This window comes from Rana temporaria, chromosome 12 (genome assembly GCF_905171775.1).
Source record: "Rana temporaria chromosome 12, aRanTem1.1, whole genome shotgun sequence".
Lineage (NCBI taxonomy): Eukaryota > Metazoa > Chordata > Amphibia > Anura > Ranidae > Rana > Rana temporaria.
The window spans coordinates 137380562-137502457 of NC_053500.1; the positions used below are offsets into that span (position 1 = coordinate 137380562).

Here is a 121896-nt window from a genome sequence, read left to right on the forward strand (position 1 = left end):
GCTGGAGACCCTGGATCGAATCCCCCATCAGTCACTTTATCACTAGGCTCCTGGCTGTAGAAAAGCCCCTACAGCTGGGAGTTTCTCGGATCACAAAAAAGTAAGACCCTCTTTTATAGTGGCTGCCAGGTCACAGACAGCCACTTTATATTGTATAGTCCTAGTCATCCCCATTAACAGGGATTGGTGACTATTCCAAGGAGACAGCACCAGGACTAGAACCAGGAACTCCAACACCACTGCTGGATCAACTCCTGGCAGCTAACCCTCTGAGCCAACTCTCAGCTTGAGCATCAAAGCAAAGTATCTCAATGTACTCATCAGGCCTACCCAACATACATGGAATAAACTGCAACCAAAACCAGGATTTGAACCCTGGTCGCCATTAATCCTCCAGCAGGTTGCATTAGCACATGGCAGCCAACCCTCTGAGCCAAGTCTCAGACTGAGCATCAAAGCAAAGTATCTCAATGTACTCATCAGGCCTACCCAACATACAGGGAATAAACTGCAACCAAAAGCAGGATTTGAACCCTGGTCGCCAACTCACCATTAATCCACCAGAAGGTTGGATTAGCACATGGTGGCCAACCCTCTGAGCCAAGTCTCAGACTGAGCATCAAAGCAAAGTATCTCAATGTGCTCATCAGGCCTACACAACATACAGGGAATAAACTGCAACCAAAACCAGGATTTGAACCCTGGTCGCCATTAATCCTCCAGCAGGTTGCATTAGCACATGGCAGCCAACCCTCTGAGCCAAGTCTCAGACTGAGCATCAAAGCAAAGTATCTCAATGTACTCATCAGGCCTACCCAACATACAGGGAATAAACTGCAACCAAAACCAGGATTTGAACCCTGGTCGCCAACTCACCATTAATCCACCAGAAGGTTGGATTAGCACATGGTGGCCAACCCTCTGAGCCAAGTCTCAGACTGAGCATCAAAGCAAAGTATCTCAATGTACTCATCAGGCCTACCCAACACACAGGGAATAAACTGCAACCAAAACCAGGATTTGAACCCTGGTCGCCAACTCGCCATTAATCCACCAGAAGGCTGGATTAGCACATGGCAGCCAACCCTCTGAGCCAACTCTCAGCCCAATCACCAAGGCAAAGTATCTCAATCTGCTCATCAGGCCTACCCAACATACAGGGAATAAACTGAAACCAAAACCAGGATTTGATCCCTGGTCTCCATTAATCCACCAAAATCAAGCCAAACGCTACACTAGCACATGGCAGCTAACCCTCTGAGCCATCCCACAGCCTGGACATTAAAGCAAAGTATCTCAATGTGCTCATCAGGCCTGCACAACATACATGGAATAAACTGCAACCAAAACCAGGATTCGAACCCAGGTCACCATTAATCCACCAGAAGGCTGGATTAGCACATGGCAGCTAACCCTCTGAGCCAACTCTCAGTGTGACTAGCACCGAAATGTATCTCAGTGTTGTCCTCCTCAGGTCTACTCAACATAAGACATGGGAATAAATTAGAGGCAACAGTCAACTCACCATACCACATCAGCATTGGGATTTGAACCCAGTTCTCCAATAAATAGTAGCAGACTTTTTGACAACTAGCTGACTGAGCCACACAGGAGTCTGACTCCCCAGGTTGTTATTCCTCAATGTCATTAATCTCCAAGCAGGAGCGCATTAGAGGTTGAGTCTCATATGGTTGAGGTTGTAGCTGCACCAATCATTCAGATATCCTCACTGAAATTCAAAGAGGTCATATGACGTCCTTGGGCTTGAAGTGGTTAAAGCAGTGGTTATCAACCCTGTCCTCAGGGCCCACTAACAGGTTTGCAAGATAACTGAAATACATGACAGGTGATATAATTTGCTGCTCAGTGATTGCAGTATTCTAGTCTGCATCTCCCCAAGGTAATACATAAAACCTGGCCTGTTAGTGGGCCCTGAGGGCATGGATAATGACCACTGGGTTAAAGAACACAACATACATACAACATAATTATAGACACTGACACATACACCTACACAGGTTGAACTGGATGTCCTTATTCAACCTTATCTACTATGTAAGACTAATTTCCAGTTAGCACCATTAACGTTTGATTATAGTTGTTGCAGCCAAGGGTGGCACAACCAGTTATTAGATTTAGGGGGCAATAACTTATTTAGAGTGGGGCAAGGCAGGTTTGGATAGCTTTTTTCCCCTAAATAAATGAAATGATCATTTACAAACTGCATTCTGTATTTACTCGGGTTACCTTTGTGTAATATAAAAATTTGTTTGATTATCTAAATCATTTAAATGTGACAAACATGCAAAAAGAAATCAGGAAGGGGGCAAATACTTGTTCACAGCACTGTACGCCTTAATACACATTGGCGATTAGTTCACCACAATGGAAAGCCTAGAAGCCCGTACACACGATCGGATTTTCCGACAGCAATTGTGTGATGGCAGGGTTTTTTTGTCGGATAATCCGACCATTTGTACGCTCCATCGGACAATTGTTTTCGGAATTTCTGACAACAAAATGTTGGATAGCATGCTCTCAAATTTTCCGACAACAAATGTGTGCCATCGGATTATGCAATCGTGTGTACAAAAGTCTGTCGAACTAAGGCCCCTTTCACATTGGAGCGGGAGCCGCAGTGGCGGTATAGCGCCGCTAAAAATAGCGGCGCATTGCCGCGGGAATCGTCCGCTAGCGGTGCGGTATTAATCCCCGCTAGCGGCCGATAAAGGGTTAATACCGCCCGCAATGCGCCTCTGCAGAGGCGCATTGCGGGCGGTATTGTCGCGGTTTCCCATTGTTTTAAATGGGAAGGAGCGGTATACATACCACTCCTCTCACCGCTCCAAAGATGCTGCTGACAGGAGATTTTTTTCTCTCCCGCCAGCGCATTGCCTCAGTTTGAAAGCCCTCAGGCTTTCACATTGAGTAGGCAGTGAAGGTGTTTTTCAGGCGGTATAGCAGCGCTATTTTTAGCGCTGTACCACCTGAAAAACTCCTCAGTGTGAAAGGGGTCTAAAATCCACAGTACAAACACGCATGCTCCGAACCAATGCTAACCATCAGACAACATTAGCAGAAGTTGCCCAAAGGGTGGCGGTAAAGAGCAGAAAAAACACGTAGTTTTGTGTATGGTGGCTGAAAAAGTTCTGCGGCCTGTATGCAGAACAAGTTCACAGCCAACGCCCTTCGCACGAAATTCCACAGATTTGTCCGATTGAAATCCGATCCGTGTGTACGAGGCTTAAATGTGAATGGACCTTGCAGAATTCATGGATAAAAGTCTAAAATCACATTAACCCACCCTGCTTGAAGTGTCATTAACACAACCACAAGTGAGACACATAAAAAGACATTTAGTGAGGAAGATTAAAGAAAACACGAACTGGACTAGAGCACAGTACAGGATATACATTATGTCATCACCACAGTGATATATAAGCTTTACAAATCTTTAGTACATGGGGTACGGTGAGAAAATGTTACAAGGACAACAAAAATGTTACTTCTGGTCAACCATCACAGTGCTATGATCTAATCGGCAGGTATATAATAATTGCACACAACTTACAATATCAAGACACAATAAAATGTAGACCCTGTTAGTGGCCATCAGAGGCAAGGACGGAAAACTCCCAACATTCCTTAGTAGTCAAAAGACAAAACAGAACAAAGCTTAAGGAGAAATATTATAATTCATAACGTTTACTTACTATCTATCATCGGCCATTAAATTATGGTAAATGCAAAGGCCCATTTACACCTTTGCATGCTTTGGGGTACGTTGTTTTAATGCACTCTATTCGATTTCTAATCATCGAAGTAGCATTCAGTGGTGTGAGCTTTGGAAGAGGCAAGTACTTTCTTCCTTATATACAGTGCCTTGCAAAAGTATTCACCCCCCTTGGCTTTTTACAGTCTTTAGTTCAATGTTTTTTTTATCTGAATTATATGTGATGGATCAGAACACAATAGTCTAAGTTGGTGAAGTAAAATTAGAAAAAATCTGGAAAGGCTGTCCACAAGGTTTAGGAGTGTGTCTATGAGAATGTTTGACCATTCTTTTAGAAGTGCATTTGTGAGATCAGGCACTGATGTTGGATGAGGCCTGGCTCACAGTCACCACTCTAATTCATCCTAAATGTGTTCAATCAGGTTGTGGTCCGGACAGTCAAGTTCCTCCACCTCAAAGTTGCTCATCCATGTCTTTTTTGGACCTTACTTTGTGCACTGGTCCAAATAATTTGGTGTGGGGTTGTTTTTCAGGGGTTGGGCTTGGCCCCTTAGTTCCAGTGAAGGGAACTCTTAAGGCGTCGGCATACCAAGACAATTTGGACAATTTCATGCTCCCAACTTTGAGGGAACAGTTTGGGGATGGCCCCTTCCTGTTCCATCATGACTGTGCTTCAGTGGACAAAGCAAGGTCCATAAAGACATGGATGAGGCAGTTTGGGGTGGAGGAACTTGACTGACCTGCACAGTCCTGACCGCAACCCAATAGAACACCTTTGGGATTAGAGCGGCGACTGCGCGCCAAGCCTTCTCTTCCAACATCAGTGCCTGACCTCACAAATGCGCTTCTGGAAGAATGGTCAAACATTCCCATAGACACACTCCTAAACCTTGTGGACGGCCTTCCAAGAAGAGTTGAACCTGTTATAGCTGCAGAGGGTGGAACAACTAAATATTGAACCCCATGGACTAAGACTGGGATGTCGTTAATATTCATTAGGTAGATTCAGGTAGAGTTGCCTAAACTTGCGGCGGCGTAGCTTAGCGTGTTTAGGCTACGCCGCCGTAAGTTAGCTAGGCAAGTACATGATTCACAATGTACTTGCCTGCTAAGTTACGGAGGCGTAGCCTAAAGCGGGCGGGCGTAAGGGCGCCTAATTCAAATGTGTGTAAGGGGGCGTGTTTTATGTTATTGGGGCTTGACCTTACGTTTTTGACGTTTTTTTAACTGCGCATGCGCCTACATTTCCCAGTGTGCATTGCGGCTAAGTACGCTGCACGGGCCTATTGATTTCGACGTAGACGTAAACTACGTAAATCGCTATTTGCGGACGACTTACGCAAACGACGTAAAAATTTCGAATCTCGAAGCGGGAACGGCGGCCATACTTTAACATTACTATTCCATCTAATAGATGGAATAACTTTAGGCCTGATAATGCCTTACGGAAACGGCCTAAATGTACTGCGGCGGCCGGGCGTACGTTCGTGAATCGGCGTATCGACTAATTTACATATTCTACGCCGACCGCAATGGAAGCGCCACCTAGCGGCCAGCCTCAATATTGCAACCTAAGATAGGACGGCGCAAGCCGTCGTATCTTAGATATGTTTAAGCGTATCTCTGTTTGAGAATACACTTAAACATAGGTCGGCGTAGATTCTGAGTTAGGTCGGCTTATCTACTGATAAGCCGGCCTAACTCTTTGTGAATCTACCTACATGTGTTTAAAGGCAGGAGTCCCAATACTTTTGACAATATAGTGTAAATTTAGCTAAGCAAATATGTTTCCTTGTGCATGCAAAAAAAAACTCCCAAACTTTCCTTGCACACAGCCCACTGCATGGAGAATCCCAAATCACATGTTAATGTTTAAGTCAAAGTGAAATTACAATATTAGTAAAGTTAAGAGAAAACAAACTGATCTCCCGAAACTGTCCTGCACCAGGAAACATTCAAAAACTTGCAATATTTTGGGATTTAAAAAATGTCAGATCCCGAAGCCTGGACAGTTTTGGAAGCCCCAGAAATGTTTGAAGATATTGCATATGCTTATACTAATATTGATTACGGTTGGCTTAAAATCTCCTTCAGAAGGTCACATGTTTTACTGTGAATGACTTCACGCAGTTTGCGCACACGGCGAGCGCTCGACATGCCAACAAAGCTGTGCGGTTTTAGGACAGCCATGCCGTTATGCACATCACCCATTATAATGAGCTGACCACTGACAGATGTCATGTTGGGACACGGACAGCTCCAGTCCATGTTCAGCAAGGTGACTTCCAGCGGCTGCTTTCCAAGAAACTTAAGTCCCATTTTTTCATCTTTCAAGATATCTTCAACAGAGACCAGGGCATTGCCCGAATCCTGATCTTCGGTCAGCTCAATGATACGCCCCAGAATGGCAAAGTCACTTTTGCAGAAGCTAGTGACCAGTTTCTGCCGAGGTTTGCACACTTTGCACTTCTGGTTCTTGGGGAAAGGGCACATGTCTTCACACATCTCTTTGCTCTCAAAGTTGTTTTCATTACCTCCGCAGCCACCATAGATGAAGGATTGGCACTGGCTCAGTAGTTTGTTATAAGCCCATCTTGGCTCATAGGCCTTACAAGGGCCTTGTAGAGCAGGGTAACTGCAGAAGTTGACGGGTCCATTCATGCAAGTCATCATACACAACTCATACGTTTCAAAGTGGTTCAAGTTGATGTTGCAGTTACCATACACAAAAATAAAACAGTTGTTTTTCTTGGCATCAAAGTACCACCGAGTCTGTTCCTCCCCGCAGTCCTCGCTATCCGGTGGCTTTAGGCACTCGTCAGTTGGAAAAAAAGTCTTGTTGGACTTTTCCTTAGCAGGCTGTTCTTTGACTGACAAGGGGAAGTTGACCTTGATGAGGCCTCCAGTGTTCTTGGCTGTACACATGTAGACACCGGCATCTTGTAACTGAGTGTTGTAGATAACTAGCTGAGCAATGTTGGTGACCACTATATTTGCGACAACATGGTTGGGTCGCATGACCAGATTTTCCTTCCCCTCCATTTCTTTCTCCCATGTTATTTCTGGTTTGGGTTTGCCAGTGACGTCACAGTGAAAACTGACAGTATCCCCCACATGGACTGCCTTGTGAGTTGGGTTGCTGACCAAAGTGGGTGGAATCACATTTAGGATAGCCGTCTCAACCGTAGGAATGGTTGGGTTAGCCGTTGTCTCTGAAGGCAATGGGCTTGTATGGGGCCAAGACAGGTGATATTTACAGGTGACCACAGTTAATGTGATCCCCTTTGTACAAGCTTCAGCATCCATAAAGCATTTGTTGTAGTAGGTAAGTCCGTCGGAGGCACAAGTAAAGCTGGGTTCCTTCTCACATCTGTCTCTGCATTTGCAAACCGGTTGCCCGTCCCAAATCTCGCATTCGGAGCCTTGCTGGGTGCACATGAAGAGGTCGCACGTTGCTTCCTTCGGCATGCCGACTGGACCTTTCTTTCCTTTTACATCCATGTATCGCGCTGCCACGCAGCTCTTGGTCCCACATACATTAGGACAGCACTTTTCATAAGTCTCACATTCCTACAGAAAAACAGACCATGTTACAGCATTGTATCTAATTTCTTTAAACATTCCTCCTCTGCTCTGGCTCGTCACTTTCTACTTGTGACAACTAAATCTACCAACATTGGCCCAGATTCAAAGAGATTTGCTCTTTTTTTGCGGAGGCACAGGGCAACGATTTTGCCCTGCGCCCCCGCAAATTTGCGCCGCTGCCCTCGATTCACGGAGCAGTAGCTCCGTAAATTGCGAGGGCGCGCCGGCAAAATTGCCCGGCGTAAGCAAACGCAATGTAAATGATCCCGTCGGGGGGCGGGAATCATTTAAATTAGGCGCGTTCCCGTGCCGATCGTAAAGCGCATGCTCCGTCGGGAAACTTTCCCGACGTGCATTGCGGCAAATGACGACGCAAACAACGTAAAATTCGAACGTCGCGACGCGGGAACGACGGGTATCCTTAGCATTGGCTGCGCCTGCTATTAGCAGGAGCAGCCTTACGCTAAGCACGCCGTACGGAAACAACGTAACTTGCGTACGCAGGGCCCGCGCAACAATTGTGAATCGGTGTTAGTATGCAATTTGCATACTAAACGCTGATCACAATGGGAGCGCCCCCTATCAGTCAACGCAAGAATGCAGCCTAAAATCTGCGTGGCATAAGAGCCTTATGCCACACAGATTTTAGGCTGCAGTCGGCGTTACGATGTTCCTGAATCAGGAGCATTCGTAACGCCAGAGCAAGTCAGCAATTGCGCTGCGTAACTATGGTTACGCAGGCGCAATTGCTCTCTGAATCTGGGCCATTGTCATTAGATTAGATATTGGAGTAATACTGGTTTCGATACTCTGAAATTTCAAGGAGAAACATTCCATGAGGACAAAGTGAATGACATCAAAAACTGAAGACCCCGTAAAGGACTAATAAGTGACCACTGTGCTATCCAAAAAAAAAATGGACTTTAAAGACTTTTTTTTTCCTCTTGGAGTGTATGCGTAAACCATATAAATAAAAGCTGATCGATAAAAGCACTTCTGGCAGTTTACATGGTTTATCTCAACTCCTGAAACTCTCTTTTTTTCTGGGCAGCTTGATCTATTACAGGAAGTGGAAGAACGACAGATCTATTGGCAGGATAAACAGGTACAGTAAAATCTTGGTTTGAGAGCAACTTGGTTTGAGAGCGTTTTGCGAGACAAGCAAAATGTTTAAATAAATTTTGACTTGATATACAAGCGATTGTCTTGATATACAAGTAGTTTCATGTCACAACTGAGGCCCGGATTCACGTATCTTTGTGCGGGCGTAACGTATCCTATTTACGTTACGCCTCCGCAACTTTTACAGGCAAGTGCCGTATTCTCAAACAAAAGTTGCGGCGGCGTAGCGTAAAAAGTATCCCAGTGCGCATACTCCAAATTAACCCGCAAGAAGCCATTGCTTTCGTAAATGACGCCCAGCCCTATTCGCGAACGACTTACGCAAACAGCGTAAAATTTTCAAAATTCGACGCGAGAATAACGTCCATATTTAACATTGGTACGCCGCATCTACGCCTCATATAGCAGGGGTATTTTTACGCCGGGAAAAGCCTAACGTAAACGGCGTATCTGTACTGCGTCGGCCGGGCGTACGTTCGTGAATTCGCGTATCTAACTGATTTACATATTTCTAGGCGTAAATCAGCGTACACGCCCCTAGCGGCCAGCGTAAATATGCAGTTAAGCTCCGACGCCGGTCGGATCTAATACAAATCTATGCGTAACTGATTCTAAGAATCAGGCGCATAGATACGACGACTCAGAGATACAACGGCGTATCTGGAGATACGCCGTCGTATCTCCTTTGAGAATCTGGGCCTGAGTATAAAAGAGAAGAGAGGAGCATCTAAGTGTAGCAATATGGTTACATTTAATGAAGGTGCAACATTTAGCAACTTATTGCTACATTTAGAGGTGCCTCTCTTCTCTTTCATACTCTGTAGCTCCTGCTGGATTTTTCTTCTAATCCCCTTGTGGAGGCATCACATTGCTACAATCTTTTTATATAGACTCTAAACTGAAGGACTTATGAATAAATGGTTGTGGGACGAATCATTTGAGTTTCCATTATTTCTTATGGGGAAATTTGCTTTGATATACAAGTGCTTTGGATTACAAGCATGTTTCTGGAACAAATTATGCTCGCAATCCAAGGTTTTACTGTAATAAAATTACAGGGAGGACTCAGAAACTAAAACAGCTGCGTTAATGCAACTGACAGACTGCATCCTATCGGTCTTTTTTTATTTTGCTTCTGTTACATCTTTCTGATTGGTCTCAAAATAAGTTAGGTAGCCTCTTCTCCTAGCATGCAAATAAAAATACCGGAGAAAAATGTAGGGGCCACCTGAAACCCCTGCATGCCTAGCTGCTATGCTGACCCCCCTGACTTCAATACTTGGATGTGGAGCAGGCATACGGGTCGTTATTGTATGGAACGATAAAAGGGACTCACCTGGTCGGCGTCACATTCTCGCTGGCAGGTGCTTTGCGCGTCCACCCACAGGTTTGGATTCATTTCATTGGGACATAAACCGGCGTGAGAGTACCTCACATGCGGCAATGAATCTCCTTCTCCGAGCAGACTAAACAGAAGCAATATTAAAGTCTCCGCCGTCAACATCCCAATCCAGGTACAACAAATGAAACGCCACATTCTGGCTTGCAGTAATTCACAAAAATTCTTAAAAAATGAACAAGTCTGACGGCTGTGTCTACAGTGAACACTGCGATCCCCCCGTCTGGTCCGAACTGCAACGGATTAATGGTCTTATTAAAAAGTAACCCTTTAATTTCACACTTTGCATACGATTTATTCCATGAATTAATTCGGGAAATCTTGATTTTTCTGACAATACTTTTTTGTGCTCGGTTTAGTCTGTGAATTTCCGAAAAAAAAAAAAAAGGTTGGAAATAGTTTAAAGGATTCAGCATGCCCCAGTAATGTACCCACCCCACCTAAGACCTACTATTGTTCTGTTCACGGGTGAGCGGTCTTAATTTATGTAATATAATGGAAGGCGAAAAAAAAAAAAAAAGGAACGGCGAGCCCTATAAGATATCTGAACATAATCAGGAGAGACATATTTACATATTACTGTTCCTTATTTAGTTTAGCACAGAAACTTTATATATCAAATTAAGAGATTAATAAATTCCTCTGCGGGTATTATGAAACAACACCGTTGTTCTTTGTTCGATCTCGGTGGAACGTTAAAAGGCGGAAAATCCTAATGAATGAGCTGCCTTCGCACAACCTATTTTTATGCTATTAATTTCTCTGTCTGAGCCGATTTGGAAAATCCAAAACACAGACTGCCTACTGACGACATTTGGCATCGAGTACAGGAGTGAAAAAAAAAAAAGAAAAAGGGGGGCTACAATGGGAGCTGGGAACCGTGGGGCCATTCCATTCATCCTGTGAAGGCATCGACTAACCATTCCAACAAATTAACAATGGCCAAAGTCGCCCACCTCTCCCCAACTTTGTTTTTTTTTATTAGCCTGGGAATTTTCAAGACTGAGGGGTTAGAAAACAACTTACCGTATACACTCTAGTATAAGCCGAGGCACCTAATTTTACCACCAAAAAATGGGAAAACGTATTGACTCAAGTATAAGCCTAGGGTGTCCATCTGCATGCCTCACTGTGTCCATGCCTCACTGTGTCCATGACTAGACTAAAGCCTCGTACACACGATAGGTTAACCTGAGGACAACAGTCTGAAGGACCGTTGTCATAGGTTAACCGATGAAGCTGACTGAGCCCAGGTTCACACTGGGTACGATTTGCTTCGATTTGAGATGCAATTTCACTTGTGAAATCGCATCTCCAATCGGCGGCATTTGCCGGCAATGACACTGTCCTGTACTACTTTTTGCGATTTAGGGCCGCGATTTACATAGACATCTGTGCAGAAACCTGCACAGATGTCTCTTAAATCGCGGCCGAAATCGGGACTGCCAGCAGGAGTGAAATCGTGCGAGTTCAGGACGGCTTCACTCCCGCAGCCCAGTGTGAACCAGGGCTGATGGTCCATCACGCCTACACACCATAGGTTAAATAACCGATCGTGTCAGAACGCGGTCGAACGCGTGTCAAAAAAACGAAGTTCAATGCTTCTCCAAGCATGCGTCGATTCTGAGCATGCGTGCATTTTTAACCGATGGTCGTGCCTACTAACGATCGGTTTTGACCTATCGGTTAGGTATCCATAGGTTAATTTTAAAGCAAGTTGGCTTTTTTTTCCCTATGGTTAAATAACCTATGGGGCCCACACACGATCGGTTTTGACCGATGAAAACGGTCCTTCAGACTATCGTGTGTACGAGGCCTTACGTTTAACATGGGAGTATATAGAAGGTGTGCCCGGCTTTGAAAAATCGGTGCTCCCCGGTCGTAGGTCCACCAGACAGCAATCATTGCACACTTGTAGAGGAGAACTGGGGCTACATGTGTGCCAAGTTTCGTGTCCAGGTGACCTACAGCCGGCCGGTACCGGGTCCCCAAATTTACCAGAGAAATTACCATTTAACATGGGAGTCTATGGAAGGGGTGCCCGACTTTGAAAAATTGGTGCTCCCCGGCCAACAAACTTTGCACACTTATAGAGGAAGAGTGGGGCTATATGTGTGCAAAGTACCTATGGCCGGCCGGTACCGGGTCCCCAAAGTCCGGGAGATCAGGCGCAAAAATGTGACTCTAGTATAAGCCGAGGGGGGCATTTTCAGCACCAAAAAATGTGCTGAAAAACTCGGCTTATACTCGAGTATATACGGTATGTATAATTTCACTTGCAACTGTTATAACAGGATAACAAAAGGTGTTCGCTGGAAAGTATCGGTTGTTCCCATGAGGCATACAGTATATGTATCTGAAGGTTAATCGTCAAAGATTTGTGTTGTGAAAGGATTGTTTTTTACAACAGAGTGGAAGTTTATTTAGCAGGATAACTGCAAGAGAATTGTCATAAAAAAACTTTTAGCCAGGTGCAGGTTTTTTTTTAATCCAACAAACTTTTATTTCTGGTAAAAAAAGGATAACAGAAATAGGACAATGTGTATATACAGAATTAGGAGTATAACATAGGTTTCGTAGTATGCAGAGTTCAGCTTTACAACAAAGAAAATAAACGTTCATTCATTACGGCGTACCTCAGTGGTTCACAAGTGGGTACGGGGATCATAATGCCATGGCCAAATCAAGTGCAGGACAGTCACAAGCAAGCGTTGACATATACTAGGGGAAACGTGCATGTTTGGTGTAGGGGCCCTCTGCCTATTAATAATAGCAGTAGTCAATCAGATCCAAGGTCTAGTTCTGTAGATGTGGAATGCCGATTCCAGTCAACGGTCTTAGATTTTGTGGTATTTCGCTGGGCAGTTTCTATGCTTATATATAACATTTTTGTAGGGTGGGGATTGGTTAACAGTGACCATCCATTCCTGAAGTGTCGGTGTATCAGCCCGCAGCCATTTTCTAGCTATCAGAAGCCTGGCTACAAATAATGTTTCTTGCATAAAAATGTGTAGAGGTCTGTTCTGCTCCTGTTCAGGAATTCCCAAAAGACTCTGTTTGGGACATAGTGTTAAGGGAGAGCCCATGGCGTTGTGTAAGAACTTGATCAGTTGTTCCCAGTAGGATCGTATGGCCGGACAAGACCAGATCAAGTGGTAGAAGGAACTATTGCGGTCTTTGCACCTGGGGCATGAGAGGTCCCACTGAGGGTTGCATCTTGCTATACGAGCTGGCGTCAAGTAGGCTCTATGACTTATGTATAGGTGGGAAAATCTATCAGCCAGCCATGGAGAAACCAGGTTTATCGGTGGCCAAAGCATCCGTCCACTCATCCTCCTCCAGTTCCCCCACCCAGCTGCTCCTCAACCCGGTGGACCAATCTGCCACTGCAGGCAGAGTAAGGCTAGAATAGCAAACGGAGGTTCGTTTTTTTTTGGGTCCTCGCCAAGTAGAACGTCTACCAAGTATATGGAGGGGAGATCAGGTGTAGAGTTTCAGAACTTGGGCTGCAGTTCGTGACGGAGCTGGAGAAAGGAAAATAACATAGAGTTAGGCTGGCCGAAAGTGAGTTTAAGATCTTGAAATGATTTGACTAGCCAGGTGCAGTTTTAAAGCTTTTTTCCAAAATTTGTAACATCAAAGGCTCCTCTTTTATACAGTATTTTGTAAAAATGCTTTAAATGAAGAATGCTTTCGTAAACAGGGGTGTAAGAGCCGGTTCACACAGGGGCGACCTGTCAGGCGACTAAGTCATTTCGCAAGTTGCCTTTCAAGTCGCCTTGCCGAGTCGCCCCCAAAGTCGTGCCACCTGTGTGTGAACCAGTTCTTAATAGTTTATTTTTTATCAATTAACAAAATGGAAAGTAAATGAAGAGAAATACAAATCCAAATCAATATTTGGTGCGAGTGCCCTTTGCCTTCAAACCCACATCAGTTCTTCTAGGAAGACTTGCACACAGGATCCCGGCAGGTAGGTTGTTCCAAACATCTTAGAGAACGAAGCAGAGATCTTCTGTGGATGTCGGCTGCCTCAAATCCTTCCATCTCTTCATGATGTTGAAATCAGGACTATGTAGGACCCAAACCAGGACTCTTTGTCCTTCTTTAGGCTAGATTCACACATAACTGGTGTGAATTTCCCCTCAGTTTTCCCTGCAAATTTTCAAAACAACTGTTCAGCATTTCAGCTCCGATTTAGATGTGAATTTTTGAAGCTGGCAGCCAACGGTGTCTTTAACATTAGCTGGTTGTTAAGAAGCGGGCCCGGAAGCCAGTCGCAGCATCCTTAACAACAGATGAATCATCAGCTGTCAGCTGAATGTAAGAAAAAAAAAAAAAAAAAACATTGTCGGCAATAAAAAAAAAAAAATAATGGTGTGGGGCCCTCACCTCCAAATCAATACCAGTCCATTATCCGAGCAAGCAGCCCGACGCGCCGCCCCCCTAAACCATACCAGGCCACATGCCCTTAACATGGGGTGGTGCTTTGTGGCAGGGTGACTGCTCACTGCACTCGACCCCAAAGCACCTTGTTCTCATGTTGATGGAGACAAGGAAGGGCCTCTTCACCACAACCCTGGCCAGTGTTGTGGGGGTCTGCGGGTAGGGGGCCTATTGGAATCTGGAAGCCCCCTAGAATAGATCAGTGTTTCCCAACCTTTTTTCAGTCAAGGCACCCTTTAAAAAAATAGACAGACAATCTCAAGGCAACCCTTAAAAATTATGGACAGTCTCAAGGAACACCATTCTAAAATGTTAAAAAGTATTCTAATCTTTTTACATAATGCAGCAACATCCACATCTAGGGCACCTAATGTTAGAGGCGATATATTCTTTCGAAGCAAATACCGTATTTAATCGGTGTATAACAAGCACTTTTCCCCCCTAAAAATAGGGGAAAATTGTGTGTGCGTGTTATACGCCAATAAAAGGGGGCTGCTTTGAAGGGGAAGGAGGGAACGAGCGCCGCCGAAATACTCTGTATTTCGGCTGCGCTCGTTCCCTCCAAGGCAGCCCTATTTGGCTCTGTCATCCCCTGCGAGGAACTGGGGGTGACTGCGAGCCGAGCACACAGGAAATCCAGCAATTACAAGTCTGCAGATGGGCATGGATTAGCCTGCAAGTACGGACAAGGCTGCAGATGGGCACAAATTGGGCTGTAATGATGGGCAAGGCTGCAGATGGGCACTGATCAGACTGCAGTGATGGGCAATGGCGAGGCTGCAGATGGGCACTGACCCTTATTTTGCTTCAAAATTTTATAATTTAAGTTTTTTTTCTGAAACTTCCCTCTTTAAATAAAGGTGCAGGTTATATGCCAATAAATACGGTACACTTTTGCATACTGGTACTGACTAGTATGCCACGGTTTCTCTTCGCCCTCAATCAGCTAATGTGACCCCAGTGCTGAGGTAGAGGAGGGTCAAACAAGTATGCTGTGGAGGAAACAGACATCCTCCTTATTAACTGATGATGCCATTGGTTGTTAGGATGACAGTGTCTAGCCGCAATAGTGCATAATGAAAACCCATGGCTTTACATAACTAAGGGGCAGGCTTGATCCACCTGCTGGCATATGTACAATTTTTAATACATTTTTAGGCATTTTGCCATGGCAGCCTGGTTGAAAAAGGCTGCTCTAAATGTTCAAGCTGGTAAGAGACATACCAAAAAAGACTTGTAGCTGTAATTGCAGAGAAAGGTGGTTATACAAAGTATTGCCTTAGGGGAGGCTGAATACAAAATGTCCCCCACACTTTAGATAATTATTTGTAAAAAATATATATATATATATATATATATATATTTATAATGAAAACCATTTATCATTTTCCTTTCACTTCACAATTAGACCAACACAAAGTGGCACATATCACATAAAATCGCAATAAAAAATACATTTAAGTTTATTAGTCGTAACATGGCAAAAAGTGGAAAATTTTAGGGGGGGGAATACTTTTTCAAGGCACTGTATATCCCATCCATTACCCAACTTGTCATATTAATAAACTTCTCTATCTTTGTTCACAGAGAAAAAATTATGATCGGACATTAACACAGCAAAAAGTCCAATTGGACTGGCTAATGCTGAAGTTTAGCATTAACGTCTTAAGCCAGTTCTCTAAGCCGTTTCCGGACATATAATCACAGTCACAAGGGTGAACAGCTCTAAAAATATTATCCCCAGAAATTATTTCATTGCCAGAGAGATTGGGAGATAGATTAAAATAAATACAAAAAAAAAAAAAAATAATAATTTAATTTATTGCCAACTGGATACTCCAATATAGAAAAGCCGCGCCCAAAATTAAAACAAATTATTTTGTAACATTAAAAAAGTCTATAAACAATGAGAGGAGTAGTGAATTCCAAGCAGCATCAGACAAATAGTTCAGGTGAAAAGATCAAAGGCTGATTTGCATGTAGGGACAATAGCTGGTCAAATTTTCAATGCATCTGGTGACATACATGCAATCTGTGTTATCCCACCACCAGAGACATATAGCAGCTTACCAGATGGCAAGCCTTTGATGCAATTGGCTATAGCCCAGCCACGGCCTTTTACTCCCCTGGACTAGGACACTCCGAGGTTATCAACCAGATTGCAGCCTCAAATGGAAAATGATGAGCGATTGCGGTTTGAGACGCAAACACAACCCGTCAGCAGAGAAGCGGTCAAATTTGCATGTAGCGGGAAACAGAGAGGGACGCAATTAGAGGTCGACCGATATATCGGCCGATATTTGGCCGTTTTTATGAAATCGGCATCGGCCGATTATTGTGAAAAAATTGCCCGATTCGCGGCAATTACAATAAACGGCTGGAATGGCCGCCTGCCCTGCAGCAGCGTGTGTCCCTGAATCCTCCACCCGCACAGCCACCTCGCTCCAATAGCAAGGAAAGATTTTACTGCCATTGCATAGTACCGCCCCGTCCCCTCCCTCGGCGTGCTGTATTGGATAAACAATCATTGGCCCTTTACAAGCATCTGCCACGTGACTTTCAGTACTGACCAGTGCTCTTGTAGCAATGTATTCTTGATTCCTACTACACCCGCCACTATAGAGAAGCTAAGGAGAGATTTCACTGGCATTCATCGTACCGCCCCGCCCCGCCCCCTCCCTCGGCATGCTGTATTAGATACTTGTAAAGGGCCAATGATTTTTCCTCTAATACAGCACGCCGCGGGAGGGGGCGGGGCGGTACGATGAATGATAGTGAAATCTCTCCTTGGCTTCTCTATAGTGGCCGTGCGGGTGGAGGATTCAAGAATATATTGCTTCAAGAGCACTGGTCAGTACTGCAAGTCAGGTGGCAGAGAAACAATCATTGGCTCTTTACAAGCATCTGCCACCTGACATGGTAACTCCCCCCAGCAGGAGATCGTGGACACTGGACAGCACTAGCTCTGTCTTCCTTTCCTGCTGAGGTGGAGCCTGCTGGCTGCTTGTACTATACTTGTTCAATGATTGGCTGGTCATCTCATCAGCATGCACCTAGCCTATCAGGTGCATGCAGATAGATACCAGCATGTATGGAGGGTAAGTGCTACTGTACTGTACTGTACCCCCCCCCCTGCAGACTTAATTGTATGTCTTTTTAAAGTGAAACCGGGCTGAGGCACCATCCCCCCCCCCACAACGCAGCACCACCCACGCCCCCCACAACGCAGCACCACCCATCCAACCCCCCACAACGCAGCACCACCCAAGCCCCCCCACAACGCAGCACCACCCATCCCCCCCCCCACAACGACGCAGCACTACCCATCCCTCTCCACGACGCAGCACCACCCACGCCCCCCCACGACGCAGCACCACCCACGCCCCCCCACAACGCAGCACCACCCACGCCCCCCCACAACGCAGCACCACCCATCCCTCTCCACAACGCAGCACCACCCATCCCCCCCCACAACGCAGCACCACCCACGCCCCCCCACAACGCAGCACCACCCATCCCTCTCCACAACGCAGCACCACCCATCCCCCCCGCAACACCACCCATCCCTCTCCACAACGCAGCACCACCCACGCCCCCCCACAACGCAGCACCACCCACGCCCCCCCACAACGCAGCACCACCCAATCCCCCCCCACAACGCAGCACCACCCACGCCCCCCCCACAACGCAGCACCACCCACGCCCCCCCCACAACGCAGCACCACCCACGCCCCCCCCACAACGCAGCACCACCCAAAACCCCCCACAAAGCAGCACCACCCATCCCTCCCCACAACGCAGCACCACCCATCCCTCCCCACAACGCAGCACTACCCGCGCCTAGCATCACCCATCCCCCTCCACAACGCAGCACCACCCGCTCCTATCAAAAAATAAAAAAAATCGGCCCAAAATATCGGCCGCAAAAATCGGCATTATATATCGGCCATCGGCCGCACAGATTTCTAAATATCGGCATCGGCCATAGAAAAACCCATATCGGTCTACCTCTAGACGCAATAGCGTGATACCGTAAGGTATAACAAATTTATTAAAACAATAGTGTACTTACACTTAAGAAGTTAAAAAAACAGCGTGTAACAAACAGGTAAAAGCCGGCCGGCTATATGTCTCTGGTGGTGGGATAACAAAGATTGCATGTATGTCACCAGGTGCATTGAAAATTTGACCAGCTATTGTCCCTACATGCAAATCAGCCTTTGATCTTTTCACCTGAACTATTTGTCTGATGCTGCTTGGAATTCACTACTCCCCTCATTGTTTATAGACTTTAATGTTACAAAATAAATTTGTTTTAATTTTGGGCGCGGCTTTTCTATATTGTAATTTTTTCTGTTATCACACGCTAGCCGCTGCCTGAGGACTGTGTTTTGGCAGCGCGTTTTTTTTTGTTTTATTTATGGATACTCCAATATAAAACATTTCCAATACAAAAAATAAAATAAAAATAGATCTTCATACATTTTGGCCAAAATGTATTCTGCTACATCTTTGATTAAAAAAACAAATCAATAAGTGTATATTAATTGGTTTGGGTGAAAGTTAAAACCTCTACAAACTATGGGATATACAGTATCTCACAATAGCGAGTACACCTCTCACATTTTTGTAAATATAAAATCTTTTCATGCGACAACACTGAAGAAACTACACTTCACTACAATGCAAAGGTAGAGTCTGTAGCAGCAGACTGGCATAAATGAGTGAAAACTGATTCCACAAGGGCAACCACTGTAGGGGGTCCCTGGTCATGGATGCAAATCCGTCCAACTTTAGAGTGCCTCACTTACAGCAGACTTCCACAAACACCTCTTGGTGAAGAGCCCACACCCAGAGGAAAATTAAATTTCCAAATTTTCCATGCAGGGAATGTGGACGGGGACAGGGTGGGGACATGAATTTCTGCCATAGGCAGGATGAGATCAGTTTCCGCCTTAGTTGCGACTGGACAGGTACAGGAAGGCCACTTAGTTGCATTGACCAATGCTGCAGGGCAAGACCAACACCATCCGTTGATGGGCCACAACCTCTCCTGCAGTGACTAAGATTGTCCTCCAGGGCAAATGAAGGAATGATTCTCACATCTTCAGCATTCGCCAAGAAATCCGCCAGTGCACAGACCATTTTGTCCTGAAGTTTAAATGCATGGGGGGGTCCATCCAGCAAGTGCGTCCACTTGTCCCATGACAAGACATTGATATGGAGGGGGAATGGGCAAAAGGGCATAGCCTCATAAGAGGCCCCATCTTTCCCAGAACCCTCATGCAAAGAAGGATTGAGAGGTTTGTCCAAGGCAACTCCACCTGAGTTTACAGGGCAAGACTTATGTTCAGAGATAGGATCACTCCAAATTGGACCATGTCCAAACTCGGACGTAAAATATATTTCAGCCTCTGGGTAGGGACGAAGGCCAAATTAAAAAATCCCAGGACCTAAAAATCTCTCCAGAGTATGCATCATTTGTTTCACTATTAACTCCAGTCTCACAGATAACTTATGACAGGAAAAGCCGCTCTCCCAGCCAGCCACCATGGTGTTGAAATCAATTTGGCTTCAGCCTGTAAGGCTGTCAACCGGCCAACCTTCCTGAGTTTAGCCCCTCCAACCAGGGCTTAATCCCCCACCTGCTCTCCTGCACCCGAGGACCTTGGGAATGTTACACTGGCCTTGAGCGGCATTCTAAGCCTATAACAGTTAACAGGGTCACAAGCTGAATGTGGTTGGCTTTCACCGCAAAACGCAGGGACCGTTGATGACTTTGGAATATGCAGATAAGCATCCTTGAAATCCAGATGCCAGAAAAATCTCTCTGCTGAAGGGAAACCACTTACCAAACCCATACAGAACGTTTGCCCTTAGTGAAACTTGTTAAGCTCCTTGAGATCCAGAATGGGCCATACACCATCGTTCAGTTTCATAACCATGAGAAAGGTTCAAGTAGAAACTGTGAAACATTTCTCTCTGGAAGCAGGGCAATAACTCCTTGCGCTCAAAAAATAAAAGCCCAAGTCCTTTTTTTTACAGATTCAAAAGAAGCAATTAAAATTATACAGCGCAGGAGACGGGAAAGCTCTCTAATTCCAGCCTGTAACACTTCGAGCCACAATATTGCAAACCCACTCATCCCAAACATCTGTGAAGGTCTGCAAAAGGTCACCCAAGGAAGGAAGTGGGGGCATCCATATATGCAAGGATGACCTATTTTCCCTGCCTTAGAAGGCTGTGGGGGGGGGGGGGGGGGGTCCTCATCTAAAACTGGGATTGCGGCTTGGGCTTAGAGCCCGAGGCCGGGCAAAATAAATGTTTAGGAAGTAGGAGAGGCAGGTTGATGTACCGTGAAGCTTTGACATCTTTTTAAGCAACAGATCTTGCGGAAGGCGCCAGGATCTCAATCCTGTAACCTGTGACAGACGATTCAGGAAGTGACCATCTTAAAATTGGTCTGGACAGCTTTTTTTTTTTTTTTTTTTAATTGCTTTTTATTCAAAAGTTTCCAAGAAACATAGTACAGAAAGCAAGTACTGCATAAATTTGAATAGAAATATCAAAATATACAAACATTTGTGTGTCTGGACAGCTTTTGCAAGAAAACCCACAAAGGCCTTTTGGGTCTGCAACAAAAACTCGAACCCTGGGATTCCGTAGGAGTAGATTCCGCATCCACCAGCTTCTTCTTGTACCTCTTAGCTGGATCATTCAACAGGGATGACCCGACGAAGAAATTTGGGAACCAACTGTATGACACAGTGTGCCCGCAAGGTAAACCCCTCGGGATAGAGAGCTGCCCAGAGGGGGTTAGCTATTGCGTGGAAGAGCCGCGAGAGCCACCGAGGGACCCCAGAAGAGGACGATCGGGTCCCATTGTGCATAAACGAACGACACAGTGGAAGCAAGAATAACGTGTTTAAAAAAAAAAAAAAAATTACAACATAACAAAAAACCTTTATAAACCCTTTAAAAATGTGTAATATATTATATATATATATATATATATATATATATATATATATATATATATATATATATATATATATATATATATATATATATATATATATATATATAATGTTAATGCATTTAAAAGAAGGAGGGACAAAGCTGTGAACAGGTAGGGTTTGTATTAGGGTGAATCTTTATCAACGTCAAGGCAAGAAAGTATATAGTAAGCATTGTACAAACATTAGAGATAAGTTTCAAAGAAATATTTTATTTAGAAAAAAATAAACTGCACAACTTTAAACAGTGACACATTTATTTTAAAAAGCATTTCATACCAAGCCAAAATGACATCAGAGCACATTTACAAGAGAAATTAGAAGTTGCGTTTATTTATAATCTATTTTCTACTAGTAAAAAAACAAAAAATTAACGTGGTTCACAATTATCTTGTGTTTCCAAGTCCGAACAAAAAAAAATAAAAAAAAAATAATAAACTTCTGATTTAATATGCAAGTCATGGCTGTTACACTTGCTTGCGTTTGTTTAAATTAATTTTCTTGCGCCCTGACATTTGGGCAACAACATTTAACCAGAGACTGTACTGAATCGACTCTACAGAAATACTCGAGTTCTCAACGTAATGGTTTTAGAACCAACTCTAACCGAGTTTTAAATTTTCATTATACAGGTTCTGTCACCTCATTTTAAAGCCCATCTTCGATTAAGACATCTTGAGAGGTCAACCTTGATCTTCGCAATGCAGTCCTATAGGGTAAAATACGAAGAGAAATAAAACAAATGCAAAATTAGTTGCCATTCCAAGAAATAAGCTCTTTAAAACTAATCACAGAAAACCAAAAATTCATCTGGCACTAGACTCGTCCCCCATTCTCTAGAACTTTCATGCAACAGGAACCAAAAACGATCTAATGCTAGATCAGAAAAAGGGATCCGTGGAAAGAAAGAAAAAAAAATTAAATTTTTTTTTAATTTGTTTTAAAAATGTATCGATCCCGGATCTCTGCTTTTTCTATCAAAGTCCGAACAGCGGACTACAGCGTAAACTGCCTCATACAATTCCTCCTACCTGGTAGGAAAAATTTAAAGACATACCTCTGTAAAAGCTTGCACTGAATGTAACAAGTCGATTACTAGCGAGCATAGATTTGCATTTAAAATCTTTAAATAATTGTTTTACTGACTGGGCATCATTGCATCCCTAGACACAGTCAAAAGAAAATTGCCAGAGCTGTTAAAGATGTTAAGAACAGCAAAAGTCTAACATAAAATTAAAGAAAACAACTAAAATAAAAACAAAAAAACAACCAAAAATAAATAAATAAAATGAATAAAAAAAAAAATATATAAAACACTTTGTTTGTGGCTTTGCTTGGTAGACAAAGACAAAAGTAAAAACAAAAATACACAAAAAATAAAAAATAAGCTTATGCTATTACAGGTAACATCATTCAAACATGGATTTTGGAAGAAAGGAGTACCTTGCAAGAATACCTGATTAGTATGACTGAATCCTTGATTTTTAATTTGGCATTTTCAGGGGCCCGCTTACAACACCAACGCTGCATGAGGTATGGCAGACAGCTTGAAATTATTCATAAACCCTACACTTCGAACAATCCAATTCTACAGGCTCTCGAGTTACAGAACAAACTGCATTAGAATGCAAGGCAGTAAGGCAAAAATGACTCCAAAACATCTTTCACAATTTTTTTTATAATTTTTTTTTTTTTTTTTAAATAACAACTTTTATTTCTTTCAACAGTAAATTACGGCTGGTTTTAAAAGTGCCTTAAAAAATAAATAAAACGCGCCTCCTCTTAAAATTAAACATTACTGCCGATGAATCAAAACGGTCTTAAAAAACAAAGGTTATAAAATGTATGATCTGTTGTGTTATTTACGCCAGTAATTTATTAAGCAATTGAAAACTAAAAAGAAAAGCTAAAACATTTCTGATTGAAATATGTTTAAAGATTAGAGATTCTGGGATGGCTTATGTGACAAAAGAGGACGCGTTATGGTGGCATAGAGGGGGGGGGGGGGGGGGGGGGGGGAGAGAGATTTGGATGGGCGCGGGTCACTACGAATACAGAAAAAGGAGAGATACCTCTACATGTGTGCTGGGGCTACACAGCGCTCTCCCTTCATGGCAAGGCTTCCTGTCTTCATCTGTGCATACTTACGCTGCACCGTAACATTCTAGCAAAACATAAGAGCTATAAGAGAGAGAGGCACAAAAACACTTACCTCCGGCTGATCAGAGGTCAAATCAGATCAGTTTTAATTGGACTGAGTGTCACCTTCAGATTTTATGTCTTCGCTGGACCCATTCACAGAGGTCAGGGTGGGCAATTCCTTAGAGTCGGATTTGCGAGATTCGCTTTGCCCATCTCGGCTGCCGGACTTGCTGCTTTTTCTGTCGTCGGAACTCCTCTTTTCTACAGATTGAAAGACAAACAAACAAGGACGACAATTTAACAGTGGCTTACCGAGAACAAGAAATACATGTAGGTCTGGAGATTGCCTTTTGCACATATGAATGGGGATCTGGTATTAGCCACTTTACCTCCGGAAGGTCACAGAAGGAAGCTTGGGCCTTCACAAGGCCGCGGCCTCAATTACCGGCCGTCGCGCGGGAGGCGCAGGGAGACACAAGATCCTGTGCCTCCCAAGCCGCACGATCGCGGCGGGCCACGGCCTCAATTACCGGCAGGCGCCAGGTCACAATTTCTTGTCGCAATTGTGAATGGGCGCCCGGATTTTGTTGAGCCCTGGCATAGCAGTACTCTGACCGTCACAAGTATGACACCCAGAGGCAAAAGAATGATGGGACTTGTAGTTTTGCAACAGCTGGAGGTCCGCTAATTGCATATCCCCGGTATAGGCAATAAAGGATGACTAGCCCTTTGATGGCCATTTTTTGGGGAACGGATTCCACAGGTGGAGTGAAAGTAACCCCTCCTATCATTTGCAGCCAAGGAAGCTTCCATCTTGGGCTCTGTTTTAATCTTAACTGATGGTGTGTGTGTGTTCAGCACCATTGCTGTTTATGACACCACCCATTGAATGCTTTGACAGTTTGGTTGAGAGAACAACCAATCTGATAGTTACGGAAACCTAACCGTTTTCTGAAACCGTTAAATCGATGGGGTTTACTTCAGCTTTAAGATCCTCTTTAAGCGAACAATAATGGTGAATCGATTCAGAATACTGTAACGAGAAGCTCAGTATGGGAAACATTGGCAGCATTCAAAGCCAGAAATTGCAGCATTTGTATTCCTCCCCCCCCCCCACTCAGGACAAGAATCCTTTAATAATCTCCAATGACGCCATGCTCCAGACTGTACACAGACTCTAGGCTTCCACCCATGTTGCACAGCACCCTCCTGGCACCATGCCAGTTAACTATCATTAGAGCCTCTGTGGCCCCAAAAGGCACCTTTGACAATAGAATGACAGGCAGGAAATGTAACTGCAGATTCTTGCGTCTCTAGGCCAGCCTCTCAACTCCAGTCCTCAAAGCGCCCCAACAGGTCATGTTTTTCCGGATTTCCATTATTTTGCACAGGTGATTTGATCAGTTTCACTGCCTTAGCAAATTACCACAGCCGTTTCATCTGAGGGAAATCCTGAAAACAACCTCAAGGACTGGGAGTTGAGAAACACTGCTCTTGGCGACTGCCTCTCGGTCGTCCCGGGGCCCATTTTCTGCCCAGCTTGGAGCATTCCATGTTTTCCCACCAGCCAGAAAGGCATGCAAAGATCTCCAAGGTAAGAAACTTGTGATTTTCTAGCATCCACCAAAAACATGGAACACGACTTGTGGATGGAGTGCTCAATAGAGAATTCTCACTGTATGCGGAAAAGAAAAAAAAATGTAACTGCAAAATAAGTTATAATAAAAACAGCCCCCTGCAGGTTTATGCACAGCATACCAGCACATTAGAACATACTTGCCTGTCAAAGGATGCCCTCCAGTGCTCAGGTGCTTCCATCCCCCCCCCCCCCCCCATTCGTCTTTCTAGGTTCACTCCGTTTGGCTGCTTGAGTGGCTGGGCCATGATGATGTCACTCCTACACATGCGCACGGGAGTAACTTCATCATGCCATAAATGTACTCTGCCGCTGCGTATGCACAGCTCATAGCACATTACCGCTGACAGGCTAGGGAAACATTTATGGGCACAAAAACCCTGCCTGGCAGCAGGTTTTTTTATTTTAATACTTAGAGTTGCTGCTGCTTTGAGCAGACATGAATTTAAAGCGGGGGTTCACCAAAAAAAAAAAAAAAAACAATTTTTAACATTACATTCAGCCGAGTTGTCAGAATGACAAATCGACTTTTTATTTCATTGCCGTACATACCGTATTTTCACCGCCGCTTCCGGGTATGTAATCTGCGGAAGTGGGCGTTCCCAATTGATTGATATCCTTCCAACCGGCGCATACAGCACGTCACGAGTTGCCGAAAGAAGCCGGCTTGCGAGTCCGCTCTATACGGCGCCTGCGCACCAACGTTCGGCTTCTTCCGGCAACTCATGACGCGCTGTATGCGCCGGTCGGAAGGATGGCAATCAATTAGGAACGCCCAGTCCCGCAGATTACATACCCGGAAGCGGCGGTGAAAATACGGTATGTACGGCAATGAAATAAAAAAAAAAAAACACACAGCTGATTGTCATTCTGACAACTCAGCTGAATGTAATGTTAAAAAAAAAAAATTTGGGGTGAACCCCCGCTTTAACTTCATGGCAGGTTACCATTTAAAGTAGAACTGAAGGCAAAACTTTTTTTTTTTTTTTTTAATATAGAATGGAGGGTGATTAGAAAACCTTTTATGGTTTATTACTGTGTCACCCACTTTTTGCCCCGTTTACCGTGGTCACCAAAAGGAAAAGAAAACCGCCAAAAATTTGGGGTTGTCACCAGAACAGGAATAGAGGGAAAATCTTCCAATGGGAACACTAGTTCTGGCGACCCCAGTGACAACCGTGAACTTTGGAGGGTTTTCCCCTCTATCCCTATGTTAGCTTTGGATCAGGGGGTGAAGGGAAATGTTCCCAATGGTACAGAAAGAGAAAAAAAAAAAAAAAGCAGGTGTTAAAAGGGGTTGTAATGGTACATGTTTTTCACCTTAATGCATTCTATGCATTAAGGTGAAAAACATCTGAGGATTAGTGGCTCATTCATTGGTTGATTGAAAGCAGCGCAGCCATTGGCCGAGTGAAACAGCGAGCGGCTATATCACAGGAGCGCGCCCGCAAGAACCAACCACCATGCGAACTTGCTCGCATGAAGGTGGTTAATTCTTGCGGGAAGGAGCCGAGACAGCCGCAGAGGGACCACAGAAGACCAGGTTTCCGGGCCACTGTGTGCAAAACAAGCTGCACAGTGGAGGCAAGTATGACATGTTTGTTATTTAAAATTACCTTTAAAATCCCTTTAATACCCTTGTTACTCTATCCAAAAATGAGAAAAAATTCACACATAAAACATCCAATACATGAAATTAATGTTAATGCATGAATTCTGTAATAGAGAGTAAATACAAAATATAACGGACCCCCAAACCATTACAATTTGCCTTCTAGAAGAATTCCAGGCATGGTATATATTTACAGTCACACTGGTCAAATCGTGCTTCTACCAAGTGGCAGGGGTCCTGTGTTCACAATGCCCGAGGGCAACCACTCAGCAGGGTACCAAGGGGATGACGATCACTGAAGTAGTTGTGTCTTGCTAGGTATGATATATACACAGTTACCATGTATAAAATATAACATGCATGGAATTCATTTTTAAAAGGCCACATTCACACGGCTGGTTATCTGCGGCCACCAGATCAAAGGGGCAAGAACTAGAGGACTCTTGCAGCAGGAATGACGGACATGTGATTTGCATGACACGAGGCGCTGCGCAAACTGTTGGGGCTATAAAAATACTGAATAAGAATATTATTATTATTATTATTATTAAGGTCATGCCAGCTGAGAGAATTCAGACCCCCCCCCCCCCCCCTGGAATCTAGCTGCTGTTCGCATGTTGCTGCACACGGAACAGATGGCTGCAGTTATAGATGAAGTCTGAGCCTGGAAAATCAGCTGTATCCAGCTATCCTCTATGTGTGGCTACGTGTGACTAGCAGCAGCCGCTGGCACCCGACATGCCTCAGGCATTTCGGCCTCAAGAACCGCAGATTCTTATTGCTGGATTGCGATGGGCACATGCGAGAGGCCTTTTTCTTTTTTATAAAAAGGGAAGGACATACCTCTCTCCTTGGATCTGCGCTCGCGGTCTCGGCTCCGACTCCTGTGTTTGTAAGACTTGCGTTCCTTGCTCTTTGACCTTCGCTTGTCTCTGCTGCGTGATCGATGTTTCCTTTCTGTCCGATTGTGACTGCGGCTTCTCTGAGGCTCTCTACTCCTGTACAAGAGGGAATAGGAGAAAATACAATTATAGAATATAAAAGCACCCTGTGTAAGCTACCGTGAACAGTGGCAATAAAAAAAAGAAAAGAAGAAAAAACAAAACGTATTTTACTTTATTTTTTACACTTTATTCCTATTACAAGGAACGTAATCATCCCTTGTAATAGGAATCTATTGTCACAGGTCCTTATTATGGAGAGATGTGGGGTCAATAAGACCCCACATCTCTCCTCCAGGCTGGAAAGCAGGAGATCAAAAAAAAAAAAAAAAAATTTCACCGATCTCATGCTTACCAGCCGCGATCACAGGTTTGTTTATATTCGCGGCCCGGCGTGAAGTCATGACTTTACGCCCAGGCCGCGGATACAAACAAACCTGCGATCGGTGAAAATGTCGCGCACGGGCCTACGACAGTCAGAGATGACTGGTGACCATCTGGTTACCTGAAATCTCTATGGTTGTCATCCGGCAGCAGCCGATTCTTTCTCTGGGTCCCCGATGGCACGGAAGCAAAGAAGTACCGGATGGCGGCAGGAGGGGACGGCGACAACCGACATCCCCTCCAAGAACAATCAAGCGGCGGAAATGCCGCTATGATCATTCTTATGGTGCACAGAATCGCCGGCAGAAGATACAGGCATCATTCAGATATCTCCCCTTGAAAGTAAGGGGGGGGGGGGTGACATACTGCGGGCGGGAAGTGGATAATTACTTTATGGGTGCACACAAGTCACTGATCTTATCTTAAATCCTAAAACTTTCTAACAGGTAGCTGCAGGGTTAGAAGCAAGGGTACACATGGGGGAAAAAAAATTCTAATAAAGTTACATGATCACAATATGAAAAAATAAAATAAAGGGGGGGGGGGTGGATTCAAAAATACACAAGTGCTGATTATCCACTGCTGGAAGGTTTCTATTTTCAAACTAAAAAAAAAAAAAAAAAAAAAAAGTGTGGCGACTGTCCCCCCCCCTCAAGGAGAGAAGGTGGTCCTCAGCATACCTGCTTCTCTTCCTCTCCCGACTCCGGGACCTCTTATGCTCACGAGAGTGGCTGACTCGTCTGTCCGATGGTTTGCTGGAATTTCGGCTACGTGAACGGCTTCTTTTGCGCTTCTCTCTCTCACGGGTCCTCTCCTTTTCTTTTTCCCTCTCTTTCTCTCTCTCCTTTTCCTTCTCTTTTTCCTTCTCCTCCTCATCTCGTTTCCTCTTCTTTTCCCTCTCTTCCCTTTCTCGGTCTCTGTCTCTTTCTTTGTCTTTATCTTTATCTTTGTCGTCTCGTTCTTTCCTTAACCGATCCGGTTCCCGCTCAGGTTCTACTGATTTTTTTCTTAATTTTTCCTTTGGAAAGAAAAATAAAATTACACATTATTATTACACCCTGAAATAAGAAAGATTTTGAATGCAACAATTATGCTAGTCTAATAGTAGGAGTTTGTCCCCTTACTCTGCGCCACCCTTTGGTTTCCTTTACCCTCCGTCCTTTCCAATGTCATTAGAATTGATGTATATCCCCATTTTTTAATTAATCAAACCCTTTCATTAACCTCTTACTGACCGCTATAAGGCGGCAAGTCTGCTCTCCTGCGCAAATCGCCATAGCTGTACAGTGGCGCTTGCCCATGGGTCGGGCAGACTCTAATGTCCGCTGGCGACCCGCGATCACGGTATACAGAAGCAGAATGGTGGATCTTGTAAACAAGGCGGGTGGGTTCCTGTTCTGGATGTGTAGTTCCGCAACAGCTGGAAGGCCGTAGTGTGAGGATCTCTGATCTTCCTTATCAGATGGTTCTGCCTGGCTCCCCTCGGTCCTCCCTCCCCCATCGCCTTTCGCGACGCCCTCCCCACCTAGTGTGGGGTCTTTAGAGGACGCCCACTCATCTGCAGCCTGGTCTTTTCCCATCGACCCTCCCATTCCATAATATTTATTATACACATTTAACACACTATGTGGAGCTGTCACTGTTTCTTACATGGTGGACAATGTTACTGCTGAAATTTTCTTGAGGAACAAGATCCAACAGGACCGTGTATCCGAAACTGTGAGATTGGGACCTATTATATGCGGTTTCTGATCCCCTGTAATAAGGGATCATGGAAATTCGGTAAGAGGCCATTTTATAAGTTTGGTGGAGGAGATATCACGTTTTCCTTTGGACACATTTACAACCAACACAGATGCACGGGTGTTGGACACACTATCTGCTGTTTAAACTGACTTTTGCTGTTAATATTTTGGACTATTAACTCATTTATAGCCAAAGTTCATATTCAGGCAATGTCGTTTTGATCTAGTGTCTGTTATATTATTAACATTGTTAATCTTTTTTGTTTTCACTTGTATATTATCACCATCACTGGTGTGGGACTTTGCGGTGGCTGCATGCTGCACCCTAGTGGCCATTAGAGGTCGCTCCTAACATAGCAGCCGCCTTCTTCACTTTTCATCACTGTAGATCAGGGATATGCAATTAGCGGACCTCCAGCTGTTGCAAAACTACAAGTTCCATCATGCCTCTGGGTGTCATGCTTGTGGCTGTCAGAGTCTTGCTATGCCTTATGGGACTTGTAGTTCAGCAACAGCTGGAGGTCCGCTAATTGCATATCCCTGCTGTAGATCATCCACTTGCACACGCCGGTGTCTAGCAAGCAGGGCGTTTGAGGTAGCGCAATTTATATTTTTTCTTATGTTTATCTCTTGTATTTATTGTTTGCATGATAATCGCAGCACCTGGAGGGATTAGACTGACTATGTTACAGGTTTTTTCCCCCTTTTTTTTCCATCTTTCTAAAAAAAAATTAGCGCAGTTTCTTTCCATTTTCCTTATAATATTTATGCATTTGTTTTAACAAATATCTATATGCATCTTTTTCCAGAGTTAGCGTTTTCAATCTTTTTCCCCCTGAAAAGACCTCCATTATCAAAGGTCGAAACGCGTCAGAAAATTCTAGCACAAGTTTACCTACTTTGTTACATGAACTCATATGGTTATATCTATTCATATGTAAAAAAAAATTAAATTGTATCATGGAACTCATGTCTTGATCCCACTAGAACGCCTTTTTTCCCCCCATTATGTACCTTTTTAAATAAATTATTTCTTCAACTTATTTTTTTTGCTGCAACTCAAAGCCCCTTTGGGGTACCTTTTTTTTCTACAAGGGTCCCTGATCTAGGGGCAATCAAGGGGTTAACCATGTGCCCAACAATGTGTGCCGCTTTTATTTTACCATCTGGCCGTTTTTGAAATCAGCTGTCACGTTTGTGCTGTTTTCAATCACAGCACAGGGGCGCGCGGATGAAAGCCAGTGAAGTACAGGTATGTTGTCCGGCCTAGCTGTGCTGCCTGCATGCAGTCAATCTAATGTTGGCAGGTGGAAAGTAGTAAGTCAACAGCCGCAAATAATGTAGCTGCTAACTTTTAAGTCTTTTCAAAGAAGCCCCAAAGAGCACCTTGCATAGCAGGGATGGTCATGTTGCGTGCATCATCGACATACCTTTAATTCCTCCACAGTGCTCTTAATTTTGGCATAACCCATGTGCTGTTTTCCCATGAGGTGATCGTCCACTCGGGATTGAGCATCTCCGACGATTAAAAAGGCACCACACACTTCGCACACCTCCATCTGCTTCTCCTGGGCTGCAAAACTCTCAATTGTCTGCAAAGGTTAAGAAAACATTTTATGTTAGGAAAGACCAACACAAATAAATAAAATAAATAGGATCTGTCAGATGAGTGCAGAATAAAAAACTAAAAAAAAAAAAAAAAAAAAACAACTCTTCTCATATGTGGAACAAATCATGCGAGGCGGATGACCAGCTTAATCACTTGTCCAATTTCTAGGTCTCCTGAACTCCAGTGGTGAGATATCCCCGCTTCACCCAGCGGTTGCCTTTTCCCGATGGGTACTTATTGTAGAGAGAAAAAAAAAAAAAACCACGAACCACTTAAAGCGGAGTTCCGCTTTTTGGATTCCTCCCCCCATCTGGTGTCACATTTGGCACCTTTCAGGGGGGAGCAGATACCTGTATAACCCAGGTATTTTCTCCCACTTTGTGCATAGATAGCTGCAGTATCCACGAATATCTACTCAATGTCTGTCTCTTTTAGCCAACATACACCAAAGCACGTGGTTTTTCAGCTCTTTAACGCCACCCTTTGGGCAACTTCTGCCATTGTCGTCTGATGTTGATCATTGTTTCAAAGCATGCGTGTTTGTACTTTGGATTTTAGTCTGACGGATTTGTGTACACACGATCGGATAATCCGACGGAACACATTTGTTGTCGGACAATTTGAGAGCATGACCATCCAACAATTGTTGTCGGACGATTTGAGAGCATAAACACCCAACATTTGTTGTTGGAAATTCCGACAATTGTCTGATGGAGCGTACAGACTGTCTGATTATCAGACATAACAAGTCCATCGGACAATTGTTGTCGGAATATTCAATCGTGTGTATGGGCCTTTACATTGGACTGGAAGCGTCAAATGGTAAATCAAAGTCAATAGGAAGATTATTGACAATCATACAGGACCCAGAAAATCAGAACATCTCGGCCTTCTCAGAGAAGCAGACAACGGAGCGGCTGCATCTTCTAGAACTCACCGATGTGGAAGACTTGAGAAGTTCTCGCTCTTCTTTCAACTGTTCTACAAGTTTCATCATTCCCTGCGCCTCCTCAACCTTCCCCTCGGATCCCAGCTCCTCAATCTGTTAAAAGAAAAAAGTAAAAGTACATGAGCTTATTTTTTGGCAGATTACAGAAGTTTTACTGCTTTTACATTGCTGGCCTTTTGAACTCCAAGATGCCTGTACATAAACGCCTGTAAAAAAGCAACATCTAGATGTGAATGGAGTCCGTCAGCAGTGTCGGTGTACGATTGTCCACTGAACAATCTGTCCCGCTACAAGTCGCTGATCGCTGCTACTACTAGTTAAAAAAAAAAAAAAAAAAAATTCCATAAATATATCCCATCCCAAAGTTTGTAGATCTTATAACTTTGTGAAAACCAATTAATATACACTTATTGGGATGTTTTTTTTTTAACAAAAAATATGGAACAGGATACATATTGGCCTAAAATGATGAAGAAATGTATTTAATTTTGCACATGTTTTTATCAGATGGGTTTTATAAACAAAGCAATTTTTTATTTTTATTTTTTAATTGTCGCTCTTGTTTATAGCAAAAAAAAAAAAAAATGATGTGATCAAATACCACAAAAAAAAAAAAAAAAATTTTGTGGGGGTCAAAAAAAAAAAAAAAGTTCTGGGAGGTCAAGTGGTAAGGCTTCTGTAGTCTTACAGTCTTCATATATAAATATCGGCACCATGAATAAGGAAAGAGCAAATAATGTTGTCATAGCAAAATGCTTCAAAAATACCTTCATCACCATGCTTTAATGGCCGGTCACGTGACTCACGTTCACACTCAATAAAATAATGGGCAGAGATTCAAAACTATGCATGGTGGCTTCTGTTGGTTGCATCTCCCAGAAGCTCCTTGGGTGCATTTAAGGATGTAGGTGGAGCTATACGACTGTCATCCCGACACTCCCGGCCTACCGTGTTTAAAATACAGTGGCCAAGTGGTTAGCACTTCCACCTAGCAGCACTAAAGTCGCTGGTTCGAATCCCAACCACGGCACTACCTGCATGGAGTTTCCTCAGGGTACTGTATGTTTATCAAAGTACTAGCAGTCATTAGAGAGACACACAGTCATCTTGCCCATGATGCAGGGTAAAGCGACAGTGACCATGAAATAGGCATTCCACAACTCTGATATACCGTATTTATCGGCGTATACCGCGCACTTTTTTGCCCTGAAAAATCAGGGCAAAATCGTGGGTGCGCGATATACGCCGATACCCGTGCCGAGTTTGAACCACTGCACCGGCATATGACGTAAAGGACTCACAGGACGTGACCGCGAGAGGAGCCGAGCCTGCCCGACTATACCCGAGTGTACCGAGCTCGGTATATGCCGGCGCAGTGGTTCAAACTCGGCGCGGGAATCGAGCAGGGAGGACACCACGATGGCTGCAGAAGGACGCCGGACCCGACGAGGAGAACACCACCGAAGCCGCAGACGGACGCCGGACGCCACGCAAAAGACACCAAAACTAAGTACTAAAATGATTTTTTTTTACAGGAATGCGGGTCCACATTAGAGGTGCGCGCTATACGCCGGAGCGCGCAATACCCCGAAAAATACGGTACTTGCATCACACTCAGTTCCTGGCCCCACCTGCAGCCAGAAATATTATCTGGCATTTTCAGGTAGGAAGGGGCGGGTGACCAGGCCTAGCAACCAATCACCATTTGCACTACATTCAAATTATATTCTCGCCTCACCTGCAGCAACAGACCCTCGACTTTATCCGTCAGGACCTGAACCTTCTCCTCGTTCTTTCCGGCTGGACCAACAGCCTGATGAAAAACAAAAAAGATGTTTCAGACAGAAATGAAGATTCAGAACACAATTTCACAAACCTGAGAGACCTTTTAGTGGAATGTACACTTGTCTGACTGTGACCAGACATTATAGATCACCTCAATCATCCCATAGAGGGCACTCCACCCCCCCCCCCCCCCCAAAGCATCTAAAACAGAAAAACTAGCATAGCTAGCCTCAGCGACAGACTCATACGTCGTCTGGTTCAAGGGGTTATAATCGGGATGATGCCTACAGCTTTAACCCCGGTATCTCTTTTCCCAGCTGGATAAGAGAATTAAATGTAAAAAAGTAATCCTAGCAGCTTATAAGCCGCTGGATCACATTCGCAGGCAGTGGAAAACGGCAAAGAATTGTTGGCCAAACAAACCCGAAACTACGTGGTTTTTCAGCTCTTTAGCGTCACCCTTTGGGAAACTTCTGCTAAAATATATATATATATATCTCCAACTTTTGCACAATTTTTAGGCATAATGGCAAGGCACCCCTAAAGAACCTTGCAGGTGCCCTGGTTGAAAAAGGCTGCCCTAGATGCGATATAAAATATTCATCTTACTGTGATGTGTAGTGTTATTTTTTTCCCCTAAAAGGAAAAGATGTATATGGGAAAAAAAAAAAAGGAGATACGAACACTTACACCGGCAGCTTGTTGGCTTTGGGATAGAGCCAACCGTGCGTGACCCCTCCGTATCCTCCGCTCCACCTCGGCAAGCAGGCTCTGCAGATAGCGCAGGAACTCGCGCTCGTATCCCACCTTCATAAAGCGTGAACTCTTCTCGTACCTGGGGGGGGGCACACAGAGCTCAGCGACAACAACATGGCAAAAGCAACAATGAAAAGAAAAACAAAAATACAGAACACCACTCACTGTTTGCGGAGGTTTTCATCGTGGATCTTTTCACACGGACCTGAAAAGAGGCGAGAAACACAAATGTCATACCGTGTTTAAGGCTAAACTCCAGGATCATCTCATCTCAGAGCGCCACTGTGAAGAACGGGGAAGCTGTGTTTACACACAGCTCTCCTCGTTCTTCAGCTCCGGGGACCGATCGCGAGACTCCAGCGGCGATCGGGTCCACGGGTCCCACGGACGCGGAGCTTCGGACCAGGTCGCGGGCACGCGCCCACGGCTGGGCACTTAAAGAGGACGTACATGTACGTGCCCAGCCGTGCCATTCTGCCGACGTAGATGTGCAGGAGGCGGTACTTAAGTGGTTAACCACTTAAGACCCGGACCAAAATGCAGCTAAAGGTCCTTGCCTCTTTTTGCGATTCGGCACTGCGTCGCTTTAACTGACAATTGCGCGGTCGTGCGACGTGGCTCCCAAACAAAATTGGTGTCCTTTTTCCCCCACACAAATAGAGATTTCTTTTGGTGGTATTTGATCACCTCTGCGGTTTTTATTTTTTGCGCTATAAAAAAAATTAGAGCGACAATTTTGAAAAGAAAACGCGATTTTTTTTTTACTTTTTGCGGAGGTTCATCCTAAAAAAAAAAAAAAATTATCTACCATCCCATCCAGCATACTTTTTTTTCCGCTGTACTTACTTTTTAATTGTTTATTTTCTTTTCTTCTTCATAGGCGTTCCTATGAAGGGGCGTAGATGATTGACGTGCGGCTACAGCTCGTCGCGCTTTCCCAAAATAGCCGGACTAGGACTCGGCTATATACGGCGCCTGCGCAGTCTGTGCGCAGGCACCGTATAGCGCCGTGAAGAGCCGAGTCCTAGTCCGGCTATTAATGGAAAGCGCGACGCGCTGTAGCCGCACGTCAATCATCTACGCCCCTTCATAGGAACGCCTATTCCCCGCGGGAAGAAGAAAAGAAAATCAACGATTAAAAAGTAAGTACAGCAAAAAAAAAGTATGCTGGATGGGATGGTAGATAATTTTTTAAAATTGTCGAAAAGAAAAAGAAAATAAACGATGATGGCTGCATTCACATCTAGGCGGACAAAATCACGGCGCTTTGTCCCACGAATTGCGGCGACAAATGGCGGCGTTTTGTACCGCGATTTGCCGCCTAGATGTGCCCCTAGATTGTCCCCCTATGGAGATGGTTCCCATTTCCTATGCCGAAAGCCGCCTGAAAAAAAGGTCCGGGACTTTTTTTTCAGGCGACAGGCGTTCGGCATGGAGATGTGAACCATCTCCATAGAGGGCAATGTTAAATCATCCCTCTGGCGTGTCGGGGCGGCATCACACTACAGGCGACAAAACGCCTAGGTGTGAATGGGCTCTAAACGGTAAGTACATAAAAAAAAAAAAAAGCATACTGTAGCTGACGCAAGTATGCTGGATGGGATGGTAGATAATTTTTTTAGGGTGAACCTCCGCTTTAATTTCGGCACCAGAAATCTGATAACTTTACATCTTCAATTTGCATTCCAGACACGGTTACCTACCTAGGTCTGATCTTGTGTTTGTGAACAATTCTGCCGGACAGAATTCACACAGGTAATACTTGCACACCTGCCGAGGAGAAGAGAGAAAAAAGAAAAAAAAAAAAGTTACAATGATATCTCTGGTCAAACTGCAAAATGAAATCTTCACATCCACACTGAATTGCCATTAGTTCTAGAATAGTCCCATCAGTCTGAAGGATACCTTTCCCAATGAAACATCCCACACACAGAATCTCACAAAAGTTGCCAGCAGTTTAGACATTAATGACTGTGTGTCGAGTTATTCTGAGGGGGACGGGAAATTTACACTGTTATACAAGCTGTACACTTCACTACACCAGGGCTCGACAAATCCCGGTCGCCATTGCGACTAGAAATAGCCGCCTCCTGGCAACTTGGCTTGGAAGGTGGGCAAAAAAAAAAAAAATGTTCCTTGTGTGAGCTGGCGCCATCTGGTGGTGGCCGTTGGTATTACAAGTTAAGCATTACAAGTTAAACAGCAATTCTAATGTAATTTTCCACTATTTTCACTGCCATCTTCTTCCCTCTAATTAGAACCCCCAAACATTATATATTTTTTATCCTAACACCCTAGAGAATAAAATGGCGATCGTTGCAATACTTTCTGTCATGCCGTATTGTCGCAGCGGTCTTACAAGCGCACTTTTTTGGGAAAAAATTACTTTTTTTAATTAAAAAAAATATAAGACAACAGTAAAGTTAGCCCCATTTTTTTTTTATATTGTGAAAGATAATGTTACGCCGAGTAAATTCATACCCAACATGTCACGCTTCAAAATTGCGTCCGCTCGTGGAATGGCGACAAACTTTTACCCATGTTTTGAGTTACAGAGGAGGTCTAGGGCTAGAATTATTGCTCTCGCTCTACCAATTGCGGCGACACCTCACGTGTGGTTTGAACACCGTTTACATATGCGGGCGCTGCTCACGTATGTGTTCGCTTCTGCGCGCGAGCTCGTCGGGACGGGGTGCGTTTTCTAGCTCCTAACTTTTTTAGCTGGCTCCTAGATTCCAAGCAAATTTGCCAAACCCTGACCTACACAACATTGTAGCAAAGTGTCATTTCTTCAGTAAAAGAAAAGGTGACTAAAGCGCTAGCCAATACTAACAAAGTGAGGGTGAGAAAAATATGCAAACAAAATAAATGCAAATTAATGCAGCTCGAATCTAAATTGTACTAACAACAAATAAACAAAATGAATAAAGGAAATGATGAGCGCAAAAATGGAAATAGAATGGTGCAGATACCACATCAAAATGTGAATGATAAGTGCCAATTAAAACAGTAAATGTGATCCTCCTATCTAGAGGAACTAACATAAACACACAAAACGCCACTGAGCTAGTGGCAGCTGGAGTGTGCAATCAAGGGTGATAATGAAAAGTGTCCAATAAGTAATAAATGATAAATTGATATATATATATATATATATATATATAGTGTCCCAAAATAGCAAAAATTGCAGTGATTCCTATGTAAAATATGGAAGCGATGTACTGTATCCCTTATAGAATATAAGGGATACAAGAAAATATTTACACAAATATGAGGGGTGTACTAACTTTTGTGAGATTCTGTATAATTTAAAGTGATTCTAAAAGAAGAAGAAAAATGTGAACAAAGCAGCCCCCTTACCCTCTTTTTGGGTCCCCTGTCAGCAATCCTGGCTCTTCTCCCCAATAACAAGCCTCTTGCTATGGGGCACTCGAGCAGGCTCACTCCTGAGCCCCGCTGTGTTCATAAACAGTGTGGCTCGGCCCCGCCCTCTCTCTCTCATTGGCTGTGATTGACAGCAGGAGTCAATGGCTCTCGCTGCTGTGGGAGCCAATGTAGAGGGAGACACTCAGAGTGGCCACTGCTCTCATACACATTGCTGGATTGAGATGGGGCTCAGGCAAGTAGTAGGGGTGGCTGCAGGGGCCCCTTAAAAACCCTTGAGCCTTTAGAACTACTTCAATGCAGTGAAAAGCATTCACTATGCTCTGGGAATATGCGTTTCAGCTTCACACATTTCACACAGCATGCCTTCTGAACTACAGAGGAGCTGAAAAGAGGAGGAGTCAGCACAGGACTCACTGCTTGGGACCATGGGATATGTAGTTACGCAGAGAATCCAGGAAGTTGTGGAAACTAGCAGACAGGCAGCGCTCACACCATGAAAGGAGATCAAGTCTCTCGCAGGGGTCTCAAACTGGTGGCCCTCCAGCTGTTGCGAAACTACAGGTCCCACTAGTTGCGGGGGGGGGGGGGGGGGGCACCAATTCCCGGGGGGGGGGGGGGGCACCAATTCCCAGGGGGGGAGACACACTCACTTTGGAGGTATTTCCTCACTTCCTGTTGTGGCTTTGGGACAGGAAGTGAAAGGAAAACTCCCCAATGGGGCATAGACAAAAAAAATTAACTGACAGGGGTTTAACCTCACCCCTTTACTTTATCCAAAAATGAAAACAAGTGTTGCCTTTAGTTCTACTGTAATACGGGTAGATGTTGGCACCATGCAGAGCCGGTGGGTGAGGAGACATGACAGGTGCTCACACACAGCCTGCATCCATCTTCTGGCATTAGGGGAGATGAACTTGTCACCTCTGACATTTATGGCTTTAATCCGCCCCCAAGGGGGCGACACCGATGGAATTTTATGGTGGGGGGGGGGGGGGGGAAGCAGCCGGCACAGCCAGGAAATTCCCAGCTGCCAATCGCAGAGCCGGCGTACGGTCATTGTTCATTAGAATGATACATTGTAACTGTGAGATGTTTACAGCGGAGCCCTCCCTTTCCGACAACCAAAACTTCCAGCATTACCCAGTGTGTGTGTGTGTGTGTGTGTGTGGCATATCTCAGGAGCATATGGCTGGCGGGCCAATGGCGTTGTGTGGAAGGCTGATCTGGTCATGTGACCGGTCCTTTATTATTAGGATATTAACAACTCCAGTTCAGAAAAAGTGATCTGTGATTGGCTGGTGGCTGAAGAGTTGGGGCAGTCAATGACAGCAGGTGGTGGGGGGGGGGGGGGAGTGATGTTTCAGGGGCTACAGACAGCGCCACTCCCCTAACATCCAGGAACTGGCAGCTGAGCGCCCCCTGGAGGAGGTCAGTACACATCACTCTGCATTACAAGAAGTGCACCAGGTGAGGATTTAATATGGATATAAATAGAGATCCCAGTCCCTTGCCTCCCTCTGTATAGAGCGCGCCCGCCGCCTCCCCCCCTCTGCATATAGAGAGAGCGCCCGCCGCCTCCCCCCCTCTGCATAGAGAGAGCGCCCGCCCCCCCCCTCTGCATATAGAGAGAGCGCGCACGCCGCCGCCTCCCCCCCATCTGCATATAGAGAGCGCACACGCCACCTCCCCTCCTCTACATATATAGAGAGCGCGCACACCGCCCCCCCCCCCTCTGCATATAGAGAGAGAGAGAGCGCCCGCCGCCTCCCCCCCTCTGCATATAGAGAGAGCGCCCGCCGCCTCCCCCCCTCTGCATAGAGAGAGCGCCCGCCCCCCCCCCTCTGCATATAGAGAGAGCGCGCACGCCGCCGCCTCCCCCCCATCTGCATATAGAGAGCGCACACGCCACCTCCCCTCCTCTGCATATATAGAGAGCGCGCACACCGCCCCCCCCTCTGCATATAGAGAGAGAGAGAGCGCCCGCCGCCTCCCCCCCTCTGCATATAGAGAGCGCGCACGCCGCCCCCCTCTGCATATAGAGAGCGGGCACGCCGCCCCCCCTCTGCATATAGAGAGAGAGCGCGCACGCTGCCTCCCCCCCTCTGCATATAGAGAGAGCACGCGAGCGCACGCCGCCTCCCCCCCTCTGCATATAGAGAGCGCGCACGCCGCCTCCCCCCCATCTGCATATAGAGAGAGCGCACACGCCACCTCCCCTCCTCTGCATATATAGAGAGAGCGCGCACACCACCCCCCCTCTGCATATAGAGAACGCGCACACTGCCCCCCCCCCTGTATATAGAGAACGCGCACACCGCCCCCCCCCTATAGAGAGGTGTTCATACATTCTTTATTTATTAGTGAGGAACACTGAGCAGAAAGAGGAGGAGTTCTGACAACTCCAATGACAGGTCACGCCTACAAAATGGGAGGAGCCTCATCAATATTGTAATTCCAGTAGTCATTTATAAATGGGAGGGGCCGCGACAGGTCACTCCCACTAATATAAGGAGAGGCGGGGCTCTGGTAGGGCACGCCTCTCTATACAGTACACACAGCCACGGTGACCGGTGTATGGTCTCACACACCACGTGACTTCCACTACCCCTCGCCTCACCACACAGGAGACCATCCTCCCCCATCCCCCACACACACAGGCCGCTCACATCCCCCGCTCAGCCCCGGACTCACGTTCTCGTCATCCCAGCGCACGTTACACCTCTTCTCATCCGGTGCCAGGTTCCGGTCCCGGCCCATCAACTCGTCCAGCAGCTGCGCGGCGGATAACATGGCGAACAACCCGGAGCTCCCAGCTCACCACCCGACCAAGAAAATGGCGGCTCAGGCCTATCTCCCACACTGCCTAGCGCGTCCCGCCCACCGCGCCGGCTCCGCCTAATTCTGGGAGGGAACAGAGACACCGCCCACATGAGATCTCCCTCCTCTCCCGCCCTTTTTGCTGCTTCGCGGCTCTCGCAGTACAGAGAGGAAAAGGGGACGGGGCGGAGTGTTCCGTGAGGTGCTATGATTGGATGCAGTGTTCTGTGTGGGGCTATGATTGGATGCAGTGTTCTGTGAGGGGCTATGATTGGGTGCAGTGTAATGTGAGGGGCTACAATTGGATGCAGTGTTCTGTGAGGTTCTATGATTGGATGCAGTGTTCCGTTAGGTGCTATGATTGGGCGCAGTGTAATATGAGGGGCAAAGATTGGGTGCAGTGTTCTGTGAGGGGGCAACGATTGGGTGCAGTGTTCTGTGACGGGCTATGATTGGATGCAGTGTTCTGTGAGGGGCTATGATTGGATGCAGTGTTCTGTGAGGGGCTATAATTGGATGCAGTGTTCTGTGAGGGGCTATGATTGGGTGCAGTGTTCTGTGAGGGGCTATGAGTGGATAGCCCACTGCGCCTAATCGTAGCCCCCCACAGAACACCGCTTCCAATCGTAGCCCCTCACAGAACACTGCACCCAATCGTTGCCCCCTCACAGAACATTGCAACCAATCGTTGCCCCCTCAGAACACCGATCCCAATCGTAGCCCCTCACAGAAAACTGTGCCCAATCGTAGCCCCTCAAAGAACACTGCGCCCAATCGTAGCCCCTCACAGAACACTGCGCCCAATCATAGCCCCCTCAGAACACCAAGCCCAATCGTAGCCCCCTCACAGAACACTGCACCCAATCGTTGCCCCCTCAGAACACTGATCCCAATCGTAGCCCCTCACAGAACACTGTGCCCAATCGTAGCCCCTCAGAACACTGCGCCCAATCGTAGCCCCTCACAGAACACTGCGCCCAATCGTAGCCCCCTCAGAACACCGAGCCCAATCGTAGCCCCTCACAGAACACTGCGCAGAAATCGTTGCCCCCTCAGAACACCGCGCCCAATCCAATCGTTGCCCCCTCAGAACACTGCACCCAATCGTAGCCTCTCACAGAACACTGCGCAGAAATCGTTGCCCCCTCAGAACACCGCACCCAATCCAATCGTAGCCCCTCAGAACACTGCGCCCAATCGTAGCCCCTCACAGAACACTGCGCCCAATCGTAGCCCCCTCAGAACACCGAGCCCAATCGTAGCCCCTCACAGAACACTGCGCAGAAATCGTTGCCCCCTCAGAACACCGCGCCCAATCCAATCGTTGCCCCCTCAGAACACTGCACCCAATCGTAGCCTCTCACAGAACACTGCGCAGAAATCGTTGCCCCCTCAGAACACCGCACCCAATCCAATCGTTGCCCCCTCAGAACACTGCGCCCAATCGTTGCCCCCTCGCAGAACACTGCGCCCAATCGTTGCCCCCTCAGAACACTGAGCCCAATCGTTGCCCCCTCACAGAACACTTCACCCAATCGTTGCCCCCTCACAGAACACTGCGCCCAATCGTTGCCCCCTCACAGAACACTGCACCCAATCGTTGCCCCCTTACAGAACACCGCGCCCAATCGTTGCCCCCTCAGAACACCGAGCCCAATCGTAGCCCCTCACAGAACACTGCGCCCAATCGTAGCCCCTCACAGAACACTGCGCCCAATCGTAGACCCTCACAGAACACTGCGCCCAATTGTAGCCCCTCACAGAACACTGCGCCCAATCGTTGCCCCCTCAGAACACCGCGCCCAATCGTAGCCCCTCACAGAACACTGCGTAAAATCATTGCCCCCTCAGAACACTGCGCCCAATCCAATCGTGGGCCATGGATGAATCCATGAGAAAAAAACAAGCTTACTTACCGAACAGCTCGCAGACTAGGGTTGCCACCTGTCCAGCATTCACAGACATCCCAACCTGCAAAAACGAATTTCAGGGAGGTGACGCAACGTGCCCCCGCCACGTTATAATGCCACTCACATGTGGAGCTGGGGGTGCAGAGGTGAAATATTGAAGGATGAGAGCTTGATTCAAAAACACTGGTGCCGGGCCAAAATCTGCGATCTTTGCATGGTTGGCGCTGTCCAGGAGGATGTTTTCTTTAGATCTCTGTGAGAAGACGGAACATACAGTAAGTTGTGTGTTAGAGAGGAGAAAAGGAGCGCGCAGCATGGCACCGGTGGGGCGTTCTGTCCCTGCTTTCAGAAACTATAATGTGTGGGTGTTTTATGCAATCCTCAGGCCTAAAATGTGCATTTTAAAAGGGTTCTACCTCAGTGTATTCCCTGCATTAGAGCTGCAGTAAACCGCATTTTTTTTTTTTTTAGGGGGTTGTATAGGTTACATATTAAAAAAAAAAAAAACAACAAACATGTCATACTTACCTTCTCTGTACAAGGTTTTTTCACAGAGCAGCCCCGACCCTCCTCTTCTGGGGTGCCCCGCTGGCGCTCCTGGCTCTTCACTTTCATTGGGTGCCCCCACAGAGAGCTGCTTTCCACGGGGGCATCCCTGCAGGCGCACTCCTGAAGTCCCGCTGCTGCGTCCATTGACACAGACAGTGGGACTCGGCCCCACTCCCGTGTCACTGGATTTTATTGATAGCCATTGGCTCCCGCTGCTATCAATCTATAGTGGAATGTTTCATTACAGGATTTAATTGTATATCCTGTTCTTGGGGTGAAGCTAGAAGATCCCCGATGTCTCCATTGAGAGGACCTTGTTGTCACTACTGTCACATAAGGGGCATCCAAGTGATCATGAAAGGATTAAATAAAAGAGGAAGCAATTCAAATGTACATATACCAATTTTTTTATTGTGTGTTTTATGAAAGTATAATTATGGATCTATACACATTTTTTCCTTTTCCAACTACTGTATTTATCGCGGTATAACACGCTCCCGCATATACCGCGCACCCCTAAAGTTGCCCTCAATCCTGTGGAAAAAATGTTTTTTTTGTACTTACAGTTTTGGTGTCTTGCGCGGCGTCCATCGGCGGCCTCGTCGGGTCCGGCGTTCGTCTGCGGCTTCGGGTGTCCTCTTCGTCGGGTCCGGCGTCCTTCTGCGGCTTCGGGTGTCCTCTTCGTCGGGTCCGGCGTCCTTCTGCGGCTTCGGGTGTCCTCTTCGTCGGGTCCGGCGTCCTCGCGTCCTCCCCGCTCATTTCCAACGCCGAGTTTGAATACTGCGCCGACATATACAGAGCAGAGTACACTCGTGTATTGTCGGCAATGCTCGGCAACTCTCGCGCAACGTTCTGTACGTCCAGGACGTGAGCGCGGAAGGAGCCGAGACTGCCCGACTATACCCGAGTGTACTGCGCTCGGTATATGTCGGCGCAGTATTCAAAACTCGGCACGGGAAAGCGGGTATTGGCGTATAACGCGCACCCACGATTTTGCCCTGATTTTCAGGGCAAAAAAGTGCGCGGTATATGCCGATAAATACGGTATATATACTCTGAATAAACCAAGAGTCCTTTGGTAAAATCAATTGGCCAGAAGTGAAGATCTAGTGATCCTCTCGCCCATTCGCTGACACACTTTTGACCAAGAGATTCCAAGCCTGCCCACCACGGCAAGGTAGACTCTTCTAGGGCAGGACCTACACTAACTACACTAAGCTACCCTACTGGATGCTAGTCATCCTTTTTCTAATGTTGGGTGTATGTTTGTAGTACGGCCTCATCCTATAATCTGTGGGTGCGATCTACTCTCTCCTAATTTGGTTGTCTGTCTGTGTGCATCTCTCTAAAGTATGGAGCGGTCAGTTTATGTACATCTGGACGTCCTCTGTTAGTGTAGGTCAGTGCATGCCAGTCCAGTGTGTGTCAGTAAATAAACGTTCATCAGTAATCAACAGAAAAAAATAAAATTAAGATTCCTCAATATGTACAACTGACAATTCTGGAAACCAGATACGCTTAAATTAGGCTAAGATACGAGCGGCGTAAGTCTCCTACGCTGTCGTATCTTAGGGTGCAATATTTACGCTGGCCGCTAGGTAGCGCTTCTGTTGAGTTCCGTGTAGAATATGCAAATGACTAGATACGCCGATTCAGAAATGTACGTGCGCCCGGCGCATTTTTTTACGTCGTTTACATACGGCTTTTTCCGGCGTAAAGTCAGTCGAACAAATAGCTGGCCTAGTCAATGTTAAGTATGGCCGTCGTTCCCGCGTCGAAATTTGAAATTTTTACGTCGTTTGCGTAAGTCGTCTGTGAATGGGGCTGGACGTTATTTACGTTCACGTCGAAACCAATACGTCCTTGCAGCGTACTTTGGAGCAATGCACACTGGGATATGTACACGGACGGCGCATGCGCCGTTCGTAGAAAACGTCAATCACATCAGGTCACCTATCATTTACATAAAACACGCCCCCTCATCCTCATTTGAATTAGGCGCGCATACGCCGGCCCCATTTATGCTACGCCACCGTAACTTAGGAGGCAAGTGCTTTGTGAATACAGCACTTGCCTCTCTGACTTACGGCGGCGTAGCGTAAATACAATACGCTACGCCATACCTGAATCTAGCTATAAAAGTGTAGCGCAAGCCGACTGGGACTCTTTTCATACTGCCCCCCTGCAAAGTGCTATCCCTTGGCCTAGGCCAAGATACAGCGTTGGATACCACATGTGTGAGACTTTTTGGCAGTCTAACCGCGTACAGGACCCCGAAAACCAATCACTGCCTTCAGGCTTTCATAAAGATGATCTTATGCCGAGTACATGGATACCAAACACGACATACTTTAAAATTTCACACAAATGTGCAGCGGCGACAAACTACATACATTTTTAAAAGCCTTTTAAAGCCTTTACAGGTTACTACTTTAGATTTACAGAGGAGGTCTACTGCTAAAAGGACTGCCCTCGATCTGACCTTCGCGGAGAGACCTCACATGTATGGTTCAATTGCTGTTTACATATGACACCAGATCGACGATTGCGTTTCGCCTTTGCGCGTAAGAACGGGAGGGAGAAAAGGTGCTTTTTTTAATTATTATTTATTTAGCTTTTTTCTATTATTTTTAAACTGTTCCTTTCCTTTTTATTTATTTTTATAATTTTTATTGTTAACAATAAGACATACCATACTTGCAAAGAAAATACAATAAAACATAGTAAAACATTTTTTTTTTTTTTAATGCAATCTGTGCCTAAAAAATATATGCCGAAGCATGGGGGCAATCCGCCCCTAATGTTAGGGGAAAATCGCCCCTCCACCCCTACCCCCATGCTTCGGCATATATGCTCTTTTTTTTTTTTTAACTGTGAGGCCTCGTACACACGAGAATTCGGCGAGAAACTCGGTCAGAGCCTGATTCTGCCGAGAAACTCTGTCGTGTGTACACTTTCGGCCCGATGGAGCCGCCGAGGAACTCGTCGAGAAAATAGAGAACATGTTCTCTATTTTCTCGTTGTTCTATGGGAGCTCTCGGCCCGCCGAGCTCCTCGGCGGCTTCAGGGCTGAACTGGCCGAGGAACTCGATGTGTTTGGCACGTCGAGTTCCTCGGCCGTGTGTACGAGGCCTGATGGTGAAATCACCTTGTACAGCACTGGAGTCGCTGATTTATGTATCGTGGGAGCAAACACTGGGGTAGATTCAGGTAGCAATTACGCCTGCGTATCCATAGACTTTCTGTATTCAGAAAGCTCGATACGCCGACTGTAGCCTAAGATATGACTGGCATAAGGCTCTTATGCCGTCGTATCTTAGGCTGCATTCTGACGCTGGCCGCTAGGTGGCATTCCCGTAGTGGTCAGCGTAGAGTATGCAAATTGCATACTCACGCCGATTCACAAACGTACGTGCGCCCTGCGTTCGAGTTTTACGTCGTTTGCGTACGGCGCTTCCGTCGTAAGGCTGCTCCTGCTATTAGGAGGCGCAGCCAATGCTAAGTATGGACGTCGTTCCCGCGTCGCGTTTTTCGAAATTTGCGTCGTTTGCGTAAGTGGATCGTGAATGGCGCTGGACGCCATTTACGTTCCCGTCTAAGCAAATGACGTCCTTGCGAAGTCATTTAACGCAATGCACGTCGGGAAAGTTTACAGACGGAGCATGCGCACTACGTTCGGCGCGGGAACGCGCCTAATTTAAATGATCCACGCCCCCTACGGGATCATTTAAATTACGCACGCTTACGCCGGCCCCTTTTACGAAACGCCGCCGCAAAATTACGGAGCAAATGCTTCGTGAATGAAGCGTAGCTCCAGTAATTTACGGAGGCGTAGCGTAAAAACGGTACGCTGCGCCGCCGTAGCAGTGCGCGCCCGTACCTGAATCTACCCCACTGTTGCTATCAAGATATATAAATCCGTGCTGCAGCTGAATGGCATACCTGAAAACAGAACAACAGAGAGAGAGAATAGAGAGAGAACAATAAAACGACAACTATTTTTTTTTTTTACTTTTATTTTTTTTTTTACACTTTTATTTGTAACTTTAACGTTTCGGTTCCAGGTTTGGGTCTCTCAAAATGCGATGGCATCTTGGGAGACCCTGTGAAAGTGTGTCCTAGTCTGTGCAGTGCTGTACCCTACGCTAATACTCCACTAGTGTGTGGTAGCGTTCAAAACATTCACCGATGCAAAGACCAGGATGGTTAGGACAGGAGGGACAATAATAGTGCGTGTCACGCCTATATCCTCGCTTTCTACAGAAACGACATCTTCTTTGGGGGACTCGTTGGGTAGGGATACCAGGGAGGACATACGGAAAATTCCTCTCATGCAGCCGGCTTACTGCATTTGCGTTGGGACTGTGGGGCACAGGACCATCTGGAAACAGAAGGGCTGTGATGATCTCTTCCTGGAATTTAAGGAAGGATCCAGTTGGTCCTGAAGCTCTGTATAGCACATGAGCGTTCAGCAGAGCTAATTGGAATAAGTATACAGACACTTTTTTTTGTACCAGCGTCTGGCCTTACCGGCAACTGGTTGTTGAGGTCCACCCCTCCCATATTAAGGTTATGTTCATGGACACAAAGGGGTTTCTCCACAACACCAGTCGCCATAGGAATTTGTACCGTCTTGTCTGCGTGAAGGGAGGACAGAAGGAAAACAGTGTGAATCCCTCCACTTCACTGCTAACAAATTATTACACTTCAAGCAGGCTCTCTCTACCCCGTCTAAGTCGGGATTCTACAAGCCGTTGGGAGAAGCCCTGGCGATTAGATCACACGGTGCCACGCGCGCCAATTCTACAATCAAAAAGGTGACTAAAAAGTGTCACGCTCGTGTAATAATTGTCCACGTATAAGTGGTAACCCTTTCCCAATAAGGGTGACACAAAGTCCCACACAATCTTGCAGAAAACGTAATCAGGGACTCATCAATGTAGACAACTTGATCGGGAGTAAACGTTCGTTGAAGTGGTTTACAAGGGGCCGAATTTTGTAGAGCCGGTCGTATTCAGGGTCACTCCGAGGACGACAGTATCGTATCGTGCCCTGGCCATGGAGGCAGAGAACACAGGCTTATTGTGAATTGGGTCAGTGGTAGGGTGCCCACGTGTCCCGGATTGGCCGGGACTGTCCCGCAATTGACATGTCTGTCCCGGGTCCCGGGCACCTTCATTCTGGGACAATACAATGTCCCGGAATGAAATAGAGGACACAGCCACCCCCTACTAACTAGTAACTACATTTCTGGAACTGGTTGCTAGGGCCGGCGCTGCCTGGCATCTTGCAACCAGTGACAATTTACTCTCAGACAGTGAGGCCGGGAGCGAGGCCTACGCCTAGTGCAGCACTGCTGTCCCCACCCACCTCGGCACCTCCTTCTTCTCCGGAAAGCAGCAGGGACTGGTGTGATGATCTCTCTCCAGATAGTGGCGCCACCTCTTTCCTGTAATGCACGCGGCTCATGCAGAGGGAGGGACAGCAGCACTGCACCTGGGTGGCAGGCTATGGTTGGCAAGCGGCACATTCAGCTGATAAATAAACGACCGCCAAATTCCCCATCAACCCCGAGACTACATTTCCCCCCGTCCCCCCTCATCTTTTTTTGGGGTAGGTGAGGGGGGGTGGGGTGTCCCTGAATGGCAGTTTGGAAATGTGGTCACCCTAGTCAGTGGACCAATATGACCGCAACTCAACCTTTTTAGTTATGCCCATGAGGAGGGATAGGCCCAGAAAGGTCCTAAATTCGGAAACCGTAATTGGTTTCCATTCTTTGGCAAGGGGCAACGGGGGCAATGAATTGACCAGCATGACGTAAAATCAACTGTTTCCACCTGAATTCCGGGTTGGCCAGTGAATGGGGGAAGTACGGGTGCTGCAGAAATGGTGGGCTCCCAATTAGGATTGGCATATTCTTCAAGAAGGGCACAACGGGCCTGTCTTTGTCTTCTCGTGGCTGCGGGACACTTTTCCTGCCTGTGCCATTCTGCCGACGTATATCGTCGTGAAGCGGTCGGCAAGTGGTTAAATAGTACGGTTAAGCAGCAATTTTGCTGTAGAGAACGAGTCCCAAAAATAATCAAGTTGGTATCACCCTTGAGGAAATGTCCAAGAAAATCCACCATCAATCTGTGATCCACCACCAAAGTGTAAGTCCAACGGATCAAAGTTGTTGAGCGAGGGGGGGTGATTGCCGCGGATCGAAGTTGTTTTGTTGAGAGGGGGGGTGATTGCCGCGGATCGAAGTTGTTGAGCGGGGGGGGGGGGGTTGCCGCGGATGTTGCCACGGATCGAAGTCAGCATGTCTCCCCTTTTTCTTCTCCTTTCTGTGCGGGAAAATTAACCCCTTTGCGGGACTGCGGAAAGATGCAGTCTGTGCGGGAAGTTGTAGAGCGGGGGGGGGTTGCCGCGGATATTGCCGCGGATCGAAGTTGTTGAGCGGGGGGTGTTTGCCGCGGATCTAAGTTGTTGAGCGGGGGGTGTTTGCCGCGGATCGAAGTTGTTGAGCGGGGGGTGTTTGCCGCGGATCGAAGTTGCCGCGGATTGATGAAGTTGTTGCCTCTCACCTATGCACAGCCTATCGGTTCTCCTCTTCCCTTCAGCTGCCGCAGTCCACACACCGCTACGGTCAGCATGTCTCCCCTTAGACCTTTTTCTTCTCCTTCCTGTGCGGGAAAATTAACCCCTTTGCGGGACTGCGGGAAGATGCAGTCTGTGCGGGAAGTTCCCGCAGAATCAGTGCGGGTTGGGAGGTATGCCATAGTATTCAGTCAAACAAGCTTTTTGAAGGACTCAAATCACTCCAATGGGGTCCAGACGCTCCTGATGGCTAGTATAGATGTCAAATCAATCCGAAAGATAACATCTCTCAAAAGACAGGCTCCCCACGTATGAATATCCACATCGGGAAAGCTCCTGTACATCAAATCCATGGACTATCAATAAAAACAAACGAATCGCAGTGACAGCATGCACACGACCGCCAACCGACGTGTTTCGTCCTATTGGACATCACCTGGAGTCAATCTGTCTACAGATATGTTTGACAGTGCTCGGCTCTGCCACTGTGTAAAAAGAGGCAATTGGCACACAGGGCTCTCAAGGATGCAGACTGATAAGCTCCAGAATGGCTGTTATGCATGGAGAAAATTGTGTTTTTAGCTTTCTCCAGGATTGGTAATTCCCGAATTGAGTTCTGGAGTTTGGAGGCTTGAAAGAGGTTTGGGAGGGATGAAGCCTCTTACCCTGTGTTTAGGTCTTGCTGGAGACCAGCAGGCTGAGAGTGCATCCCCAAGCATACATTCCCTTTGCAAGCCAAAATTCCCCCCAAAAGAAACTCCCCACCTTCAAGTACAATCCCCCCCTGTTGAAAACCCCCCTACTAGCACAAATCTTTGCCCCCACCATCCCCCTACAAGCATAAATCCTCTACCCCTCAAATTCCCCCTCTAAGCATAAATCCTTCCCCCCTCCAAATGTCCCCTAGCACTAATTCCCCCAATCATCACTACTAGCACAAATTCCCCTTTCTAACACAACCCCCCCCCCCCCCAACAAAAAAGAAGCAAAAAAAAATTCTGCAAGCCAAAATTCTTCCCAAACAAACACCCCCCTCCTTCAAGTACACCCTACTGCTGAAATCCCCCCCCCCCCTACTAGCACAAATCTTTGCCCCCACCATCCTCCTACTAGCACAAATTCTATACCCCTAGAATTAGAATTAGAATAGCATAATCCCCCCCCCCCTCCAAATCTCCCATTCTGGCACTTATTCCCCAATCATTCCTACTAGCACAAATTCACATTTCTTACACAATTCCCCCTCCTAGCAACCCCCCACCACACCAATCCCCTTCCTGTCCTGTTCACATCTCATTGCCCCATGTGTGCCTCCCTTTGTGCCCAGGCCCCTCTCCCGGAACTCTGCCGGCTTCCCTGTCCCACCGCCTACTGTGGGTACACAAATCCCCCTCCTAGAACTACTCCTCTTCTCCCTCCCCCTACTAGCACAAATCCTATACCCCTCAAATTTACCCTCTAAGCATAAATCCTTCCCCCCTCCAAATCTCCCCTCCTAGCACCAATTCTCCCAATCCTCACTAGCACAAATTTCCCTTTCTAACACAAATCCCCCTCCTAGCAACCCCCCCCCAAATGTTGCCTCTCCCCCACCCTCACCAACCACCCTCCAAGCACTACTCCTATTCCCCCTCCCCCTCCTAGCACTACCCCTCTTTTCCCTCCCCTCCTAGCAATACTCCTCTTCTCCCTCCCCCTCCTAGCACTAATCCTCTGCTCCCTCCCCCTCCTAGCACTACTCCTCTTCTCCCTCCCCTCCTAGCACTACTCCTCCTCTTCTCCCTCCCCCTACTAGCACTAATCCTCTGCTCCCTCCCCCTCCTAGCACTACTCCTCTTCTCCCTTCCCTCCTAGCACTAATCCTCTTCTCCCTCCCCTCCTAGCACTCCTCCTCTTCTCCCTCCCCCTACTAGCACAAATCCTATACCCCTCAAATTTACCCTCTAAGCATAAATCCTTCCCCCCTCCAAATCTCCCCTCCTAGCACCAATTCTCCCAATCCTCACTAGCACAAATCCCCCTCCTAGCAACCCCCCCCAAATGTTGCCTCTCCCCCACCCTCACCAACCCCCCTCCCAGCACTACTCCTATTCCCCCTCCCCCTCCTAGCACTACCCCTCTTCTCCCTCCCCTCCTAGCAATACTCCTCTTCTCCCTCCCCCTCCTAGCACTACTCCTCCTCTTCTCCCTTCCCCTCCTAGCACTACTCCTCTTCTCCCTCCCCTCCTAGTACTACTCCTCTTCTCCCTCCCCTCCTAGTACTACTCCTCTTCTCCCTCCCCCTCCTAGAACTACTCCTCTTCTCCCTCCCCCTACTAGCACAAATCCTATACCCCTCAAATTTACCCTCTAAGCATAAATCCTTCCCCCCTCCAAATCTCCCCTCCTAGCACCAATTCTCCCAATTCTCACTAGCACAAATTTCCCTTTCTAACACAAATCCCCCTCCTAGCAACCCCCCCCCCCCCAAATGTTGCCTCTCCCCCACCCTCACCAACCCCCCTCCAAGCACTACTCCTATTCCCCCTCCCCCTCCTAGCACTACCCCTCTTCTCCCTCCCCTCCTAGCAATACTCCTCTTCTCCCTCCCCCTCCTAGCACTACCCCTCTTCTCCCTCCCCTCTTAGCACTAATCCTCTTCTCCCTCCCCTCCTAGCACTACTCCTCCTCTTCTCCCTTCCCCTCCTAGCACTACTCCTCTTCTCCCTCCCCTCCTAGTACTACTCCTCTTCTCCCTCCCCCTCCTAGTACTACTCCTCTTCTCCCTCCCCCTATTAGCACTAGTCCTCTTCTCCCTCCCCTCCTAGAACTATTCCTCTTCTCCCTCCCCTCCTAGCACTACTCCTCTTCTTCCTCCCCCTCCTAGAACTAATCCTCTTCTCCCTCCCCCTATTAGCACTAGTCCTCTTCTCCCTCCCCCTCCTAGCACTACTCCTCTTCTCCCTCCCCTCCTAGCACTACTCCTCTTCTTCCTCCCCCTCCTAGCACTACTCCTCTTCTCCCTCCCCTCCTAGCACTACTCCTCTTCTTCCTCCCCCTCCTAGAACTAATCCTCTTCTCCCTCCTAGCAATACTCCTCTTCTCCCTCCCCCTATTAGCACTAATCCTCTTCTCCCTCCCCCTATTAGCACTACTCCTCTTCTCCCTGCCCCTTATAGCACTCATCCTCCTCCTCTCCCTCCCCCTCCTAGCACTACTCCTCTTCTCCCTCCCCTCCTAGCACTACTCCTCTTCTCCCTCCCCCTCCTAGAACTAATCGTCTTCTCCCTCCCCCTCCTAGAACTATTCCCTTTCTCCCTCCCCCTATTAGCAGTAGTCCTCTTCTCCCTCCCCTCCTAGCACTACTCCTCTTCTTCCTCCCCCTCCTAGAACTAATCCTCTTCTTCCTCCCCCTCCTAGCAATACTCCTCTTCTCCCTCCCCCTAATAGCACTAATCCTCTTCTCCCTCCCCCTCCTAGCACTAATCCTCTTCTTCCTCCCCCTATTAGCACTAATCCTCTTCTTCCTCCCCCTCCTAGCACTAATCCTCTTCTCCCTCCTCCTCCTAGCACTACTCCTCTTCTTCCTCCTTAATGAACAGGAGCCTCTGTCTTCCGATCATTCATCTGCAGTGCATCTGAGGCTACAGAGAAAGAATCTGTGTCGTCAATTATTTTCTCTGTCTCTACTTCCATGGAGCTTTTTTCATGCCGCTGAATCCGTCCCGAACATATCTAATTGGCTTGTATATCTTTGGGAATTCCGTAATAACTCCATTCTGTAGACATTTTTCTAGGTGCAACCTCATGTGTTCTCGCCGGTATTGGCAGGTGGGATTGCCATTTGGTGTGAGGAGTTCGTAGGCATTTGCTATTGCATATGCAACACAGTCTCTATCCTGCAAATGTTGTGCTTGCACATTTATAATCTCTATGTTGCGGATTAGATCTTTGACTACTGCCTGATAGCTTTTTGTGAGTTGCATCCAGATATTAGCGCTAAACTCTGATCGCCTCCGTAGATCGGGGTCAGCGACCATCACTTTGCCTCCTAAATAGCAGGATACAAAGGCATGATTACTCTTTAGGCATGCATGAACCTGAAGAGTTGGTCCTGACACTGGAGTTATTTTTTTGCATACAAACCTTACTAGTGGGGCACCGGGCACTGACTCAAATTGCTTTTGTAATACGTCAGTTGCTGCCATAACAACTTTAAGTGGTAAACCGTAAGGTGAATGAAATACATATCTGTGATATAACTTTAAGTTGAGGTGAGGAATCCAAACATTAGACAGCCAGGAGGGTTGGACAAATGTTTTTAGTGGGATGTCACATATGTCACCATCATTCTTCCTCTTTGTAGCTCTTCTTAGAGGTAAGGCTTCCTGCTCTTTCCTGATCACAGGAGGCTTGGCTTCCGAGGCTCCTGTATGGATTTGGGTTTGCGGCTCAGGTTTTGTGGCTACTGGGCGAGAACACCAATTATCAGAAAGCCAGGAGTGAGGGACACATTTCTTTGCTGGGATGTCACATATGTCATCATCATTCTTCCTCTTTGTAGCTCTTCTTAGAGGCAAAGCTTCCTGCTCATTCTTGATCACAGGAAGCTTGGTTTCCGAGGGTCCTGGAGTAGGGGGAACTCTGGTTCGCACCTCTGTATGGATTCTGGTTTGTGTCTCAGATTTTTCGTTTACTGGTCGAGGAAGACAATCTTTGGACAGCTGGGAGTCGATGGCAAGGTTTTTTTCTAAGATGTCACATTCATCACCATCATTCTTCTTCTTTGTAGCTCTTCTTTGAGGTACGGATTCCTGCTCTTTGCAGATCACAGGAGGCCTGGATTCCGAGGCTCCTGGAGTACGGGGACATCTTTTTGGCACCTTCCTATTAGTTCTGGTTTTTGTCTCAGGTTTTGTTGCTACTGGTTGAGGAAGCCCATCTTGGACCAGCTGGGAGTCAATGGCAAGTTTTTTTTCTAAGATGTCACATTCATCACCATCATTCTTCCTCTTAGCAGTGCTTCTGGTCACAGGAGGCCTGGATTCCGAGGCTCCTGGAGTACGGGGACGTCTTTTTGGCACCTTCTTATTGGTTCTGGATTTTGTCTCAGGTTTTGCTGCTACTGGTTGAGGAAGCCAATCTTGGACCAGCTGGGAGTCAATGGCAAGTTTTTTTGCTAAGATGTCACATTCATCACCATCATTCTTCCTCTTAGCAGCGCTTCTGGTCACAGGAGGCCTGGATTCCGAGGCTCCTGGAGTACGGGGACGTCTTTTTGGCACCTTCTTATTGGTTCTGGATTTTGTCTCAGGTTTTGTTGCTACTGGTTGAGGAAGCCAATCTTGGACCAGCTGGGAGTCAATGGCAAGTGTTTTTGCTAAGATGTCACATTCATCACCATCATTTTTCTTCTTAGCAGCGCTTCTGGTCACAGGAGGCCTGTATTCCGAGGCTCCTAGAGTACGGGGACCTCTTTTTGGCACCTTCCTATTGGTTTGGGTTTTTGTCTCAGGTTTTGTTGCTACTGGTTCAGGAAGCCAATCTTGAGACAGTTGGGAGTCAATGGTGGGTGTTTTTGCTGAGATGTCACATTCAGCTTCATCTTTCTTCCTCTTTGCAGCTCTTATTCGAGAGCTTCTCCTGATCACAGGGGGATTGGCTTCCAAGGCTCCTGGAGTACGCAAAACTCTTGTTGGCACCTCAGTATGGATTCCAGTTTGTATCTCAGGATGATCCACCTGATAAAGTTTTGGGCAAGAATCGGGTTCTACGCTTTCTTGAGTTCTGGATTTTCCAGTCCTACTCTGGGGTAAATTCCCCGGACCAAAATGGCCCTGCTGCCTTCGCCGTGGGCGCAAGGCTCTCATTTTCAAATGAGTGACGGTACTCTTAGTAAATTAATTAAGTAAGAATACCAAAAAAAACTAACACTTACAAACAACAAGATAAATATACGTGCTAAGATAGTCGGTGGTAACAAAACACACACAGCTAATCCTATTAAATAAGCACCTAAACCTGTGCTATATAGAAAACACACAGCTAATCCTAACAAATAATCACCTAAATCAGTGCTTTACAGAAAATGCACAGCTAATCCTAACAAACAATCACCTAAATCAGTGCTTTACAGAAAATGCACAGCTAATCCTAAAAAAAAATCACCTAAATCAGCACTTTATAGAAAACACACAGCTAATCCGAACAAATATTCGAAAAAAATCAGCGCTTTATAGAAAACGCACAGCTAATCCTGATAAATAATCACCAAATCAACAGAATGCACAATGCACATCCGTCTACTTGAAATCTGCGGGAGTAACTGACGTCTGTGTTCTGTCCACAGCTGTTTTATGTGAGCTGCCCACTCACCACTGTGACATCATCAGCTTCTGTTACCATAGCGACAGCTGTGTCACAACTGTAAACAAAGATTTATTTATTTTTTTTTCAGCAGAGTACCAAACATAAAACCTTATCTGTCTTTTATAATAAACTGTTTCTAAATAAAAAAACAATTATAAAATCTAGCAGCTTACCTGACCTTACATGTGGTGGACACATTTGTTTTCTTTTTTTTTTCCCCTTTATTTTTTTCTGCTGAACTGTCCAGAAAGTCTGTTTATAATCTATAACTGCCAGCAAGAGCAGCAGTTCAGTTGGGAAAAAAAAAAAAAAAAAAGATCCTCTCAAAGGGTGGGGGGGGGGAGGGGGGCGACATTGATCAGCTTTTATTTATTTATGTGTCCCGGGCACATTCATTCTAGGACAATACAGTGTCCTGGAATAAAACTGACAAACAGTGTCACCCCCTTCATATTACAGGGGTCAGTGTCTCCCCCTTCATATTACAGGGGTCAGTGTCACCCCCTTCATAATACAGGGGTCAGTGTCATCCCTTCATATTACAGGGGTCAGTGTCACCCCCTTCATATTACAGGGGTCAGTGTCACCCCCTTCATAATACAGGGGTCAGTGTCTCCCCCTTCATATTACAGGGGTCAGTGTCATCCCTTCATATTACAGGGGTCAGTGTCACCCCCTTCATAATACAGGGGTCAGTGTCTCCCCCTTCATAATACAGGGGTCAGTGTCTCCCCCTTCATAATACAGGGGTCAGTGCCACCCCCTTAATAATACAGGGGTCAGTGTCATCCCTTCATAATACAGGGGTCAGTGTCTCCCCCTTCATAATAATGGGGTCAGTGTCACCCCCTTCATAATACAGGGGTCAGTGTCTCCCCATTTATAATACAGGGGTCAGTGTCGCCCCCTTCATAATACAGGGGTCATTGTCACCCCCTTCATAATACAGGGGTCAGTGTCTCCCCATTCATAATACAGGGGTCAGTGTCTCCCCCTTCATAATACAGGGGTCAGTGTCACCCCATTCATAATACAGGGGTCCGTGTCACCCCTTCATAATACAGGGGTCAGTGTCTCCCCCTTCATAATACAGGGGTCAGTGTCTCCCCCTCTTTAATACAGGTTCCCGCCATTATATCAGAGTCTCCTTATATCAGTGCTCCCATTAGAGACCCTAAAAAATAAATATTAAAATTATATTTATTAATATGAATTAATATAATTATATTATTTCATATATGGAAGAAATAATTGTGAAATATGGTGGAAATCCCCCAGGGCAATGTGAAGATTGTACAGTATATATTTTTACATATATTTTTTTTACTTTCTACTCTAAAATACATCCAATAAAAAAATGTAAAAAATCTAATTTCTTCATCAATTTAAGCCACAATATGTATTCTGCTATATTTTTTTGGTAAAAAAAAATTCCCAATAAGCATATATTGATTGGTTTGCATGTACAAACCATGATATATGTTTATTTTTTTTACTAGTAATGGCGGTGATCAGCGACTTATAGCAGGACTGCGATATTGCGTTGGACAAATCGGATATCTAACTGACACTTTTTTGGGAACCAGTGACTATAATACAGTTATCAGTGCTAAAAATATGCACTGTCACTGTACTTATGACACTGGCTGGGATCAAAGGGTTAAATGTGTACCTAGCTAATGTTACAGTGTAGTGGGGGAAGTGCTTTTACTACTGGAAGACAAGGATCTGTGTTTCTGCTTTACAGAAACACAGGATCAATGTCTTCTGTGCTCACAGAATGACAATCTGCCTTTTTTACATAGGCAGACTAGCATTCTGTCGGTGTAACAAACTATCTGTGGGTCCTGGCGAACATCAGGATCTGCTGATCAACTCCCGCTGTGTAAAATTACAGTGGAAGCGAGCTGCCGGCGGTGTGCACTCATGCCCAAAACCCAGAAGTGCAGAATTGCGTATATATATACATATGATTCTGCACAGCGCAGCTGCCTTGTAGCAGTAAATCTGCTATTGGGCGGTCAACAAGCGGTTAAAAGCTAACTGAATCTGGCCATATTGGCACCAACAAAACTCATATTGAACTGGACCATCAGTAACTTTAGCGAAGGCATGAAAGACTTTACCCCCCATACTAGCATCAGAGGAGGCCCGTAGAAGCCTAGCCCCAAAGGTGGCCTAGAGGACCTTTACCCTGATGCCAGCATCACAGAAGGCCTGAAGGACCTTACCTCCAAAGCTGGAATCACAGGAGGCCAGAAGGACCTTACCTCCAAAGCCGGAATCACAGGAGGCCTGAAGGACCTTACCTCCAAAGCCGGCATCACAGGAGACCTGAAGGACCTCACCTTCAAAGCCGGCATCACAGGAGGCCTGAAGGACCTTACAACCCAAAGCCGGCATCACAGGAGGCCTGAAGGACCTTACCTCCAAAGCTGGCATCACAGGAGGCCTGAAGGACGTTACCTCTAATGCCAAAATCACAGGAGGCCTGAAGGACCTTACAACCCAAAGCCGGAATCACAGGAGGCCTGAAGGACCTTACCTCCAAAAAGGCATTGCAGGAGGCCTGAAGGACCTTACCTCCAAAGCCGGCATCACAGGAGACCTGAAGGACCTTACCTCCAAAGCCGGCATAACAGGAGACCTGAAGGACTTTACCTCCAAAAAGGCATCGCAGGAGGCCTGAAGGACCTTACCTCCAAAGCCGGCATAACAGGAGACCTGAAGGACCTTACCTCCAAAGCTGTCATCACAGGAGGCTTGAAGGACCTTACCTCCAAAGCCAGCATCACAGGAGGCCTGAAGGACCTTACCTCCAAAGCCAGCATAACAGGAGACCTGAAGGACCTTACCTCCAAAGCCAGCATAACAGGAGACCTGAAGGACCTTACCTCCAAAGCTAGCTTCACAGGAGACCTGAAGGACCTTACCTCCAAAGCCAGCATCACAGGAGGCCTGAAGGACCTTATCTCCAAAGCCTGCATCACAAGAGACCTGAAGGACCTTACCTCCAAAGCTGTCATCACAGGAGGCTTGAAGGACCTTACAACCCAAAGCCGGCATAACAGGAGACCTGAAGGACCTTACCTCCAAAGCTGTCATCACAGGAGGCTTGAAGGACCTTACCTCCAAAGCCAGCATCACAGGAGGCCTGAAGGACCTTACCTCCAAAGCCAGCATAACAGGAGACCTGAAGGACCTTACCTCCAAAGCCAGCATAACAGGAGACCTGAAGGACCTTACCTCCAAAGCTAGCTTCACAGGAGACCTGAAGGACCTTACCTCCAAAGCCAGCATCACAGGAGGCCTGAAGGACCTTATCTCCAAAGCCTGCATCACAAGAGACCTGAAGGACCTTACCTCCAAAGGTGTCATCACAGGAGGCTTGAAGGACCTTACCTCCAGAGCTGTCATCACAGGAGGCCTGAAGGACCTTACCTCCAGAGCCGGCATCACAGGAGGCCTGAAGGACCTTACCTCCAAAGCCGGCATCACAGGAGGCCTGAAGGACCTTACCTCCAAAGCCAGCATCACAGAAGACCTGAAGGACCTTACCTCCAAAGTCGGCATAACAGGAAACCTGAAGGACCTTACCTCCAAAGCTGTCATCACAGGAGGCCTGAAGGACCTTACCTCCAAAGCCGGCATCACAGGAGGCCTGAAGGACCTTACCTCCAGAGCTGTCATCACAGGAGGCCTGAAGAACCGTTGCCATTCATAATAAGGGAACCCGGTAATGAAGCCTTTCGGCTTCACAGCCGGCTCCCTGCTGCGCATGCGCAAAGCACGATGCACTTTCTGAATGGAAGAAGGGGGGGCCAACTACCGAGTGATCTTGCCGTGGCGAGATCTCTTCTAAGTGGGGACGGATACCTGTCATAAAACAGGTACCCGCTCCACCATCCTCCCTGAAAGGTGCCAAAAGCAGCACTGGAAGGGGCGGGAAGAGGCTGATAAGCAGAACTTCCACTTTTTTGGGGAACTCCACTTTTAGAACAGAATATCAGAGAGACAGAGGCCTGATGCCAAAAATCCCAAGATGAATCAACAGACCTAGTAGAATAAGATTCTTTAAAGGGTAGGGGAGACATCAGAGGTCTAATAGACCCCTGATGTCTCTATAAAGAGAAATCAGGGATCTAAAGTTAAATGAAAAAAGTGTAAAAAAAGATGTAAAATAAATAAAAAATAATTTTCAAAATTGTTTTAGGTGCCTCCCTCCCCCAAGCTTCACGGCAATGGTGAGGCTGCATTCATGGCAATGGTGAGGCTGCATTCATGGCAATGGTAAGCCTGTGCGTGTTATACGCCAATAAATACGGTATATCCAAATAACACGCCCAAGCTCATCCTTAGTCCTAAGCAGCGCTCTGGGATTCGTTGGGGCCACAAAAGAAATATATACAGTATATCCAAATAACACGCCCGGGCTCATCTCTTCACCACACACAGCCACAAAGGCAAGAGAATTCTTGTTGGGCAATGTATTAGTTGCTCGGACGAACACACTTAGACCGAATTTTAATGGTTCAAAGAATGTCAGGCAAAATAGTCGGCCCTCACGCATGTTCACCTCATCAAATCTGGCCCTCTTTAAAAAAGTTTGGACACCCCTGGTCTAAGGACAAATTTAGGTTCTGCAATTTGCTGCCATTTCAAAGGCATGCTCAATTTTTGGACCTTGACATGTTTGGTATCTATTTACTCGTTAAAACATCATCTTTTTATATTTTACCAAACATTTGAGTACAGTGGCGGCTGGGGCTAAACTTTTTTTTTGGGGGGGGGTGGCAAACAACCCCCCCGAGGTCTGCACTCACCCCTCCACTGCTGCGGTTTCTCCTCCCGGCCAACCCGGTCTTCTTCAGATTCGCCTCCTGCCCTGATTGGCCCGGGAGAAGAAGCTGGTGATCAATAGTAAATATTGATTCGCTGGCGTCACAGGTGGGGGGGGGGGGGCGCAAGTACCTGTCGAAAACCAGGTACCCCCTCTCCCCAAAAAGTGCCAAATGTGGCAGCGGAGGGTGCAAACAGCTGCACATATATCCTGCGACACAGAAAATAGCGACACCCACCATTTTATTCCTCCGCTTTCTGAAAATATATAATGATTGGGGGGTTCTAAATGATTTTCTAGCAAACATAATGCTGATGGTAACACGTATGTGAAAAATTAAACAATTGCCCCAGGCAGACAGTGGATGATAAAACACAATGGGGTAGATTCACTCAGTAAGCAATTGCGTCTGCGTATCCATAGTTACGCAGCGCAATTGCTTAGTTGCGCCGGCGTAACGACTGTTCTGTATTCAGAAAGCTTGTTACTCCGACTGCAGCCTAAGGCTGCATTCACACCTCGGCGTACAAAATCGCGGCGTTTTGTACCCCGAATTGCGGCGACAAATAGCGGCATTTTGTACCGCGATTCGCGGCGACAAAACGTTGCGATTGTGAATGTAGCCTTCACCCCCTCTATGAAGATGGTTCACATCTCCTATGCCGAACGCCGAAAGCCGCCTGAAAAAAAGGTCCGGGACTTTTTTTCAGGCGGCAGGTGTACGGCGTTCGGCGTGGAGATGTGAACCATCTCCATAGAGGGACATGTTAAATCATCCCTCTGGCGTCTCAGGGGCGGCTGCGGCGTCGCACTACAGGCGTATATACGCCTAGGTGTGAACGGGCACTAAGATATGACTGGCATAAGGCTCTTATGCCGTCGTATCGTAGGCTGCATTCTTACGATGGCCGTTCCCGTAGTGGTCAGCGTAGAGTATGCAAATTGCATACTCACGCCGATTCACAACCGTACGCGCGCCCGGCGTACGCATTTTACGTCGTTTGCGTTCGTCGGTTTCCGCGTAAGGCTGTTCCTGCTATTAGCAGGGGCAGCCAATGCTAAGTATACCCGTCGTTCCCGCGTCGCGATGTTTGAAAATTACGTTGTTTGCGTAAATGAATCGTGAATGGCGCTGGACGCCATTTACGTTCACGTTAAAGCAAATGACATCCTTGCGACGTCATTTGCCGCAATGCACGTCGGGAAAGTTTCCCGACGGAGCATGCGCACTACGTTCGGCGCGGGAACGCGCCTAATTTAAATGATCCACGCCCCCCTACGGGATCATTTAAATTACGCGCGCTTACGCCGGCTATTTTTACGGAGCGCCCGCGCAAATTACGGAGCTACTGCTTCGTGAATGAAGCGTAGCGCAGGTAATTTACGGAGGCGTAGCGTAAAATGGTACGCTGCGCCTCCGTAAGAGGGCGCAAATGTACCTGAATCTAGGCCAATGAAATTCTCCCCCCCTGTATAAGCAGAGAGCTGTCAGTGAACTAAACAGAGAGATCCACCAATCACACAAATGACAGATCAGGGGCGGGGTCTAGTGATGTCACTACTGTGCCTCCTCCCCTCTCCCAGCTCACACGTGCTTCCCTGATCTCCCTCTGACACGCTGGGATGGCTTAGTTGCTCCGCCCTAATAGGTGACCTCTGATGCTCCGCCCACCAGCACCACCCAGCGCCCTTCGGTATTTTACTCCCCCCCCCCCGGAACCAATCTGCTGAGCTGTGTGTGTCCCCTCTAATCCCGCCCCCCAGCACTGTGCATCGAGCCTGCGGTCCCCGCTCTGCACCCCGGGGGAGGCCGGACACCGGGCCCCGCACACCTCCAATGTCCGTGCAGCCAGACCGAAGTCTTCACATCTGAGTGTGTCCGTCCTCCCACATCTCATCCCTGTGTGACAACATCCTCCATGCAGACCTGTGTTCTCTATAGAGCGGATCCCTGTGTGTCCTCCAACCACACCTACACCCTCCATGCAGATCTGACCTCTGTGTCCACCAATCAGATCTGTACCATCCTCCAACCACACCTACCCCCTCTACACCCTACATCCTCCATGCAGACCTCAGCCCTGTATTCTCTATAGAGCTGATCCCTGTGTGTCCTGCAACCACGCCTGTCCCCTCTACACCCTACATCCTCCATGCAGATCTGATCTCTGTGTCCACCAATCAGATCTGTACCATCCTCCAACCAGACCTATACCCCTCCTTCCTACATCCTCCATGCAGATCTGATCTCTGTGTCCACCAATAAGATCTGAACCCTCCTCCAACCAGACCTATACCCCTCCTTCCTACATCCTCCATGCAGATCTGATCTCTGTGTCCACCAATCAGATCTGCACCATCCTCCAACCTGACCTATACCCCTCCTTCCTACATCCTCCATGCAGACCTGATCTCTGTGTCCACCAATCAGATCTGTACCCTCCTTCCTACATCCTCCATGCAGATCTGACCTCTGTGTCCATCATACATCCTCCAACTAGACCTATACCCCTCCTTCCTACATCCTCCATGCAGACCTCATCCCTGTATTCTCTATAGAGCTGACCCATATGTGTCCTACAACCACACCTGTCCCCTTTACACCCTCCATGCAGATCTAACCTCTGTGTCAACCGATCAGAGCTGTACCCTCCTTCCTACATCCTCCACGCAGATCTGACCTCTGTGTCTGACATACATCCTCCAACCAGACCTATACCCCTCCTCCATGCAGATCTGACCTCTGTGTCTGACATCCTCCAACCAGATCTATAACCCCCTCCACCCAGATCTGATCTCTGTGTCCTCCATACATCCTCCGACCAGACCCGCCCCCTCTACATCCTCCATGCAGATCTGACCTCTGTCCTCTAAACATCCGCCAACCAGATCTGTACCCAGTCCTTCCTACATCCTCCAACCAGATCTGCGCAGTGTCTCCCCTCCACCCTGATCAGTGAGTCCTCCCCACATCCCCCATGCAGACCTAAGCCCCCCGTGTTCTCTATCAGATCAGAAGTGCCCCCCCCCTCCCCCGGGTCTGTATGACCGATCCCCCCACATACATGGAAGAAAGACTGAGGGAAGCATCTGCATTGGGGGACCTGGAAGAAGTGCAGAAACTGCTCGGCTCCGGGGTGGATGTCAACTCCCAGAATGAGATCAACGGCTGGTGAGTGAGCGGCTGCATGGAGGGTGACGTGTTCTCTGTATATGTACACCTCACTACAGATAGACAGAGGATCTTCAGATTGTACCAAGTCAGCATGGAGGGTGACACATACACTGTATAGATACATGGAGGACGTTCATACTGCACCATGTCTGCATGGAGGGTGACACGTACACTGTATAGATACATGGAGGACGTTCATACTGCACCACGTCTGCATGGAGGGTGACACGTACACTGTATAGATACGTGGAGGACGTTCATACTGCACCACGTCTGCATGGAGGGTGACACGTACACTGTATAGATACGCGGAGGACGTTCATACTGCACCACGTCTGCATGGAGGGTGACACATACACTGTATAGATACATGGAGGACGATCATACTGCACCATGTCTGCATGGAGGGTGACACGTACACTGTATAGATACATGGAGGACGTTCATACTGCACCATGTCTGCATTGAGGGTGACACGTACACTGTATAGATACATGGAGGACGATCATACTGCACCATGTCTGCATGGAGGGTGACACGTACACTGTATAGATACATGGAGGACGTTCATACTGCACCATGTCTGCATGGAGGGTGACACGTACACTGTATAGATACATGGAGGACGTTCATACTGCACCACGTCTGCATGGAGGGTGACACGTACAGACTGTATAGATACATGGAGGACGTTCATACTGCACCATGTCTGCATGGAGGGTGACACGTACACTGTATAGATACATGGAGGACGTTCATACTGCACCACGTCTGCATGGAGGGTGACACGTACAGACTGTATAGATACATGGAGGACGTTCATACGGCACCACGTCTGCATGGAGGGTGACACGTACACTGTATAGATACGTGGAGGACGTTCATACTGCACCATGTCTGCATGGAGGGTGACACGTACACTGTATAGATACGCGGAGGACGTTCATACTGCACCACGTCTGCATGGAGGGTGACACATACACTGTATAGATACATGGAGGACGATCATACTGCACCATGTCTGCATGGAGGGTGACACGTACAGACTGTATAGATACATGGAGGACGTTCATACTGCACCACGTCTGCATGGAGGGTGACACGTACATTGTATAGATACATGGAGGACGTTCATACGGCACCACGTCTGCATGGAGGGTGACACGTACAGACTGTATAGATACATGGAGGACGTTCATACTGCACCACGTCTGCATGGAGGGTGACACGTACACTGTATAGATACATGGAGGACGTTCATACTGCACCACGTCTGCATGGAGGGTGACACGTACACTGTATAGATACATGGAGGACGATCATACTGCACCACGTCTGCATGGAGGGTGACATGTACACTGTATAGATACATGAAGGACGATCATACTGCACCACGTCTGCATGGAGGGTGACACGTACACTGTATAGATACATGGAGGACGTTCATACTGCACCACGTCTGCATGGAGGGTGACACATACACTGTATAGATACATGGAGGACGTTCATACTGCACCACGTCTGCATGGAGGGTGACACGTACATTGTATAGATACATGGAGGACGATCATACTGCACCACGTCTGCATGGAGGGTGACACGTACACTGTATAGATACATGGAGGACGATCATACTGCACCACGTCTGCATGGAGGGTGACACGTACACTGTATAGATACATGGAGGACGTTCATACTGCACCACGTCTGCATGGAGGGTGACACGTACACTGTATAGATACATGGAGGACGATCATACTGCACCACGTCTGCATGGAGGGTGACACGTACACTGTATAGATACATGGAGGACGTTCATACTGCACCACGGCTGCATGGAGGGTGACACGTACACTGTATAGATACATGGAGGACGTTCATACTGCACCACGTCTGCATGGAGGGTGACACATACACTGTATAGATACATGGAGGACGTTCATACTGCACCACGTCTGCATGGAGGGTGACACGTACACTGTATAGATACATGGAGGACGATCATACTGCACCACGTCTGCATGGAGGGTGACACGTACACTGTATAGATACATGGAGGACGTTCATACTGCACCACGTCTGCATGGAGGGTGACACGTACACTGTATAGATACATGGAGGACGATCATACTGCACCACGTCTGCATGGAGGGTGACACGTACAGACTGTAGGATTTCCTTCTCTCTCTCCCTGGTTTCCTCTTCTCATTACCGTGACTTTGCTTTCCGGCTGCTGCAAATCCTCTATAAACATGTCTGTACGTCTCCATAGCAACCATTGTTGTTAGAGACTCCCATCAGGTGCTGGGGTTACTATGTATACAGTTACCATGGTTACCACATATTGTCTACCATCGCTCCCCACTTCTCAGCTGATACTTCATATAATGACAACTGATTGGTGACAGTGATTGTGGAGGAGTGAAGCCGTGGTTCCTGTGTATACCGTTGCCCTGGACCACTGCTTGTGTGTGAGCAAGGACCTCCATCAGATCTCTGCAGAGGGACCACTGCTTGTGTGTGAGCAAGGACCTCCATCAGATCTCTGCAGAGGGGCCACTGCTTGTGTGTGAGCAGCAGCCTCCATCAGATCTCTGCAGAGGGGCCACTGCTTGTGTGTGAGCAAGGACCTCCATCAGATCTCTGCAGAGGGGCCACTGCTTGTGTGTGAGCAAGGACCTCCATCAGATCTCTGCAGAGGGGCCACTGCTTGTGTGTAAGCAAGGACCTCCATCAGATCTCTGCAGAGGGGCCACTGCTTGTGTGTGAGCAAGGACCTCCATCAGATCTCTGCAGAGGGGCCACTGCTTGTGTGTGAGCAAGGACCCCCATCAGATCTCTGCAGAGGGACCGCTGCTTGTGTGTGAGCAAGGACCTCCATCAGATCTCTGCAGAGGGACCACTGCTTGTGTGTGAGCAGCAGCCTCCATCAGATCTCTGCAGAGGGGCCACTGCTTGTGTGTGAGCAAGGACCTCCATCAGATCTCTGCAGAGGGACCACTGCTTGTGTGTGAGCAAGGACCCCCATCAGATCTCTGCAGAGGGACCACTGCTTGTGTGTGAGCAGCAGCCTCCATCAGATCTCTGCAGAGGGGCCACTGCTTGTGTGTGAGCAAGGACCTCCATCAGATCTCTGCAGAGGGGCCACTGCTTGTGTGTGAGCAAGGACCTCCATCAGATCTCTGCAGAGGGGCCACTGCTTGTGTGTAAGCAAGGACCTCCATCAGATCTCTGCAGAGGGGCCACTGCTTGTGTGTGAGCAAGGACCTCCATCAGATCTCTGCAGAGGGGCCACTGCTTGTGTGTGAGCAAGGACCCCCATCAGATCTCTGCAGAGGGACCGCTGCTTGTGTGTGAGCAAGGACCCCCATCAGATCTCTGCAGAGGGGCCACTGCTTGTGTGTGAGCAAGGACCTCCATCAGATCTCTGCAGAGGGGCCACTGCTTGTGTGTAAGCAAGGACCTCCATCAGATCTCTGCAGAGGGGTCACTGCTTGTGTGCGAGCAGCAGCCTCCATCAGATCTCTGCAGAGGGGCCACTGCTTGTGTGTGAGCAAGGACCTCCATCAGATCTCTGCAGAGGGGCCACTGCTTGTGTGTGAGCAAGGACCTCCATCAGATCTCTGCAGAGGGGCCACTGCTTGTGTGTGAGCAAGGACCCCCATCAGATCTCTGCAGAGGGACCGCTGCTTGTGTGTGAGCAAGGACCCCCATCAGATCTCTGCAGAGGGGCCACTGCTTGTGTGTGAGCAAGGACCTCCATCAGATCTCTGCAGAGGGACCACTGCTTGTGTGTGAGCAGCAGCCTCTCTGTCAGCCGTGTCGGATCTCTGCAGAGATGCCACTGATATATGTGTGTGAGTAAGGACCTCCATCAGATCTTTGCAGAGGGGCCGCTGCTTGTGTCTAAGCAGTGGCCTTTCACTCAGGTGTGCTGTGTCTTTTCAGAGAGGACCACTTGTATCTGTGTGTGTGTGTAACGACCTCTGTCAGATCTCTGCAGAGAGATCACTGCTTGTGTGTGAACAGCAGCCTCTCTGACAGCTGTGCTGAATCTCTGCAGAGAAGACCACTGATATCTGTGTGTGAGCAGCAGCAGCCTCCATCAGATCTCTGCAGAGGGGCCACTGCTTGTGTGTGAGTAGCCTCCATCAGATCTCTGCAGAGTGGCCACTGCTTGTGTGTGAGCAGCAGCCTCCATCAGATCTCTGCAGAGGGGTCACTGCTTGTGTGTGAGTAGCCTCCATCAGATCTCTGCAGAGTGGCCACTGCTTGTGTGTGAGCAGCAGCCTCCATCAGATCTCTGCAGAGGGGTCACTGCTTGTGTGTGAGCAGCAGCCTCCATCAGATCTCTGCAGAGGGACCACTGCTTGTGTGTGAGCAGCAGCCTCCATCAGATCTCTGCAGAGGGGCCACTGCTTGTGTGTGAGCAGCAGCCTCCATCAGATCTCTGCAGAGGGGCCACTGCTTGTGTGTGAGCAGCAGCCTCCATCAGATCTCTGCAGAGGGGCCACTGCTTGTGTGTGAGCAGCAGCCTCCATCAGATCTCTGCAGAGGGGCCACTGCTTGTGTGTGAGCAGCAGCCTCCATCAGATCTCTGCAGAGGGGCCACTGCTTGTGTGTGAGCAGCAGCCTCCATCAGATCTCTGCAGAGAGGCCACTGCTTGTGTGTGTGTGAGCTAGGACCCCCATCAGATCTCTGCAGAGAGGCCACTGCTTGTGTGTGAGCAAGGACCCCCATCAGATCTCTGCAGAGAGGCCACTGCTTGTGTGTGAGCAAGGACCCCCATCAGATCTCTGCAGAGGGGCCACTGCTTGTGTGTGAGCAGCAGCCTCTCTGTCAGCCGTGTCGGATCTCTGCAGAGATGCCACTGATATATGTGTGTGAGTAAGGACCTCCATCAGATCTTTGCAGAGGGGCCGCTGCTTGTGTGTGAGTAGCCTCCATCAGATCTCTGCAGAGTGGCCACTGCTTGTGTCTAAGCAGTGGCCTTTCACTCAGGTGTGCTGTGTCTTTTCAGAGAGGACCACTTGTATCTGTGTGTGTGTGTAACGACCTCTGTCAGATCTCTGCAGAGAGATCACTGCTTGTGTGTAAGCAGCGGTCTCTCTGTTGGGTGTATCAGAGCTCTGCAGAGAGGCCACTGCTTCTGTGTGAACAGCAGCCTCTCTGACAGCTGTGCTGAATCTCTGCAGAGAAGACCACTGATATCTGTGTGTGAGCAGCAGCAGCCTCCATCAGATCTCTGCAGAGGGGCCACTGCTTGTGTGTGAGTAGCCTCCATCAGATCTCTGCAGAGTGGCCACTGCTTGTGTGTGAGTAGCCTCCATCAGATCTCTGCAGAGTGGCCACTGCTTGTGTGTGAGCAGCAGCCTCCATCAGATCTCTGCAGAGGGGCCACTGCTTATGTGTGAGCAGCGGCCCCTCTGTCGCTTGTGTTGGATCTCTGCAGAGGGGGCATGGGGTGTGTGAGCAGCGGCCCCTCTGTCGGTTGTGTTGGATCTCTGCAGAGGTGACTCCCGGGGAGCCGAGGTGGGTGTCAGTTTTTGGATTGGTCTCTTCTTGTTGTGTTTTCTGGTGTAATGACTTTGTGTCTTCTCCCCGCACACAGGACTTGCCTGCACTGGGCTTGTAAGCGCAATCACCTCCACATCGTGTCCTTCCTGCTAGAGGCCGGGGTGGACAAAGACATCTTCACCAGCAAAGGAGAGAAAGCCGCTCAGCTCACCTCCAAGAGGGAAATCAAGAGAGTCCTGGGAGGCAAGTTTCTAATTCTTTTCCATTCTTTTCGCCAGGTGGAAGGCCCTCCGTTGTCAGAACCGGCGTGCGGGCGCCCAGGCTGGAGACTAATGGCTAAAATCTATGACAGACTGAAATACGCTGTTGCTGGACGGGGTGCCGCTAGGGCAGGGGTTTGACAAATTTGCTTGGAATCTAGGAGCCAGCTAAAAAAGTTAGGAGCCAGAAAACGCGCCCCGTCCCGCCGAGCTTGCGCGCAGAAGCGAACACATACGCGAGCAGCGCCCGCATATGTAAACGGTATTCAAACCACACATGTGAGGTATCGCCGCGATCGCTAGAGCGAGAACAATAATTCTAGCCCTAGACATCCTCTGTAACTAAAAACATGCAACCTGTAGAATTTTTTTTAAACGTCGCCTATGGAGATTTTAAAGGGTAAAAGTTTGTCGGCATTCCACGAGCGGACGCAATTTTGAAGCGTGACATGTTGGGTATCAATTTACTCGGCGTAACATTATCTTTCATAATATAAAAAAAATGGGGATAACTTTACTGTTTTATTTTTTTATTTAAAAAAGTGTATTTTTTCCCCAAAAAAGTGCGCTTGTAAGACCGCTGCGCAAATACGGCGTGACAGAAAGTATTGCAACGATCGCCATTTTATTCTCTAGGGTGTTAGAATAAAAAATATATATAATGTTTGGGGGGTTCTAATTAGAGGGAAGGAGATGGCAGTGAAAACGGTAAGAAATTACACATTAGAACTGGTTTTACTTGTAATGGCAACGGCCACCACCAGATGGCGCCAGGTCACAGAAGGAAGCTTGGGACTTCACAAGGCCGCAAAGCCGCGGCCTCAATTACCGGCCATCGCGTGGCGGGGGAGCACAGAGACACCCACCTCTGGAGGCAGCTGTGCCTCTGTGCGCCCCCACCTCCCCGCGATCGCGCGGCGGGGGAGGTGGGGGCGCACAGAGGCACAGCTGCCTCCAGAGGTGGGTGTCTCCGTGCGCCCCCACCTTCCCCGCCCCGCGACGGCCGGTAATTGAGGCCGCGGCCTACAAGGCCGCACAGCCGCGGCCTCAATTACCGACGGGCGCCAGGTCACAATTTCTTGTCGCAATTGCGACCTGGCGCCCGGATATTGTCAAGCCCTGCGCTAGGGGTTGCCGCGTTTTTCCGGCCTCGTTTATATTGAACACGTTTTTGGTTGTTTTTGTTAATAAATGTTTCTTTTTATTACAGTGGAGGATTTGGAAGCAGAGGAAGTTAAACCTGAACCCGATTTATCGTTCATCCCGAATTACCTCGCCAATCCGCCTTTCCCGTACGGTTATACCCGCGACAGCGCCGTCAAGCAAGAGACCGCCCCCGCAACGTTCGCCGAAAACGGAAACTCGCACATCGCACCGCCGCCACCCCCCACCAGCTTTCCTTTGCTGAGCAACGGCGTGGAGAACATTCACCTGAGCGCTTCCGTGAAGAAAGAGGACAAATTCCCGTCTTTGTTTTACAACGGCGAAGTCCAGATCCCGCCAGAATGTGCGCACTCGCCGGTACAGGCTGGATCCGTTTGCCAGACGCCGGTCTCCCAGAACCGCGGGATGTTCTCACCGCTTCCCTCTAATCTTCCGCACAGCGGCGCTCATGGTGGACCTATGCAAGTCTTTCAGCCGTTCTTCTTCACTGGAGCCTTCCCGTCCAACATGAAAGGTACAGCTGCGCGCTCTGCCAGGGGGGGGGGGGCTCACAAATAGGTCTCCTTCCTTGCAGGAGGAGGCTGGGCGGCCATGTTTTCCAGATCCCTCCTCCATCAGCACACTACCAGCTTCTGACACCGCGCCGGTCCTGAGGAGCTGCAGGCAGGAGTTTTTAGGTGAGGCCGGGCCTTCGGCCTAGTCTGCGAGACCGGGGTTATGACAGCTAGCTGCTGCCATAAAAAAAAAAAAAAAACGCAGGATTTTTTTTTGGGGCAAAAAATCGCCCAGCTCTACATTGAGCTAAAGCCCGCTGTTGCCTGTCGTTGGAGAGCAGGTCTAGGATCGGGCAAGATCACGACAATGAAGTCGGAATCTGCCCACATGCCTGGACCAGAGCCTGGCTCAGCCTCTCAGCGTGGCCGCTCCCGCCCCCTCCACAGCCCAGTGCTCTAATGAGCACAGAGGCGGGGGGGGGGGCAGAGCAGAGAGTGGTGACTGACAGTCACCAGCTCTCTACTCAGGGAGCTCTGAGAACTGAGCGATCAGTGGTGTTTGGTTGCTCGGTTCTCAGTGTTGGAGCCGACGGGGGACAGATGCAGCATTGGACCGATGCTGCATCCACCTAGATAAGTAGAATTCTTGAATGTATAAAAATGCCATAAAGATCGTGCTGAGAAATTATTGTTCCCAGCTTCATTCACTGCAGAGGAGATTGAGGAAAAGATGTTCCCCAGTCTCCTCCCACTCTCCATCCATCAACCCTCCAATGTGGTACCAGGCTCCTGAGAAGTGTGGGAGAGCAGGGCTGGACTGGGACAAAAATTTGGCCCTGGACTTCATCAAGACTTGCCCACTTTGACAGGTCTCTCCCATGGCGGCCGGACAACTCCTGAACCCCCCCGGCCACCCAAGCCCCCTCTCCGCCTTCACTAGCCACTAGCTGTGCTACTTTATTAGAGTAGAACGACTGGTACTGGTACTCTTATAGGCAGTACCAGTGGGGAAGCTAGACATTATTTCACCCGGGGCAAAGAATCAGTTCGGTGCCCCCCCCCTTATGGGACAAGATTAGGCAGAAGTGAGAAACTCCCAGGCTATAGCTGTTGAGTCGGCTGTCTGTCCCCTCCCCCATTCTCCTCTGTCGTCCCCCCTGCTTCTTTTTTCCCCCCCAAGGTGAGCGCTGCGGGAAGGTAGAGACAGAGGAGCGGAGGGGGGCAGCGGGCCACTGTCACTGAAGCCGGCCCACTGAGCCATCAGCCCACCGGGAATCTCCCTGTAGTCCCAATGGCCAGTCCATCCCTGACAGTGATCAGGTGGTTTTACAGCTTGATCACTTTAACCTTACAGCCTGAAGCTGGTTGAACAAAACAAGCAGATGCTCCTGCAGCAATAAGTTTGTGCCTAACCCTTCACTCTGTGGACATACTATTAGGTAGATTCACAAAGAGTTAGGCCGGCTTATCTACAGATAAGCCGACCTAACTCTGAATCTAAGCCGGCCTATGTTTAAGTGTATTCTCAGAGATACACTTAAACATATCTAAGATAGGCTGGCTTGCGCCGTTCTATCTTAGGTTGCAATGTTTCTTTTGGCCGCTAGATGGCGCTTCCATTGCGGCCGGCCTAGATTATGTAAATGAGGGGATACGCCGATTCCCGACGATTTACGAGCGTACGCCGGGCCTACACTGTCGAGTTACGTCGTTTATACCGTACGCGATAGGCCGCCTAAAGTTATTCCACCTATGAGGTGGAATAACAATGTTAAGTATGGCCGCCGTTCCCGCCGCGAGGTTCGAATTTTTTACGTCATTTGCGCAAGTCGTCCGCGAATCGTGATTTACGTAGTTTACGTACGCATCAAAATCAATAGGCCCGTATGGTCTACTTAGCCGCAATGCGCACTGGGAAATGTAGTCGCCCGGCGCATGCGCAGTGTAAAAAACGTCAAAAAAACGTGAGGTCAAGCCTCATTTCAATACTACACGCCCCCCTCCCAGTCATTTGAATTAGGTGCGCTTACGCCCGCTCGTTTTAGGCTACGCCACCTGAAAATTTGAAGGTAAGTGGTTTGAGAATCACTTCTAACCTAAATAATTTACAGCGGTGTAGCCTAAAAAGAGTAGGCTAGGCCGCCCTAATTTTAGGCGCCCCTACGTGAATCTACCTCTTTATATGTTCTAAGAGCCGACGTTGTTCAATCGGCGAAATCCTCACCAGATGTACCATCACAAAAGGTGTAAAAATTGTGTTTTCCTTCTAAAGCAGCCACAGTGGTCTCTCTGTAGAGCAGGGGTAGGCAACCTGGGACCCTCCAGCTGTTGTGGAACTACATTTTCCATGAGGCATTGCAAGGCTGGCAGTTGCAATCACTCTCAGGGAGATTATGGGACTTGTAGTTCTGCAACAGCCGGACGGCCCCAGGCTGCCTACCCCTGCTGTAGAGGATGGATTCGCCCCGCCACTGAGTGAGAACCAGAAATCTCCAATCCGCATAGCTTATGGTGTCAGCTGGTTGTAAAGCTCCAGCTTTACCAGAGAAATGTTTTTCCTGGTGGGTCTTTAACCGGGACCGGCCAAGATTCGATCCATGTATGGGCAGGCTGATTGTATCCACGTCGATCCATCCATCCATCGACCTGGGTACATCCAGCATGTTGGGTTTTTAGGATGCGATTACTGCCTTCAGCTGTAGTTGCTACCAATAATCACTGTGTTCTCCCAGCAGGGACGGCTTCCTGTGTCCCCTTGCTAGAAGAACACAGAGGGCCAGATTCTCAGAGACTTACGTCGGCGTATCAGTAGATACGCCGTCGTAAGTCCGAATCTGCGCCGTCGTAAATTTAAGCGTATTCTGGAAACCAGATACGCTTAAATTAGGCTAAGATACGAGCGGCGTAAGTCTCCTACACCGTCGTATCTTAGGGTGCATATTTACGCTGGCCGCTAGGTGGCGCTTCTGTTGAGTTCGGCGTAGAATATGCAAATGACTAGATACGCCGATTCACGAACGAACGTACGTACGTACGTACGTACGTACGTACGTGCGCCCATCGCAATTAGTTACGCCGTTTACGTTAGAGATACGCCGGCGTAAAGATAAAGCTGGTCTCTAGGTGGCGCATCCCATGCAAAGTATGGACGTCGGAACAAGCGTATCTTTTTACGTCGTTTGCGTAAGTCGTACGCGAATAGGGCTGTGCGTAAATTACGTTCACGTCACAGGCATTGAGCCGATGTATCTTTGGGCGTAAATACGACGTGATACTGAGCATGCGCGCGCATGCGCCGTTCGTTCGGCCATGCATCTACATGGGGTCAAGCCTCATTTAAATACAACACGCCCCCTAAAGCCTACTTTGAATTACGTGCGCTTACGCCGGCCCATTTACGCTATGCCGCCGTAACTTAGGAGGCAAGTGCTTTGTGAATACAGCACTTGCCTCTCTAAGTTGCCGCAGCGTAGCGTAAATATGGTACGCTACGCCCGCGCAACGTAGATCGGCTGTACGTGAATCTAGGCCAATATCTCCGTGGGATGGATTACCCCCCCATCGACACTGGCCATGTTGATGGGGGAATCAAGTGATTTTCTTTCTTGCAACCTGTGACTGCAGGAAAGGAAATCGCATAAATTCTATGGCTTATCTTAACATGCTGCTATATCTGTGAATGTTGCAAGGACTGTCATTCTATAGAATGCATACTGTATTTCTGATTTAGTTTTTCTTGCTCTTTGGTAGAATTAGTCCTGAAAGTGAGAATTCAGAGCAGTGCCCCCGGGGACAACGATTTCATCGAGGTGGAGATGGACAGGGAGGCCCTGACCTACAGAGATCTGCTCCGAGTCTGCTGCTATGAGCTGGGCGTCAGTCCAGACAACGTGGAGAGAATCCGCAAACTGCCGAACACTATGCTCCGAAAGGTAGGTGCCAGACTATCATCGGTTTCCTTATTTAAAGCTTACGTAACTGAAGTAATAGCCAAGTGTTTCTCCTCCTTTGCACAGCCCTATGGTCAGCTAGAGCGAGACAAACCTGTCATGTGACAAGCAGCCTGATTACAGTCATGTGAAAAGCAGCCTATCCCATTGATCTGTAGATGAAATAACAGAAAGATACAAAAAGAAACAATGTTTCTTTTTTTTCTTTCTGTTTCAGTGGCTGAGCAACAGTGTTGATAAAGGCTCCTTAGTATCGGCACTGGTATCGGTGCAACCCTAGTAGAGAGGGTTGGTAGGGTGGATGAATCTGACAGCATATAGATATTCTAATTCTACCGTTTCTCTTTTATTTTAGGATAAAGACGTTGCAAGGCTTCAGGACTTTCAGGAGCTGGAACTGATTCTGAAATATGACCACAGTCCCTTTAGGAACGCGGCACTGACTGATAGGCCATGCTTCAACAAGAAGGCTTCGCAGCTAACCTACTGATAGAAGGATCTGTGTACATCTTCTATCCAGAGATTTACAGCTAACCTACTGATAGTTCTGTGTACTTCTTCTACCCAGAGATCCACAGGTAACCTACCGATAGACAGCTTTGTGTGCTACTTCTACTCAGAGATCCACAGCTAACCTTCCAATAGATGGCTCTGTGTACTACTTCTACCCAGAGGTCTCCAGGTAACCTTCCAATAGATGGCTCTGTGTACTACTTCTACCCAGAGGTCTCCAGGTAACCTTCCAATAGACGGCTCTGTGTGCTACTTCTACTCAGAGGTCTCCAGGTAACCTTCCAATAGACGGCTCTGTGTACTTCTTCTACCCAGAGGTCTCCAGCTAACCTTCCAATAGACGGCTCTGTGTACTTCTTCTACCCAGAGGTCTCCAGCTAACCTTCCAATAGATGGCTCTGTGTACTACTTCTACCCAGAGGTCTCCAGCTAACCTTCCAATAGACGGCTCTGTGTACTTCTTCTACCCAGAGGTCTCCAGGTTACCTTCCAATAGTTGGCTCAGTGTACTTCTTCTACCCAGAGGTCTCCAGGTAACCTTCCAATAGACGGCTCTGTGTACTTCTTCTATCCAGATGTCTCCAGGTAACCTTCCAATAGACGGCTCTGTGTACTTCTTCTATCCAGAGGTCTCCAGGTAACCTTCCAATAAACGGCTCTGTGTACTTCTTCTACCCAGAGGTCTCCAGGTAACCTTCCAATAGATGGCTCTGTGTACTACTTATACCCAGAGGTCTCCAGCTAACCTTCCAATAGACGGCTCTGTGTACTTCTTCTACCCAGAGGTCTCCAGCTAACCTTCCAATAGACGGCTCTGTGTACTCCTCCTGTCTAGATAACTTCTGACAATAACACACGCCTCGCATACAACCGCGCCGTCTAGCATTGCTCTTGGGTGGAGGGTCAGCATGAAATTCAAATACATTGACAAGGCAAAGAAAATACATATCGTTCCTTCTAATGGCGTCAAGAAGCACAAAGGGTGAAAACCGGATAGTACCTTCTAAGTTTCCTTTTCCGTTAAATGCAGAATACGGCAACCCTTGGGCATCCAGCTGTTTTGGAAGCAAGAAAACGCTAGGTCTTTTGTGGTTCATCAGCTAGAAGAGTCCTTGGCTACCAAAAGCCTGCGCCTGTCTCATGTAAGATATATCTATCGCATATCACGCAGCTTCTAGGCGAAGCTACACTCACCAGCCATTGTAGAACCGCAGGCTCCAGCATGAAGGGTGTGCTGAGACTTGTAGTTCCTCGAAAGCTCAGCAGGGTGCTTAATACAGATCTGGGCAAGTTCATGAGCTAAACTCTGAGCTGGTAACAAGCGATGGGTGTCCCAGGAGCCGCACATCAAGTCAAAGCCTGCTGTGTGATAGTGAATGGCAGTCTCAGCCTGGACCCACGTCCCCGACGCGTTTCACTCTGCCCACTGGAGCTTACTCATTGGAATCTCTGAGCTACTACAGGGAATCACTGACACGTTTGCTGTTTACATTTTTAGAAAAGGACGATTTTGCTGGAAATGTAATGAGATCATTTTACGAGTTTATTTCCTTCAGTCGTATTCCCAAATTCTCTCCCGCTGTACATTCACCTTCATCAGTTTGGGTGTCAGTGTCCAGGAAGTCTGTACTCTCCCAGTCCAGCTGTGGTTGAAACCATGCATATCTTTATGGAGCTGTTAGAGGTAACGGGGGTTTGTTTACAGTAGGCCTCGATGATCCCAACAGACCATATGGAATATGACAGCCTTTATCTGTATCACTTCTACCTCTGGGTCATCTGATGTGATTGGCTGCTCCCGTGCATGCTGGGTTTTTGTTGAATGTTAATTATTTTAAAGAACTAGTTCACTATATATAAAAAAAAAAATCCCCCTCAGGCCCCTCCCTAGCTCCTTATTACAGTAAATTGTGCCAAACCACCCTCCTGTCACCCCAAAACCTTTCCACCCACATCCCACAAGGCCTTACTTAAAGTGATTGTAAAGCTTTATTATTTTAATAAAAAAAAAAAAAAATCGACTCATCTGCTCTGTGCACAGAGTAGCCCTGATGCTCCTCTTCTGGGGTCCCGCTCCTGGGTCCTCCCCCTCGCCAAGTGCCCCCATAGAAAGCCGCTTATCCGAGCCGCACTGTCTGCATCTATTGCTTGGCCCCACCCCTTTTCCCTCGCCACAGGATTTGACTGACAGCAGCAGGAACCAATGACTCCCGCTGCTATCAATCATCCTGTGAGGAGGGAGAGCGCCGCTGTTCTCATGCACATTGCTGCACGGACAATGGGCTTACATAAGTATAAGGGGGGGTTATGTGACACAGAAGGTTTTGTACCTTAAAGCGGAGGTCCATCCGTTTTTTTTTTTTTTAAAAGCCAGCAGCTACAAATACTGCAGCTGCTGACTTTTAAAAAATGGACACTTACCTGTCTAGCGCGCCCGCAATGTCAGCAGACGAGGCTGAGCAATCGCTCGGCCCTTGGCTGCTTCCGCCGCCATCCTCGGCGAGGGGATCGGGAAGTGAAGCTTTACGGCTTCACTGCACGATTCCCTACTGCGCATGCACAAGGATCGCGACGCGCCGTCACTGGTCCCCGCTCTCTCTTGGGAACTGTGTTTCCCAGAAGACAACGGGGGGTGACGTGACGAGGCTGGACACCCGCGGGAGTCAGAACCCGGAAGAGGTGCAAATACCTCAGACAGGTATTTGCACCCCCCCTGAAAGGTGCCAAATGTGAGGGGGATCCAAAAAGCAGAGGTTCACTTTTTGTGTGAACCTCCGCTTTAAAGGATAAGTTCACCTTTGTGAAGATGCTACATGTTCCAACCGTTTTTAGGGTAGAACATGTAACATGTTCCCAATGCAGCTGCTGCTGCTGCTCAATTCCCCCCTCCCTTTGACAGCAGTACAGGGAGAAGTTCCCCATACCGGGACTACTGTCACTTTTTGAAATCGGCGGGGCTCCGCCCACACGGCCAAGTCATTCAGTCACACAGCTCTGTATGTAAATGAACGATAAGCCCCCGACATCCTTTGCAGCTGTTGGCTTGTAGTTCTCAATGAACTACCATGGTGCTGTGGAGTGCTGTGGTAGTTCATTGATTCTTCCTATCAGTTTCTCTGCTTGCCCATATGGATAGATGTATGGAGGCACGCAGATACACAGAAAGATCTGCAGCAGACCTGCGTGGCACCAGTGATCTGCTGATGGCGAATGCAATGCTTTACAGCAGGGGTGTAAAACTCCATTTCATTGTTGGCCGCATCAGTATTATGATTGCCCTCAAAAGGGCCGGTTGTATCTGTAAGATTAGATGTCCAGCGCACCCCCTTCCCTTACATTAGATGTCAAGAGCCATCTCACCAATAGAAGTGAAGTCTCCCACTCTTCCTTACATCACAGTGCACCCCCCCTTTCCTTATGCTGCTGCTGGGAAGAAGCTGGATGCGTTGCTTGAAAGTAGGGGTCTGGAGGAGGATCAGAGGAGGACTGGAGCTTTCTGGCAGCTGCAAAAGAGGTGCGAGGGCCACATGAAATGGCCTGGAGGGCCATATTCGGCCCGCGGGCCTTGTGTTTGACACCTGTGCTTTACAGGCTCAAAAAAAATAAATGTACAGTAAAACCCTGGTTTGCGAGCATAATTCGTTCCAGAATGCTTGTAATCCAAAGCACTTGTATATCAAAGCATTTTTTTTTACAGGGTATAAAAGAGAAGAGAGGCGCCTCTAAGTGTAGCAATAAGTTGCTAAATGTTGTACCTTCATTAAATGTAACCATATTGCTACACTTAGAGGCTCCTCTCTTCTTTTTTATACTCAGTGGTGACATGACGCTACTCTTATATCAAGACATCGCTTGTATATCAAGGCAAAGATTTATGAAAACATTTTGCTTGTCTTGCAAAACGCTCTCAAACCAAGTTACTCTCAATCCAAGGTTTTACTGTACTTTTTTTTTTTTACCTGCAAAAAAAAATGTGCATTTATTAATTTTGTTTTTAATTTGAACTTCTCTTTTTTAATGCATAGAATGCAATTAATGTAAAAAAACAAAACCTCTAGGCTTTAGAACCACTTTAACTCAATGGGGCCCCCCCATGCTTTTTAGAGCTCGGATAGTAAAATCTGAGTTCCAGGCTGCCCTCGCCTGCATAGTCCCATAGATTCGAATTGGACTTGCCTGCATTGCAAAAGCAACGTCTAGTTTAAGGCCTCTTTCACACTTGTGCGACTTGGGACTGCAGAGTCGCACTGCACGTCGTACCAAATGATTTCCAATTAGTACCAGTTCATATCTGTGCGACTTCAAAGTAGTCCTGGGATACTTTGGTTCGACTTTGATGCGAGTTTAGGTCCATAGACCTCGAGTTTACACAGGCATGCCCTGAAATAGCATCAAAATCAGCGACTTTCAAGTTGCGGCAGTGTGAAAGGGGCCCTTCGTGTTTGTGATGTAAGTGCACAGGCCTGGGCTGGAATCTGCACAGGAGACCCCCAGGTGACAGAGGAGGTAAATACAAACCTGTGGGTAGGTACGCCATTTACTGTATTGAGGGGGCGAGGGGGACTTTTTTGTGGACTTGTAAACTTTATTCGTTCCAGTCGGCTTAAAGGGGAATTCCACGGAAAGAGACTATTTGTGATTTTTTTTTTTTTTTTGTAGATTTCAAAGATGTAACCTTCCCAACGTCTGTCTGTTGGGGAATTCTGGGGGGGGGGGGAGATCTCTAGAATGGGGTTCTTGGCTCTGCACTCAACTCTTGCTGTTTTGGGCACCACGCCTGCACATGGCAGCCCCATAGGACCTTCTGCAATAGTCTTTGGCCTCAGGGCAGCACTATAAAAGTTTATGGGGCACTAATGTGCAGGCGTGGCCAGGGCAGTGAGGCTTGCAGTGCTGGATGTGTAAATACACGTGAGGCTGCCGGTGACTTGTCCTTAAGGTTCCCCTAACGGGGAAGTTCCTTCAAGGACTGCGCAGGCGCAAACTTGCCGACGGAAATCTCCGAACCTCGCCCGGCATCCAGGCTCATTCTTTAACATCCCCGTGGATTGGAGGATGTTAAAAAAAAGACCCAGGAGGCCGAGCGAGCCGTCCAAGCGCAGCGAGGACGTGAGGCCGACTGGCCACTTACCTCGAAATCCACGTCGCGCTGGATGCCGGCCGAGGTTTCGGAGATTTACGTCGGCAAGTTTGCGCCTGCGCAGTCCTTGAAGGAACTTTCCCGTTAGCTGGAACCATCTCGGCAGATCAGATCGCGCCTGCGCAGGAACTTTCACGATAGCCGGAACCAACTCGGCAGATCACCGGCCCATGGATTAAGGCCTGGTTCACACCTATTCATTTTTTTTTTTAGCACGGCAGTCCGTTTTGCTATGGATGTAGTTCACATCGGTGCATTTTATGGAAAGGACCAGTATATTACATATACTTCAATGGATGAAAAACACAAAATGCACCTGCATAGGTGTGAATCAGGCCATAGTGAAATATTCATCTGTGGAGAGGGGATGAAAAAGGATAAGAGCACATTGTCCTAAAGTCAACTTATCGTTTCAATCTACAACTTTCCCTGGTGATCCTGACATGAAAATCTTTTGTTCAGACACTTCCTGTTATAGGGTGCAAAACTCTGTTCCTTTCACACTGGGGCGGGGGTGGCGTCAGCAGTAAAGTGCAGCTAATTTTTTTTAGCATCGCTTTACCATCAATTTTGCGGCGCTATTCGGCCGCTAGCGGGGCGCTTTTACCTAGCGGTAGAGAAAGGGTTAAACCACCTCTGCAGAGGCGCTTTGCCGGCGGTATAGCCGCGATGCCCATTGATTTCAATGGGCAGGAGCGGTATACACACCGCTCCAAAGATGCTGCTAGCAGGACTTTTTTTTACCGTCCTGCACCGCTCGGCTTTCACACCGGAGAGAACACAGCGGCTGTTTCAGGTCACTTTGCAGGCGCTATTTTTGACAATGCCGCCACCACAAAGAAGAAGAGGAGGGGGAGAGGAGAGGGGCTTCATTTCCCCCCTCATTGCTGGACCCTGGTACAGGCAAGTGTCCGATTTATTAACCCTTTCACGCCGACGGAACGCATATATGCGTCCTCGGCTTTCAGGGGTTATACCGGAATGATGCCTGCAGCCGCAGGTACCGTTGTTTAGAGCGGGCGATCGGCTTTCCAAACATAACAACCGATGCGGCTAAAAGCCTCTCGGTTGTTATGCCGGAGGAGCGGGAGGGGACATCCCCCCCCTCCCGCCGCCTCTCGCCGCTCTGACCGGGCCTCCCGTCCCACCGGGAGACCCGATCCACGATCCGGCGCCTCCAGCGTCTCGGCGCGCTCTGAAACAAAGCCGTAAACGGCTTTGATTCAGTGTCCGCATTGAAACCACGGAAGCGGCGTCATGACGTCACTTCCGGGTTTCTCAGATGCCAATGGCGCCGGATTTAAAAAAGTACACAGTATTCAGAATCGCCGTTTTCGGCGATCTGAATACTTTGAAGTGCAAAGGAGGGCTCGGAGGTCTTTTAGACCCCCGATCCCTCCATAAAGAGTACCTGTCACGACCTATTGCTGTCACAAGGGATGTTTACATTCCTTGTGACAGCAATAAAAGTGATCAAAATGTAAAAAAAAAAAAAAAAAAATTTAATATTAGAAAAAATAAATAAATAAATAAGAAAACAAAAAAAATTTTTTTAAAGCGCCCCCCTCCCCGCGAGCTTGCGCAGCAAAGAAAGCGCATACGGAAGTCGCGCCCGCATATGAAAACGGTGTTCAAATAACACATGTGAGGTATCGCCGCGATCGTAAGAGCGAGAGCAATAATTATAGCACTAGGCCTACTCTGTAACTCTAACCTGGTAACCGTAAAAAAAGTTTAAAGCGTCGCCTATGGAGATTTTTAGTTACCGTAGTTTGTCGCCATTCCACGAGTGCGTGCAATTATAAAGCGTGTCATGCTTGGTATCTATTTACTCGGCATAACATCATCTTTCACATTATGCAAAAAAATTGGGCTAATTTTACTTTTTCATTTTTTTAAAATTCATGAAAGTAAATTTTTCCCAAAAAGTTGTGTTTAAAACACCGCCGCACAAATACCGTATGACATAAAATATTGCAACAATCGCCATTTTATTCTCTAGATTCTCTGCTAAAAATATATATATATATAATGTTTGGGGGTTCTAAGTAATTTTCTAGCCAAAAATATGGATTTTAACTTGTAAACACCAAATGTCATACATAGGCATAGGCATGAAAGGGTTAAAAGTCAGTAGCTGTAGTATTTGTAGCTGCTGACTTTTGATTTTTTTTGTTTGTCGGAAATCTGCTTTCAATGAGTGTTTTTTTTTTTTTACTCTATCAAATGCTATTGGCCTACAGAGGAGGAGCGGTGTGTTTAACGCTCCTCCACATTGAAAACAATGGGACACCGTGGCTATACCGCCGTCAATGCGCCTCTGCAGAGTCGCATTGCAGGCGGTATTAACCCTTTTTCGGCCGCTAGCAGGGGTTAAAACCGAATACCGCGGCACCTCCCGCCCCAGTGTGAAAGGGGCCTACCTGTAAAGCCTAAACAAGTATAAAGCCAGTGAAGCTGGAACTTCCGATCTACATATTTGGTCTCAAGTCAGAGGACAAGCATGACAGGCGACTAGCAGCGACTTTCAGGCAGAGATCAGCAAAAGCAGCCAATGTATTTCATTCAATGCTTCCTTTAATTCTGGAGCAAATATTTAATCTTGGAAATTTTTAACCATTTAAGTAATCTGTGGATGTGGTGATCGGTTTTCCTTGAACACGTTACGACAACGGGAGAGGCACCCGGGGAACGCCGCGCTTAGAACCAAGGATGTGTTGATATCGATGTCCTCCACTCTCCGTTGCTGTATAGATTCGCAGTATAGAACTTACCTGCAGTATTTTGGAGGGTGACCGAATCCCCATAGTCTTCCTTCTAACAAGTCCCAATAATTTAATACTTGGTAGGGTTGACTAATGTGCACCCCGCTGTGACTTCATTCTGTACAGATTTTATGTAATTTCCTTATTGTTTACAAATAAAAAAACTTCAACGCTAATCTCTTCCACGGTGTCCTTCTTTAATTATAATTTTCCTGGAGTTCATCATGTTAGGATGCCATTGGGTCAACACTGAGGATCTGTGATACTGCTGAACTGAACGCCTTATTTTATCTGCTGGGAGGTAAAGACTGACTGCTGGGAGACACCTGCTGGTGGACACTGGAACTGCACCCCTCACGTCCCTCGACCACAGTGCCACCAGCAGGTGTTCTACAGGTAACACTCGAAAAATTTGAATATTGTGCAAAAGTTCATTTATTTCACTAATGCAACTTAAAAAGGTGAAACTAATATATGAGACTCATTACATGCAAAGCAAGATGGCTCAAGCCGTGTCTGCCATAGACACACTCCTAAACCTTGGGGTAGATTCAGGTAGCAATTACGCCTGCGTATCCATAGATACGCAGCGTAATTGCTAATTTGCGCCGGCGTATCGACTGTTCTGTATTCAGAAAGCTCGATACGCCGACTGTAGCCTAAGATATGACTGGCATAAGGCTCTTATGCCGTCGTATCGTAGGCTGCATTCTTACGCTGGCCGCTAGGTGGCGTTCCCGTAGTGGTCAGCGTAGAGTATGCAAATTGCATACTCACGCCGATTCACAACCGTACGCGCGCCCGGCGTTCGAATTTTACGTCGTTTGCGTTCGTCGGTTTCTGCGTAAGGCTGCTCCTGCTATTAGCAGGCGCAGCCGATGCCAAGTATACCCATCGTTCCCGCGTCGCGATTTTTGAAAATTACGTCGTTTGCGTAAGTGAATCGTGAATGCCACTGGACGCCATTTACGTTCACGTTGAAGCAAATGACGTCCTTGCGACGTCATTTACCGCAATACACGTCGGGAAAGTTTCCCGACGGAGCTTGCGCACTACGTTCGGCGCGGGAACGCGCCTAATTTAAATAACCCCCCCCTCCCTTATGGGATCATTTAAATTACGCGCGCTTACGCTGGCCAGTTTTACGGAGCGCCCGCGCAAATTACGGAGCTACTGCTTCGTGAATGAAGCGTAGCGCAAGTAATTTACGGAGGCGTAGCGTTAAAACGGTACGCTGCGCCTCCGTAAGAGTGCGCAGCCCTACCTGAATCTACCCCCTTGTGTACGGCCTTCTCAGAAGAGTTGAAGCTGTTATAGTTGCAAAGGGCGGGGCCAACTCAATATTGAACCCTACGGACTAAGACGCCATTAAAGTTCATGTGCGTGTAAAGCAGGGGTGCCCAACCTTTTGAAGAGTGAGGGCCACTTAAGCAACTTGGTAACCAGTCGAGGGCCACAATGAGTGGAGCAGGCGGATGACAGGTCACGGCTACTCTATAGGCCCTCCGATCTGCCCAAATGAAAGGGAAAAAATTCCCTTCTGTTTTTCGGATTGGAGGTAGGTGAGCGTAAACAGACATCTGTTTCTCTATAGAGGTGATTTAAAGTGGAGGTTCACCCAAAAATAAATGTTTAACATTACATTCAGCCGAGTTGTCCTAATGACAATCGGCTGTTTCCCCCCCCCCCCCCCCCCCCCCCCCCCGTACATACCGTATTTTACCGCCGCTTCCGGGTATGTCTTCCCTGGGACTGGGCATTCCTATCTGATTGACAGGCTTCCGACCGTCGCATACTACGCGTCACGAGTTGCCGAAAGAAGCCGAGAGTCGGTGCGGTGAAATACGGTATGTACGGGTAAAAAAAACAGCCGATTGTCATTAGGACAACTCGGCTGAATGTAATGTTAAAAATCTATTTTTTGGGTGAACCTCCACTTTAAGGGTCCCAGTTGGTTGGGCTGATCGTGTGAAAAGGGCCTAAAACTGCTTTCACACTGATGTGCTGCGGTTTACCCACACCGCGGGTGCAGCGTAGTGCACCTGTGTCTATTCTGCGGGTTAGCTGAACTTTGCCATAGACTCCACCTGTGGCAAAAGCTGACGCTGTAGAGGACGCATTGGTTTATGGGGCTCTGCTCTGCAGCCCCTTTCTTCCTCTACCACCGTCCACCAGCTCTATTCACAACACTGATGCTGTGGTATGGCGGGTCCCAACCTGCGATCTGGGCTTGCCAACCCACAATTCCAGAGCAGGAGGTCGCGGGCCACATCAGAGGGCTCCCCGGGCCACTGGTTGGCCACCCCTGGTGTAAAGGCAGGCGTCCCAATACTTTTGGTAATATAGTGCAGGGTTTGACAAATTTGCTTGGAATCTAGGAGCCAGCTAAAAAAGTTAGGAGCCAGAAAACGCGCCCCGTCCCGACGAGCTCGCGCGCAGAAGCGAACACATACGTGAGTAGCGCCCGCATATGTAAACGGTATTCAAAACCACACGCGAGGTATCGCCGCGATCGTTAGAGCGAGAGCAATAATTCTAGCCCTAGACCTCCTCTGTAACTCAAAACATGCAACCTGTAGAATTTTTTTAAATGTCGCCTATGGAGATTGTAAAGGGTAAAAGTTTGTCGCCATTCCACGAGCGGGCGCAATTTTGAAGCGTGACATGTTGGGTATCAATTTACTCGGCGTAACATTATCTTTCACAATATAAAAAAAAATTGGGATAACTTTACTGTTGTCTTATTTTTTAATTAAAAAAGTGTATTTTTTCCCAAAAAAAGTGCGCTTGGAAGACCGCTGCGCAAATAAGGCGTGGGCAGAAAGTATTGCAACGATCGCCATTTTATTCTCTAGGGTGTTAGAATAAAAAATATATATAATGTTTGGGCGTTCTAATTAGAGGGAAGGAGATGGCAGTGAAAAATTACACTTTTAGAATTGCTGTTTAACTTGTAATGCCAACGGCCACCACCAGATGGCGCCAGCTCACAGAGGGACTTCACAAGGCCACGGCCTCAATTACCGGCCGTCGCGGGCCCGCCGCAAACGCGCGGCGGGGGATGTGGGGTTACACGGAGACACAGGATCCTGTACCTCCGTACGCCCCCGCCGTGGCCGGTAATTGAGGCTGCGGCCTTGTAGGCCGCAAAGCCGCGACCTCAACTACTGGCCGCCGCGGGCGCCAGGTCCCAATTTCTTGTCGCAATTGCGACCTGGCGCCCGGGGATTCTCGACCCCTGATATAGTGTATATTTTATTTGGGGGGGTTAAAGAATTTTCTAGCTAAAAAAAAATGCCATTTAGTGGAAATGGAGCATTTATGGGATGGGTGAGCGTTAATGTGTGGTCCTTTTGGTTTTGGGAAATTACCGTATTTATCGGCGTATAACACGCACCCTAACTTTAAGGCTTCATTTCCATGGATGTTTTTGGGCGTTTTTACAGCCACTTTTCTGAGCGTTTTTTGCAGCTTAAAAACAGCTCTCAATTTTAGTGTATGGCCTCATGCCCACCATGACGTTTTTGAGCTGTAGATGGCTGAGCCGTTTTTAAGCTGGACCAGTGCGTTCTGAAGCTCCAGTGTTAGAGCTGTAAAAACGCCAAACATTTAGAAACGCTCAAAAACGCTGCTCCAGCATTTTTGAGCTCTGTTTTTTTTTTTTTTTTTTAAACATGGACAGGCGTTTTTAAGCTGTAAAAAAGGCTAAAAAGAAGTGGCTGTAAAAACGTCCATGGAAATGAAGCCTAAGAGGGAAGTTTCAGGAAAAAAACTTTCCACAGCTCCCTGCGTATAACACGCAGGCACAGTTTACCCTTTACTTTCAGGGTAAAAAAGTGAGTGTTATACCCCAATAAATACAGTATCTTATTCAAAGCTTCCTCCCATTTCTGTAGGTAGGGGGGGGAAGACCTGCCTGATCACCATGGATTATTTGAAATGATTAAAAATGACAATACCGTGTTAAAGCTGCAAGAGTAGAAAGTTGACCATGTGAGCTCAATCTATTATTATTAATAATAATAATAATAATAAAAAATATATATTCTGATTATTTTAGAATTTTCTTCTTCTTATTATTATTATTATTATGATAAACAAAATATGTTATTGTTTGTTTTCTTTACTCTTTATTTGTGCCTGTTTAGTATAATGGCGGTGGCTGGTCAGCAAGCAGTTAAAAGAAAAGTGTTATGCCCCATACACACGGTCGGAATTTCTGACAAAAAAAGTCTGACCGTGTGTAGGCTCCATCGGACTTTTTCTGTCGGAATTTCCGCCCAAAAAAATTTGAGAGTCTGTAGCAATTCCGGCGCATGTTTGGAAGCATTTTCTCGGCTCAACGTAGTGTTGTAGGTCACCGCATTCTTGACGGTCGAAAGTTCAAAAAACTTTTGTGTGACCGTGTGTATGCAAGCCAAGCTTGAGCGGAATTCTTTCGGGGGGAAAAAACATCCAAGATTTTTCCGACGGAAAATCCGATCGTGTGTACGCGGTGTAGTGTCACAGTTTGCTGCCTATCGTAGAATGCTGCGGAAGTCACGTGGCGGCCAACTGCGCATGCGCGATGCGTTCCAAACGCAAGTGCGATGCGTTCCAATGGATTTACGACAGTACACACCAGCGAACCCGTCATTCAGGGCGATGTGGATTTAGAGGAAAGTGGCCAGTCGGCCTCACCTCCACGCTTCGCTCTGCCTCCTGGCTCTTTTTTTAACATCCTCCAATCCACGGGGATGTTAAGGAAAGAGCCTGGATGCCGACCGAGGTTTCACTGGTGTGTACTGTCGTGAATCCATTGGATCGCATTTGCGTTTGGAACGCATCGCCCATGCGCAGTTGGCCGCCACGTGACTTCCGGAGCATTGTAGGCAGCAAACTGTGACAATACAGCGGCATAACAGTAAATTCCACAAATGTTTGAACTTGCAACTTCCAGAAAAGTTGTCTGTACTTCTGCGTTTCGTTGGTAAAAGAGGTGTTTTGTTTTTTACCTTCACAAGTCCAAGGTGAGCAAAGGCATTGCAGTAGCTCAAAGGGAGAACAAACCTCGAGCTATTCATGAATGTCATAATGTCTCAAATACATGAGGGGTAAAGTACAGACTTTACCCGGAGTGACTTGAAAGAAGCATAAAAATGTGCTGAGAGTAAACAATTCCAAGATAAGTAGATATTCTGAAACATCACCACTGGCAAAGCCGGGGCTATTCTTGTGCTGTGGATAGTAGAAGAAGTGCGGAAAACTGTTCATATAGAAGTGGAGGGAGGAGCCTGACTGCCCTATCAGGGTGACTTTGCACTAAACATTGAAGCTGGCTTCCCATAAATCCTCATTCGGCGTGCACGTTGTGTAGTAGGAAGTACAGGATCTCCTAAAGACTCCTCTGTCTGGAAGGCATAAAGTTCCACCAACATGGCAGACGCAGCACCCTCATTCGGTATTTGCCTTTTGTCATGTGCTCTGTTCTTCAGCGCAGCACAGGCTGGGAAGATCCTGGTTATACCCGTGGAAGGAAGTCATTGGATTAATATCAAGGTCCTTATGATGGAGCTGATCCAGAGAGGACATGAGCTGACGGTCATCCGACCCTCTAACAGCTTGTACATTGATGAGACATCAGAACACTTCAAGGTGGAGAACGTTCCCATGTCTGACACACAAATAATGAGTCGGAAGGAATTCGAGGAGTATGCCATGAACTGGGTTTTTCATCAAGCTTTCGCCAAACATTCTTCTTCTTTTTCTGTGGCCTGGGAGTTTATTGGAGCCCTTCAGACTGGGACTCAGATGTCCACAGTTGCCCTCGGGGCAATATTTGAGAACAAAGAGGTCATGGAGCGTTTGACCAATGCTGGCTTTGACTTGATACTGGCCGATCCTTACAATGTGGCTGGAGTCATGTTGGCTCACCACTTGAAGCTTCCCATAGTATTTTTCGGGAGGTGGATGCCCACTGAAGATATACACTTTGCTATTGCCCCATCTCCGCTTTCCTATGTGCCCGTGATAAACTCTCGAGTCACAGACAAAATGGCCTTCCACGAAAGAGTTAAAAATGTGGCCCTTTATTACCTATACCTGGGTGCCGCCCACCTCCTTATTTACCCGGCTTATGACAAACTGGCTCAGCGCTATCTCAATACCGACATTGGAGTTTTTGAGATGTACAAGAGGGCTGATATCTATTTGATGAAAGTGGACTTTGTGTTCGAGTTCCCAAGGCCAACCATGCCCAACGCCATGTATATTGGTGGCTTTCAGTGCAGACCACCTAAACCTCTTCCTGAAGATATCCAACGATTCATGGACAGCTCGGAGCAAGGAGTGGTAGTCTTTTCCTTGGGTACCATTATTAAAAAGCTTCCTCTTCACATCGCCCGGGAATTTGCAGCAGGCCTGGCCCAACTCAAGGAACGAGTCATTTGGCGGTACTCCGGAGAACCTCTAGACACCTTGGGAAATAACACTATGACTGTTGACTGGCTTCCACAGAATGACCTCCTCAGTCACCCCAACACCAAGGTGTTCCTGGCACACGGAGGCGAGAACGGTGTCTATGAGGCCTTGTACCACGGTGTCCCCATAGTTGGATTTCCACTGTTCGGTGACCAGTATGAAAACCTGCTGCGTCTAAAGACGAGAGGGGCTGCAGTTCTTCTAGAGAATCTGCAAGATCTAACTGCCAAAGATATATTTGATGCAGTGCGCACAGTAATTGATGACCCGTCCTACAGCCAGGCCATGAGGCACCTTTCTGAGTTACACCGAGACACCCCTGTGCCCCCGAGAGACCTGGCTGTGTTCTGGACAGAGTTTGTCATGCGCCATAAAGGAGCACGTCACCTGCAGCCTGCAGCCAATGACCTGGCCTGGTACCAGTATCATTTACTAGATGTCACTGGCTTTCTGCTTGTCACAGTATTTGTGTCTTTGTGTATAACAATAAAAATCTTTCGAGCGGTGCTGAGGACCTTCTGCTGCCGGAAGCAGAACAAACAAAAGCAGAAAAAGTCATAAGATGATCTTTACATGGAAGCGGCCACTGGTGGGAGAACCACGTCTGAAATGTTTTCTAGAAAGTTTCACCGAAAAGCCAAAGACAATCTGGAAGACAAAGTACGAAACGCGTAACAGCAGACATCACGTGGACACATCAGAGTGGATACTGGTATGGCTCCATGCCTAGTCTGGGCAAGGTCAGAAGGCTTGTCCACCCAAAGTGATATTCCCATTTTGGGTGGATGCTGGAAGGCTGAATCCCCCACCAGTTTCTTATTTGTGAAGAATACCTACAAAAAGATCTCCATGCTGAGCTTCCCCTCCAGCATTGTGGGGTCTCGGTTCTTCTACTGCTTCTTTATGATGTCTAATAAAATCAAAGTGAAGAATGTGATTTCCTCTCATCCTTGCTCTCCCTGGCAGGTGGGTGAAGCTGAGAACTCCGGTAAATGCATTTTGCTAATGGTGACCCCTAGAGATATTTGAATGGCAACTTAAAGCGGAGGTCCACACAAAAATGGAACCTCCTCTGTCCGGATCCCCTCCGGTGTCACATTTGGCACCTTTCAGGGGGAGGGGGGAGCAGGTACCTGTGTAATACAGGTATTCACACACCCTTCCGGGCCTAGACCCCAGCAGATCTGCCGCAGTCTAAGCCACGTCCAGTGCCCCCCCCCACTGCTGTCTTCAGGTCCCAGAAGACAGCAGGGACCAGTGGCATTGTGCAGTGCGAGTTGCGCATGCCCAGTATGGGAACCAGGAAATGAAGCCGCAAGACTTCCTGATTCCCTTACCGAAAAAGGCGGCGGACAGGTAAGTGTCCTTATTTTAAAAGTCAGCATCTGCAGTATTTGTAGCTGCTGACTTAAAAAAGAAAATAAAGCGGCGGACCTCCGCTTTAAGGCTTCGTTCACACGGGGTGTACTACACCATACCCCAGTGCAAGGGCCTGGTTTACCCGCATGGGAATGCACAGATGTTCCATGCATCCCTGTGTAGACCGTTCCATTGATATCAATTGCACAGACACAACTGTTGCTCCCAATTTGGTATTGCAGAAATAGCTAGATTCACGTAGGGTGTCCTAACTTTGCGGCGGCGTAGCTTAGCGTGTTTACACTACGCCGCCGTAAGTTAGCAAAGCAAGTACATGATTCACAAAGTACTTGCCTGCTAAGTTACGGCGGCGTAGCGTAAATGCAGCGGGCGCAAGCGCGCCTAATTCAGATTCGGCTAAGGGGGCGTGTTTTATGTTGATGTGCTTGACCTGACGTGATTGACATTTTTTTGGAACGGCGCATGCGCCGTCTGCATACATTTACCAGTGTGCATTGCGGCAACGTACGCCGCACGGGCCTATTGATTTAGACGTGGACGTAAATGACGTAAATCCCTATTCACGGACGACTTACGTAAACAACGTAAAATTTTTGAATTTCGAAGCGGGAACGCCGGCCATACTTAACATTACCATTCCAACTATTTGTTGGAATAACTTTAGGCCTGATAAAGCGTTACGTAAACGCCGTATCTGTACTGCGTCGGGCGTACGTTCGTGAATAGGCGTATCTAGTGATTTACATATTCTACGCCTACCGCAATGGAAGCGCCACCTAGCGGCCAGCCTAAATATTGCACCCTAAGATAGGACGGCGCAAGCCGTCGTATCTTAGATAGGTTTAAGTGTATCTCTGTTCTGTTTGAGAATACACTTAAACTTAGGTCGGCGCAGATTCAGAGTTAGGTCGGCGTATCTACTGATACGCTGACCTAACTCTACCTGAATCTAGCTAAAAGTGTGCATTCAGGGCCACATACCTGCATGGATGGCAAATTGGGAGTATCGACTGCGTCCATGCAATTGACATCAATAGAAATGTCTGCACAGGGATGCACGGAACATCTGTGCATCCCTGTTGTGGTAAACATGGACTGTATGGTGTAGTATTGGGGTTGCCACCTGCCCCTTCCCTCGGAAATGACCCACTTTAAACCTTATGCTGAGAGTGTGGAAGGCAGCAAAGGGATATAATGGGCTAACACAGTGTACTCCCTTGTGGGAAAATAACACCTTGGGGGGGAAATACAGAAGATGGGGACAATCAGGGAATGGGAGAGACAAGGAATAAAGAACATTATCCAGCTGGTATATTAACCCCTTGCTTACTGGGCACATATACCCCCTTTCTGCCCGGGCGAAATTTAAGCTTTCAGCACTATCACGCTTTGAATGAAAATTGCGCGGTCGTGCGACGTGGCTCCCAAACAAAATTGGCCTCCTTTTTATCCCCACAAATAGAGCTTTCTTTTGGTGATATTTGATCACCTCTGCGGTTTTAATTTTTTGCGCTATAAACAAAAAAAAGAGCGACAATTTTGAAAAAAAAAAAAACGCAATATTTTTTTACTTTTTGCTATAATAAATATCCCAGTTTAGGCCGAAATTTAGGCCTGAAATTGAAAAGCGGGGGGGGGGGGGGGGGGGGGGGGGGTGGTGTATGGGGGCAGCCTCATCAGTGAAGAACAAAAAGTACTTATGTGCAAAATTTTATAACCGTAACTAAAAATATTGTTTTGTTATTTTTTTTTTAAATTTTTGGTCTTTTTTTGTTTTACCAAAAAACAAACAAAACAGTGGTGATTAAAAAAGAAGTATGTTGTTTCATTTATTTTCAGAATTATACTTACCTAGGTGGATCCTGCGTCGCTCCCCCCGCCGGCTCTAACACCGAGAACCGAGCGATCAAACACTGTTAATCGCTTGGTTCTTAGTTGTCATTCAAAGAGCGACACCGCTGAAATCTGATAATTGGCCTGGGCAGGAAGGGGGTAAAAGTGCCCGGTATTGAAGTGGTTAAAGGGCAGTTCCTGTGCGTTCGCCAGAAACCCATGTGGCTCGGTATGGTTGTGCTGGTGGGAAGGCTCAGCGACCCCCCTGTTTTCCCAGCCCCCCCTGTGTGTCGGGTCTGTGGGAGGAAAGCTTGTATTGTGTACATTGTAGTGAAAGTACAGGATAACCTGATGACACCTTTGGGGCGGAGGACTTGTCCCGGCTTGTCTGTCCTGTATGTGAACACAGGAATCTCATGTGCAGCCACACTATACATGTCTGTGTACATTCCGAGATGTTTGATGCATTATGGGTAACCTAAATAAATACTGGTTTCTTTACATTTAGGGTGGACCTGTCATCAGATATTTTTTCATGTTAGATGCATTTCCAGGTATTTATTCCCTCTCACAGAGGTCACAGTACCCCCCCTGACAATGCCATCGTCTGCTTTTATCTCCAAAAGGACGCCACCATCTTTGCTTAGGCACCATCCAGGGTCGACCCCCCACAACCACCGCTCAGGGTTGTGGGGAAGAAGCCCTTGTCCCCACTAACATGGGGACAAGGTGCCTATCAGGTGTCCAATCACAGCACAGGACGAGAGGAGGAGCGGGCAGGAGAATCAATCGGGGTCGGGGAAGATGGATGACACGGACATCGCTCGCCGTCACCCACCCAAGACAAGGTAAGTGCCTGGCAGAGGACAGGGGGACACAGTGGCAGCACAAGGGGCACAGTGGAAGTATTTGGGGCACAGTCGCCGCACATGGGGCACAGTGGAAGTATTTGGGGCACAGTGGAAGTATTTGGGACACAGTCGCCGCACATGGGGCACAGTGGAAGTATTTGGGGCACAGTCGCCGCACATGGGGCACAGTGGAAGTATTTGGGGCACAGTCGCCGTACATGGGGCACAGTGGAAGTATTTGGGGCACAGTCGCCACACATGGGGCACAGTGGAAGTATTTGGGACACAGTCGCCGCACATGGGGCACAGTGGAAGTATTTGGGACACAGTCGCCGCACATGGGGCACAGTGGAAGTATTTGGGGCACAGTCGCCGCACATGGGGCACAGTGGAAGTATTTGGGGCACAGTCGCCGCACATGGGGCACAGTGGAAGTATTTGGGGCACAGTCGCCGCACATGGGGCACAGTGGAAGTATTTGGGGCACAGTCGCCGCACATGGGGCACAGTGGAAGTATTTGGGGCACAGTTGTCGCACATGGGGCACAGTGGAAGTATTTGGGGCACAGTCGCTGCACATGGGGCACAGTGGAAGTATTTGGGGCACAGTCGCCGCACATGGGGTACAGTGGCTGCTTTGGTGGGCACAGTAGCTGCAATTGATGGTTTTTTTTTTTCTGAATTTTTCAGTTTGTTTGCGCCCCCCCAAAAAATTTTGAGCACCAGCCGCCACTGGTTCGGCCCATTACTAGTCACTGGGTGAGAGAAGACTGTGGAAATGCTTCCTTCTGCCTGCAGCAGACTAAAGACATCATCTCAATCTAGGCACTGAGTGGAGCTAAAGATGGATTTTTAATGATAAAAGGTGGAGCTTTTCTGAAAAATGATCTTGTTGCTGTATATTGTAACATGTCAGGAATAGACGGGATTCATGGCCACTTATCAAGTTACTGACAGGCAGGGGCAGACTGACCATTGAGGCTCTCGGGCACTGCCCGAGGGCCCCATGCCACTAGGGGGCCCCATCAGGGTTGCCAGGCTCAATAAAACCAGGGACAGTATGTAAAAATCTGTGTTTATTTTACATCTGTCCCTGATATGTCCGAAACCGACATGCTTTTGATGTGAAAATCCTGAGATTTTAGCTGCCCTGCCTCTGCACTGCCTCCTGGCGTGGTGGCCACCTGTAAGCCCAGGGGCCCCATAATCTTCTATTGCCCGGGGGCCCCATGAGCTGTCAGTCCGCCCCTGCTGACAGGTCCACTTTCTCCTATCCATACAGCTGACTTAGTGAGTCCCTTGGAAGCACAGCCCACAGGACTTGACTCAAAATACCCTGCAGGCAGCTGTAGGTGGCAGCAGTGAGGCACGAGGCACACAGGACCTCAGTGATGTCACCCTTCTTGCCAGTAGTTCGTCCCCAACAATCGTCCCAGCTTGTTAGGAGTTTGTGACGGCATTTATCAATGGACAGGCAAGCTAAATATAGAGTCCCTCTGCCTCTAGGAATAGCAGGAGAGGGCAGAGGCGCTGAGCTCAGCACTTTGGCAGCACAGCGAGCCGAGAATGTCACCAGATATCGCATTTCCCTGGAGATGGATTTCAGGCTGTTCAGCTGTGGAAAAACAAAAAGGGTGGCTTACATTTGCTGCAGTTTAATAAAATATCATCTTCGATATATAGGAAAATCATGAAGCACCTTTGCATGCGGCACAACCATTGTGGTGTGGGTGCCATTCGTCCTTGTGCGTCCCCATTTCTGAGGGCCGATCCCTGGCAAACACAAATCCCTCTTGTGTAGTCATATCACATCCACGTCCCCAGTGCTATAGTCATTGCACTGAGGAGGCACTGACCCCCCCCCCCCAAATTTCCCCAGTACTATAGTCATTGCACTAAGGAGGTGCCCCCCCCCCCCCCCCATTGTCCCCAGTACTGTAGTCATTGCACTGAGGAGGCACCACCCCAATGTCCCGAATCCTGTAGTCATTACACTGAGGGTCTCCACACACCAGTGATGTAGTCAATGCATTGAGGAGACACCACCCCAGTGTCCCCAGTGCTGTAGTCAATGCATTGAGGAGACACAGGAGAATCAGGAGGGCACAATAGTTGAATCAGGAGGGCACAGTGCTGGGATCAGGAGGGCACAATAGTTGAATTGGGAGGGCACAGAGCTGGAATCAGAAGGGCACAGAGCTGGGATCAGATGGGCACAGTGCTGGGATCAGGAGGGCACAGAGCTGGGATCAGGAGGGCACAATAGTTGAATCGGGAGGGCACAGAGCTGGGATCAGAAGGGCACAGAGCTGGGATCAGATGGGCACAGTGCTGGGATCAGGAGGGCACAGAGCTGGGATCAGATGGGCACAGAGCTGGGATCAGATGGGCACAGAGCTGGGATCAGATGGGCACAGTGCTGGGATCAGGAGGGCACAGTGCTGGGATCAGGTGGGCACAGTGATGGGATCAGGTGGGCACAGAGCTGGGATCAGATGGGCACAGTGCTGGGATCAGGAGTGCTGGGATCAGGTGGGCACAGAGCTGGGATCAGATGGGCACAGTGCTGGGATCAGGAGTGCTGTAGTCAATGCATTGAGGAGACACAGGAGAATCAGGAGGGCACAATAGTTGAATCAGGAGGGCACAGTGCTGGGATCAGGAGGGCACAATAGTTGAATTGGGAGGGCACAGAGCTGGGATCAGAAGGGCACAGAGCTGGGATCAGATGGGCACAGTGCTGGGATCAGGAGGGCACAGAGCTGGGATCAGATGGGCACAGTGCTGGGATCAGGAGGGCACAGTGCTGGGATCAGGAGGGCACAGAGTTGGGATCAGGAGGGCACAATAGTTGAATCGGGAGGGCACAGAGCTGGGATCAGAAGGGCACAGAGCTGGGATCAGAAGGGCACAGAGCTGGGATCAGATGGGCACAGTGCTGGGATCAGGAGGGCACAGAGCTGGGATCAGGAGGGCACAATAGTTGGATCAGGAGGGCACAGTGCTGGGATCAGGAGGACACAATAGTTGAATCGGGAGGGCACAGAGCTGGGATCAGATGGGCACAGTGCTGGGATCAGGAGGGCACAGAGCTGGGATCAGGGGGGCACAGTGCTGGGATCAGATGGGCACAGTGCTGGGATCAGGAGGGCACAGTGCTGGGATCAGGGGGGCACAGAGCTGGGATCAGATGGGCACAGTGCTGGGATCAGATGGGCACAATACAGTTTATGGGATGTTGCCCGGCACATGGCCATCCCAGGACAGCTTAATAAAAAGCGTGACTGTCCCGGCAAGTCCGGGACAGTTGGCAAGTGTGATTTAATGCTTAAGATTGTCATGGGGCCCCCATGCACCTGGGCAGTGCCTAGGGATGCCCATGCATTAAGAAAACCCTGCTGATAACAACGTAACGACGTCAGCGAAGCCAAGCTCACCTGACATGTTTCGTCCCTCCGGATTTTATCAAAGGTAGCTTTTTTTTTTTTAACAGAATCAATGGAAGCTTTGACAAAGTCCAGAGGGACGCAACATGTCAGGGGGTGTGGCTTTTCTAACATATGGGGGAGGGAGGATGCACATTTGGGTGATGTGTGGGGAAGATTTCACAGAAATTGTCGATCAGTTATGAGATTTATGCATGGAAATTTTTCTTCTAATTTACATAGAGGGCGGGACTTTGTAGACTGATACGTTATTTTCTTCTTTCACCGAGAATAATGATTGTTATGTTTTTGTTTACACCGAATTATTATTATGTGATCCGTGTCATTTATATGTTTGATTTAATGCACATGTAAGATATCAAGTGGAGCCGTTCACTATTTTCTTAATTATTTTGTATACAGAATGGTGTGTGTGTGTAATATATATATACACACAGGGGTAGATTCAGACTCTGAGTGTGCGGCGTCGTATCTCTGCGCCTGATTCATAAAATTGGTTACGCATAGATTTATTTGGCTAAGATCCGACCGGCGTAAGTCTCTTACGCTGTCGTATCTTAGTTGCAATTTTAGGCTGGCCGCTAGGTGGCGCTTCCGTATATTTACGCGTCAAATATACAAATTAGGTAGATACAGCGATTCAGAAACGTACGTTTGCCCGGCGCATTTTTTTACGTCGTTTACGTTAGGATTTTTCCGGCGTATAGTTACCCCTGCTATATGAGGCGTATCCTATGTTAAGTATGGACGTCGTTCCCGCGTCGAGTTTTGAAAATTTTACGTCGTTTGCGCAAGTCGTTTGCGAATAGGGCTGGACGTAATTTACGTTCACTTCGAAAGCAATGACGATTTGCGGTGGAATTTCGAGAATGCACACTGGGATTCTTTCACGAACGGCGCATGCGCCGTTCGTAAAAAGCGTAAAATACGCGGGGTCACCATTCATTTAAATAAAACACGCCCACATCATCCCCATTTGAATTAGGCGGGCTTACGCTGGCCCACATTACGTAACTTAGGGCGCAAGTTCTTTCTGAACACGGAACTTGTGCCCTAATTTACAGCGGCGTAACGTATCTGATACGTTACGCCCCGCAAAAAGATACGCTTATCTTTCTGAATCTAGCCCACAGTATGGTAACATTGTATACAGATAGGTGCGTATATGATGTGATGACATTGTATAAAGATCAGTACATATACAGTATGATAACATTGTATACAAAATGGTGTATATGTGATGACATTGTATACAGATAGGTGTGTGTATATATATATATTTTTTGGCCCAGATTCACAGAGAGCAAAGCGTACATTACGCTGCCATAGAGTAACTAATGTACGCTACGCCAACGCAGCGCAGAGAGGCAAGCACTGCATTCAGCAAGCCAGTGCTCCCAATGCTGCGCCAGCGTGGCGCGGGATTCGAAGGGCGTAGGTGGAAGTGGGCGTGACCCCATGCAAATGATGGGCCGAGCACCAGACAGATACGTATCACGAACTGCGCATGCGCTATGACGTGGACGCATCCCCCGGCGCCTGCTCACAACCACGTCGGAACTGCCTAAACTACGCCGGATCACTGCGTACGGCGTGAACGTAACCTACGCCCAGCCAGACACACGTCCAACGCAAAATACGCCGGCTTGTGTTCCCTGGTGCAGACCTTTGCATGTCTGCTGCCGGGTTGCACCTCCTTTATGGGGAATAACTTTACGCCGGACGTACAACTTACGCGCACCTCGCGTCGGGCGCACGCAGGTTAGTGAATCGCCGTATTTCCCTCATTTGCATGTTTGAATGGCTAATCAATGGGAGCGGCACCATGCGGCCAGCCTAAATGTGCGCCCACTCTACGCCGGCGTAAGCAAGATACGTCGGCGGGGTGTAGCCTGTTTTTAGGCGCATATCTGTTTGTGGGTCTGGCGCACAGATACGACGGCGCACATTTGCACTTACGTCTGCGTCACTTGTTATACGTCGGCGTAAGTGCTTTGTGAATCTGGGCCAATGTATCTCACAAAACTAAGTACACCCCTCACATTTCTGTAAATATTTTATTCTATCTTTTCATGTGACAACACTGAAGAAATGACACTTTTATACAATGTTGTGTAGTGAGTGTGCTGCTTGTACAACGGTGTAAATATGCCGTCCCCTCAAAATAACTCAACACACAGCCATTAATGTCTAAACCGCTGGCAACAAAAGTGAGTACACCCCTAAATGAAAATAAAAATATATATATATACAGTATGGTAGCATTGTATACAGAGAGGTGTATATGTGGAGTGATGATGTATACAGAGAGGTGTGTGTATATATATATGCACACACACACACACAGTATGATATTGTATACAGAATGGTGTATATGTGGAGTGATGACGTATACAGAGAGGTATATATATATATATATATATATATATATACAGTATTATAACATTGTATACAGAGAGGTGTATATGTGGAGTGATGACGTATACAGAGAGGTGTATACACACACACACACACACATACAGTATGATGATATTGTATACAGAATGGTGTATATGTGGAGTGATGACGTATACAGAGAGGTGTATATATACACACACACACACACACAGTATGATGATATTGTATACAGAATGGTGTATATGTGGAGAGATGACGCATACAGATTGCAGTGTATGTGGAGTGATGACGTATACAGATCGGGGATCTCTCTCAGAACATTGTATTCACTTTCGTAGGCTGGTTATGGCCGCTGTACTCCAGCTCTCATGACGTCAGCAGAATCAGAACACGCCCCCTGCAGCTGTCAGATCTCCTATAATTATCGCTCGCCCCTCCTACCCCGACTGACACGACGTCCGTCCAATCGCCTCTCGCCGTCCCAACAACAGGCGACGCTACTGGGCCTGTCCTCCCCACCAATCCCACTTCGTCGTTCGCTCCGGGCAGGGCGACGCCTCTCCTCTGACGGACAAGGCGGCGAACCAATAGAGCGCCGAGATTTTCCCCTTTGTAGGCGCTGATTGGGCAGCTCCTCCCCCGTGTGATGGGAGGGGCGGGAGGTGATATATAGGCCCGTGGTTGACAGTCGGGACAGCGAGAGCTCCAGCAACGCTGAGAGGGGGACGGAGGAGGTAAGAGTCGGGGGATTTGGTGGTCTGGGCCGGTCGCTGTGTGAAGGGAAAGCGGGGGTTAGGCAGAGTACACGAAGGAATGACACGCCACCTCACAGACACTGATAGGAGCGGTACGTGTGGAAGTGCCACCGTACGTAGTATGTGGTGACCCCCACCTCACCGCCCCTCACTGTATTGTTCTAGGGGTGTCGGTGGGGGAGGGGGACAGCCAGCTGTACATTTCATAGGTCACTACCAGGGGACCCCCCTGCCCCGCCCCCTTACCCCCTCATCTCCCCAGTTCCGCCCTCTTACCCCTATTTACAGAGCCCCGCCCATCCATTCTTGCTGAGCCACGCCCATCTCCCCTTCTCACGGCTGAGTCCCCTCTGTGAGACATGTGTGGGCGGAGTTTTGTGTCCTTGGGGGAGGAGCTAATCTGAGGAATAACTCCGCCCAGTGTGCTGTCCATTGAATAGTAGTGTGTTTTCAGGACCAGGTGGGTTGAGGGGGAGGGGCCAAAAGTGGGGAGGAAAGGGATTGGCTCTCAGAAGAACACATGTGGGAGTTGCTCTCTCCCCCTGTCATTGTCATGTGATATGTACAGGCTTTTCTCATTGGTTCCCTGTAAAGTGTACCTGTCATGAGAAATGCTGGAGTTGTCATTCTTGGGGGGACTCATGGTGATGCCGGATTCCTGGCCTGCTTTGCGGGGGAGGGTAGGTTGGGGTTCCTTCTTACAGAGGAGGGTCCGGTGTCACCAGGACAGACCGGATCAGCAATGGCCGCCCTGAGCTTCTCCTATCACAGCTGTGCCCAGCGTTGTGGGTGGGACTTGGGTGATCTCATTTACATATTCTGTGCGGTGGGTGGGATCTGGTCCTCTAGTGCTCAGTGATTGGGTTGTTTTTCACTGTATGTGTCCAGCAGACTTGTAATAATATTATTCTAAAGCAGGGATATGCAATTAGCGGCTGTTGAAAAACTACAAGTCCCATCATGCCTCTGGGTGTCATGCTTGTGGCTGTCAGTCTTGCCATGCCTCATGGGACTTGTAGTTCTGCAACAGCTGGAGGTCCGCTAATTGCATATCTTTGCTCTAAAGGATTTATATATATATAAATTAGTGCCCACAGTGTGCTCTGCACTTTACAGTATAAAACCAGCCGGACCCACTGAGCTCCATACAGGATCCTCTGTTCTGCCAACATCCTACCAGGCTGGGACCTCCTGTATGGTGCTGGAAGGATCTGGTGTCCTCCTCACCATAGTCCTAGCTGCCCTCTGGTGTCCTGGAATTATGGTTTGGCCGTCCTGTCTGCGGAGTCTTGGTGGCCTTTCTTGAATATACCCCCCCCTCCCCCCCTTTACACAGGTCTATGTAGACTCCTCCCCCTTATTCTTTCTTGCAAGCCCCCCGTCCTGATTGCATGGTCCTGGCTGCCGCCTCACCCGCCTCAATGTCTAAACCACACATCCCTTGGTGCCGCCAACCAGAGTGGCAACTCCAGGCCCGTCCCTCCCAGTCTAAACCGCCATGTTGTGGCCACCGAATACCCCATTGGGCGTTGCTTCCCCCCCCCCCCAACCTCTCACTGTGTCCAGACTGCATGACCGGGCGTGCTCCCAACCCATCCATGTATAGCCCACGCAGTCACTTCACCCCCTGAACTGCATGCTATTGGCTGCCCCATTCGTGCCTGCACCATCATTTTCTTGTCACCCCCCCAACGTCGTGTCTAAACTGTAGTTATAGCTGGCCTGAACCCCCCTGTCTAACATGGTTGTGGCTGGCACCATCTGCTCAACCCCCCCCCTCCCCCAATGTTTAAACCACATGGTTGCGCCTGCAACCAGAGTCCCACGCCCCCATGTGTTCATTCTTGCCCCCCCCCCCCCCAAAGCCCCCATGTCTAAACCACACGGTCCTGGTTGCCTTCAATCCAACTTCTGTCTAAACCGAATGGGTATGGCTGTAGCCAACACCTAGCCCACCCCTGCGGCGTTCTATGTGGAAGCCCCTTGTACCAGTCATGACTGCCTTCAGCCCAAGGTAATGGCGAAGCGCTGGCATTTGCGCGAAACGCGTCTACCTCTTTGTCCCCCCCCCTGCTCCACCTGTCGTAAGAAGCTTCAATAAAAGGATTTTTGGAAGTGCAGCCGTCCGGAATTATTTCTTCATGTCTTCAGCCCAACTTTTCAGTGCCTGAACCACAGTCGTGGCCGCTGCCCCCCCCCCCCCCAACCCAAAGCACTTGTGTCTAAACCACATGGTCATGGCTGCTTTTAACCCCCCCCCCCGTGTCTGAACTGCATGTGTGTGGCTGTAGGCAACCCCCCCTCTCTAAACTGCATGTGTGTGGCTGTAGGTAATGCAACCCCCCCTCTCTCTAAACTGCATGTGTGTGGCTGTAGGTAATGCAACCCCCCCTCTCTAAACTGCATGTGTGTGGCTGTAGGTAATGCAGCCCCCCCCCTCTCTAAACTGCATGTGTGTGGCTGTAGGTAATGCAGCCCCCCCTCTCTAAACTGCATGTGTGTGGCTGTAGGTAATGCAACCCCCCCCCTCTCTAAACTGCATGTGTGTGGCTGTAGGTAATGCAACCCCCCCTCTCTAAACTGCATGTGTGTGGCTGTAGGTAATGCAACCCCCCCTCTCTAAACTGCATGTGTGTGGCTGTAGGTAATGCAGCCCCCCCCTCTAAACTGCATGTGTGTGGCTGTAGGTAATGCAGCCCCCCCTCTCTAAACTGCATGTGTGTGGCTGTAGGTAATGCAACCCCCCCCCTCTAAACTGCATGTGTGTGGCTGTAGGTAATGCAGCCCCCCCTCTCTAAACTGCATGTGTGTGGCTGTAGGTAATGCAACCCCCCCCCCCCCTCTAAACTGCATGTGTGTGGCTGTAGGTAATGCAACCCCCCCCTCTAAACTGCATGTGTGTGGCTGTAGGTAATGCACCCCCCCCCCCCTCTAAACTGCATGTGTGTGGCTGTAGGTAATGCACCCCCCCTCTCTAAACTGCATGTGTGTGGCTGTAGGTAATGCAACCCCCCCCTCTAAACTGCATGTGTGTGGCTGTAGGTAATGCACCCCCCCTCTCTAAACTGCATGTGTGTGGCTGTAGGTAATGCACCCCCCCTCTCTAAACTGCATGTGTGTGGCTGTAGGTAATGCACCCCCCCTCTCTAAACTGCATGTGTGTGGCTGTAGGTAATGCACCCCCCCTCTCTAAACTGCATGTGTGTGGCTGTAGGTAATGCACCCCCCCTCTCTAAACTGCATGTGTGTGGCTGTAGGTAATGCACCCCCCCTCTCTAAACTGCATGTGTGTGGCTGTAGGTAATGCAGCCCCCCCTCTCTAAACTGCATGTGTGTGGCTGTAGGTAATGCAACCCCCCCCCTCTAAACTGCATGTGTGTGGCTGTAGGTAATGCACCCCCCCTCTCTAAACTGCATGTGTGTGGCTGTAGGTAATGCACCCCCCCCCCTCTAAACTGCATGTGTGTGGCTGTAGGTAATGCACCCCCCCCTCCTCTCTAAACTGCATGTGTGTGGCTGTAGGTAATGCACCCCCCCTCTCTAAACTGCATGTGTGTGGCTGTAGGTAATGCAACCCCCCCTCTCTAAACTGCATGTGTGTGGCTGTAGGTAATGCAACCCCCCCCCCCCCCCCCTCTCTAAATTGCATGGTTCTGTGCAGCCCTCCCCTGTACTGGTCATGGCTTCCTTCAGCCCAACTTCTGTCTAAATGGCAGCCATGCCCCCCCCCCCCATATTTAATCTGCCCAGTTATTTACTACTATTTGGGGTTCATATTGTCCCTCCATTCCTGAATCTCAACTGCTACGTCTTTCTGCCTTGAACGGTACCCCGGGAGGTATGATGTGTATGGGGAGTCATGTGAAGAACTTTACATGCTTTGCTCTTCCACATCCCCCCCCCCCCCCCCCCCCCCCCACTATCTAGACGTCCACATCTCTGGTGGCCGTTTGTTGCCATCTTTGCTGAATGTCTGCTGACAGTGACAGTTCTTTGGGGGGGGGGGGCATTCCCACTGTGTGGCGGTGACCTGTGGTTTTCCACACTGGGTAAGCTTCCCAGTAAAACGCGTCTTGCAATGCAGGCTGGGGCGAGCGAAGGCTTAACGTGGAGCAGATTGATAGACTTACACTGAGAGGAGCTGCAAGGGTCGCCGGGGGGGAGGAGCCTGCATGTTTAATGAGCAAACATGGCTACATACAAAATAAGTTTGCACAGAAACCCAGTGCATTGTGGGGGGGGGGTTTGTTATCGGCAAGGAATGCACAGCCAGCCCTCTGTAATGACGAGAAGAGGGTCAGGCAGGTGTGACCATCATGTCCCTCTATAGAGGGCGCTCTTGTGGAAGGGAGATGTTTGTCAAGGAAGGTCTCAGATGATTCCTATTCAACTTTATTTTTTGTATTTTTTTTTTTAAATTTATTTCACATTTGTATAAAACTGAAGCGAAGACGGATTCCTCTGCCTTGTGTTGATGGATTTGGTGTGTTTTGTGTCGTGTGGTTGTATATGGGCTGTGAATAATCTGACACATAACCCCCCCCCCCCTCCCAGCGCCGTCAGTTGAGGGCCCCCATCTGCTCTGTGTTTAGGTGTGACATGTCGCTGACATATGTGATCCTCTCTTGACGTCGGCGTCCTGCTGCTGTTCTGTGGGATCAGCGGGTGACACATGGTGTGAACGTTGACCTGTCGGTGCATAGGGGGAGGCGCCCTGAGTGGAGGGGTTTCCTGACCCTTTTCTGAAGGGCCACGCTATCTTCTGGTGTGTGTGTGTGTGTGTTGCAGGACAGTGTGTACTACATGTCCCAGCTTGCTCTGTGCTGTATCAACCCCCCTGCAGTGTGCGTGTGAACTCATGTCCCAGCATACCCTGTTCCATTTCATATCCACCCCCCCAAGTGTCTAAACTTCCAAGCATACCCTGTGGTGTACCATCTGCACCCCCAAGCATGCCCTGTGCTGTTCCATATGCACCCCTCGTGTAGTTGAACTACCCAGCATGCCCTGTGCTGTCATTTGCACCCCCAAGTGTCTGAACTGCTCAGTGTGCCATGCCTTATGCACCCCTAAGTTCCTGAACTACCCAATGCTGTGCCATATGCACCCCCGAGTGTTTCTGTACTACATGGTGTGCCCTGTGCTGTGCGGTATGCACCCCCAAGTGTTTCTGTACTACTCAGCATGACCTGTGCTGTTCCATATGTACCCCCCCCCAGTGTAGCCCAACTACCCAGAATGGCCAGTGCTGTCATTTGCACCCCTAAGTTCCTGAACTACCCAATGCTGTGCCATATGCACCCCCAAGTGTTTCTGTACTACTCGGCGTGACCTGCGCTGTTCCATATGCACCCACAAGTGTAGCCTAACTCCCCAGAATGGCCTGTGCTGTCATTTGCACCCCCAGTGTCTGAACTGCTCCGTGCGCCATGCCATATGCACCCCCAAGTTTCTGAACTACCCAATGCTGTGCCATATGCACCTTCAAGTGTTTCTGTACTACTTGATGTGCCCTGTGCTGTGCCGCCGTATGCACCCCCAAATGTTTCTGTACTACTCAGCATGACCTGTGCTGTTCCATATGTACCCCCCCCCCCCCCCCAAGTGTAGCCCAACTACCCAGAATGACCTGTGCTGTCATTTTCACCACCAAGTTTCTGAACTACCCAATACTGTGCTATATGCACCCCAAGTATTTCTGTATGACCCAGGGTGCCATATGCCCCCATAACTGTCTGAACTGTGCTGTCATTTGCACCCCCAAGTGTCTGAACTGCTCAGTGTGCCATGCCATATGCACCCCCAAGTTTTTGAACTACCCAGTGATGTTCCATTTGCACATATGCACCCCCAATTGTTTCTGTACGACCCAGGATGCCCTGTGCCCTCCTAAGTGTCTGAACTGCCCTGTGCTGTCCTTTGCACCCTTAAGTGTCTGAACTTCTCAGTGTGCCATGCCATATGCACCCCCTAAGTGTCTGAGCATACCTAGTACTGTGCCATATACACCCTCAGTGTCTCGGCTACCTAGCATTCCCAGTGCTGTGCCATATGCACTCTCGGGTACCCACAATGTCCTGTGCATTGCCATGTGCACCCCCAAGTGTTTCTGTACTACTCAGCATGCCATGAGTTGTGCCATATGCACACCCCCCCCCTCCCTAAAGTGGCTGAACTTCATGTCCAAGTATGCCCTGTTCCATATGCAACACCCCCCCCGAACTGCATGCCCAGTGCTGTGCCATATGTGCTGCCCCCCTCCCCTCCTTCAGCAGATGTATGATCCGGAGACGGGTGTATGTGCCGTCTATAGTCCTGTGTATTTATAGGCTGCATGACGGACGGCTTAGGTTGGTTTGTCGGGTATTTTTAACCCTATGATTTCAGCATGCTGCATCTTCCATTCTTGTCAACATGACGTAGCCCTGGATAAGGCTAGACATATGTGAGCACTTGCTGGGGGGGTCCATGCTGGGACTTGTAGTTCTACCACATCTGAGGGGTTAAAGGTTCTTCCTCGGAATCCAAGTTGTTTTTCTGATGCAACCTTTAATCTGTGATTCCGGCTGAATCTCTCTCCTGTTCCTGGGAACTCCGGATTGTGGGGGGGTCGGTGTGTCCCCCCCCGTTCTTCTTCTCTTCCTGAGGTCCTTCATAACCTTAAACCTGCAGGGGTGTGTCCCCGTCTGCCGTGACGTTTCATTACATTTTTGGCTGTCCTGATCCGTTCCCCCACCCTTGCTGATCCAGCAAATGTTTAAAGGTCGTTTACAGCGACTCGGAAGATTATGTTACAGTATGGGGGAAGGGTCATGGAGTCCAGGATAGACTGGGAGTAAACTTAAAGTTAACCTGTCACGTGTGCGTGTGTGTGCGGCTCGAACCAGTGAAGGGCGGTGAGCGAAGTGCCTGTGCGTCTCTTTATTTTACCTCCTGGGAACCTCAATCTACAAATATTGACTCTGCACTGTGAAGTCAGTCATGGCATCGCCCTGTGTGCCTCTCTGGATGGCCATGGGGGGGTCAGGAACAGAAAAAAGGACGTGTGGTTAACACTCAGTGCCAACCTGTTTATTTAAGCGGAACCCCAGCCCCCCCCCCCCCCCCCTGTTGGTGACTAAACTTTTTTTGCTTTAAATGGCAAACCTTTTGTACTTGTCGTTAAGGTTCCCCTATCGAGATGGTTCCTGTAAGGTTTGCGCAGGCGCAATCCTTGCCGAGGGAAATCTCCGAACCTCGGCCGGCATCCAGGCTCATTCTTTAACATCCCTGTGGATTGGAGGATGTTAAAAAAAAGAGCCAGGAGGCCGAGCGGCAAGGATTGCGCCTGCGCAGTGCTTACAGCAGGTGTGCCCAACCAGTGGCCCGGGGGCAACATGTGGCCCGCAGAGCCCTCTGATGTGGCCCACGACCTCCTCCTCCTGCTCTGGGATGGAATAAAATAGAATACTGTTATTACTAAAATCAGTGTATATTTGGGCATATCTGTTCTGCAGTGGTTACTGGGCTGCTTTCAAACTGATCCACAGGTGCAGAAAAATGCACCTGTGGGTTACCTGCACTGAGCCATAGACTTCTATTACCTGCGAGTTTGGTGTGTGGAGAGTAGAGTGGGCGAGTAGAGTGGGCTCTATAGAGCCAAGTGGGCTGCCATCCACCTGCTCCGCTCATTGTGGCCCATGACCGGTTACCAAGTCGCTTAGGTGGCCCTTGCTTTTCAAAAGGTTGGGCACCCCCCCTGCCTTACAGGATCCATCTTGATAGCCGGAACCATATCGGCAGATCACCTGCTCTGAGCAGCTTCAATCTCCCGCCGGCACTGCCCACCCCCCTGCTGAGTGCCCCCATAGCAAGTGGTGTCAGGGCACCCGTGTGGTCTTGATCCTTAGCCACACTGTCCATAGACAGACCTTGGCTCGGCCCCTCTCTGCTCACTGGCTGACAGCAGCAGAAGCCAATGTCTCCATGTCCAGTGAGGAGAGAGCCAATGTCTTGATATTTGATTGGGGGACGCTGCACATTATAACGTGTTTTTTTTTTTTTTTTTAAAGGGGTTGTAAAGGTTCATGTTTTTTCACTTTAATGCATCCTATGCATTAAGGTGGGAAAAAAAACACCTGGCAATGACGCCATTACTTAACCTGAGCCTGTACACCTGCTGTGCGCGTCCCCCGGCGTCCTTTTATCCATGGAGTCTGCCCGTTAATTGGATAGACGCAGTGTTTCTCAACTCCAGTCCTCAAGGCGCCCCAACAGGTCATGTTTTTAGGATTTCCCTCAGATGAAAAGGCTGTGGTAATTACTAAGGTGGTGAAACTGATCAAAATCACCTGTGCAAAATAATGGAAAGCCTGAAAACATGACCTGTTGGGGCGCCTTGAGGACTGGAGTTGAGAAACGCTGGGATAGGGTGATGGCAGTGTAGCCATTGGCTTGCGCTGCTGTCAGTTACATCCAATGATGTGGCTGCAAGGGGGGCGGGACCGAGTCATACACTCTGTGTCTATGGACGCAGCGCGTATGATGGGGAGCGTGCCTGCAAGCTAACCCCCTTGGGAGAGAGCTTCCCAGGGGGGGGTTGGCTATTGCGGGGAGGAGCTGAGCCGCCGAGGGACCCCAAGAACAGGAGGATCGGGGCCGCGCTGTGCAAAACTAAGTGCACAGTGGAGGTAAGTGTGTTTTTTCTTTTTTTTTTTATCGCATACAACCCTTTAATGCACAGAATGCAATGGGGGGAAAAAAAACACATGTTTACAAACTTGCCTATAGTTATCTGCTCTGTGTAATAGTTTTGTACAAAGCGGCCCCAATTAACTTCTGGGTTCCCCTGCTGGCGCTTTAGGCCCTTTCTCTTCTTAGGGGTGCCCTCACGGAAAGCCGCTTTCCATAGGGGTGCCCTCACGGAAAGCCGCTTTCCATAGGGGTGCCCTCACGGAAAGCCGCTTTCCATAGGGGTGCCCTCACGGAAAGCCGCTTTCCATAGGGGTGCCCTCACGGAAAGCCGCTTTCCATAGGGGTGCCCATGCAGGCTTGCTCCTGAGTCCAGCTGCTGCTGCATCCATTGATACAGCGGGACTTTGCCCTGCTCCACGATTCCATGTCACAGCTTTTGATTGACCGCTGCTATCTGTCCAGTAAGGAGCCGGGGGCCGCTGCGCTCATGCACACCGCTGTATCGGCTCGGGGTAAGTGGGTTACCATCTGTCAAGTTAAATTGTTCAGGAGAGGATGTAAAAACGTCCCGTGTACATTAGGCCTTACTCTAAACCAGGGATATGCAATTAGCGGACCTCCAGCTGTTGAACTACAAGTCCCATGAGGCATAGCAAGACTGAGCCACAAGCATGACGGCCAGAGGTCAGTTTTGCGTTCTGAGATGTTTGTTGTGCGCACTCAGGAAAATATTTACCTGCAGCCAGTGAAACCTCCCGGTGGTGCGTCTGGCGGTGTTGGTTTGGTTCCCAGTCACTTGGCCTTGCAGTGATTAAATACAACTGGTCCCATCACATTGGTTGGGGAGGCATTCACCGGGAAGGCAAAGTTTGGGGAACTCAGTTGGGATATGCAGCTTTCTCATGTACTTTTCTCAAGTGTTGGTGACATAAGATTTCCCTTTCCAACCATTTTTTGTTTTTTTTCTTTATTGCAGGAAAAACAAAGATTTCTAAGCGCTTTACCCTCTACCTGCCTGGCACACATCCTCCTGCCCTTACCAAGAGATATTTATGACAGATATGCAGCTTGAAATTCAGGTAGCTCTGAATTTTATCATCTCGTATTTGTATAACAAACTGCCCAGGCGACGCGTCAACATCTTCGGGGAAGAGCTTGATCGACTTCTGAAGAAGAAATATGAAGGCCATTGGTACCCTGATAAGCCGTACAAGGGGTCTGGCTATAGGTGCATCCACGTCGGTGAGAAGGTAGAGCCAGTCATAGAGCAGGCCGCCAACGAAAGCGGTCTGGACATTGAGGACGTACGTAGAAACCTTCCTCATGACCTCAACGTGTGGATCGATCCCTCTGAGGTGTCCTATCAGATCGGAGAGAAGGGACAGATCAAAGTACTTTACGTCGACGACAACAGCGAGAACGGATCGGAACTTGATAAGGAAATCAAGAACAGTTTTAACCCCGAGGCCCAGGTGTTCATGCCGATCATCGACCAGTCCTCTCCGGTATCCAGCTCGCCCTCGCCTCCGTTCGGCGACTCTGCCGCTGTAAGCCCGACGTTTATGCCCAGGTCCTCTCAACCTTTAACGTTTACGACTGCCACTTTTGCTGCCACAAAGTTCGGCTCCACCAAAATGAAGATGAACGCCCGCAATAAGATTGCACGGTCCTCCCCCACGCAGTTCGGCTTCACCGTCAACAACTTGTTAAAGCAGAACGCGTTGTCGTCCTCCATGCACTCGCTGTATGGCCTCGGCCTTACAAACCTCCAGCAGAGTACTTCTGCCCTTTCCCCGAACGCCAAGGAGTTTATCTTCCCCGACATGCCAGATCAAGGAAGATTTGGCATGAACTGCCCCAACGATAATGCACTAGGCCTTGGCCCCTTTCCTTACAGCAATGCCTTCGACATGTTTGCGGCGTACGGCGGTCTCAACGAGAAATCGCTAGTGGACGGCTTGAACTTCAGCCTCGGCAACGTGCAGTATTCTAATCAGCAATTCCAGCCGGTTATGGCGAACTAAACTGTTATTTATCCAAAGTATTGTACAAGCTGCGCGGTCTTTTTTTCCTCGGCTTGTAGCCCTCGTACATTCAAGTTGGTTGCAGAAGCACATACAACTTAATTTTTTTATTTTTTTTTCCCCCCCAGACTAAGTGCAAGCTTATATTGTGTTCACTACACTTTTAAGGAATATTGCCTGGTACAGTATTTAGAAGCTATATTTTTTTTTTTATAGGCATTGAGTGTTTTTTTTTTCTAAAAATTGAAAATATTTGTTTTTTGCTTTTTGAAGGTCGGAATATCCCGTTTCACCCACATTTAGAGGAGTGAAAAAAAAATTACATTGTATAATGTATTAAAAAAAAAAAAAAGGGGAAATGACTTTCCAACTTTGTAAGTTTTTTCTATATAATATATTTACATTGACACATTTCAAGATTTTTACGAATCTGTGATTCCTTCAGCAGCTTTTTTTTTTTCTTATATTTTGAAACTGAAAAGTCTTTGAGACACCAAGCTGTTCATAAAAATAAATAAAAAAAATTATTGATTTTTATTCCTCACTGTACTTTAATTATAGAGGGATACTTGTAATTTCAAGAGTTGTATTTTCTGTTACAAAAATTAAGATTTTTTGCTATATAAAAGATGGAGATATGTAATTGTAATTTTTGTATCTAAATTGTGCAATACTTGATAAAGTTAAAGTATATTAAGTCAGTGTCTTACATGTTAAGAACTGAAATAGTTTATATTTAGTTTGTATTAAAATTATTTTAAATAAAAAAAACGTATCCAGTGTTTTTCTTGATTTCAGGGGCAGTTGGCATTTTTACGGGATGATTTTTTACTTATTTTTTTATGCAGAAACAAGTTGTCACTAGGGTTGTCCCGATACTAGTATCGGGACCGATACCAAGCATTTCCCTGACTACTTGTACTTGGGGAAAATGCTCCTATACTTTACCGATACCTGACTTTCCCTGTATCCTCCTCCAGTTCCCCCATCTGTTCTGCTCTCTCCCTCGATGCTCCTGTGTCCCCCCTCTGTGCCGCTGCTGTTCTGCTCTCCCCCCTCTGTGCCCTGTGTCCATTCTCCGTGCCGCTGCTCTCCCCCCCTCCGTGCCCTGTGTACATTCTCCGTGCCGCTGCTCTCCCCCCTCCATGCCCTGTCCCCCCTCCGTGCTTCTGCTCTCCCCCCTCCGTGCCCTGTGTCCATTCTCTGTGCCCCTGCTCTCCCCCCTCCGTGCCCTGTGTCCATTCTCCGTGCCCTGTGCCCATTCTCCGTGCCCTGTGCCCATTCTCCGTGCCCTGTGCCCATTCTCCGTGCCCTGTGCCCATTCTCCGTGCCCTGTGCCCATTCTCCGTGCCCTGTGCCCATTCTCCGTGCCCTGTGCCCATTCTCCGTGCCCTGTGCCCATTCTCCGTGCCCTGTGCCCATTCTCCGTGCCCTTGCTCTCCCCCCCCCCCCCCCTCTGCGACGCTGCTCTCCCCCCCCCCCCCCTCTGCGACGCTGCTCTCCCCCCCCCCCCCTGCGACGCTGCTCTCCCCCCCCCCCCCCCCCTCTGCGACGCTGCTCTCCCCCCCCCCCTCTGCGACGCTGCTCTCCCCCCCCCCCCTCTGCGACGCTGCTCTCCCCCCCCCCCCCCCTCTGCGACGCTGCTCTCCCCCCCCCCCCCCCCTCTGCGACGCTGCTCTCCCCCCCCCCCCCCCTGTCAGGATGGAGAGCGGTAGGAGCTGCTAAATCTGGCTCCTACCTTTACCGAATGAACAGTCAGTGATTACTAACTCTGTCCATTCACATAACTGAGCATCGTAAACTGTGTTTACGATGCTTCAGTTTATGAATGGAGAGGAGCTTCTGTCTCCTGTCCATTCATTTCCAGTGCAGCTGAGAAAGGGACTGGGGAATCAAAGTCCCTTTCTCTGCCTCAAAGGGGAGATGTCAGAGGTCTGTTAAGACCCATGATGTCTCACCAAAGCCCCCCAACAGGGCTAAGAAAAAAAATGACAAATAATACAAATTGTAAAAAATACATATTAAAATAAAAAGCACACTGACACATTAACCCCCCCCCCAAAGAAGCATTGTAAAAAAAAACAACCAAAAATTGTGATTTTAAAATTGTAAAATAAAAAAAAAATACTGACACATGAAGAATCGGTATCGGCGAGTACTTGGAAAAAATTATCGGTACTTGTACTCGGTCTTAAAGTGGTATCGGGACAACCCTAGTTGTCACCCCTTTCTAGGTTTTGTTCATGTTGATGCAGGAAGGGTCCAGGTGACACAATGGAACTTGCTGCTGCAGTCAGTGTGCCGGGCGGATTCGGCTTCCCATTCATCATCTGCAGACCGGCGCATCAGCACTCTATTCAGGATTAATAGCATAGAAAGGCAACTCAATAAAACTGCTGATTTACTTTTTATAAAATGAAAGTTTATTTAAGGATCAGAATGCAGGCCAGAAAAAAAAAATGAATTCACCTAACCAAAGATCTAATGGATGTCAGAGCAGTAAAACGGGGCTTTACAAGTGACTGGGGCTGGCGGCATCGAGGTCTGAAGTCACTTGTGGGCTTTTTAAATCTTGACAATTTTTTTTAGGGTTCAGAGTTTTGCCGCCTTGGAGATTATTTCTAGAAGTTTACTCCATTTCCTGGAACTTCAAGTCTAAAAGTTTTTTTAAAGTGCAGGCAGCTTTTAAAGAGATATTAAAGCGGTTGTAAACCCAAATTAAAAAAATATATAAACCTGCAAGACAAATGTAGGACTAGCCTACTAGCTCATTATGCATTACTTGCCTTAGATCTAAGCCCCGGAAGCCATCCTTGTCTTCCCCTCCAGCCAGAGCCATCTCTCCAGGAGATTATTTCCAGATATCGCTGCTCCGATTGGCCAGAGCGATGATCACATCACTCTGCGCATGCGCGCTGGAGCCATCAAAACCAGCATTCTCAGTGCGCCTAAATAGCGGCGCTTTTACGCAACCGCCCCAGTGAAAAGGGCCTAAGGCGCCTGTTCCACCTGAAGAAAAATGGCCACAAAGCATGATGCTGTCACCACCATGCTTAACGGTGGGTATGGTGTTCTTTTGGTGATGTGCAGTGTTTTTGCACCAAACCTCTTTTGGAATTATGGCCAAAAATTTCAACTTTGATTTCATCAGACCAGAACACATTTTTCCCCACATGCTTTTATGAGACTTCAGATTTGTTTTTGCAAAATTTAGCCAGGCTTGGATGTTTTTTTTAAGAAAAGACTTCCATCTTGCCACTCAACCCCATAGCCCAGACATATGAAGAATACAGGAGATTGTTGTCACATGTACCACACAGCCAGTACTTGCCAGATTTTCCTGCATCTCCTTTTCATGCTCTTGTCAGCCTCCCTGACCAGTTTGATTCTCATCAATTTTGGAGGGACGTCCAGTTCTTGGTAATGTCACTGTGGCATGTTTCATCCACTTGATGGCGGTCTTCACGGTATATCTAATGCCCTGGAAATTCTTTTGTACCTTTTTCCTGACTGATGCCTTTTTAAAAATGAGATCCCTCTGTTGCTTTGGAAGTTCTCTGCGGGTCATGGCTTTTGCTGTAGGATGAGACTTAAGAAAATGTCAGGAAAGACCTACTAGAACAGCTTAATATGGGGTAAATCAGAGGCACTTTAATGATGGCCGGTGTGTAGTGAAAGTTTACAGGTCACATTAAAGGTGGAAAAACTTCTGACAGGATTTGGGTATATATATATATATATATATATATATATATAAATTTTTGTGATGCAACATTTTTTTTAAACAGGTGAGTGTAGACTTTGTATCGTGTGTGTGTGTGTGTGTGTGTGTGTGTGTGTGTGTGTGTGTGTGTATATGTGTATATATGTATATATGTATGTATATATGTATGTATATATATATATATATATATATATATATATATATATATATATATATATATACACTGGCACTTCCGGGTAGGATGTGTGCCCTTGGTGGCTCGCGTCTGCTGTGCTTAGACACAGTGGAAGATCGGCGGTTACAGGGTACCTGATATCCTCCAGCACCCGCTGATTGTTAGACATAACCGCAATATCCACTAGTACAGTGACAGTGCGTATCTTTTATAGCACTGGTCCCCCGACCCCCCCAGGTGTCGGTTATCATCAGTGTCTGCCACAATTGGGTTCAATACCACTTTAATTCCCTCCTGAGCGTGTGAAGCTGAATTGGTTTCTAAACATCCAGTCTAGGGGCCAATTGGTGTTTTAAAAGGGATCACGGTGCTGCTATAAAACTTTGGGGGGGCCATTTACATAATGCATTGGGGGGGGGAACTTGCTCATGACAATCGCATTGCAGGTGCGTGCCTATCTTATGGTGCCCCAAAACATTCAGGCTGGGTTCACACTAGTGTGAATTGGATGTGGGTCCTCCGCATTCAATTTGCATGACGGAAGATTGTGACTGGTTCTCTATGGCGCCGGTTCACACCTCTCCGGAGCGGATTGCACAGAGGTCCTGTGAGTCTCTGTTTCAGGCAAAAAAAAATTCCCTGAAACGGAGAACGGGCACATCGGACCCTCTGCTGCGAGCGAGACGCAGGTTTTATCTGAACCCAAATATTTAATTTGCCAATATTTCATGAGCCGTCTGATTATTGCAGTGCTTTGGTCCATTGGCAGGCTATTTGTTAATGAGCTGCTTTAATTCAAACACGCTGCACAAATGGAATGTTCCCGGACTACATTCACTCGCTGAACTACAGAGTTTTTTTTTTTAAATGAATTTGCATTCCATTCTCAAGAGAACCTTTTCCTTCAGTTGAGAGTTTGTACATTTTGGTATCTCTGGGTTGAAGAGAGACTAATCTGCACCATACACATTACAAAACTGCCTTCAGCTTCACCAGCTATGATGTATTAGTGCAATGGCCGGCTTGATTAAAGGAGTTGTAAATGAAAAACATTTTTCACCTTAAAGGGGTTGTAAAGGTAAAAGTTTTTTTTTTACCTTAATGCATCCTATGGTAAAAAAAACATCTGACAGCACCGGCCCCCCCTGAGCCCCTGTTTTACTTACCTCACCGTTTGAAAGTCCCGGGCGCGTGCTTGTCATCTTGTTCGGTTCCCAGCCTGGTTGTTGATTGGCTAGGCTGGGCGGATTGATGGCAGCGCAGCCATTGGCTGGCGCTGCTGTCAATCACAGCGGATGACTCGGCGTGCCGGGGGGCGGGGCCGAGTGATACAGTCGGCGGCTATGGCCTCTGATGTATCACGGGAGCGCGCTCGCAAAAGCTTTCCACCATGCGAGGGAGCTCGCATAAACAAGGAAAGCTTTTGCGAGGAGGAGCCGAGACAGCCGCCGAGGGACCCCAGAAGACACGGATCCGGGTCACTCTGTGCAAAACGAGCTGCACAGCGGAGGTAAGTATAACATGTTTGTTATTAAAAAAAAAAAAAATGCCTTTAGTGTCCCTTTAATGCAATATATGCATTAAGGTGAAAAAACATCTGATGTTGCCGCCCCCCCGTTTTACTTACCTTACCGTCGAAAGTCCCGCGTGGTCTCGAGTTCCTCTTCGCCGCTAAGCCTGGCCGCTGATTGGCTAGAGCGGATGGATTGAGAGCAGCGCCGGGGCCGAGTGATACATCGAGCGGCTATGGCTGCTCGCTGTATTACAGGAGCGAGCCCGCAATTACTCACCACCATGCGAGCGCTCTCATGACTGTGGTCAGTACTTGTGGGGAGGACCAGAGACAGCCACCGAGGGACCCCAGAAGACGAGGATCGGGGCCACTCTGTGCTAAACGAACTGCACAGTGGAGGTAAAAGTATAACATGTTTGTTATTTTAAAGGAATTTTTTTTTTTTTTTCTTTACAACCGCTTTAAACATCTGAAAACGGGTGCATGCCGAGGACATCGCACTGAAAGTTCATCCTGCCAGACTGGCTTCTCCGGTAGTCCCTGCCTGTGGCCACACCCCCTAAAATGCGTTTCATCCTGATAGGGCTTAAAGTGGAAGTTCAGTCAAAACTGAACTAAACTTAACCAGGCACTTTCACCCAGCTGTCAGCGCTGTACCTTTAAATGACAATTGCATGGTAATGCAACACTGTATCCAAATATCATTTTGCTGACACAAATAGAGCTTTTTTTTGGTGTTCTTCGATTATCACTTGGGTTTTTTTTTTTCGCTAAACATACTGAATATTTTGAGTTTTTATTTTTTCTTCCTTTTATGTTATAACATTTTGTAAATGAGTGTTTTTTTTCCCCTCCTTTTACTGATGAGGCTGCACTGATAGGCATACCTGGTGGGTCTGCACTGTCCATCAATGTGCTGATTTATCAGCGCAGACCCCCCCCCGTCGGGAGAGCCACTGATCAGCTATCCTCTACCCGTGCCTTGTCGGCACGAATAAAGGAAAAGCCGATAAATGGCAATTCCCAGTTACGATGTGACCAGCTGTGATTGGACACGTCTGATCACATGGTAAAGGGCCTACAAAATAGGCTCTTTGCCGGGATCAGAGATGTGATGTGTCGAGTGACACACTACTACCGATCGCCGCACTGAGCGTCCTCGTGGCTTATCCTGCTGGAAGTCATGTGATGCCCAGTTAGGATAAGGAAACCACTCTAGCTGTCATTCTGCATACAGCGGGTGGGAGGTGATTAAACCAACCCCCCCCCCCATTCTAAGCATATTTCTATTCTGCCTTAACTTATCTATTCCAACGTTGGTCTGGTCACATGACTGGCTTAATGCAAGTGTAGAGGAGGAACAGCCGACAAAGGATGTCCTATAGTAAGCCTATAAGTAAAGGGACTGTCAACATATAGCTGTTGTTGGGAAACTCTCCTTTACACTGAAGCCGGTGCTGGAGAGATTGTGACCTGAGAGACTTCAAGATAGGCAAGTGTTGACCGCTTTCCTTTTATGGCAGGGGTCTTCAAACTACGGCCCTCCAGTTGTTCAGGAATTACAACTCCCATCATGCCTAGTCATGTCTGTGAGTTTTACAATGACTCATGGGACGTGTAGTTCTGCAACAGCTGGAGGGCTGTAGTTTGGAGATCCCTCCTTTTACAGGGTAGGTATAATAGGGATAGGAGTAGGTTTTGGTTAACCACTAGCCGCCCGCCCACCGTCATATGACGGCGGGACGATGCAGCTCTCGTTCTGGGCAGACTTCATATGATGTCTTCGCCTTCCTGAACCACTAGGGGGCGCGTGCCCGGCGCGTCACTGGGGACCCGATGCACGTGCCCGGCTGCCGTGATGGCACCTGCTATTGCCCAGTAACTGAGCATGACCATGGATCTGTGTGTGTGTAAACACACATCCACGTCCTGTCAGGGAGAGGAGACCGATGGTGTGTCCCTTGTACATAGGGACAACCATCGTCACCTCCCCCAGGCAGTCCCCTGTCCCCACAGTTAGAATCACACCCTAGGGAACACATTTAACCCCTTAGTGTTAACCCCTTCCCCGCCAGTCACATTTATACAGTAATCGATGCATTTTTTTTAGCGCGGATCGCTGTATAAATGTGAATAGTCCCAAAAATGTGTCAAGTGTGCGCTGCAATATTCCAGTCCCGATAAAAATCGCAGATCGCTGCCATTACTAGTAAAAAAAAATTGCATAAATCTATCCCCTATTTTGTAGACGCTATAACTTTTGCGCAATCTAATCAATATACGCTTATTGCGTTTTTTTGTTTTTTTTGTACCAAAAATATGTAGAAGAATGCGTATCGGCCTAAACTTAGGAAAAATGTTGTTTAAAAAAAAAAATGGATACTGTATTTATCAGCGTATATCGCACACTATTTTCCCCTTAAAATAAGAGGAAAATCGTGGGTGCACGATATACGCCGATAGCCGCTTCCCGCGCTCAGTTTGAAATCCTGCGCGGACATATACCGAGTGCAGTACACTCGGGTACATTCGGCTAGGCTCGTCTTTGCTCGTGCTCACACATAAACGTCACAGAGCGTGAGCGCAAGCGAAGCCGAGCCTTGCCGAATGTACCCGAGTGTACTGCACTCGGTATATGTCGGCGGAGGCGTTTGAACTGAGCGCGGGGATCGGGGACTCGACTTGAGGCGCGCGCTGGAGAAGCCGGGAGGACACCATCAAGGCTGCAGACGGACGCCGGACCGGACGATGGACGCTGGGAAGACACCAAAACTGTAAGTAATAAAATCATATAACATTTTTTTTTACAGGAATTTCGGGGGCAACTTTAGGGGTGCGCGGTATACGCGGGAGCGCGTTATACCGCGATAAATACGGTATTTATTATAGCAAAAAGTAAAAAATATTGTGTTTTTTCAAACTTGTCGCTCTTCTTTTGTTTATAGCACAAGAAATAAAAATTGCAGAGGTGATCAAATACCAGAAAATCTAATAGTGTGTATGGGGGGTCTAGGGCCGATCACTTGTATGTGATCACCCCAATTACATGCGATTGGGGGGGGGGGCAATTAACTGCAAGAGGCTCCCATTGCTTTTAATGGGGTGTTGCCCAATCTTGGGAGCCCCACTGGGGTTCTCGAAGCTGATCGCAGACAGGGCGTGATCGCATGTGTGAATGCTTCCTAAGGAATAAAAGTGACTCCTGTGCTGGCTGGTTGTGCCTGAGATGGGCGAGGCTTTGTATGGAGGAGCAGTTCAGCATTATCTAATCATTAAATCCTTTGAACTGTCTTATGTTTATGACACACACAGCTGAGGTTAGCTTTTTTTTTTGGGATGTGCGATTCCCCACCCAGGGAGCAGTCCACAGACAACTTCTAAAAGCCCATGTAACCCAATCGCTGAAATGTCATATAAGCTTTTACATGGTAACAGCTAAAGCAGCCCACAGATTATGCAATTTTCTCTCCTTCGCTTGGTGCCATTTAGAATGATCATGTTTTGCAGCATTTGCTGCGCAATTTGGAATGGCGGGCAGAGTCGCTTTGATGCCGCGTGCGATTCCAGATTGAGAATGGGGCTTCGAACATGCTGTGGGCTCCTGGCAGGGAATGTGGAGGGCGAAATCCCAGCACTGGTATGTTGGGCCTCAGCTTCAGTATTGTCGTTGTACCCCTCCCAAAGGAGATGCGGATGGGCTGTGCAGCTTCAGACTGGGTTCACACTTCTACGAATCAGATGCAGTGAAATTCTGCATCTGATTCGCATGATAGGATTGTGACCGACTCTCAACAGAGCCGGTTCACCCATCCCCGGGGCGGCTTGTGGAGTGCACAGCAGAAGGGCCCTGTGCGTTTTTAGCTCAGTTTCAGGTCGAATTCGGGCAAAAATTCTGTCAAAATTTTGATCTGCCCCGCACCGCACATATAGCCAAATTCAGAGAGACTTAGGCCTAAGTCAGAATTTGCGTCGGCGCTAATTTAAGCGTATTCTGGTAACCAGATGCGCTTAAATTAGGCTCAGATACGAGCGGCGTAAGTGTCTTACACCCTCGTATCCTAAAGTGTAATTTTTAGGCTGACCGCTAGGTGGCGCTTTCATTGCGGTCGGCGTAGAATATGTAAATCAGCAGATACGCCTATTGACGAACGTACGCCCGGCCGACGCAGTACAGATACGCCGTTTACTTAACGCATTAGCGGCCTAAAGTTATTCCATCAAATAGATGGAATAGTAATGTTAAGTATGGCCGACGTTCCCGCGTCAAAATTCGATTTTTCGTTGTTTGCGTAAGTCGTCCGTGAATAGGGATTTACGTTGTTTACGTCCACGTCAAAATCAATAGGCCCGTGCGGCGGACTTAGCCGCAATGCGCACTGGGAAATGTAGACGCCCGG

General features: G+C 48.0%; 5 protein-coding genes across 6 annotated transcripts; 3 read left to right on the forward strand and 2 right to left on the reverse strand.

Annotated features, from left to right (window-relative positions):
- Positions 1 to 5426: 5426 nt before the first annotated feature.
- Positions 5427 to 10916, reverse strand: WFIKKN2 (WAP, follistatin/kazal, immunoglobulin, kunitz and netrin domain containing 2). Its single transcript, XM_040330892.1, has 2 exons — positions 9777 to 10916; positions 5427 to 7303 (listed from the first exon to the last, which is right to left on the reverse strand). The coding sequence occupies exons 1-2, from the start codon at positions 9975 to 9977 to the stop codon at positions 5801 to 5803; spliced, it is 1704 nt and encodes a 567-aa protein (XP_040186826.1). The 5' UTR covers positions 9978 to 10916; the 3' UTR covers positions 5427 to 5800.
- A 10618-nt stretch (positions 10917 to 21534) lies between these two features.
- On the reverse strand, positions 21535 to 41116 carry LUC7L3 (LUC7 like 3 pre-mRNA splicing factor). Of its 2 annotated transcripts, none has more exons than XM_040330893.1 (11): positions 40936 to 41116; positions 36561 to 36627; positions 35023 to 35062; positions 34786 to 34936; positions 34055 to 34129; positions 32305 to 32409; positions 31189 to 31350; positions 28694 to 29031; positions 27532 to 27686; positions 23511 to 23701; positions 21535 to 22007 (listed from the first exon to the last, which is right to left on the reverse strand). In XM_040330893.1, exons 1-10 carry the CDS (start codon positions 41032 to 41034, stop codon positions 23544 to 23546), a joined length of 1350 nt encoding a protein of 449 aa, XP_040186827.1. In that variant the 5' UTR covers positions 41035 to 41116; the 3' UTR covers positions 21535 to 22007; positions 23511 to 23543. The 2 variants fall into 2 exon arrangements, with proteins under 2 accessions (XP_040186827.1, XP_040186828.1); XM_040330894.1 differs by having other exon boundaries at positions 34792 to 34936; positions 40936 to 41115.
- Positions 41117 to 62991: 21875 nt separating this feature from the next.
- Positions 62992 to 78233, forward strand: ANKRD40 (ankyrin repeat domain 40). The gene is made up of 5 exons (XM_040330895.1): positions 62992 to 64462; positions 70078 to 70226; positions 71454 to 71921; positions 75652 to 75833; positions 76207 to 78233. Exons 1-5 carry the CDS (start codon positions 64335 to 64337, stop codon positions 76339 to 76341), a joined length of 1062 nt encoding a protein of 353 aa, XP_040186829.1. The 5' UTR covers positions 62992 to 64334; the 3' UTR covers positions 76342 to 78233.
- An 11296-nt stretch (positions 78234 to 89529) lies between these two features.
- On the forward strand, positions 89530 to 91665 carry LOC120918979 (UDP-glucuronosyltransferase 2A2-like). Its single transcript, XM_040330897.1, has one exon. It carries the CDS (start codon positions 89685 to 89687, stop codon positions 91287 to 91289), a length of 1605 nt encoding a protein of 534 aa, XP_040186831.1. The 5' UTR covers positions 89530 to 89684; the 3' UTR covers positions 91290 to 91665.
- A 9598-nt stretch (positions 91666 to 101263) lies between these two features.
- Positions 101264 to 112446, forward strand: TOB1 (transducer of ERBB2, 1). The gene is made up of 2 exons (XM_040330898.1): positions 101264 to 101369; positions 111040 to 112446. Exon 2 carries the CDS (start codon positions 111116 to 111118, stop codon positions 112085 to 112087), a length of 972 nt encoding a protein of 323 aa, XP_040186832.1. The 5' UTR covers positions 101264 to 101369; positions 111040 to 111115; the 3' UTR covers positions 112088 to 112446.
- The last annotated feature ends 9450 nt before the right edge of the window (positions 112447 to 121896 follow it).

Bases quoted from the DNA above. Each gene is read 5' to 3' on its own strand.
- ANKRD40 (XM_040330895.1), top strand. From the start codon at position 64,335: ATGACCGATCCCCCCACATACATGGAAGAAAGACTGAGGGAAGCATCT. The intron at 70,227-71,453 runs GCAAGTTTCTAA...TTTTTATTACAG, and splicing joins AATCAAGAGAGTCCTGGGAG to TGGAGGATTTGGAAGCAGAG. The intron at 71,922-75,651 runs GTACAGCTGCGC...GCTCTTTGGTAG, and splicing joins CTTCCCGTCCAACATGAAAG to AATTAGTCCTGAAAGTGAGA.
- TOB1 (XM_040330898.1), top strand. From the start codon at position 111,116: ATGACAGATATGCAGCTTGAAATTCAGGTAGCTCTGAATTTTATCATC.
- LUC7L3 (XM_040330893.1), bottom strand. From the start codon at position 41,034: ATGTTATCCGCCGCGCAGCTGCTGGACGAGTTGATGGGCCGGGACCGG. The intron at 34,130-34,785 runs GTTCGTATCTCC...GTTTTTCATCAG, and splicing joins AACAAGCTGCCGGTGTAAGT to GCTGTTGGTCCAGCCGGAAA. The intron at 31,351-32,304 runs GTGAGTTCTAGA...TAACCTTTGCAG, and splicing joins TTCTCAAGTCTTCCACATCG to ACAATTGAGAGTTTTGCAGC.
- LOC120918979 (XM_040330897.1), top strand. From the start codon at position 89,685: ATGGCAGACGCAGCACCCTCATTCGGTATTTGCCTTTTGTCATGTGCT.
- WFIKKN2 (XM_040330892.1), bottom strand. From the start codon at position 9,977: ATGTGGCGTTTCATTTGTTGTACCTGGATTGGGATGTTGACGGCGGAG. The intron at 7,304-9,776 runs GTGAGTCCCTTT...GTTTTTCTGTAG, and splicing joins GAGAATGTGACGCCGACCAG to GAATGTGAGACTTATGAAAA.